Consider the following 144,179-nt stretch of genomic DNA (forward strand, 5'->3'; position numbering starts at 1 on the left):
TTGGACTCAGCCATATGCAAATCAATCTTGACCCTGTGCCTCATGGGAACAGTCCAGCCAAACTGCCAGAACAGGTCCTCCCGAGACCGCAAACAACCATCCTGGGACCGGTTTTGGGGTAACACCCATCATCAGCCAGGCACTTTAATCCAGTGACAAAGTGAGCAAAGGACTAATGTCTGGGCATACCCTGCCAACTTGGGGTGAAACAAGCAAATACAAAGAAATGATGAACAGAGTACTGACATTTTTCAGACTCTCACCCCCAGTCTCAGATCTGGCTTGAATTCATCGTTGTTCCTTAGCTCAATTTGCCACCCCCTTTTGAACCCAGCCAAATGCAAATCAGTCTTGAACCTGTGCCTCATGGGAACAGTTCCACCCGAGCTGACAAGCCAGGTTTTCCCTGGAGCGGAAACAAGCATCCTGGGACCACTTTCAGGGTATCACCCTTCGTCAGCCAGGCTAGCTTGAATCCAGTAAAAGACACACAATTAATGGACGGAATGCAGAATCAATCAAAACATTCTCCCCCAGTCAAGAGATATGGGTTAAATCCATCATTCTTTTGCTCACAATGCGACCCCAGTTTAGACCTGGCCAATATACAAATCAGTCTTGATCCAGTGCCTCATGGGAACAGATCAGCCTGAACTGCCAAGCCAGGTCCTCCCTGGACCGGAAACAAGCATCCTAGGACCTGTTTTTGGGGTTTCACCCCTCTTCAGCTAGGATAGCTTGAATCCAGTGTCACAGTGAGCCCTGGACCTACATATAGGCATACCCGGCGAACATTGGGCGAGAAAGCAAAAGACACACAATTGATGGACGGAATGCAGAATCAATCAAAACATTCTCCCCCAGGCAAAAGATCTGGGTTAAATCCATCATTCTTTTGCTCACCTTGCCACCCCAGTTTAGACCTGGCCATATGCAAATCAGTCTTGACACTGTGCCTCATAGGAACAGTCCAGCCAGAACTGCCAAGCCAGGTCCTCCCTGGACTGGAAACAAGCATCCTAGAACCGGTTTCATCCCTCTTCAGCCAGGATACCTTGAATCCAGTGGCAAAGTAAGCAAGGGACCTACGTCTGGTCATACCCTGCCAACTTAGGGCAAAAAAGCAAACAAAGCAAACACAAGGAGATGATGGACGGAGCACAGAAACTTTTCAGACATTCACCCCTAGTCACAGATTTGGGCTGAATCCATCATTGTTCTTTAACTCACTTCGCCACGCCAGTTAAGAGCTAGCCATATGCAAATCAGTCTTGACCCTATTCCTCATGTGAACAGTCCAGCCCAAATGGACAAATTCCCTGGACCAGAAACAAAGATCCTAGGACCGGTGTCAGGGTTACTCCCCTCATCAGCCAGGCTAGTTTGAATCCAGTGGCAAAGTGAGCAAGTGACCCTCATCTGGGCATACCCATCCAACTTAGGGCGAACAAAGAAAACACAAAGAGATGAAGAACGGATTGCCGAAAGTTTTCGGACCCTCACCCCCAGTCTCAGATCTGGGTTGAATCCATCATCATTCCGTTGCTCACTTTGCCACCCCAGTTTGGACCCAGCCATGTGCAAATCAGTCTTGGCCCAGTGCCTCATGGGAACAGTCCAGAGTAAACTGCCAGGTCATGTCCTGCCTCGACAGGAAACAAGCATACTGGGATTGATTTTGGGATAACACCCCTCATCAGCCAGGCTATTTTAATCCAGTGTCGAAATGAGCATGAGACCCACATCTGGCAATACCCTGTCAAGTTAGTGTGAACAAAGGAAACACCCTTATTTTTAGCAACCAGATAAATACAAATTTCTGGTGCTCTGATTTGTAAACGAAAAGAGCTGGACTTGAAATGTATCCAAATTACATAATTACAACTAGTAAAATGTCCCATCTTTGCTTAGATGCATTTTATTAGCTGCAGCCAAACACAAAAAGAGCAAGAGGGTAGTGAGATAAAAGTAAACCAACTGCTGTGTCCCTGATGGGCTGTAGCCTGTCCTTGCCCCTTGATTCTTGTGGCTTAAACATGAAAGACACCATCTATCCTTTGCTTCCACTTACTTCTATTCTGCAGGCACTGACCCTGGCACACCAGGCTGAGCCACATTATGAACCTCTGTAATCCAGCCACTTGCATGTTCTTGCTTTGGCAGATGTGTCATCTTCGTACTCCACCTGTCCGCCTGCCAACTAATACATTCCTAAAATCTTCCTATAGATATGTTGCATAGGTGAATGAGATAAGAGGAGGGACCTCAATCAATCAGGGTTTTGTAGAGTACACTTCTCACCTGTTGGGGTCTCAAGGAGGTGAGGGGTGGGTGTCAGCAGATCTGTTGGGGTCATTTGAAATGCCAGGTCTTGAGGTCTTTCCTGAATTGGTGCAGCATTGGGCTTGGTGGGAGGTGGAGGGGGAGATTGCTTCAGGTCTTGGCTGCAAGGTAGGAGAATGACCTTCCACCCGCTCTGGTCCTGTAGCGTGGGACGGTGGCTCGGGAGAGGTTGGCTGAGCAGAGGTTTTCCTTGGGGGCATGGAAGGGGAAGTAGTTGTTTAGGTAATGAGGTCTGATGTTGTGGAGGGGGTTGTAGGCAACCTTAAGCAGCTTGAAAGGTATTCTTCTTTCGATGGGGAGCCAGTGAAGGTTACAGAGGTGTTGGGTGATGTGATTGTGCCATGGGATATCGAGGATTAGTCTGACTGCGGCGTTCAGGATGGTCTGAAGTTTGTAAAGGAGTTTTTTGTTGATTCTAGCATAGAGGGTGTTGCTGTAGTCCAGTCTGATTGTGACAAGGGCATGAGTGACCTTTTAACTGGAGTCAGGGAGATCCACTTGAATGTCTTACGTAGTATGCTGAGGGTGTTAACGCAAACTTTTCATTTTAAACCAATCACACCTTAGGGATCTGACATAACAGTTCCCAGTGAACTGATAAGGTCTATGCCTTTACCAATGACTTGATACCATATACAACCAAGGCTTATAGAAGTGCCCAAATACTGGTGAACATCCGGCACACATTTAGAAAATTACAAATATATGCAAAATTATAGTCGGCAAAACAACATACAACTCATCTGAATAGAATCTAACAAGAATCATCACAGGAAAAATCTCCCATGCTTTGACATAGTGAGTGACGAACAACAAAAACCTTTCCTCCTTTGGTAATCTGTGAAATCGCATGCACCCATAGACCTTTCAGTGTTCTGTATCATAATGTGATAACAATCGACTGTTAGAGGCCTGTTTGATTCATGATATGCTTTTCACAGTAAATAAGCCAGACCTACTACCTTCGTAATAACTTTTCATAATAAACAGGCCAGATCTATGGCATAAGGCTGTATAATATGGACCTGATTCGGCATCCTGAATACATTTAGGAAATTCCTTCCTCTTCTTCCCAAGTCTGCAAAGAAAATTGTTGTTCACCCTTTGATTCTCTCCCGCCTGGATTATGCTAATGCTTTGTAAGCTGGCATCCCAGGCTATCTTTTCAATAAACTTCATATAGTGCAACACTCGGCTGCATGGCTCCTACTGGGTCTTTCCAACAGGAGCAGTGTGCGCTCCCATCTGCGTACTTTGCACTGGCTTCCTGTGGAGGCGTGAATACAATTTGAAAGCTTGACAATTGCTCACAGCGCTCTCAATGGCCTAGGGCCTATTTACCTACAGAGGTTTACTTTTTAGTCGCTGTGAGACAGCTGTGCTCCTCTTCACAACTTCTCGCTCAGATCTCCCGGTTCAACTGTCAAAGGCTTGGGGGAAGCTCTCTTTCTCAAAAAGAAAGTTGTTTTGTTGTGGAACGCCTTGCCTCTGACTCTACATAGTATTCAAGATTCTTTGACCTTTAAGAAAAAGCTAAAAACGTTGCTTTTTTAGCTCCCCCTGTTGACTCTAACCCCTTTCATTTAGGCTAGCGACGGGACACTCCTAGGAGTAGCTGTGCGTGCTACAAATTCATATAGAATAGAATAGAATAGACTTGGGCTGCATTTAGAGCAGTGGGAGAAGTTTCCTTGCACCTGAATGGGCCTGGAATGCCTTGCACAATGCAGTCTCCACCCCCTGACAGGAAGCTGTACAATTGGGGAAAGAACTGGTTTGGGCTGGGTACAGACACTCTCTGCTTTCAGAGAACACAGGATTGGTGGTATAAATATTGGGGCCCAGATCCCTGAATGTTAGAACTCTTTTGGACCAAGAAGACTGCCACAAAGAAGAGCTGGAGAATCTGTGACAAGATGCTACCTCTTTGCTGAGTGCTTTGCTGTGTTAGCCTGCAGTGGCTGCTTCTGTCTTGAGCAGTGAATAGACTGGACTTGAACTTTCTAAAAAAAATTTATTGAGTCTTTCTAAGGGCTTGCGGTAGAGCTTACCACTGTTCAAGAAGTCTCAGAAACAGCAAAGACGTCAAGTTCTTTTGCCATCAGAACTGGGGACTGCCATCAAGCCACTCCACGACGTACCCACGGACCTTTCAGCTGCCACGCCTGCAAGTTCTCCTGCATCCGGACCAGCCTCGCACCAGCACCCGCCAAGTCGAACACCAGCAGCACCCACCTCAAGTGCATCCTGCTCAACACCCGCTCCGTCCACAGACACGCCATCGAACTCTGGAACCTCCTAGACGCCACAGCCCCTGACGTTGCCTTCCTCACGGAGACCTGGATGAACGCCTCTTCAGCTCCCGACATCGCCATCGCTATCCCAGAGGGCTACAAGATCGTCCGGAGGGACCGAAACGCCAACCAGATGGGAGGAGGCATCGCCATCATCCACAGGAGCACCATCCGTCTCACGACCAGCACCGACAACACCCTGACCAGCGCCGAACACCTGCATTTCCAGATCCACACCAACCCGAACACCACCCTCAGAGGCACCCTGATCTACCGACCCCCTGGACCACGCACGCAATTCAGCGAGGACATTGCCGACTTCGTCAGCCCGCATGCCCTCCCCTCCGCTGACTACATCCTCCTGGGAGACCTCAACTTCCATCTGGAGAACAACAACGACCGCAACACCAGCACCCTGCTCGACAACCTCGCCAACCTGGGACTCAAGCAACTGGTGTCCACCCCCACCCACCTCGCCGGACACACACTTGACGCAGTCTTCTCTTCCAGCACAGACATCGACTTCAGCCACGCCACAGAGCTTCAATGGACGGACCACAGCTGCGTCCACTTCACCTTCAAGAGAACGACGACCCACCAACACCAGCAACAGGCCGCCCGCAGAAGCTGGAACAAGATCACAGCAGACCAGCTCGCCACCTCCCTGAGCCAGCACCCTCCTGCCAGCTCAGCGAACCCCAGCCAGGCCGCCGACAACCTCACGAAGTGGATCAGCAACTGCGCGGACGAACTCGCCCCACTGAGGACCCCGCCTAGCAGACCCGGCAGCAAGAAGGCCCCATGGTTCACCGACGAACTCAAGAGCTCCAAGAAGAACTGCCGAGCCCTCGAGAAAGTCTGGAGAAGGGAACCGACACCGGACAACAGGACCTCCTTCAAACTTGCCACCCGGAAACACCACCAGCTGATCCGCGCCGCCAAGAAAACAGCATTCAAGGACCGGTTGGACAACAACGCACACAACTACAAGGAACTCTTCAACATCGTGAAAGAGCTTTCCAACCCCAGCGCAGGAAACAACAACATCACCCCATCGCAAGACCTCTGCAACTCCCTCGCTTCATACTTCCACAACAAGATCGCGGACATACACAACGGTTTCAACAACCAACCAATGCACACCATGACCGAACAACCACCCCCCACCACCACCCTCCACGCCTGGACCCCGATCAGCACCGAAGACACCATCCGCACGATGAACTCCATCCACTCCGGATCACCGACCGACCCCTGCCCTCACCACGTCTTCAACAAGGCCGACGCTGTCATCGCACCCCACCTGCGAGACATCATCAACACATCCTTCGACACCACCATCTTCCCTGAGAGCTGGAAACACGCCGAACTCAGCGCTCTACTCAAGAAACCAACAGCGGACCCCACCGACCTCAAGAATTACCGCCCCATCTCGCTCCTCCCGTTTCCAGCCAAAGTCATCGAGAAGACCGTCAACAAGCAGATGGCCGCCTTCCTCGAGACAAACGGATCCCTCGACCCCTCACAGTCCGGCTTCCGAGCCAACCACAGCACCGAGACCGCCCTCATCGCCGCCACCGATGACATCCGAGCCCTGATGGACAATGGAGAAACAGCGGCCCTCATCCTCCTAGACCTCTCCGCGGCATTCGACACGGTCTGCCACCGCACCCTAGTACGGCGCCTCAGCAACATCGGAATCCAGGACAAGGCGCTGGAATGGATCATCTCCTTCCTCAACGGAAGAACACAGAGAGTCCGCCTACCACCGTACAAGTCAGAGGCCTCCGAAGTCATCTGCGGCATCCCCCAAGGATCATCTCTGAGCCCCACCCTCTTCAACGTCTACATGAGCCCCCTCGCGGCCATCGTACGCAAACACAACCTCAGCATAATCTCCTACACCGACGACACCCAGCTGATCCTCTCCCTGACCAACGACCCCGCTGCCGCCAGAGCCAACCTGCACGAAGGGATGAAAGAGGTAGCCGAGTGGATGACGACCAGCCGCCTGAAACTGAACTCGGACAAGACGGAGGTCCTCATCCTGGGCTCCTCACCCTCCTCCTGGGACGACTCCTGGTGGCCTCCCGCCCTGGGCACCGCACCCAAACCGACAGACCATGCACGCAACCTGGGCTTCATCCTGGACTCCTCCCTCTCCATGACCAGGCAAGTCAACAACGTCTCCTCGGCGTGCTTCAACATCCTACGCATGCTACGGAAGATCTTCTGGTGGATCCCCACCGAGACCAGGAAGACCGTCACCCAGGCCCTCGTCACCAGCCGACTGGACTACGGCAACGCCCTCTACGCCGGAACCACCCCCAAGCTCCAGAAGAGACTCCAGCGGATCCAGAACGCCTCAGCCAGACTCATCCTCGACATCCCACGAACCAGCCACATCTCCGGACATCTGAGAGACCTTCACTGGCTCCCCGTCAACAAAAGAATCACCTTCCGCCTCCTCACCCACGCACACAAAGCCCTACACGACCAAGGCCCGAGCTACCTCAACAGCCGAGTCAACTTCTACGCTCCCAAACGCCACCTCCGATCAGCCAACCACGCCCTCGCCGCCGTCCCCCGCATCCGAAGAGCGACTACAGGAGGAAGGTCCTTCTCCTACCTGGCCGCCAAGACCTGGAACTCCCGACCGACCGACCTGCGCCTGACCCAAGACTACCTCTCCTTCAGGAAGAAGCTGAAGACCTGGCTGTTCGAGCAGTAGCGGCACCCCCCCCCCCCCAGCGCCTTGAGACCCTACGGGTATGTAGCGCGCTTTACAAGTGTCACTGATTGATTGATTGATTGACTGTGTGCTTTGTGCTGTAACAGAAGAAAAGCAACCCGACGCTGTCAACGACCTTGCTGCTGGCTCCATGTACTCAAGGCACCGCAGAGGGCACTGACATACGCTGCACTGCAATCCTGATATCACTGATCACGCCACCTGATGCAGCCACCAAGCCACTGCTTGCACAGCTCCCTGTGGGCACCACACTCCCCACTGCCTTGCTTCATGCCATCTGCCTGGTATCCCCGATGATGCAGCTTCATGCCAACATCTGCTGCTTGCACCGTGGTTCGAGGGCACCACTTGTAAGTTAATTAACGCACCGTCCTCATCCAGCACCACAGCCTTGGCCTACCGACGCTGCCGCCACTGACTCAAGTACGTCAGCCGACGACAGCACTTCAGCAATGACGATGCCGCTGCTTACACAGTGACCTGCCAGCACTGCGACAAGCCCTGTGTCACTTTGCACTGCAGCCTTGGTCTCTCCGAAGCCGATGGACCACTGTCACTGAGCCACTGCCTGCACCACAACCTGAGGGCATCAGCAATGATGATGCCGCTGCTTGCACTGTGACCTGCCAGCGCTGCAAGGAGCACTGCATCACTTTGCACTGCAGCCCTGCAGCCCTGGTCTCTCCGACGCCGATGGACGACAGTCACTGAGCCACTGCCTGCACCACGACCTGAGGGCATCACATGCCGCACTCTGCACTCTGCACTTTGCACCGCAGCACCCAACGCCTGCCGACACTGGAGCTCCCAATGTCAACTGCAAGGAGTTTGATCTACAATGCTTGTGACTTCAAGGGCCCGACGACTCCTGCACCGGCCTCCAGAACCAACCCTTGCGGACGCTGTGCTTTCAGAGCTCAACGAGAGGTCGCCAACACCCTGCATTTCTAAAGGTATTGTTTTGCAGGTCATGAGAACTGTTTTGAATTCGTTGTTCACAACGCCGTGATAGCCCCAGATTGAGCTATTGACTTTAAGGAACTGATTTTCAAGGTTATTTTGATAACTGAAGATTTTAAAGTACCCTACTGTGGATTTTTATAGTTTTTGGTCTTGTCTTGAGTATATAAAAATATTGGATATTTTTCTAAACTGGTGTGGTGTCCGTTTGTAGTGCTTACACTGTGATACTGTTGGTTATGTGCAAATGCTTTGCACACTGCCTCTAAGATACGCCTGACTGCTCCTGCCAAGCTACCAAGAGGGGGAGCAGGGGTTATTTTAGAAGTTTAATTCCCTCATCCTGACTAGAAGGAAGGGTCCCTACTTGGACAAGGTGCAAACCATGGCCAACTAGAGACCCCGATTTCTAAAAATAGGTGTTCGCACGAGGGTACTGGCACTTTGGCTGTGTGGGGTGGGTAAGTATGTGTTTTCAGTCAAGAAATTGGGTGTGTGGGCCACTGGGCAGCTCTGCCTCCCAAGCTCCAATGGTGTTGTGAGGTAAGCTAATTAAACTTACATGTACAGTTACATGTTATGCAGTTCCATATGAATGTGTGTTTCTGTGTGAACATTTAGGTGTTCTTGTGCACGTGAGTGTGTGGGTGTGGACATCTCCACTACATGGCATGTACTTTGAATAAGATGTTCACATTTATTTAAACACAACAACAAAACATAAGCGCAAAACAACCAGCAAGCAGCATATTAATGCTTATTAGAGCAGAAAATATATAAAAGGCGACCTCAAAGAAACACAATCATGCTATTCAGAATGCCTTTTGAAGTGCTCACAAAACAACAAAACACAACCAGGAACGAACATTTAAATGCCTTTTCCAGGTTATTTATTTTACCTGACCTACACTTATTAGAATTCCTTTTAAAGCCCAAAAAATAAACACAAACGCAAAACGAATTCAAACATTGAAAAACACAACTCAACCACAAAGACAGAGGTTCGTATGAATGTTTTTTCATTCCAAAATACCGAGAAAAAAAAGTTTAGAAAACAGATGCTATAAACCAAACTTGTCGAGAAAGATTGTACTTAGTCGCTGCTGTTGTGGGGGAACAACAGTGAAAGAGGCATGACAAATGCATGCCTTTAACAACTCAGAATAAAGAATGTATGAGTGGAAATGCAGACAGCCAATGGCAAAAAGATGACCTGGCTGGAAGCCTACTGAGTGGTTTTAGATATGGCTCATGTAGGTCATCCAGGCATGAGCAGCTTGAAAAGAAGAATTTGCAGAAAGTTTGGTGGCCTGTGATTGACAAATCTATTGAGGCAAAAGTGAGAGCACGTATTGAGTGTGCAGTCAGTGACAAATATCAGAAAGAAGTCACATATGATGAAGCTCCCATGTCATGACCTAAAAGAGTGTGGGAAAGAATCTTCTTGAACATTCAGGTCCCATGTGTTTGAAAAGTGCCCAAGTTTTTGCCATTGTTTTGATTGATCGATTATCCTAATGGCCGGAGGTCAATTTAGTGCATCAAGTTGACACTTGCAGTGTATTACAGTTTCTTAAGGAGGTATTTAAGAAAGTTGGATTTTTCAAGAGTTTGGTCATGGACAATGGAGTGCAATTGAGGTATGTGGAAATAAAAGTTTTTATTAAATGAACATGGGATCAGTCCTATACACACTTCAGCAATGGCATTGGTGAAAGGTGGATATGAGTATTGAAAGAGGGTTTACAGTTGGCAATATCCAATGGGAAAAATTGTCATCACGCTCTGAAGGATTTGTTTTAGTGTTACAGGATTACACCAAGATCGCTGGGAGATCTGTCTCCCTTTGAGAAAATGAGAGGCAGAAAAGCAGTTTGCAATTTAAATCAAATGTAGATGATGGAAATGAAGGCTGAGGAGGATCAAGAGTCAGAAAAAAATTGGCCATAGTTGGAGGTTGGATGACAGGATGGCAGAGAAAGGTGGTCGCTCTGGTCATGCACATCTGTTCAGTGTTGGTGATTGGGTCTGTTTAAGGAAGGGAAGGAGGGTTAGATCTGGTGAATCCAAGTTTTTTACACCCATGAAGGTTATCAGAGTGGGACATCAAGTGGTGGAACTATCTGATGGAAATGTGTAGAACATGAGTAAGGTTGTCAGGGTACTAATGTGGTTGTGACCAATGTGTCTAGCTATGAATATGATGGGTGCTGGGATAGAAGATTAATAACCAAACCTGTGTGGAGCAAAGAGTATGTCATGTCATGCTAGTGTTCTCCTATGCTGTGCAACATGACATGGTGTGTTACATTAATTTATTTCATGCATTGGAATCCATGTATTTTGTGAGTCAATGCTTTATCGAATTACAATGTTTTCTTTTAGAGGGTGGAATGTGTAGTATCCTGGCCAATGAGGTTGTATGGAATCTGGTGGTCAGCCTGTGTTCCAAATTCCATACAACAACAGTTGGCCCAGGCTTTCATCATGGAGGATATCCTTCAAGCTCCACATCCACGTACACAAGGCACTCCACAAGACCGTCCCAGCCTAACTCAACAGACGGCTCTCCTTCTACATCCCCAACTGCCAGCTAGGCCCCGGCGACCTCTCACTAGCCACCATCCTGCGCATCAGAAGAACAACCACCGGCAGGAGATCCTTCTCCCACCTCGCCGCCAAGACAAGGAACAACCTCCCACTGAGCCTACGGCAGACCCAAGACCTGCTGACCCTCAGGGGGATGCTCAATACCTGGCTGTTCAATCAGTATTGCCCCCCCCCGCCCACAGCGCCTTGAGACCCTCCCGGGTATGTAGTACGCTTTCCAAATGACTGATTGATTGATAGAGAGTCACCTTTTAATGAAGCGGAATAAACCTACCTTAAAAACCACTCCTGAGTGTTGTGGTACATCTGGAACAGAACTTTACAGAGATCCCTGGCACTTTTTTTGTGTTACAAATTGACCACTGTATTCAGGTTGTTGTAAGAGACTCTGGTAAGGATAAAACAGGACTTAACTGTTATGACCCATCCAGTCATTTATTGGGTTTAACCTTATATGTGGGTCATCGGCCAATGGCTGACAGCTCAACTTCTTCCCCTGTTAGTCTGTCAGCCATTGGGTGGGGAGGGATACAAAGGATCCTCCAGTGCTTGCACTGAAGATTCCTTTTATTTACAAAAGGGCAGAGGTGACATGAAATTGCTTCTGCATCATCATCCGCCCTATCTCCTGCTCATCTGTGACATCAGCACGAATCATACATTCCCACTGGTGTCAGTGGAGAAGACAACTGATGAGTTCTTCCCCTGACGTTCGGTGTGGCTTTGGGGGTCCATGATGCTTAACCATGTTTCAGGGAGGCATCATTGGAAAGGGGAGAGTCGGCCCTTTTCCATGATGCCTTCCTGACACGTTTTACTGGCTGTGGATTGCATTCATGCTGCAATCCATAGCCAGGAAAACCCCTGGGGCAAGGGTGACCTTATTTGGGGTGTCGGCCCTTGTGGTAACAGGCCAACCCAGTCCGACCCCCCCCCCCCATCATTCACGGGGCACAATATTTGTTAAAACAACCATGTCCTCAGGGAATTTAAAACTTAAATAAACAAACTGTGAAATCATCAAGGGGTTGGCACTACTACCATACAGGTCAACCCCCAAACAGCCAGACAAGTCCCAAAGCCAATACATGCGTTTTGGTCCCCCACTCCCCAAACATTGGAGGACAGCTCTGTTGAAAACAGGTGATTAATTTATAATGAAAGGAAGAGACCCTTGGCCTATTCAAAGATAGAGGGAAGAGTATAAATGTTCAGCAGGGAGAGGGAATCTATTTGATAAATGTCCCTAAACTGCCTGTAGGTCACTCAGAGAACATTGAATTCCTTTTCAATAAAGTCATCCATTGGGTCAGCAAAGTACGCAATTTTAGGTCAATACTTGTAGCAGCTAGACGTTACAGTAGTATCCATGATAGGTTAGACCACATTGGTATAAGATTTACCAGCATTAAAACGAATGAAGGTCTCATTGCTATGGAGCTGAGAGCTCCTCTACTTGATGTCACCAAAATACGCATTAAAACCATTTCACCTGCAGATTTCCACCAAGAGGCTGTCTTATTATCTGGTTACCTGTATGTATATCTACGACAGTGGAAAATGGCAGAAGCTGGTTCTTCGGCTCCATCAGACCTAGATTGACTCTATGAATCTCTGCATCAGAATATTTAAAATGGCTCTGATTCAACATGTCACCTGATACAGCATGTATTCGTGACATGCCATATACCCATGCCAAACATGAATGTCAGTGACTTTACAGTGGTCTAGCTAAATTGGACATATGTTCAAGTATGGTTTCTCCAGGCTTAGGTCTGCCTCCAACTCCTGTTATAAACACGCAAGCACCAATTATTATTATTATTATTAATTATTAAATTCGTTTTGTAACGCGCGCAGCTACCCAAAAAGGGTTTCCCGGCGCCTAGCCCACAAATTGCTAGAAAAGGAGCAGTCAAGAACCATTTGCTTCTTAAGGAGATAAGTTTTAAGGTTTCTTCGAAAGCTGAGATTGGACAGGTCATTCTTCAAGGACACCGGAAGAGAATTCCAGATTTTGGGGCCAAGACAAGAAAAGGAATGTCGTCCCATTCTTGCAAGTTTAAATCTGGGAATCACGAAGACTCGTGGGCTGTAGAGTGCAGGGGATGAGAAGGAATGTAGGGATGGATGAGCTCTTGCAGATATGCTGGTGCCACACCTTGTTTCATTTTAAAGATGTAACACAGGGTTTTAAATGTAATTCTTTGATCAATTCGAATCCAGTGAAGGTCACGTAAATACTGCGAGATGGAAGCCTATCTAGGAACTTGACAAAGAAGGCGTACTGCAGAGTTCTGAACTACCTGTAGCTTTCTCAGTACCGTTTGACAGCTACTGAGATAGAGAACATTGCAGTAATCGAGGCAAGAGGCGATGAGTACCTGGACTAACGTGTGTTGGGTTGAGGCAGGAAGCTTCCAAATGATCTTACGAAGCCACCTTAGGATCGTGAAACAGATGGCAGCAACACTCGCCACCTGTTGTCTCATAGAGAGACTATCATCAATAATGACACCCAGATTACGGACATGGGTGACATGTAGGGGAAAGGTGCCCATTTCCTGAGGCCAATGGTGAGGGCCCCATAGGTCCTTGTGCTTGCCCAGGATAAGGAGCTCAGTCTTATCCCCATTTAACTTCAAAAGGTTAAGGCGCATCCACTCTGTCACTTGCAGTAGGCCGCAATGAAGGGCAAATGTTGTAGCGAATTTAGTGGTGGAAAGCGAAAAGACAATCTGCGTATCATCTGCATACGAATATTGGGAAATACCCGCCTCTTCCACAATCTGTGCCAGAGGTCTGACATAGATGTTGAAGAGCAGGGGGCTTAAAATGGATCCCTGTGTGACTCCATGTGCTGATACGCAGATCTTAGATGATGCCTTAGCAGAAAAGACTTGAAAAGTGCGACCATCAAGGAATGAAGAAAACCAGGATAGGCCAGTGCCGTCCAGCCGAAAAGACCTAAGGGCATTAAGCAAGATGTTATGCATCACAGTGTCGAATGCGGCACTCAAATCTAGTAGAATGAGTGCCGCAGTTTCCCCTTGATCTAAATCCTGGCGCAGTTTCTCAGTAACCCCAAGCAGAGCATTTTCAGTTGAAAAGTTGGCTCTGAACCCGGATTGTGAATAATGAAGAAAGCAAACTTTATATATGTGTTGAGTCAGTTGAGTATTGATATGTTTCTCCAAAATTTTGGAGAAAGCCAGAAACAGAGATATAGGTCTACAGTTAGATAATACAGCAGGACCTGCTCCAGCCTTTTTCAACAAAGGGATGACCATGGCTCGTTTCCAATCGGGGGTACCAAGTCCTCCCACATAGAGGCATTAAGAAGATCGATAAGGACGCCTTTAGATTTGGCAGAGAGCTGACAAAGGATGTTAATAGGCAAAGGATCAAGAGGAGACCAAGATTTAATACTGTTTAAACAATTTTGGAAAGACGCCTCTTCAAATGGGTGCCAGGAAGAAATCTTGGCTATCCGGTCACAAATACTGTGATATGTAGGGTCGAATGCAGAAGCCATACTACACAAGGAAGGGGAAGGAGCAGAGAGTGCAAATAAGTTCAACCTTCTGAATAAAGAAGTCAGCAATGTTGTTACATTGATTTTAATCAAGGACAGGAGAAGGAAGGATGGTATAAGAGCCAGCTAACTTCTTCACTACCAGAAATAGAGCCCGAGGACGATTAGATGCCTTAGTTATTGTGTTAGCAACATAAAAAATGTGTGCCCCTTTACACGCTGAATGATAACTTTTAAGAGCAGCTTTATAAGCATCTTTACAAGTTAAAGAGTACACATATGTCTTAGAATGTGAGTGGCCTGCAAGCCAAGTTACGTGATCCCAAATCTGGGTCATTTATAGGTGCCTAGCAAATCATTTTACTACAAGAAACTTGGGCTACAGAGCCAGTACATAGGCCTGGTTATCTAACTTTTTATGCTAACTCTACTCCAGCCAAATCAGGTGTGGCTTCTGGGGTTTTCATTATTTGGTTGTAAAACTCTTATGACTTTAAGGTCAAAGTGATAAAAACAGGCTGACAAGATATATTAGTTGTCCATATTATAAAAAAACAGTCTCTGTTTCTTCAAGCATATGGTGATGCTGAACATCTCTGTACGTTCTCTCCATGATAGCATGGAGTCAACAACTGTATAAATATTGGGCCACCTGGTCGAGAATTCTGTACATCACTCCTGGCCCATGAATATAGTGGGTGATTATAATGCCAAATTTCAATCACTTGACCCATTCTTAGCCTTAATGGATGCAGAAGATACTGAGCGAGCCATTCCTGAGCATATGACTAAACCAGTCATAAAGGGGCTATTAGTGGCACTTCAAATGTTCCATCTCTGTCTAGACTATGGGTTAAGAGCTGCAAATGGATGTACAGAGTCTGATTATTGCCCTCGCCCTACCTTTCAACGTTAGTTGTATACCAACTTTATAGCCTACATATTACTAGATCTAAGACTCTGGTCACTTATGGCAGATATGATAGTAGTCAATAGTATAGACAGCAGTGGAAATGTGCCTGCCGCTGATTTTATCCCAGATCTTTTTGGGAAGGCACCGGAAGATACTATTGTTCCCATAGTAATTTTTTTGAAATTGACAAATAATCGTAGGCTTGTAAAGTAGACCAATATCATTGAAAATGTATGCTGATATTTATAAAGCACTAGTCAATAAATTTGATTCTTTTGACCTAACTATGCCCCTCATGGGGAGTAGTCCCAGCTTTATCGCCAAAAATTAGAAATTATTTGGAACTTTACAACTCCTATTTACTAAGCAGATTAGGAAGCTGCAAGCCAGATCTACATCTCACCCTTGGTTCTCACTTGCTTGCAGATATGCAGAGGGAAACCTGATGAACGCTATCAAAGTAGCCTCCAAATTGGAAGTAATCTTGCCAAGCTGGAAGTTCAAATATTGTTTGGTTAAAGCTAAAAAATATTGGGAGGACTCTCAATGGTCACATGTGCTAGAAGCCCTGGGGAAAGAGAACTACAAAACCATTTGGTGGTTGGTTGCGGTGGGCAATGGTTATGATAAATCATGGAGTGAGACAGGGATGAGTTTTAGCGCCCACCCTAGTCTCACTTTTTATCAATGGGGTAGTAGGCTTCCTTGATAGGGATAGGTGCTAAGCCCCAAAAGTCGGGGAGAGAAGAATGCCAGCACTTCTCCTCGCTGATGATACGCTACTACTATCAAAGTCCCCACAAGGTCGCCAACAGCTACTAAACGATTTTTAACTCTTCTGTGATGAGCGTGGCCTGGAATTCAATGAGGCAAAAACAAAATATATTTTCTTTTCTAAAGGGATTTCGAAGCCCTCTAAGATATTTATGCATGTAAGGAACTGTACACTAGAACTAGTCTCTGTTTTTTACTATCTGTTGATCTGTTTAACTCTAAACCTATGCTGGGCACCCCATATTGAGAAAACACAGTTGTCCCTAATGCAGCAGACCGCCCACATAAGCAAGATTCATGAAAATATGGTGTCTAGGAAAGTGGCCCCAAGGATTAGAACTATATAACATAAAAGCCTTAGTAGCTGTTTTATATGGAGAAGAACAGTGGGGTAGCTGGAACACTGATTATCTTACTGTTATAGAGCAATGCTTTGTAAGATCGCTTTATAAGATCACTTTTTAATCTACCAGCCATTACCCCCATGACTCCAATATACCTGGATCTGGCCTGAAGAAAATTGGCCCACTGGTTTACAAGCATTTAATGTTCTGGCATCGCCTATGGACAATTGAGGAGTGTGCCCCCTACTGAATGGTGATTAGAGACCTTCTGACACAGCTCAAGATTATTACAATCCCCTGGTTTAGTACTCTGAGAGATATGTTGAGGAAATTAGGGATGGAGGTTTATTGGTCAAGTTCTGAGGAGTTGCTTTCAATTCCGAAGTGAAGGGTCAAAACCCTTGATTGGAAGTCCATCCTGGTGAAATATGTGACAAATCGAGTGGGCACTCTGACCCAGGAGATTATGAACTTTAAACCTTTTCCATTGCTTGAGGAAACAATCAAATTGTTGCTCCCCTCGCACGTAAACTATTCCGCCAATTCAGATAGAAGTCCCTTCATAACTAAACTATTTTGTAATAAGTGGTGCACTAATGATTCCTCTGATGATAAATGTCCAGCTTGTAAAGCAAGCCCCGAATACCTAGTCCATCTTTTATTCTACTGCCCCCTTTATGAGACCTTGAGGGGAAAGTGAATAATCCCCTTGTGTAGGCTTTTCGGGCCTAGCACAATACCTCGATGTTCTGAGAATTCTCTCTACAGACACCCATAGAGGAATAGTCTTTGGCTTAGATACATTTTTGTTAGCTCTATGGATCAAATGCCCAAAATGTATAATAATGTTTATTGCATTTTTAACTGTATATATGAAAGAGATGCTATTTCTGAATGGCTCTTATGTTCTATGGCTTTTTAACTTGCTTCTTTTTCAATGTACTTTTTAAGATCCTTATAATAATCAAGTTATGATGATTATGGCTGTGGTAGCTCTACCCCTGAAGTGTTTGTCTCAGCAGAATTCTGGGTTGAATGCTTTAAAACTATATCCAGCAAGGGTTTAAATCGTTGTCTATGCCCCACTTCAAGTAAAGGTTCTACAATGTTCATTTTCCTGGTTCCATGTTACTCAAACCCCAAGAAGGATCACCCATTATCATTTACCATGGATGAAATTAGAGATGCCCTCCTTCACATGAAGAGAAATCTCTGGGCCCAGACAGTATCCCCGTGGATTTAATCCACTCTGAGCCCAACATCTGACTCCCTTACTTGAACATGGTCACAAATGCCTTTGTTCATGGGAAGGAAATCCAAGAAACATTGCAAAGTGTAATAATAGTTCCTATCCACAAAAAAAGGACTGAACGACATCCCTGCAAATTATAGGCCCATTAGTCGTATAGTTTGCACCCAGAAGATCTTTTGTTGCCAAGTCATAATTAGGATTCAGGAGTGGATGGCTGATCAGAATGTCATATCACACTTTCAGTCCGGCTTAAGGGAGAAGATGAGAAGGTGGTCCAGATATTCAGCTTTATGATCCCGTGCTTGGTAAAGGTAAAGAGATTCGACTACCTTGGATTCAAACTGTCAGTGAAATCTCACTTGGAATCTACAGTTACATAAAAGAAACACTCTCTTGTCCCATAGTGCAGTGGTAACCCCCAGGAAACATAAAACAACATTTAATAGAGCAGTTTTCCCAGCCATTGAGGTGTACTGAGCAGAGGCAGCAGCCTCAACTTCAAATGCTCTGTGGATGTGGCATGGCTGCAGGATGGACACTTTGTCAACTCCATTCCTGAGACAGCTAATAAAGACTCAACTATGTCATCATTGTAGAGTATGTTCTCAGCAAGGAAAGAGGCAGGAAGTTGTGTTTACTGTGCCCAGTGACCATCTTGGTAAACCCTGTGTTTCCCTATTTGCTGTATATTGTACCATACAAAAGTGAAGTATTGGGAAACTGACTGAATGGGAGCAATGGTAAGGTAAACCCGTCAATGGCTGTGCATGGATACCTACCTTCCATGGTCCACTACCTCACTATGCAAGTAGCCATTGAATTATTTTCTCTTCTCTTCTTCTATTGCCTTTTCAATACCTTTATCCACCATCAGAACATGGAGGTGTTCTGCTCCCTGGACCTATTGGTGGACGTAACATAAGCCACTTTGTCATGGAGTACCCTGTGTGTCAAAAACTTAAATTCTTGACTAGTTTTGAAGAGCTTGTAGGGAACCCATGTATACAACATAATCACAACCTTGATTTTCCATGAGAACCAGAGTAAGTGTAAAGAGTCCTACACATGTCCAGTGGGAATCATTCAAAAACACTTCTACTTTTAAACTCAATTAGTATCTTCACACTTCTAAAGCAAATGTAAAAGTGTCAGTGAATGAGTCCCACAGAACCAATGTTTGTCTTATGACTGTAGGCAGTATTGCCCCAGATGTTTCCTTAATTTCAAAGGTAGATATTTCACTTAATGTGAGGACCGTATGCCTTGGAAGGCATTTTTTGACACCTCCAGCTTTCATCAATAAACTAGAATGAGTTAAATTTAGCACTTTGACTGTGCTGAGCCACATGAAGGACATCTTGTAGCTAGTGACAGAAGGCTTTAGTACAGGTTCACTTGACAAGTTTACAGGATTAGTTAGTATTTTCATGAGGACAGAGACATGATCGGGTAGGAAAAGATTAGATAAGTTATGCTTTCACAGGGATATAAACATATGTAGAAGGCAGATACTAAAAGTATTAGAGATCGAACTCATCATTTCATCTTCACCTACGCACTCAAACCCATTAGCACTGCACTGACCCTGAGACTAAATTAGTCCCTCACTCAACTAAGCAGCTTACTCCCAAAAATACAGAATGCAGCAGGCAGCCTCCACATCCTAACACGCATGCACCAGGTACCTCCCACAGCTTAACTTACTCACCATGCTCAGCACTTTTTAATCTCCTGACACACACATTCAAAGCCTTACACAGCACTGGCCCAGCATACCTCAAAACCTCCTCAGATTTTAGAAAAATTTCAGACACTTTTGTTCCACTGGACTCGTACTCACACACATTTCATGCGTACGCAACACTAGAACAAAGAGATATCTCTTCTCCTAATTTGTTCTAAACAGGCAAAATGATCTGCCTGGACACATATGCATAGTCTCTAAAATAATTGTATTCCACACAAAACTGAGCGCTTGGCTCTTCTACTAGGTTAATCCATGGATCAGCCCTTAATTACTGCTCCTGCGTTAGTGACAGGATACCCTCCCAGGAGATAGCGTGTTTTACAAAAATAATCATAACATTACAGAGAACTCCTCAGTGGAGAAGTGTGGCTCAGGGGTTAGAGGCGGCAGACCCGGAAGCTGAGATCGGTCCTGGACCAGGGTTCAATTCCCCGCCTCGGCGGGTCTTGGGCTCAAAAATTCCACGGACTCGATAATTCTCGTTCCGGTGCCTACTCGACTCACAGGTTCACACTCTGCGACTCTGGGCAATAGCTTGCTTAATCTCCACTACAGCCCCTCGCGGTGGGATGCCTGGCTTTCACCTTGTGGATACCCTGCTGGGGTTATCTCACAGGGGAATACCAGGACGGGTTCCCAAGGCAAGCGCCTTGATGCCTTCGGGTGATACGTGCGCTATATAAATCGCAATACATATACATTTACACAACACTACACATGTAGGGAAAACATTTGTCCAGCTTGCCATGTTCATCCCCCATCAGAACTTGGTAGATGATCAGTTTGATGTTTTACAAGTGCATTACACTCATAGCACTGCACACAATAATGCTACATTCTCACTGACTACCATGTGCGTCCAAAACTAACATTCTTTGTAGTTTATGATGTACTCTGTAGGGAACATTGGCAGCATTCCCCAGAATGTTTGCCTTAGTTTTAGAGATAGTTATACTCACTCAGTCTGAGGAACGTAGGCCTCATAAGGCATTCTCTGTCACACCCAACTTCCATCAACAAACCGGAAGGAGTTGAATTTACAAAAATGAGTGTGCTAAAGACGCATTTCAGACATGTCTTCCTGTGCCTAATGTGGCTTTCATGAGAGCCATTGGTAAAGGTTCACAATGCATGTGTTTGGTAATGTTATTGATGGAGGCGGGTATTTAACAGGTGGCAAAAATGTAGTCAAATTGTTTATTCATTTGTGAAGGTTGTGGGTGCACCAACCGTCAACATGTCTGCACATACTTGCTTATGGAGTTTTGATTGTGGTGTTTTTGTGTGCAATTGTGTTGATGACTGGGTGATAGGCTGTCTCGAATGGGGATTCTGTCCTGTTGTGTATGAATGAGATGGGTCCGGTAATGGAGGTGGTATGTTGATGTGAGTGCCCTGATATGTTGGATTTTGGATGGCGATACTTGTGTATGGTGGGTGAATGGCGTGTGAGTGGACCATAAAGCGGTTGGTGCATTGACATGGCTATATGGCTCACCTTCAGTAGTCTTGGTTATAATATTAACATACTGTAATACGTATTTGTGCTTTGAATGTAGAATTTCTGGAGGTTCTAAAACTATCCTGTGTAAATGGTGGATTAACTTTAAAAAAATGAGTACCATATTTATATCTATAGTGGTAAGGATACTCCATTGCAACAGCAACATAGTATCGTTACTGTGAAGATAATGGTCTGCCCACCCGATATGTATGCAGATGGACCATTGGTATAATTGTGGGGAAGACTGCTTCATCTCTGGCATGGTTGCGCCCTCCCATGTCCTGACTCACTAAAGGCCATCTGCGGCTGACCTCTATGCCTCCCTTTCTAATTTAAATGTGAAGACATATAGATCAGTTTTTGCTGCCCATTTCATCCTGGAAAACCATGGTGATATAGGGCAGCGAAAATGTTCTAATGCCCACGCTCCAACTTCCTGTGGGATATAACTCCCATTGTGACAGTGGCATTTTTTTCTTTTTCAAAAAGAAATTCTGGCTTCAGTGCTTTGCTTTTTAACATAAAAAGAAATCATGAACGGATCCCTCATTTTGATGGAGTAGTGTGTCAAATATGAACAGGCTTTGACAGGAACCGCCGGAACAGCCACTTTCAATCAAACCAAGGTCAAGTGGAGTCTTCAATAGGTGATTTCCATTGACCTAGGTTTGAATTGTTTCGTTTTGGACACCAGACCCAGCGACACAAGTGGGGCAGTGTTTTTTCAATACCTGTGGGGTAATGCTGGGTGGTAGGAGTTTTGTAGATTACTGCAGATTCTGGAAGCTTCCATCACTTTCAAGGATGAATGCTGCAGGAAACTCTGAGCTTGGAAGAAGTCCTCAAGGCTGCGTATGCTGAAGAGAATACTGATCATTAAGCGACTGACATAGGGGACGGAGACTTCCGAAGTGCATCGGTTATGAGCTTGAAGAGTAAGCCAAAGTACAAGGCCACAGGATACAAGGCAATGTCTCCTCAGAAAAAGAAAAGTATTACATATGTGGACCGCCATTTCCAGATGAACCCAAATTCCTGCGGACAAATATGGTTTGGCTGTGGTAAAGAGAACCATTTCATGACAACAGGCAAGGCAAAGAGAAAAGTAAGACAAAATGGCTGACTGAATGCTAACTCAGCAACATTCGACGCGCTCCCACAAGGCCAAGAGGTCCTATCGACTGAGACAAATTGACACCAAATGAAGTTGATCATCATCTAACTCATCAACAAAGAGTTCCCCAGCATCAGTTTCCAGTGAAAATGACAATAGTAACTGCTATGCCGATGCTTCCTTAAAAAAGGCATGCACAGGAGGGACTAGTCAAATTTGAGGAAAAGTTCAAAGTGAAGAAAAGTTGACATGAAAAAGAATCAAAAACATTCAAACATTGTCCACGGATCACTTTAAGGCTAATTATGTGTTCAATATGGGTTCATAATTGACAGCGGTGCATCGATAAATATAATGTCTGAGGAGAAGTACCAAGAGTTGTATCCGTTATAACAACTTACAAAGTAAAAAACTAAAGTGTACACATGGGCTGCCTCAATGCCTAAAAAGAGTCAAGGTTTGTTTGTAGCCACAATGAAACATAAGAAAATTGGGGTACAAGCACCTATTCGCATACTTCAAGGGCCTGTTTGCCAAGCTTCACTGCTGCCGCTCCTGTGGGACTGATGTCAGTGAATTACTGTTGGAATGTGGTTTATTAATAGGGGTACGTAGGTACCTACCAAACAAAAAAGTTCAGAGCAGGAGGGTCCTTGGGACATTTTAAAGACCACACAGGATTTCTCCCCAATAATTACTCACAAAACAGTACGAAATCCTTGGGTCTATTCAAATACATGATGAAAGTGTGCGGCGAGCCACTACTGGATAATTACTTAAATATCAACACAGACCCAATGGCTATACACCACAGCAACAACTGTGGGCACTTCCCTTTGCAGGACGAAATCCCTCACTAACCAGTGGTAACATGCTTCATCATATGGGATTCTCCTCACAAAGGAAGCCCCTAGTTCCTTTGAGGGCTACAACCCGCTCTCTGAGAGGGAGGAGCTCAGGGATGTTTTAACCCCTTCGACGCGAGCTCGTCATGAGTTATGCCTGTCGTACGCTCATGGCGAGCTGAGCTCGTCATGTAACGCAGGTTTTTTTTAAAACTCAGCGCACAGCGGGAAAACGGCCTGCGCGCATGAGGTTAAATGTTAGTAGGATATTCTAAATCCACATATGAAGAGAAAACTAAAACTAGCTAGAGAATGTAAAACTGTATTCTTTATTCCAATACACCCACTGCCAGGATTAAAAAACAGTGCACCACTGGTATGGATTTAAACCGCATTGGTACGGTGGGAAAGGATGGTCAACATGTTTCTGCCTTAAAACCCACTTGTGGGCAGGGCTTTCATCAGGACCTATAATGATGCTGCTGCGTTACATGTGCAAGTGATTAAACAAAAAGGATCCACGAACATCCACTGTTCTCAGTCCGTCTGTTCCATAGGGAAAAATTACTTATAATAAGGAAGAAAGCCAAAAAAAAGAATTCATATAAACATTCATAGGAATGCTACACAAGGTGATATCAATAGTGGTTCTGTGAAGATAAGAAACATAATAACAATAAAACTGCCTTACCCACAACTGCTGTGTAAGCAACCCCACCTCAGCTCAGGAAGGGGGCACCTAACATGCTAATCAGGATAGAGAAGAGAGGTTTCTGGGCCATAGCACCTTGGAACAAAGAATATTTAAACTGGGTGCACATTTACATCATATTGTATATTGTGCAGCACATTTCTCTCAAGGAGTAAGATTCCCCAACAAAGCTTCCCCAAGTTTGCTGCAGCATTGAGACTCAAGATCACGCGCATCACCAGGGAGACCCCCGAACCCACTGCATCAGTGGGTTTGGGGTCAGGTCTTCTGCAGAGGAGACACCCTTCTACTTCAGCCAAGAGTCACATTCCTGTGGTGCAGTAACACTCTCAATTGTGATGTAGCAGTAATTATCGACCATCCCACAGAAGTAGTCAGAGTCTTAGTTTTGCTGCTGCACAGAGAGCCACATGTCAGTGCAGCTCTTAGAAACCCCGATCCCTGGAAGGATTTCAGTCCCGCAGCAGCATACCTCACCCTTGATGGGTGACCCAGGGGTCCCTGTGGCCATGTCTGCTCTATCTGCTGCATCCTTCCTTTGAGGATGGTGTGTTTTCATTGGACGCTGGAAGGCCCTCTGAAAGAGCCTGTTACAATGGAAGGCTGGGATGCTGGGTCTTGTGCCCAACTAAGACTGCATGTGTTGTGGCCTCGAACCAGAGGTACCAGGCCAGGCTGCCCCTATCTATGTCCGCAGAGCAAAAGCACGAAGCATTACTGTTTGCACGGTTAGAAAGAATAAACACGGTCTGAAGAAACTGGTATGAAAGGTTATGACCTCTGGGTTATTACACATTCAGTAACATGGAGCCAAGTGTCACTCAAGGCTACAGAGCGAGCACTGAAATTCCACAATTATACTTTCACATCATAAAAGCAGTAATAGGGATTATTCCAAAAAAGAAAAGAAAAGAAAAAGTGCGAAAACAAATAGGCAATCCATGTTCACTTTTACTGATGGGTGTGCACTGCTGCGCACTTCAGTTTCGTTTCCTGTAAACTGAGCCATTGCATAATAATCAGGAAGGGAGTTTTTCCCAGCAGTATTTTGGCAGCAGCCGTGTGAAGGAGGTTGGAGTTCCGATCAATTGTGCAACCTGTTCCTGGAGGTGTGACAGGAAAAGGAGGATAAAAAGCCTCCAGCTGATGGGCTGAATTTGTGGAACCAGAGACTCGTCTTGTCTGCACCACAGAGACCTGCGCTGGTATTGAGTGAACCGTCGGTAAGTTGAAACAAGTTTGAGCTATTGACATTGTAAATGACAATGCCTTTATATTGGTTTTTAAAACAGATAAATAAAATACATTGTCATTTACAATGCCAATAGCTGAAACTTGCATTCATGCGAGACCTATTGCATTGCAAATGCTTGTTCTATAATGTGCTTATCCTGGATTCCCTATGTTTGAGTGTAGGATATTCACAAACATGATGCCTTTCAGTTTTCAGAAAACGTCAGTGACGCCTGTATCTAGAAGTGGTTTGAAGATGGTCCTCCTGTGGTTATTCCTTGGTAAAGCAGGGATAGGGGATTGTCTTCTTTGATCTGTAAATGTTAAAGCCTTGTTTACCGTCCTTGTGAAGTGCTTGTCTGTTGCACTCAATGGCCGAAAAGAGGAGTAATGCAACAGTCCTCGATTGCTCTGTAGAAAGCTCTGTTTTTTGTTGGATGCATCAATACCAGATTGCTTCAGGTGAGCTGAGGGCGAGTCTGTGTGTGGATTTGGGAGTTCTGACATGCATCTGATCGTTTGAGGGCATGTTAGTTTTTATTTTTAGTTGATGGGCTTTCTTTTGGGAAAAAAGTTTTGTAGTGAGGTATTGGCTTAAAGTCCTTCCACATGATTTGACTCTGAATCTCGAGAAGTGTGTTGATGATAACCCCCGATGGAACTCTGCTGGTACTGAGAGGATCTTGCAGCAAACAGCAAAGCAGGAAGGATGCGGGGAGCAGGGCAGACCTGGGTTTGCCAGAGCGGTTGGTGCACGTTGTGGGGAAGTCGGAAGGGCGAGATGGGCTTTCCCCATATTCTCAAGTACTTTTGCTCTGGAAGCATCCATTTTCCTCACCTGTACAAGATGCATTATAGAGCAAAAGTCTATCAAACCTGAAGATTTTCTGCACACAATCTGAAGCCTCAGCACTGCCTGACCTGCATCCAGAGATGGGATTTGCAACAATAAACGTTCACGTTTCTGGGATGTGACTGCAAATGTTTTGTGAATCATCCCCTAATGTGAATCTTTTGGAAAGAGTCAATACTTCCACTGCAGCTGCCTAATGCAACCAGCAAAATCTAGAGTAATATAATAAATATGGATAAACCCACCAATAAGCAACTCTAGGCATCTTCCAAAACAGGAACAAACTAGGATGGCATATAGGAGGTTCCTCGAAAAAAAGAATTCAAAGGCTTTCTTCCAAACACATAAATAACCACAGCGGAAGAGCGCAAAGTACAGACATAGCAATAGAAGCATCTCAGAAGACAGTCATTCACTAAAACACAGACGACACCATGACATCACATGAGTGCTAGGCAAGAGGCCCCACATACAATACAGGAGGCAGACCTCCAAGGTAACTGTCCCAGGGGGGGTTCCTCTTGTTGTTCCAGCCCTTCTATTCTGTTAGAGTTAGGAGTAAAGACAAACGTAGGGGCTTTGAGTAAGGACTTTAAAGAAGGTTTTATTGGGATGTAAGTCTTCTTCTGCATAACAGAAGTAGCAATCCGGTATGGGAAATCAGTCTTTCAAAGAGTTCAGCCAAATAAAGGTGGGGTTTGGGACACATCCGTCGTTTACACCAAAGGACCAATGGGGCTTCGGACTGGTTTCTTCTCCCCGTTGCAGAAAGGCGTTGCACGACAGGTCCACCGGCACCCAAAAGCAAAAAGACAGGCAAGAAGACTAAGGTTACTGGGACGTCCAATATGTACAGCTTTTAAGGAAGGGGGGTGAAGGAAGTCAAGTGCAAGTGAATCCTCTAACGTGGCGCAGTGCTCGTAGTGCTCGTGAGGGTAAGGGCACAAGGGATACAAGGTACTCTCCGAGGCAGTAACTATTCAGTATGGACGCTACCACGTCCAACCAACCCTGTTACCCGGCCCCGTACCTTGTCAAGCCACGTTCCTCCCTCGGGACCGTGGCAGGGCGAAGCGCCGGAACGTTGGCCTCCTGGCTTGTTGACCACAGCGGGGCACGTCTGTAGCTCGTCCTCCTTCCCGGTCTCACTCGCGTTGCTCCGTCCGGTCCGCAAACAGTCCTCCTCGAGGGAAACGCCGTCCGCCGAGGAAACAGTGCTTCCGCTTTTTGACGTTGCTCCGTAGAGAAGGGGCGTGGCTGACGTACTCGGCTCGTTCCAATTAAAGGAGCCGGGTCCCATTTCAGGAGGGGTCCAGTATTCGTCTTTCTTCTCGCTCCACTCGGTCTCGGGTAGCTGTGGGGACAATGTGCAAGGTGAGAGGGGAGCGGCGGACCACCACTCCAGATCATTACGGGGTTCACCCAGCACCCCGTCACATATCTCCCCCCCTGGCATCTCCCGATCGGGGAGAGGAAAGACCCTGGACAAAAAGTCTGCGTTCCCATTGTCTTTGCCCTTGCGATGCTGTACAGTGAATGAGTAGGGCTGGAGGGACAGAAACCACCGCAACACTCTAGAGTTCTGGCTACTGTTCTGGTGGATCCACCTCAAAGGGGCATGGTCAGTATGCAGAAAAAAATGGGCTCCCTCTAAATAGTACTTTAACTTGTCTACTGCCCACTTGATGGCCAATGCCTCCTTCTCGATAGTGGAATAGTTGCACTCCCGAGGAAACAATTTCCGGCTCACATATAGTATCGGGTGTTCAATCCCATCCTCACCCAACTGAGACAAGACTGCTCCTATTCCCACATTTGATGCGTCTGTCGCTAGAATGAAGGGTTTTGTATAGTCAGGAGACAGTAGGACTGGGGTAGTAGTCAATGAGGTTTTTAGGGAATGGAAGGCATTCAGAGCCTCCTGGGATGGCTGCGTGAACTTCCTGTTTGTGACTTCTTTCCGCAGGAGATCCGTTAGGGGAGCCGCGGTCTCTGCAAAGTTAGGAATGAACCTACGGTAGTAACCCACCAATCCTAGGAACGCCCTCAGGTCTCTTTTTGTTGCTGGGAAAGGCACCCTCTCTATTGCCCTGATTTTCTCAGTTTGAGGAGCGATGGCCCCGTCTCCCAGAACGTATCCTAGGTAGTTAACTTTGGTGAAGGCTGCCCTTGATTTTTTTGCATTAATATGCAATCCTGCTCCCCGTAATGCTGACAGTATAGTCTGCAAGTGTCTCAAGTGTTCGTGCCAACTAGTGCTGTATATGACAATGTCATCTAGGTACGCTGAGCTGAAACTGGTATATGGCCGCAGTACTTGGTTCATGAGACGTTGAAACGTCGCTGGTGCTCCATGTAGGCCAAAGGGGAGAACTGTAAATTCAAATGATCCTTCATCTGTCACAAAGGCGGTCTTCTTCCGATCTTCCTCACGAAGAGGCACCTGCCAATACCCCTTCGTGAGGTCAATAGTAGTGATATAACGGGTGTCTCCTATCTTCTCCACCAACTCATCCACCCTGGGTATCGGGTAAGTGTCGAAGTGGGACACCGAGTTTAGGGCCCTGAAATCCATGCAGAATCTCTTCGAGCCATCCGGTTTGGGGATCATAACGATCGGAGAAGACCAAGGACTCTGGGATGGTCTTATTACCCCCAAGTGGAGCATTTCAGAAACTTCCTTCCGAACGGCTTCTCGGCGAGCGGCTGGAATTCTATAGGGCCGTTGCTTCACTATCTTCCCTGGTAATGTTTCGATCTTATGTTCCACTAGAGTGGTTCTTCCAGGAGTATCCGAAAATACGTCTGAAAAGGGGGTCAACATTTCCTGTAGCTCTTCTTTCTGTCTTTGGGATAGCTCGTTATTCACAACCAACTGTGGTAATGAGGACGGTACCGGGTCTGCGGGTACGACCACATGGCTGTCTTGAGGCGGAGCCCCCAACCACTCCTTGAGTAGGTTGATATGGTATGTTTGTGTTTTCTTCGGAGATATCTGCAACCTGTAGGTGGTTTGTCCAATGGCTTCAATCACTTGATAGGGTCCTTTCCATTCATTTTTGGAACTGTTACTTATTGATGGAAGAAGTACCAGAGCCCATTTTCCTACCGCTATTTTGCGGAGCTTCTTCCCCTTGTCATAGTTCGCTTTGATTCGCTCTTGTTGCCGGTCGAGGGAGGAATGAGCCAACTCCCTCAATTTACCCAGTTTGTTTCTTAGTTGTGTGGTATACTCCAACATTCCTTTCTTCTCCAACTCTTCCTCTGTTTCCCATAGTTCTTTAGTCATTTCTAACAGCGACCGGGGAACCCGACCATACAGCAATTCAAACGACGAGCAGCCTAGACTGCTCTGTTTTTGGGACCTGATCACAAAAAGGGCTAAGGGTAGTAGCCTGTCCCAGGATGGACCTTCTGCAGACAGCATTTTTTTTAGGGTTACTTTAAGGGTCTGATTGTATCTTTCTACGAGGCCATCCGTCTGGGGGTTGTAAACCGATGTTTTCAGGTGTTTTACTTTTAAGAGCTGGCACACCTCCTTCATTAACTTCGACGTAAAGGGGGTCCCCTGGTCTGTGAGGACCTCTTTTGGAAAACCCACCCGGGAAAACAGTTCTACAAACTTCTCTGCAATGGCTGACGTCGTAGTGGTACGTAGTGGAAATGCTACCACAAACCTGGTGGCATAATCTACCACCACCAAAGCATAGAGATGCCCTCGGGGAGTTTTCGGCAGAGGACCGATAAGGTCCATGCCCACTCTTTCGAACGGCGTTCCTATGATGGGCATCCTCTGGAGGGGGGCGGCCGTTGGTCGTTGCGTGTTCCTCCTTTGACATATCTCACACTTTGCACAGTAATCCTGTACGTCCTTATAAATGCCGGGCCAAAATAAATGACGGAGGATGACATCAGTGGTTTTTTCCTTGCCTGTGTGACCGGCTGTTAGATGGGCATGGGCAAAGAACAACACCTGTTCTCTAAAGGACGTCGGTACTAGCAACTGTAGATCCCCCTCATTCTGAGCTTGTCGATACAGCAATTCTTTTTTTATCAAGAATCTGGGAAATGGCTGGTTCTAGTTTCCTTCATTAGCGTGAGCGGATTCCCAGGCATTATACAAGGTTCGGTCTTCAGCCTGTGCAAAGCGGAAGCTTTTGTCCGCAACCCAGGGGTCGGGAGAGAGACTAACGTTTTTTGGAGATTGATTCGTGTTTAAGGTTTCTTTAAAAAGGGAGAGGAATTCAGGGTTATCGGTACCAAGTATCATGTCCTCGGGTAGAGAGTCCACCACCCCCACCCGGACCTTACAGGGATCTCTTTGGGGCAAGTACAGAGTTAATTCAGCTACAGGGTAGGGTTTCACGTCGCCATGGACGCAGCGTATATACACTGTGGCTGGGGTAGAGATTTGTTCCGGTTTAACAAAGCGGTCCTGGACGACCGACTGTCGGCACCCGGAGTCTAAGAGAGCTTTCACTAGGAGACCGTTCACCTTCATACTCACATAAAAGGCGCTACCAAGCTCCGCTGAATACATCACGGTCCTTGGTAGATAGCCCACTTCCATGGGTTCTTCTGGAGGTTTTTTCCGTGGGTACATCCTGGCGATGTGGCCCCACTCTCCACATTCAAAACACTGGGGCCCTCTGTTCAAGGGGGAGATCATTCCAGCAGGATGGGACCGAACTGCTTCGGTCTTTACTGGGGGTTTCTTGTCAGGTTTTGACGGTACCATCAGTTTTTGAGACTTTTCTGTTTTGTCAGTATCCCAAACTACAGTCCGAGGTTGTGCTCTGGAGAAGTGTGACGCCATTTCAATTGCTCGGTTTACGTCCAGATCAGCATGTTGACGTAACCATCGTTGTGTGGCATAAGGCAGAGCCTCCATAAACTGCTCCAGGTATATCTTGTTTAGGATTTCTTCCTTCGTACACATCTCCGGTCTTAGCCACTTGTTGGCGGCCATTCTCAGTCTAAAGAAAAGGGTCTTTGGATTCTCTCCAGGTGCTCCTCTCTCTTTACGGAATTTTACTCGGTATGCCTCTTGGTCTAAACCCAAATGGTCAAGAATGACTTCTTTAATGGTTGTGTAGGCTGTATTCCCCAAGGGATTTGCGGCCTGATAAGCGGATTGGGCCTCCCCCGTGAGAAGAGGAGCAAGGAAAAACGGCCACTTCTCTTCAGGCCATCCCATAGCCCGGGCCACCCTCTCAAAATTGAGTAGAAAAGCATCGGGATCCTCTCCTGGTATGTATTTTTGTAGAGCCACTCCGCTATGATGAGGGGTGATCTGACGCACTTCCCCTGATATGATTTGGGTAGGAGGCGGTATTGTCTTAAGGCCTTCGAGTTGGGCGGATACTGTGGACTTAATTAATTCCCTGTCTGCTTGCGCACATTGGATCTGTTGCTGTACTGCCCACTCGAGCTTCTCTTGGCCTTTAATGATATGATCTATGAGGGCTTCCATCTCTTTTTGGCAGATGGATGATGTTTCTGATCCCACTTCTGACACCAGTTGTCCCAGGGGGGGTTCCTCTTGTTGTTCCAGCCCTTCTATTCTGTCAGAGTTAGGAGTAAAGACAAACGTAGGGGCTTTGAGTAAGGACTTTAAAGAAGGTTTTATTGGGATGTAAGTCTTCTTCTGCATAACAGAAGTAGCAATCCGGTATGGGAAATCAGTCTTTCAAAGAGTTCAGCCAAATAAAGGTGGGGTTTGGGACACATCCGTCGTTTACACCAAAGGACCAATGGGGCTTCGGACTGGTTTCTTCTCCCCGTTGCAGAAAGGCGTTGCACGACAGGTCCACCGGCGCCCAAAAGCAAAAAGACAGGCAAGAAGACTAAGGTTACTGGGACGTCCAATATGTACAGCTTTTAAGGAAGGGGGGTGAAGGAAGTCAAGTGCAAGTGAATCCTCTAACGTGGCGCAGTGCTCGTAGTGCTCGTGAGGGTAAGGGCACAAGGGATACAAGGTACTCTCCGAGGCGGTAACTATTCAGTATGGACGCTACCACGTCCAACCCACCCTGCTACCCGGCCCCGTACCTTGTCAAGCCACGTTCCTCCCTCGGGACCGTGGCAGGGCGAAGCGCCGGAACGTTGGCCTCCTGGCTTGTCGACCACAGCGGGGCACGTCTGTAGCTCGTCCTCCTTCCCGGTCTCACTCGCGTTGCTCCGTCCGGTCCGCAAACAGTCCTCCTCGAGGGAAACGCCGTCCGCCGAGGAAACAGTGCTTCCGCTTTTTGACGTTGCTCCGTAGAGAAGGGGCGTGGCTGACGTACTCGGCTCGTTCCAATTAAAGGAGCCGGGTCCCATTTCAGGAGGGGTCCAGTATTCGTCTTTCTTCTCGCTCCACTCGGTCTCGGGTAGCTGTGGGGACAATGTGCAAGGTGAGAGGGGAGCGGCGGACCACCACTCCAGATCATTACGGGGTTCACCCAGCACCCCGTCACAGTAACATAGCCACAAGTGGACATTACAAGTAGTGGGTTGATGGTCACAGTCGCACAAAATATATATGGGACCTACAGAGTAACTTCAACCAACTAAACCTGCAAGTTTTCACTCTCTCTCTCTCTCTCTCTCTCTCTCTCTCTCTCTCTCTCTCTCTCTCTCTCTTTCTCTCTCTCTCTCTTTTTCTCACTCTCTCTTTTTCTCTCACTCTCTCTCTCACTCTCTCTTTCTCCCTCTCTCTCTCTCTCATATTCCCTTCATTACTCTTAAGCTCTGCAAAACAGGATAAGAGCACCTATGTAATCACACATGCCAACAATAGGATTGACACACAGTTATGTTTAGAAGTACCACATTGATGACACCAAGCACCCCTATACAATGTAGCATACTACTCATCTGATAATGTCCTTCGGCACCCTGTAAGCAACATACAGCACTAAACAAATGTACTTACAATTACAAGTGGACAAAAGAAGGTAGGACTGGTGAAGAAATACCTCCCTAATAAAACAGATCCACGAAATTCACAGCAGGCACCATCCCAAAGACAAAGTATGGGGGGGGGGGGTAGATAGGCGAGAAATTAATAATCAAGAAGGCGGACTCAAAATAGTTTCTGATGACCTCAAATCACATGAAATGCAAGGGGCCTTGGTAGACCAACTCCACACCAAAGCAGTCCTCCCAGGAAACCGTGCAGAGGGGAAACCGCACGAGACAAAGAGGGGCTTTGGAAGACAGAAGAGCACAAAACGAAGGCAGGGCGAAAGTGAGAGCAGCTAGAGAGGGCGCGGTTTTAAGTAGACAGGCAGAGCTCAAAGTAGGTCCCCCCGGAACCTAATGTGACAAAAGCAGCGAGGTTCCAGACAGGGGCTACAAAACAAGCCAGACTGTCACAACCAACCAACTTAATAGCCTACATATTACTAGATTTAAGTCTCTGGTCACTTATAGCAGATATGATAGTAGTCAATATTATAGACAGCAGTGGAAATGTGCCTGTCGCTTGGGAAGGCACCGGTAGATACTATTGTTCCCATAGTAATTTCTTTGAAATTGACAAATAATCGTAGGGTTGTAAAGTGGACCAATATCATTGAAAATGTATTCTGACATTTATAAAGCACTAGTCAATAAATTTGATTCTGTTGGCCTAACTATGCACCCTATGGGGAGTGCGACCAGCCTTATCACCAAAAATTAGAAATTATTTGGAACTTTACAACTCCTATTTACTAAGCAGATTAGGAAGCTTCAAACCAGATCTACGTCTCACCCTTGGTTCTCACTTGCTTGCAGATATGCAGAGGGAAATGTGATGAACGCTATCAAAGTAGTCTCCAAATTGGAAGTAATCTTGGCAAGGTGGACGTTCAAACATTGTTTGTTAAAGCTAAAAAATATTGGGAGGACTCTCAATGGTCACATGTGCTAGAAGTCATGGGGAAAGAGAACTACAGAACCATTTGGAGGTTGGTTGTGGTGGGCAACGGTTATGATAAATCATGGAGAGAGACAGGTATGGGTTTTAGCGCCCACCCTAGAGTTGTTTTTTATCAATGGGGTAGTAGGCTTCCTCGATAGGGATAGGTGCGAAGCCCCAAAAGTCGGGGAGAGAAGAATGCAAGCACTGCTCCTCGCTGATGATACGCTACTAGTATCAAAGTCCCTACAAGGTCGCCAACAGCTACTAAACGATTTTTAACTCTTCTGTGATGAGCGTGGCCTGGAATTCAATGAGGCAAAAACAAAATATATTTTCTTTTCCAAAGGGATTTCGAAGCCCTCTAAGATATATATGCGTGTAAGGAACTGTGCACTAGAACTAGTCTCTGTTTTTTACTATTTGTGGATCTGTTTAACTCTAAACCTATGCTGGGCACCCCATATTGAGAAAACACAGTTGTCCCTAATGCAGCAAACCGCCCACATAAGCAAGATTCCTGAAAACACGGTGTCTAGGAAAGTGGCCCCAGGATTAGAAATATATAACATAAAAGCCTTAGTCGCTATTTTATATGGAGAAGAACTGTGGGGTAGCGGGAACACTGATTATCTTACTGTTATAGAGCATTGCTTTGTAAGATCACTTTTTAATCTACCAGCCATTACGCCCATGACTGCAATTTACCTGGATCTGGCCTTAAGAAAATTGGCCCACTGGTTTAAAAGCATTTAATGTTCTGGCATCGCCGATGGACAATTGAGGAGTGTGCCCCCTACAGAGTGGTGATTAGGGACCTTCTGACACAGCCCAAGATTATTACAATCCCCTGCATTAGTTCTCTGAGAGATACGTTGAGGAAATTAGGGATGGAGGTTTATTGGTCAAGTTCTGAGGAGTTGCTTTCAATTCTGAAGTGAAGGGTCAAAACCCTCTATTGGAAGTCCATCCTGGTGAAAGATGTGACAAATCCGGTGGGCACTCTGACCCAGGAGATTATGAACTTTAAACCTTTTCCATTGCTTGAGGAAACAATCAAATTGTTGCTCCCCTCGCACGTAAACTATTCCGCCAATTCAGATATAAGTCCCATCATAACTAAACTATTTTGTAATAAGTGGTGCACTAATAATTCCTCTGATGATGAATGTCCAGCTTGTAAAGCAAGCCCCAAATCCCTAGTCCATCTTTTATTCTACTGCCCCCTTTATAAGACCTTGAGGAGAAAGTGAATAATCCCCTTGTGTAGGCTTTTCGTGCCTAGCACACTACCTCAATGTTCTGAGAATTCTCTCTACAGGCACCCATAGAGGAATAGTCTTTGGCTTAGATACATTTTTTTAGCTCTATGGATCAAATGCTCAAAATGTATAATAATGTTTATTGCATTTTTAACTGCATATATGAAAGAGATGCTATTTCTGAATGGCTCTTATGTTTTATGGCTTTTTAACTTGCTTCTTTTTCAATGTACTTTTTAAGATCCTTAAAATAATCAGGTTATGATGATTATGGCTGTGGTAGCTCTACCCCTGAAGTGTTTGTCTCAGCAGAATTCTGGGTTGAATGCTTTAAAACTATATCCAGCAAGGGTTTAAATGGTTGTCTATGCCCCACTTCAAGTAAAGGTTCAACAATGTTCATTTTCTTGGGTCCATGTTACTCAAAGCCCAAGAAGGATCACCCATTATCATTTACCATGGATGAAATTAGAGATGCCCTCCTTCACATGAAGAGAAAGCTCTGGGCCCAGACAGTATCCCCGTGGATTTAATACACTCACAGCCCAACATCTGGCTCCCTTACTTGAACATGGTCACAAATGTCTTTGTTCATGGGATGGAAAAAGAAACATTGCAAAGTACAATAATAATTCTTATCCAAAAGAAAAAAGGACTGAAAGACATCCCTGCAAATTATAGGCCCATTAGTTGTATAGTTTGCACCTAGAAGATCTTTTGTTGCCAAGTCATAATTAGGATTCTGGAGTGGATGTCTGATCAGAATGTCCTATCACACTTTCAGTCCGGCTTAAGGGAGAAGATCAGAAGATGGTCCAGATATTCAGCTTTATGATCCCGTGCTTGGTAAAGGTAAAGAGATTCAACTACCTGAGATTCAAACTATCAATGAAATCTCACTTGGAACCTACAGTTACATAAAAGAAACACTCTCTTGTCCCATAGGTCAGTGGTAATCACCAGGAAACATAAAACAACATTTAATAGAGCATTTCTCCCAGCCATTGAGGTGTACTGAGCAGAGGCAGCAGCCTCAACTTCATATGCTCTGTGGATGTGGCATGGCTGCAGGATCGACACTTTGGCAACTCCATTCCTTTAACAGCTAATAAAGACTCAACTATGTCATCATTGTAGAGTATGTTCTCAGCAAGGAAAGAGGCAGGAGAGTTGTGTTTACTGTGCCCTGTGTACATCTTGATAAGCCCTGTGTTTCCCTACTTGCTTTATATTGTACCATGCAAAAGTGAAGTATTGGGAAACTGACTGAATTGGAGCCGTGGTAAGGTAAACATGTCAGTGGCTGTGTATGGATACCTACCTTCCATGGTTCACTACCTCACTATGCAAGTAGCCATTGAATTATTTTCTCTACACTTCTTCTATTGCCTTTTCAATACCTTTATCCACCATCAGAACATGGAGGTGTTCTGTTCCCTAAACCTATTGGTGGACGTAACATAAGCCTCTTTGTCATGGAGTACCTTGTGTGTCAAAAACATAAATTCTTGACTAGTTTTGAAGAGTTTGTAGGGAACCTATGTATACAACATAATCACAACCTTGATTTACCACAAGAACCAGAGTAAGTGTAAAGTGTCCTACACATGTCCAGTGGGAATCATTCAAAAACACTTCTACTTTTAAACTCAATTAGTATCTTCACACTTCTAAAGCAAATGTAAAAGTGTCAGTGAATGAGTCCCACAGAACCATTGTTTGTCTTATTACTGTAGGCAATATTGCCCCAGATGTTTCCTTAATTTCAAAGGTAGATATTTCACTTAATGTGAGGACTGTATGCCTTGGAAGGCATTTTTTGACACCTCCAGCTTTCATCAATAAACTAGAATGAGTTGAATTTAGCACTTTGACTGTGCTGAGCCACATGAAGGACACGTTTTCTTGAACTTCTGGAAGCTAGTGACAGAAGGATTTAGTTCAGGTTGACTTGACAAGTTTACAGGATTAGTTAGTATTTTCATGGGGACAGAGACATGATCGGGTAGGAAAAGATTAGACTAGTTATGCTTTCACAGGGATATAAACATATGTAGAAAACAGATACTAAAAGTATTAGAGATCAAATTCATCATTTCATCTTCACCTACGCACTCAAACCCATTGGCACTGCACTGACCCTGAGACTAAATTAGTCCCTCACTCAACTAAGCAGCTTACTCCAAAAAATACAGAATGCAGCAGGCAGCCTCAACATCCCAACACACATGCACCAGGTACCTCACACAGCTTAACTTACTCACCATCCACAGCTCTTTTTAATCTCCTGACACACACATTCAAAGCCTTACACAGCACTGGCCCAGCATACCTCAAAACCTCTTCAGATTTTAGAAACATTTCAGACACTTTTGCTCTGCTGGACTCGTACTCACACAAATTTCATGCATACGCAACACTAGAACAAAGAGATATCACTTCTCCTAATTTGTTCTAAAAAGGCAGAATGATCTGCCTGGACACATATGCATAGTCTCTAAAATAATTGTATTCCACACAAAACTGAGTGCTTGGCTCTTCTACTAGGTTAATCCATGGATCAGCCCTTAATTACTGCTCCTGCGTTAGTGACAGGATACCCTCCCAGGAGATAGCGTGTTTTACCGAAATATTCATAACATTACAGAGAACTCCTCACACAACACTACACGTGTAGGGAAAACATTTGTCCAGCTTGCCATGTTCATCCCCCATCAGAACTTGGTAGATGATCAGTTTGATGTTTTACAAGTGCATTACACACATAGCACTGCACACAATCATGCTACATTCTCACTGACTACCCTGTGCGTCCAAAACTACATTCTTTGTAGTTTATGATGTACTCTGTAGGGAACATTGGCAGCATTCCCCAGAATGTTTGCCTTAGTTTTAGAGATAGTTATACTCACTCAGTCTGAAGAACGTAGGACTCATAAGACATTCTCTGTCACACCCAACTTCCATCAACAAACCGGAAGGAGTTGAATTTACAAAAATGAGTGTGCTAAAGACGCATTTCAGACATGTCTTCCTGTGCCTAATGTGGCTTTCATGAGAGCCATTGGTAAAGGTTCACAATGCATGTGTTTGGTAATGTTATTGATGGAGGCAGGTATTTAACAGGTGGCAAAAATGTAGTCAAATTGTTTATTCATTTGTGAAGGTTGTGGATGCACCAAAGGTCAACATGTCTGCACATACTTGCTTATGGAGGTTTGATTGTGGTGTTTTTGTGTGCAAATGTGTTGATGACTGCGTGATAGGCTGTCTCGAATGGGGATTTCTGTCCTGTCGTGTATGAATGAGATGGGTCCAGTAATGGAGGTGGTATGTTGATGTGAGTGCCCTGATATGTTGGATTTTGCATGGCGATACTTGTGTATGGTGGGTGAATGGCGTGTGAGTGGACCATAAAGCAGTTGGTGCATTGACGTGGCTCTATGGCTCACCTTCAGTAGTCTTGGTTATAATATTAACATACTGTAATACATATTTGTGCTTTGAATGTAGAATTTCTGGAGGTGCTAAAACTATCCTGTGTAAATGGTGGATTAACTTTAAAAAAAATTGTACCATATTTATATCTATAGTGGTAAGGATACTCCATTGAAACAGCAACATAGTATTGTTACTGTGAAGATAATGGTCTGCCCACCCGATATGTATGCAGATGGACCATTGGTATAATTGTGGGGAAGACTGCTTCATATCTGGCATGGTTGCGCCCCTCCCATGTCCTGACTCACTAAAGGCCATCTGCGGCTGACCTCTATGCCTCCCTATCTAATTTAACTGTGAAGACATATAGATCAGTTTTCGCTGCACAATTCATCCTGGAAAACCATGGTGATATAGGGCAGTGAAAATGTTCTAATACCTATGTTCCAACTTGCTGTGGGATATAACTCCCATTGTGACAGTGGCATTTTTTTCTTTTTCAAAAAGAAATTCTGGCTTCAGGGCTTTGCTTTTTAACATAAAAAGAAATCATGAACGGATCCCTCATTTTGATGGAGTAGTGTGTAAAATATGAACAGGCTTTGACAGGAACGGCCGGAACAGCCACTTTCAATCAAACCAAGGTCAAGTGGAGTCTTCAATAGGTGATTTCCATTGACCTTGGTTTGAACTGTTTCGTTTTGGACACCAGACCCAGCGACATAAGTGGGGCAGTGTTTTTTCAATACCAGTGGGGTAATGCTGGGTGGTAGGAGTTTTGTAGATTACTGCAGATTCTGGAAGCTTCCATCACTTTCAAGGATGAATGCTGCAGGAAACTCTGAGCTTGGAAGAAGTCCTCGAAGCTGCGTATGCTGAAGAGAATACTGATCATTAAGCGACTGACATAGGGGACGGAGACTTCCAAAGTGCATCAGTTATGAGCTTGAAGAGTAAGCCAAAGTACAAGGCCACAGGATACAAGGCAATGTCTCCTCAGAAAAAGAAAAGTATTACATATGTGGACCGCCATTTCCAGATGAACCCAAATTCCTGCAGACAAATATGGTTTGGCTGTGGTATAGAGAACCATTTCATGACAACATGCGAGGCAAAGAGAAAAGTAAGACAAAATGGCTGACTGAACGCTACCTCAGCAACATTTGACGCGCTCCCACAAGGCCAAGAGATCCTGTCGACTGAGACAAATTGACAGCAAATGAAGTTGATCATCATCTAACTCATCAACAAAGAGTTCCCCAGCATCAGTTTCCAGTGAAAATGACAATAGTAACTGCTATGCCGATGCTTACTTAAAAAAGGCATGTACAGGAGGGACTCGTCAAATTTGAGGAAAAGTTCAAAGTGAAGAAAAGTTGACATGAAAAAGAATCAAAAACATTCAGACATTGTCCACAGATCACTTTAAGGCTAATTATGTGTTCAATATGGGTTCACAATTGACAGCGGTGCATCAATAAATATCATGTCTGAGGAGAAGTATCAAGAGTTGTATCCGTTATAACAACTTACAAAGTAAAAAACTAAAGTGTACCAAGGGCTGCCTCAATGCCTAAAAAGAGTCAAGATTTGTTTGTAGCCACGATGAAACAAGAAAATTGGGGTACAAGCACGTATTCACATACTGCAAGGGCCTGTTTGCTAAGCTTCACTGCTGCCGCTCCTGTGGGACTGATGTCAGTGAATTACTGTTGGAATGTGGTTTATTAATAGGGGTACGTAGGTACCTACCAAACAAAAATGTTCAGAGCAGGAGGGTCTGTGGGAAATTTTAAAGACCACATAGGATTTCTCCCCAATAATTTCTCACAAAACAGTACGAAATCCTTGGGTCTATTCAAATACATGATGAAAGTGTGCGGCAAGACACTACTGGATAATTACTGAAATATCAACACAGAACCAATGTCTATACACCACAGCAATAACTGTGGGCACTTTCCTTTTCAGGACGAAATCCCTCACTCACCAGTGGTAACATGCTTCATCATATGGGATTCTCCTCTCAAAGGAAGCCCCTAGTTCCTTTGAGGGCTACAACCACCTCTCTGAGAGGGAGGAGCTCAGGGATGTTTTAAAACTTAGTAGGATATTCTAAATCCACAAATGAAGAGAAAACAGTGTGAGTGAGGGCGCAGCTCAAAGAAAGAACACATGTGAGGAAGGTGAGTCTAAAACTAGCTAGAGAATGTAAAACTGTATTCTTTATTCCAATACACCCACTGCCAGGATTAAAAAACAGTGCACCACTGGTATGGATTTAAACCACATTGGTACGGTGGAAAAGGATGGTCACCATGTTTCTGCCTTAAAACCCACTAGTGGGCAGGGCTTTCACCAGAACCTATAATGATGTTGCTGCGTTACATGTGCAAGTGATTAAACAAAAAGGATCCACGAACATCCACTGTTCTCAGTCCGTCTGTTCCATAGGGAAGAATTACTTATAATAAGGAAGAAAGCCAAAAAAAAGAATTCATATAAACATTCATAGGAATGCTACACAAGGTGATATCAATAGTGGTTCTGTGAAGATAAGAAAAATAATAACAATAAAACTGCCTTACCCGCAACTGATGTGTAAGCAACCCCACCTCAGCTCAGGAAGGGGGCACCTAACATGCTAATCAGGATAGATATGAGAGGTTTCTGGGCCATAGCACCTTGGAACAAAGAATATTTAAACTGGGTGCACATTTACAACATATTGTATATTATGCAGCAAATTTCTCTCTAGGAGTAAGATTCCCCAACAAAGCTTCCCCAAGTTTGCTGCAGCATTGAGACTCAAGATAACCGCATCATCAGGGAGACCCCCGAACCCACTGCATGAGTGGGTTTGGGGGTCAGGTCTTCTGCAGAGGAGACACCATTCTACTTCAGCCGAGAGCCACATTCCTCTGTTGCAGTAACACTCTCAATTGTGATATAGCAGTAATTAGCCACATTCCCACTGAAGCAGTCAGAGCCCCAGTTTTGCTGCAGCTGAGAGCCACATCTCAGTGCAGCTCTTAGAAACCCTGATCCCTCAAGATGCAACAACACTGGAATGAGTTCAGTCCCACAGGAGCAACATACCTCACCCTTGATGGGTGACCCAAGGGTGCCTGTGGCCATGTCTGCTCTGTCTGCTGTACACTTCCATTTGAGGATGGTGTGTTTTCATAGGACGATGGAAGACCCTCTGAAAGAGCCTGTTCCAATAGAAGGCTGGGATGCCGGGTCTTGTGCCCAACTAAGACTGCATGTGTTGTGGCCTCGAACCAGCGGTACCAGGCAAGGTTGCCCGCCATCTATGTCCAAATAGCAAAAGCTAACATGTCAGTAACATGGAGCCAAGTGTCACTCAATGCTACAGAGCGAGCAGTGAAACTCCACAATTATACTTTCACATCAAAAAAGCAGTAATAGGGATTATTCCCCCCCAAAAAAGAAAAGAAAAAATGCGAAAACAAATAGACCCTCCATGTTCACTTTGACTGATGCTGGTGCACTCCTGTGCTTTGCTGTGCACTTCAGTTTCGTTTCCTGTAAACTGAGCAATTGCATAATAATCAGGAAGGGAGTTTTTCCCAACAGCACTTTGGCAGCAGCCCAGTAAAGGTTGGATTTCCGATCAATTGCGCAGCCTCTTCCCGGAGGCGTGACAGGAAAAGGAGGATAAAAAGCCCCCAGCTGTGGCGGGGCTTTGAGGCAGCAGAGACCCGTCTTGTCTGCACCACAGAGACCTGCGCTGGCGTTGAGTGAACCGTCGGTAAGTTGAAACAAGTTTGAGCTATTGACATTGTAAATGACAGTGCCTTTATTTTGGTTTTTAAAACTGATGAATAAAAGGCATTGTCATTTACAATGCCATTAGCTTAAACTCGCATACATGCGAGACCTATTTATTGCATTGCAAATGCTTGTTCTATAATGTGCTTATCCTGGGATCCCCATGTTTGAGTGTAGGATATTCACAAACCTGATGCCTTTCACTTCTGAGAAAACGTCAGTGACGTCTGTATCTAGAAGTGGTTTGAAGACGGTCCTTCTGTGGTTATTCCTTGGTAAAGCAGGGATGGGGGATTGTCTTCTTTGATCTGTAACTGTTAAGGGCTTGTTTACCGTCCTTGTGAAGTGCTTGTTTGTTGCACTCAATAGCCGAAAAGAGGAGTAATGCAACAGTCCTCGATTGCTCTGTGGAAAGCCCTGTTTTTGTGGATGCATCAATATCAGATTGCTTTAGGTGACCTGATGATGAGTCTGTGTGTGGATTTGGGAGTTCTGGCATGCATCTGGTCGTTTGAGGGCATGTTAGTTTTTATTTTTATTTTATGTTGTCTGTGGGCTCTTGAGAGCGCCATGGTGCACAGGGCTTTCTTTTTGGAATTTTTTTTGTTTTGAGCTATTGGCTTAAAGTCCTTCCATATGCTCTGAATATCGAGAAGTGTGTTGCTGATAACCCCCCGATGGAAGTCTGCTGGTACTGATAAGATCTTGCAGCAAACAGCAAAGCAGGAAGGATGCGGGGAGCAGGGCGGACTTGGGTTTGCCAGAGCGGTTGGTGCACGTTGTGGGGAAGTCGGAAGGGCGAGATGGGCTTTCTCCATATTCTCAGGTGCTTTTGCTCTGGAAGCATCCATTTTCCTCACCTGTACAAGATGCATTATAGAGCAAAAGTCTATCAAACCTGAAGATTTTCTGCACTTGTGCGTGGATTTCGCAATCTAAAGCCTCAGCAAAGCCCGGCGTGAATCCAGAGATGGAATTTGCAACAATAACCTTTCACGTTTCTGGGATGTGACTGCAAATGTTTTGTGAATCAACCCCTAACGTGAATCTTTTGGAAAGAGTCAATACTTCCACTGCAGCTGCTTAATGCAACCAGCAAAATCCACAGTAGAAGCATCTCAGAAGACAGTCGTTCACTAAAACACAGACGACACCATGACATCACATGAGTGCTAGGCGAGAAGCATCACATACAATACAGGAGTACAGGAGGCAGACCTCCAAGGTAACATAGCCATAAGTGGAAATTACAAGTAGTGGGTTGATGCTCACGGTCACTCAAAATATATATGAAACCTACAGAGTAACTTCAACCAACTAAATCTGCAAGTTCTCTCTCTCTCTCTCTCTCTCTCTCTCTCTCTCTCTCTCTCTCTCTCTCTCTCTCTCTCTCTCTCTCTCTCTCACTCATATTCCCTTCATCCCTCTTAAGCTCTGCAAAACAGGATAAGAGCACCTATGTGATCACACATGCCAACAATAGGATTTAATTAGAAGTGAAGCTAGAGGGTCTCTAGTCTCATCCCTTTTAAGGCACACAAATTATTGTCTTTCCTTTGGAAAAAGACTTCCACTCCGTTTTTTCAAGTGTATAAATGTCTTTTTTTATTCCTTTGAATTTAACACATGGTTTTCAGTTTCATTTCACTTAAACATGAGTTGTGACCATATATATCTCAGGCTATGTCGTTTTAACGTATCCAATGCATTTCCGGCATTACATTCATGCCCTTCATCAGGGAATCGACACTGCAAATATAACATAATCACAGTTACTATAGGATTTATCTTAAACCTACAGATAGGAACAATATGTTACTCCACTCGAGTTTCCATGAACCCAACTTGATAAGAAATTTACCGTTTTCTCAAATGGCCAGAGTAAAAAGAATCATCTCTGACGAACACAACCTTAACCCCAGACTCAATGAAATAACCAACAAATTCATTGATAGAGGGTACCCTCAGACACTGGTTGAAGAATCCAAAGGGAAGATCAACAAAATCAGGGATGAGACTAGAGACCCTCTAGCTTCACTTCTAATTGCATTTTAGAGACGCCGTTGGACCCTCGACGTCACCTTTAGGAGCACCTTAATACTTAACTAAAAATCTTTGTTAAACAATCCAACAAACGAGCTGTGCATCTATCCGCATCACATTGTATTAACAATAGGATTTACACACAGTTATGATTAGAAGAACAACATTGAAGAGGTGGGGCGCCGCGGCCAGGGCGACTGACGCTGGACGCTGGGGATCACGGTTCAATCCCCCTCACCAGCAGCAGGGGTCTGCTCAGCACAATGTGACTCTGGGCAGTAGCTTGCTTAATCTTCCCGACGGCCCCCAGCGCTGGGAAACCAACGGGTAGCTGTGCGCTTTACAAATGCAGGATTATTATTATCATTATTGATGACACCAAGCACTCCTATACCATGTAGCATACTACTCATCTGATAATGTCCTTCCTTGACCCTGTAAGCAACATACAACACTATACAAATGTACTTACAATTACAAGTGGACAAAAGAAGGTAGGACTGGTGAAGAAATACCTCCCTAATAAAACAGATCCACGAAGTTCACAGCAGGCACCATCCCAAAGACAAAGTATGAGGGGGGGGTAGATAGGCGAGAAATGAATAATCAAGAAGGCGGACTCAAAATTGTTTCTGATTACCTCAAATCACATGAAATGCAAGGGGCCTTGGTAGACAAACTCCACACCAAAGCAGTCCTCCCAGGAAACCGTGCAGAGTGGAAACCGCACGAGACAAAGAGGGGCTTTGGAAGACAGAAGAGCACAAAAAGTAGGCAGGGCGAAAGTGAGAGAAGCTAATAATGCACAGCCACTGGGAAGCCAAGATGTAGAGAGGGCGCGGGTTTAAATAGACAGGCAGAACTCAAACTAGGCCCCCCCAGAACCTAATGTGACAAAAGCAGCGAGGTTACAGACAGCAACCCTGTCACAAAATTGGCAGCTCAATGTTTTATCCTCTGTCATATGGTTGGCATCTCTTGAAAACATGGGCCGTGAGCCCTATCCCGCGACTGGCACCTCTTAAGTACAACCCAGGGTGACCCCTCATGCAGGCTTGGCACCTCCAGAACACAATCTGGGTTTGTTTAACCCATATACCTGGCCTGCCACCTCCTGGGTATAGCCCGGAGAATGGGATCAGATCCCTGGCATGTCTATGGCATAATCAGCGTTGGTCAGTTCCACTGGCCAGGGGCTCTTTTCAGGGAGCCCTCTACAAAAGAGACCCCGTGGAAGCAAGCAGAGGCGCCAACTCCTGACTGCATAGGGGTGCGGGGAATGAGATTTTAATATCTTTTTATGATCGATTTAATAACTTATCTCATTCGTCAATTTTGGATCGCTTGTTTTCTGTCATTGAGTAAAAGACAAACCCCGCATAGGTTAGATAAACCCCATAAACTGACGCAACTCTGAAGAACCACTTACAACTGATAAAGTTTAAAAGTTTTAATATAAAATTAAGAAAAGTTGCAAGTACAATCCTCTCAGGATAAGGTTCATCAAATATACAGGAACTAGAAGGAACATATATTCCCTAAAGAACCTCAGTCTACAAATGAATACAATTAAAGTCAGCTCGAGAATCAACAAATTAAAAGCATAGATATGATGTGGTTCCGTTGCGTCATCTAAAGAAAGAGAAAAATAATCAAGTTAATCTGTCCCTACTCTATACTAAGTGGCATCCCTACTTCGCAAGTTCCTAACCTAAAAAGGTGTCAGCAATTTGACTTCCAAAGAAGTACAAACTCTCTTAGCCTCTAAAGGTAATGTAAGTTTAAGAAGCAGTACCCTCTCTGCCTACCCATCCGCTCTCTAAGGGTCCTCGGCCTACTGCTCTCTTGCGCTCTGATCTCTCTCAGCGCATCTGCTCAAGTCATCTACTCTGAGCTCTTCGCCTTCGCCTTCGCTCTCACAATTCGCTTCACCCTTCGCTATCTTCTCCCCGGGGTGCTGTCCCTAAAATACACAATCACAGTGTGGGTGGAACGCCCCTTCGACGCCCACCGCGGACTTTCCCCATGATCTCATTCTTTGCTCTTTTCCATGTCTTCATCTCCTTCCGTCGTCCGTTAAGTTGACCCTTCTCCTTAGGCGCCATCTTCGTCTTCTTGCTGGTGACTTCATTGACATATCAGTTGTCCTTTCGGAGCAAAAGTCTATCACCTCAGCAGAACTTTACTCTTTACAACTATATGCATAACCTTTCTTGGTCCTGTGAATGGTCATTTCAAAACAAGACTCAAATTCCAAGCGCCCCTTATCACGTTTAGGCCATAAACTCCGTCCGGCATTGTCACCTTAAATCTAACAAGACCTTTGACTCTTGTCTCGCACATTCAACTCAAGGCTATTCACGACTCCTGTGAGCCCACTAAATTACATACAGCGGACTACACTCCTGCGAACTCTCGGTCAGTTAGGTTAAAATCACATATGACCTAAACCTTTTCTAACATTCCTACAAAAAGCTTTCTACACAGTATAACCTTTAACACACATTTATATATACTCGAGTTTAGCAAATCGTTTGCTTATGTGAATACATTCTACATAGAATATAAATTACCTAGAATATAAAGTTATATTCTCATTCGTTACATCGTTATGTATTTTCTCTGCACATCTCTCCATGTTACATTTCACGCCGTTTCTCCATTTAAAGTTACACATGTACATGAATTCCACTTTGCACGTTCTTCAATTCGTAAGCATTTCTACACATTCCTACATTAGCCCACTACGTATACGGGCCTTCTAAATCTAATGCACTTTATAGAATAGATACAGATACATTTCCTATTACATTGGTTACATCGGCTAATTTTACGCTATAAGTGTTAACTTCACGTTATAGATTCTACGTTTATGCGATGTGCTTGTGAATATGGTACATACATATTTTTTATTCAAATTGCGCTCTCTCAGTTCCCCCCTTTGATGACTTCGAGGAGTCATCACTAAATGCAATTTGAATAACACCTTACACAGAACTAGTTACAATATTCCCTCTTTTTATCGTTTCGAGAGCTCTTAAACTCCTGTACTGTTGATCTTGTAAAGCAGCTAATCTCCTTTCTTGCTCTCTCATGGATCTTTGTAACCGGTTCGACCTATACCATTTATACAATTTCACAAACCCTAATAATGTGATTATACAAATCAATACTATCAATATAGGTTTTAGTATATACCACACAATGCTTTTACCAAGGTTGGCAAACCAACTTCCAACCTTTCCTACTCCATGACCTACTTTTTCCCAAACATTTGTTTTTGATAAATCTTCGATTTCTTTATGTATCTGTGTAATGTTCTGTATGACTTTCTCAAGTGGTTTTGAATTGTCTGGAATGTAAGTACAACATTCTTGGACCTTCAAAGCCTTGCAAACTCCGCCCTCTTTTGCTAGCAGTACATCCAAAGCAAGTCGGTTCTGAAGAACCATTGCTCTAATCGACTGCATCTCTCCCTCTACTAGCATTAATGACCTTGCAGTACTTGCAGATAATCTATCTACGACTGTAGCTAGTCTCCTGATCTTAACATCGTTAAGTATCAAACCTAACATAGGAAACATCGCTCCAAATATGTCTCCAACTACTTCTGCATCTCCTACTTCCCTTTTCGCTCTTGTCGAAGCCTTTCCTTCTATGATCGCTAAATCCTTTGCATGATATATTTTGGGGAAGACAATTGCCAAGTAACACGAACCATACCAATTGTCGGGTAGTTTTACATAGGCATTTCTTCCACATACAAAATATACATTAGGAATCGCTTGCATCCCTTTCATAAAATCCTTCGTGTAGTACTCTAACCTAAAAGCATGTTCGCAATTTACTTCACCTACAAATACACTCTCATAATACGTCTTGCTTCGAGTTAAACATAACTTTCCTTTCTGCGTTCTATCCAAAGCTATTGGACCATTGCTACCTTTCTTCTTGTGTGCTTTTTCTTCTTCGGTCCAATCTGTTTTCCACTGTCCTGACATTTTCAGAATCTTCTGCCTTCTGTATCTATCGTCTACTTGTCCTATGAACTTTTTCTCTACTTCTGACACTTTGCAAGTCAGATTATTTCTGCGTGCGTATGATGTATCTAGTGTATCCCAAGGAAGAAAGAATTTAGCTAGTCTATCCTCCTTTTTATAATAGTCCCACTTATTCATTTGTTTATAATTCGGAACTTCAGGTAGTACCGAATCATAATTTGAAAAGTAGTACTCAAATCCTTCCCTACCATAAAATATACTAAGCAGTAAACTACATGTTATCCCATAAGTCAATGGGAGATGATGATATCGGATGCCTTCGTCTACGGAAGCCGGCAATTGCATACAAACGTAACATTCCTTGGCCTCCATGGCATCGATATACTCGTACAACAATTTGGCATATGCATTTGACCTAAAGTTTCCCTGTGACTCGTCTACGTGTAACCTACGAGCTTCATTCGCCAGTAACGCCTTTTCACGGATGACATTGCTCTCCTCCTCCTTCCCAACAAGAGCAGGTTTCAAAGTCGTTACAGGCTTTACATCTTCTACTTCTTTATCACTTTCATGTCCTACCATGTATGATGTGGTTACTACTGAAATTATGAGAAAAATTACTACTGCTATTAGTGTACCTACTATGCATCTAGCCTTTCGGTTTGGGTTGCCGTTCTCCATGTTATCAAAACAGCGCAACTCCTTCCTTTGCGAGGAAAGTTTTTCTTTTCAGTCTTTGAAAGTGCTATTTAACAACAAAAGTCTCTTTTCGCAACAATGTCTTTTTCTCTTTAGCAACAGACAACCCTAACCCTTCTCCGTCCTCTAAATGTAATCCCTAAATGTATTCTTCTTTCCACTCGGCTCTAGGTTATCTTCTTCTTTATAGCTTATATACAAAAGTTTTTATGCATCAACAATTATTCTCGTACCTGCAGCTTTAACAACAAGTTCCAATAGTTCAAAACGAACAACTTTTTCTTCTTCTTCTGAATTTTGATGACCAAAAGTCGGAAACTGTAATCGATTTAGCGCAAGATCTTTGGTCCGACTTAGGTATGGGGGTATGGGAAGTGTGAAAGTCAGTAACCCCTCAGTCTCGAGTCCAGGCGTCAACATCCATATCTCCACTGCCACAAATGGATCGAGATCGATTACCTTCACTTCTTTCACTCTCCCAGATTTCTGTCCCCAAGACATCTGCTAGATAGGACCACTCTGGGGTGGCGTACCTTCTGCAGGGCACACGTACCCTTCTCGATCTTCTTGGACTCTCAGTGCCTGAGTCTGTAGTTTCTTCTTCTTGGTCCGACTCTTCAGCGATCGGGACAAGGGTTCTTTCTTGATCTGCTTTTAAGCTTGGCCTTCTCCTTCTCTCCAGCCAACTAGCTTCGTCACTCCTTGTCCTCCTACTCCTTGTTCTGGGACTTATCTCTTGGTCACTCTCAGCTTGTTCGGTATCTGATTCGGACTCCCAATTACTTTCTTCTCCTGAGGCGACTTCGGTCCCACTGGTGTCCTGACCGTCGTCAACCTGTTCCGACACCGGCTCAACCTCTTCGATCCCCTCTACAGCTTGGCTTTCCCCCTCTGTGGCTTCTCCGCTTTCCGCTGGATTCTCATCCGAGAGAGGAGCTGTTTCTTCCAGAGGTGTTGGCACTCTTCTGGTGTGTGAAGCATGTATCCAGTTTGGCAGGCCTCCACACTTTACTGCAGTGTTCGTAACAAGTATGACTTGAAACGGTCCTCGCCAACGCACGTCTAGACAGTTCTTTCTAACGTGCTTCTTCACCAGGACCCAGTCCCCCGGACACAGGTCATGGCACATGTCTTGTGCTGATGGAACCTCTGCAGCCTGGACCAGGAGGGACACAGAATTAATGGCATCAGATAGTCCCTTGCAGTAGTCCAAGATCAAATCGTCTGTGATGTTCAACAACGCTGCAGTCGGAACCGATGGCAATCTCATAGCTCTCCCCATTAGCACCTCATGTGGAGAGAGACCTGTTTTCCTATCTGGTGTGCTACGTATGCTCATAAGAACCAATGGAAGTGCGTCTGGCCAACTCAGGGATGTTGATGAACAAACTTTGGCGAGTCTGGATTTTATCGTGCTGTTGATTTGCTCTACAATCCCTGAAGCTTCTGGTCGATAACTGCAATGGAGCTTCTGATCGATACCCAAAGCTGAGCACAACATCTTCACTATTTCGCTGTTAAAATGAGTTCCTCTGTCCGATTCCAAAGAGGATGGCACCCCAAACCTCGGTATCAACTCTCTAAGTAACAATTTCGCTACTGTGAGTGTATCGCACCTACGTGTCGGGTAAGCTTCAACCCATCTAGAAAATATACAGACAATCACTAAAACGTATCTGAGTCGATTGCACTTGGGCATTTCAATAAAGTCCAACTGCATTCTATTGAAAGGCCCCCCAGACCTCCCAATGTGACTCAATGTGACTGGCGTTCTCTTTCCTACGTTTAGCTGCTGACAGATCGCACATCGCTGACATACTGCTTCTGCCGCTACTCTAAACTTCGGGTTAAACCACGTTTGTCTGAATACTCTCACCATAGCATCTCTACCTATGTGTGTTGATCCATGCAATTTCCTTGCCATTGGATTAACAAGCTCGTTTGGTAAAACTGCTCTCCCATCTGCAGAGATCCAAAAATTCATTTCACTTCTAGTACATCCAGCTGTCTCCCAGCCCTTTTTCTCCTCCTCTGGTGCATTTTCCTGAACACTCTTTAGCTCATCCCACCTGTCTACAGTGTCTAACAACATTGTCAATTCAGTTCTTTCCTGTATTCCCCCCACTTCTACATTGGTGTGAGAATAACCTTGTTCTGCGCAATAACGCGCTACCTCGTCAGCATAACGGTTGCCTTGCGACACAAAGTCTACGTTCTTCGTGTGCGCGGCACATTTGACAACTGCTATGGCTGACGGACCTTGCAATGCCTCTAACAATAGTCTCATGAATTCTCCATTCCTAATTGGAGAACCCGAGGAGGTCATATAACCTCTTTGAGACCATAACTGCCCGTAATCGTGAACTACCCCGAAACCATACTGGCTATCGGTGTATATGGTGACTCGAATTTTGTTACCTGCTAAACAGGCACGGGTCAAGGCAATAATTTCAGCTACCTGAGCGGAATGTACTCCTTCCAGGCAGGCGGCTTCCACAACTCTGGTAATAGTACAAACTGCATAAGCTGCTCTCAGCTGACCAACATCGTCTCTTACGCATGAACCATCAACGAAGAATATTTCATCGGGGTCAGTCAATGGCTCATCCACGATATCTGGTCTCGGTTTGGTGCATAGTTCAGTCACATCAAGGCAGTCATGATCTGTACAAATTTCATCATCAATCTCATTTGGAAGTGGCATCAAAGTTGCAGGATTCAAGACGGAGCATCTCTTTAGGGTCACATTCTCGGCAGCCAGTATGACTTGCTCGTAGCTTGTGAGCCTGCTATTCGTCAGATGCTGAGTCTTAGTCCTGGTCATTAACAATTCTACAGAATGCGGTACGTACACCACTAACTGATGTCCCATTACCACACTTTCACAACGTTCAATGCTGACACCCGTTGCAGCAACGGATTTGAGACATCCGGGCAACGCTGCGGCTACTGGATCTAATGTAGCCGAAAAATAAGCAACTGGCCTACGCGCATTTCCGTGTATCTGGGCCAAAACTGCTAAAGCGCATCCCTCTCTTTCGCAGCAGTAAAGCAAGAATGGTTTTGTGTAATCAGGCATTCCTAAAGCCGGGGCACGACATAAGTCCTCCCTCAGCTGCAAAAACGCCATCAGACAATCTTTGTCCCATGGTACCGGATCACTTACTCCTTTGTGCGTCAGTTGTAGTAACGGTTTTGCCTTCAGTGAGAAGTTGGCTATCCACTGCCGACAATAACCGACCATGCCTAGAAACATCCTGACTTCTCTTTGTGTTTTAGGCGCGTTCATTTTCATGATCGCCTCTATTCTGTCTGGAGACACCTTCCGCTTTCCCTTTTCAATCCTATGGCCCAAGTATTGCACTTCAGTCTTACAATACTGCAATTTATTTGGAGACACCTTGTGTCCGTTCTCGGCCAAGTGATTTAGTAAGGTAATGGTGTCTACTTTGCAAGCTTCCTCAGTTTCTGACGCAACTAGGAGGTCGTCTATGTACTGGACTAGAACCGAGTTCTTGGGCAGTACCAGACTTTCAAGATTCTTCTTCAGCAGCTGGTTAAAAATCGATGGGCTTTCTGTATACCCCTGAGGGATACGACACCATGTTAAAACGCGATCTTCCAGCTTAAAAGCGAAAAGATACTGGCTCTCCTCATCTAAAGGAATCGAAAAGAAAGCCTGACATAAATCTATCACGGTGAACCATTCAGCTTGGAACGGTATCTGAAATAATATCACTGATGGATTCGGTACCACTGGACAACATGAGACAACGATATTATTAACCTTTCGTAGATCCTGCACAATTCTGTATTTTCCACTAGGCTTCTGTAAACCCATAATCGGGGAATTACATGGACTTCCCACGATCTCCTTCAGTATTCCCTGCTTAATCATGGATTCGATCACAGGCTTTATTCCTGCAATCGTCTCCGGTGTCAACTTATATTGTGGTATTCTCGGATACTCGGCATTGGGTCTTACCATGATCTTTACTGGTTCTACCCCTTTGATCAATCCTATCTCTTCTCCTGTAAAATCCCACACTTCAGCTGACACTTTCTCCCTCAAATCCAGTGGAAGCTCCTCCACCGTTAGGGTAGGATATAGTTCCACGCATTCCTGTGAGTTTACGACTTTAAAATCGGCATCCTCATCATTGGTCTGCACTTCTACTCCTTCAGGTGTGCAATGTATTGTGCAATTCAATTTACACAACAGATCTCTTCCTAACAGACACACAGGGCTAGAATCACAGATTACAAACTGATGTTCATCACTGTAATTCCCTATCTTCACTGATACTGGTTCTGTCAGAGGATTCGTCATCCTCCTGTTTGCGACTCCTACCACCTGAATCGTCTCTCCCGACATTGGCAGACCTGGGACTACCGCTGATCTCAACGTGGATCGAGTGGCCCCCGTATCCACCAAAAAGGTCGTAGGACATCCAGCTACTTCAGCCTCTACGTAGGGTCCTCTCTGATCTACTTCCAGGGCTGCACCTAGAGTACAGTCTTCTTCTCTATTCACTCGTTGCCCTGTAAGAGGATCAACGTAGTAGCATTCTTCTCCTCCTACGAACAATGGCATTTGTCTATAGGTTTTCCCTCCATTGGTAATGCGAGGCGGTTGAGGAAACGGGGCTCGAGGAGTCTGATTCCCCCCTTTGATAAACTTTCCCTTCGGGACTGCTGTTCCCTTTACCATGTTGGGTTGAACCTCATCCTCTTCCTGTTCTAATTCCCCCGTCTCGACATTATATGGACACTCGCGTCTCCAATGTCCCACCTCGTTACACTGATGGCACCTAGTTGTCTTTTTCAGTGTTGCGATATCTATTCTCGGTCTCGGTCTTTCTTCCTCATCTCTGTTTTGATTATTCTGTTTCTTTACTGGTGTTCCTGTTCCCTGTTGCCGCTGTCCACCCTTTCCAGCTGATTGCATTTGCACCAACATCAGCTTTTCTTTAAGTTTCTTTGCTTTTGAGTCTATTTCGTCGCTACAGTACCTTGCATATCTTAGAATCTCATCTAAAGGTTTGTTCTGCCAACAAATCAAATGCTGTTGTATCATTAGGCTTATGTCTGGTCTCAATCCTAGAACAAACTTCGACACAAACTGTCCTATGTCTTTAGGATCCATGACATCCAACCCGCTATACTGTTTAAATGCTTTCAGCAATCTCTCGTAGAATTCGTGAACTGTCTCTTTAGGTTCCTGAGTTGTTCGATCTATCTTAACCCAGTCTATGTCTTGCACTGGCACTTTCTCTTTTAACCATGCAATTACTCTTTCGTACTTTTCCATGACTCTATCGGATGGGCCGTTTGTCTGGGTATCTCTCGGAGGCTCACAAGTGGGCCATTCGATACTAAGTTTGCATGCCGTCCACAAATCTCCAGGTACTACGATATCAAACAGAGTGTTCAAATCGATCCATAGCACCTTTGAGATCTTCACGAACCTCTCTACTTGCTTGTACCACTCTACGGGGTTCTCTCTTAACTTGGGGAAAGAATTAGTGAATGCCGCTAAATCCCTCCTACTCCAAGGTACATGAACGTAGTTTCCGTTCGCGATTTCTCGCAAAGGGAAAGCTTCCATTCGCATTAGGTCTCCATCCTGGGACTTCACAAGTGCACTCCTTCTGACAGATCCCCTCTTGGACCATTTTTCCTCCCATCTATCCAGATCTCTCCATATCCTAATACACATGATCAGTTCCCTTATGTGTACTCTTAGCCCAATTGTCCTACGCTCATCTAGATCTCGATCTGTGCAATTCAGCCTATGGTTGGCCTGTAAGGCTTTAGTCCGTGACATGTCTATCATATACTTGTCTGCTAATTCAGATAATTTCTCATGAGCTGCCCTTGCCTTTCGAGTAACATCTTTAGATAAAAACAGTATTTCATCTGGTTCGTACAGTTCTAACCTTTCTATTGCCACTGTGCCATCAATTATCTCATCCAAGTCTGATTTTAAACTCATTACATCAATCCGTCTTGCTTTTATTTCAGCTCTCAGTACGTCAGTCCTAGGTTGTTCTCTTACATCCCTCTCACCTCCACTATGCGCCCTACGCCTAAGCACAGGTGAGCTATGAGGAGTTTTTCTTCCATCTCTTTGTTCCCACCTCTCTAGATCCCAAGCCTTTCCATCTTCCCTTGGGGTGTGGTGGAACATTGCTCCATTCCCCATCACTACATTCCGTCTTTCCGGCTCGGTGTCTCCAGATACGATATAGGATCCACCGTGCTGTTCTAAACCATTGTAACTCGCTTGCTGTCTGGTGTCGCTCAACAACCGATAAGATCCTTCATGGCCCTCCATGTTCCCGCGATCTCGTTCGTGATCACCGGATGCATGGCGAGACGTTTCGCGACTCCCTATATTCTCGTGACTTCGTTCGTGTTCACCGGATGCATGGCGAGACCCTTCGCGGCTCTCCATGTTTCCGTGATTTCGTTTGTGATCACCGGAGGCATGTCGAGACGTTTCACGACTCTCCATGTTACCGTGATTCCAATGTCGCGCATTTTCTTCTGGGGCATGGTGAGTGCATCTGAAACTATTTCGATACTCCTGCGTCCTTCGTTCTCCCTCACTAAAAGTGACGCGAGGCACCTCCCCACACCCTGTACTTCTGTTGTTACACATTTGCCTATTGCCGCTGGTAATATGGCAAGTATCTCCTCTGCTTCCTTGACTCCCTCTCTCCCACTCTGGGCTGCTTTCGCCAGCTCCACAATGAGAGAGGATCCTGTTATCCTGATCACTCCATTCTGCTCCTGTTTCTAATTTCTTATTCTCAGCTTCTTCGGCAGTATCCCATTCTCTCAAATATTCCCTTAATTCCTTATAGGATTTCGGTTTCGGTCCCCTTAAATCCATCTGCCCTCTTTGGCCCCCTTGTTCTACCCAGGGACCCGTTGCAGAATCTAGTGGGGTACTCCGACTCATTGGTCCTAGTATCTGCCTCTGAGGATTCATCGTCCTATTCCTATTCTCCATCTCTGCCCTTTCCCTGTCCCATTGTGCCTGTTCCTCCTGCTGGACTCCCTCCGGGTTATAGATTGACACTATAGGCCCTATGGTAACAGGTACTTGCAGAGCATCTGGCATTTGATACGACCTTGCATACTGCATTTCTGGCACCTTCTGGACCACGAATCTTCCTACTACTCTCTGTTCGGAACTAGATTGAGGTACTTCCTCACCTTTCTTGGCATCCCACTTTGATACTGGGAGCGATTTATATTCCCCCCATCTAGCTCCGTCCCCTTGTTGTAATACAGGACTTTCGGCTTCTCCGCTGTACGGAGGTGGTCTATCTGTTAATAGCCTCTCTATCAGATCCTCTTCTGTCTCGCTATCCTCATCTTCTTCTAGAGGTTTCTTTTCCCCCGTAACTTCTAGCATCGGGTACAGCTTGTCTGCTTCTATCTTTTGCACCCTCCACTTTTTGGCTTCATCGTCCCATTTAGCATCCTGCACTGCTTTTACCGATCGCCTCACTCTTTCCTGGCGTCTCTTTACGCTCTTTTCGTGTGCTGCTCTAAACCATGCACTAAGGGCTTCGAACTGTGTTGGCCTTGGTAGAGGTCTTGTTGCAAGCATTACTGCTTTCAGTTGGTTCAATACTTCTAGCTTAAACGTTCCGTATCTCGGAAACGTCAGTTCCTTATTCCCTTCCGTTAGCTTATTCCACTCGGAGATCCATAATATCGACTGTAAGCCTACATTTACTGCCATATGATAAGCTGGTGTGCCTTCTGGTGGAGCTTCTTCTCCGGCATACAAGTTTCCTCTATCTCTCTTAAAGATCGCCCTTAAACGTTTAAAACACCTCATTTTCGATAATCTACAAATTTCCTCTACTCTCTTCCTTATTTACGTCTCGATGACAAACCAACCAATCCCTACGCGACTCTCGCTAATCGGCCTATCCCAGCGCGACTCTACGCTGACCGACCAATCTCAGCGCGGCTCTACGTTGACGTCACTCGTTCTCTTTGCAGCAATTCCCTTCCGTTCTCAACTCGTCTGACGATCTTGCATGCGTTTTCATTCATACGCTGAAAAATGACTACTTCCGTCCAAGCGATCACTTTTCTCTGACTGTACGGCCACAGTCTAACTGTAATTGTCACCTCAACTGACGAAACGTCTTTCCTCTCACGGTCAGACGATCGCCTTGACTGATAGGTTACTTACACACAGTAAACGTCCGACCAGCGTCCGTTACTCATACACTCACTCTGTCACTCCCCCTATCATCGGTCCTTCGGGCGATCAATGGTACCTCATGACCCCCTTTCAATGGTGAACAATTACTCTGGGTGTTCGATACACCCGAACCACTTAAGCTCTCCTTAAACTTAAGATTTTATCCGGTTGCGCGCGCTCACAACCTTCCCTCAATCACACTACAGGCATTCAACTCCGCTTGACATTACAACACAGGTACAACATAAAATACCGCAATCTTACAACGCATGACCCTTATACTCACTCTCGACCGACTCTGCTGCTTTTCTCTCGACGCACCGTCAGCACCTTCTTCGGCAGGGATTCTTCTTCTGGTCGTCGATGACTAGGGACCTTGGGGTAATCTAGACCTGACCTAGGTTGTCTTCCTCAAGAAGAAAACCTTCTTTCTCTGCTACCAACTGCGGGGAATGAGATTTTAATATCTTTTTATGATCGATTTAATAACTTATCTCATTCGTCAATTTTGGATCGCTTGTTTTCTGTCATTGAGTAAAAGACAAACCCCGCATAGGTTAGATAAACCCCATAAACTGACGCAACTCTGAAGAACCACTTACAACTGATAAAGTTTAAAAGTTTTAATATAAAATTAAGAAAAGTTGCAAGTACAATCCTCTCAGGATAAGGTTCATCAAATATACAGGAACTAGAAGGAACATATATTCCCTAAAGAACCTCAGTCTACAAATGAATACAATTAAAGTCAGCTCGAGAATCAACAAATTAAAAGCATAGATATGATGTGGTTCCGTTGCGTCATCTAAAGAAAGAGAAAAATAATCAAGTTAATCTGTCCCTACTCTATACTAAGTGGCATCCCTGCTTCGCAAGTTCCTAACCTAAAAAGGTGTCAGCAATTTGACTTCCAAAGAAGTACAAACTCTCTTAGCCTCTAAAGGTAATGTAAGTTTAAGAAGCAGTACCCTCTCTGCCTACCCATCCGCTCTCTAAGGGTCCTCGGCCTACTGCTCTCTTGCGCTCTGATCTCTCTCAGCGCATCTGCTCAAGTCATCTACTCTGAGCTCTTCGCCTTCGCCTTCGCTCTCGCAATTCGCTTCACCCTTCGCTATCTTCTCCCCGGGGTGCTGTCCCTAAAATACACAATCACAGTGTGGGTGGAACGCCCCTTCGACGCCCACTGCGGACTTTTCCCATGATCTCATTCTTTGCTCTTTTCCATGTCTTCATCTCCTTCCGTCGTCCGTTAAGTTGACCCTTCTCCTTAGGCGCCATCTTCGTTTTCTTGCTGGTGACTTCATTGACATATCAGTTGTCCTTTCGGAGCAAAAGTCTATCACCTCAGCAGAACTTTACTCTTTACAACTATATGCATAACCTTTCTTGGTCCTGTGAATGGTCATTTCAAAACAAGACTCAAATTCCAAGCGCCCCTTATCACGTTTAGGCCATAAACTCCGTCCGGCATTGTCACCTTAAATCTAACAAGACCTTTGACTCTTGTCTCGCACATTCAACTCAAGGCTATTCACGACTCCTGTGAGCCCACTAAATTACATACAGCGGACTACACTCCTGCGAACTCTCGGTCAGTTAGGTTAAAATCACATATGACCTAAACCTTTTCTAACATTCCTACAAAAAGCTTTCTACACAGTATAACCTTTAACACACATTTATATATACTCGAGTTTAGCAAATCGTTTGCTTATGTGAATACATTCTACATAGAATATAAATTACCTGGAATATAAAGTTATATTCTCATTCGTTACATCGTTATGTATTTTCTCTGCACATCTCTCCATGTTACATTTCTCGCCGTTTCTCCATTTAAAGTTACACATGTACATGAATTCCACTTTGCACGTTCTTCAATTCGTAAGCATTTCTACACATTCCTACATTAGCCCACTACGTATACGGGCCTTCTAAATCTAATGCACTTTATAGAATAGATACAGATACATTTCCTATTACATTGGTTACATCGGCTAATTTTACGCTATAAGTGTTAACTTCACGTTATAGATTCTACGTTTATGCGATGTGCTTGTGAATATGGTACATACATATTTTTTATTCAAATTGCGCTCTCTCAGGGGCTTTCGCACCGGACACCAGGGGGCACGAGCCTGGGCTATCTGGGCCCAGGCCCGCGGCGCCAAATATTCCAAAGGGGGCATCCGGGAGATGCCCAACGTCATGGAATGGAAACAGCGGCTCCCCCATCCCACTTGGCCTCAAGAATCGGGTCCCATTAAAGGCATTGTAATCAGCCCTTAATGTACCCCAGTGTAATTGTGAGCACCCCACCAACACCTTGCCTTCCTTCCATCTCCCTCATACACCCTGCCATCACGCAAACCCCCCCACCACAACACACACATAACAAACACCACATTTTCTTTCTGCCCACTCTGTCCCGGTCAATGCGAAATATGGCCGGCCCTGCACAGGTCAAAGGTGTCTGTCAAATGCATACCCTAGAAGTTGTTCCTCAAGTTGCAGGGGGGCATTTTGTATCAGGATTCCCCCCTCTCAGCACCGACATAAGAGCTTTGGGCTGCAGGTCGAGGGTGCGGGGGCACAAACTTAAATCGTCACGGTTTCTCAAACTTGCATTTGCATCATTCATAATTAAGATAACAAGTTCACATGGCCTGACTAGTAGTGGGAGTTGTTCAGCCCTCAAAACTTGAATTCACTCGCTGTGTGCGCTCCAGCGTGAGTCCACCTGGAAACACCGGTGAACACTTGTGAACCTGCAGGCTCGTGGGCATTGTAAACTCTTTGTAAGTTGTTTCCCAGCCTAATTTAGAGTTAATCAGCCTTGACTGTAGTAAAACAATTAACGTTTATTGGATTGGGGTTAAGAAATGACACCTCACATTTGACGGGGGACAACAACAGGAGTTGTTATTCCATTGGCAAAGTATTCTATTGCGTAGAAAATAAAAAAAGTCCAGCACCCCCTCTAGTACATACAGGCTCATTTTATATTTAGACCCACATTTACTAAGGGAAGCAATGGCGCTCCCCTATGCTGGGCAACGGTATTATGCTTGTTCAGGATTTAGTTGCTTCCCTGGGAAATGGATCCAAAAACAAAACAATCCCGCGAGTGGTGCGCGCAGGCGCGCCACAATGAGACATGTGCTTTCAAATATCGCGCCCGTGTCTGGGCACGATAATTAAAAGCACATGACGGCCGGTGCTTGTAACAGACACCGATAGGCCGTGGGCGGAGCAATGCGCCCGCCTTTGGCATGTTGCGTGCTCTGTTAAAAAAACACATGCACACAAAGTCGAATAGCGGGTCCCAAAATAAAAAGCACACGCATGTGCGATTCCAGGGTCCGTTTTCAAACCCCAGACAAAAGGGCTCACCTGCGAGTGCACTGCTCCGCAGTGCACTGCGAGGGGATCCCCGGGTCCGTTTTCAAACCCTGGGCAAAAGGGCTCGCCTGCGAGTGCCCTGCTGTGCAGTGCATCACGATGGGCGAGCACAAAAAATTGAGTTTATTGTTGTATTTTACAAATGTTCTTTGTGTTCATTTTTCTGTCCTTTGCTAGTTCTGCTAAATAATCCAAGTATTGCCCAGTGGGATTATGGAATCTATATGAAGATGAAGAGAAGAGACTGCAGGGGAGGAGGACACATATGTTGACTGATTCCTTTGCCAACTCACTCATAGAATCACAAATAGGAAGTTAGGACATGTAGACTATCAAAGTGCTCCATTGAGCATCAATTTAAGTCATGTTGAAGTTTTGCATATAATGCAGTTAATGCGACAAGACAAGTAAACATTGTACCCACAAAATACTGAAAAAATGGAGGTGCACAGAGAAGTCCAGTGACGTAAACCATGTGACCTAGCATATGTTTGGTGCCCAGGGGGATGGTGTAGGTTGGCTCTAGCCTCCTGATTGGTATCACATGTGGGACATCTCTGACTCATCAGGACCCTGTCAGTGCTGAAGACATGTGCACCTTCAGAGTTGAATTCTCAGTAACTGGATAAGTTGGGTCTTATTTCCTATGTTGCTCATGTGTTCAAGCACACATTTCCACATGGAACAAATAGCGCCACCAATATCAAAAAAATATCAAAAAAATCAGATGGGCACTGGACGACGTAAAATTTAAACGCAGAAGAGCAGTTTATATGTTTTCTTCTTTACTCTGGGTAGCCTGTACTCTCTACTGTACCTCTGTTCTTGCAACCTGTACAATTCCCACTCTTATAAAAGCCTACTGATGGTTGCAGCCTGGTGCTAGTGTCTCGCGCATTGCGATGACCAAGGGCCAGATGTAAGACCCTTTCATTTAGCGCCTTGCAATTTGTGTGCCCTTTCATTTAGCGCCTTGCAATTTGCGACACATTGCGAGTCGCAAATTGCGAGTTGCTAAATGAAATGTACAACATTGTGTTCGCATTGTTTTACTATTCCCAAGGGGTCGCAAATTGCATGCCCATTGTGAGTACTAGCCCTCCCAGGGATGGTGGCCTGCTGGCTCAGCAGACTCAGCTTTTTTTTGTAAATGCAAAAATATTTTTAAAATGAAACGTTTTCGTTTCATTTTTTCAAGGGAAGGCAGTGGTCCTTGGGACCACTGTCTGCCCTTAAAAAATTATTTTGCATGCATTTGCAGACGGGGACCCCTTCCCATTTGCAAATGCATTAACACCTTCTTGAAGTAGGTGGTAACTGCAAGTGTTTATTGCTGTCACAAAGCATTACAAAAAAAAACATTACGACTCGCTAAATAGGCTATGTACATAGCCCAATGTTTTTGCGGATGGAAAAACAGGTTGTACTTCAGGCTGGTTAACAAGGGGACATTTTCCTCATTATAATGTTATCCACTTTCACAAGGTTTGGAAATAAAGTTATTGATGTTGCTTGATCCTTAATTGAAAGTGGTATGAATCTGGTGATAGTCATCTTGTTTGCTTTCCTTCTTACTTGGTTTTTCAAATCTCCTTTTTGAATGTTGTGTTTGAGGATTCTGATTGTACGAAATTCTTGCTGCAGTTGCATCTGGTCCTGAGTATCTGCCCATCAGGAATACTGGAAAATTCAGACAATTAAAAAAGACATGGATGGGCACAGCAAAGCAACAGAATTAGACAGGCACAACAACACAAAGCAGTAGAAGCTAGCTGGTACAACAGAGCAGCAGAGATGTGCCTAAATGGCAGGATTGTCAGTCTTTATCTGTTGCAAAATGTTACATTTTTATCTCATACCAGTTAGGGTCTCAATTTAACGCTGTGAGTAATGGATTCACCCTCATTCCTCATGCTATTGACGTTTACTGAATTCTAAAAAAGCACATTTTATTAAACAGATGCAGTGGCTGACAAATGGGTACATTGAGAGTGAGTAGCATTGTCCGCAAGGCCCCCATCACCTAATAAGAAATAGCACCGGGGAGGTGGCGGCCCCCAGACCTGCATTCGGGTCCAATGAGCCCACCCACATTCATAATGAAAATATCCCCGGGAAGGTGGCAATCCATGTGGCTTTGATAAGCCCTATAATTAGCATATGCACCTGGGACCTGTCTCACCCGGAGGTTAATTTAAAGCATGCGCAGTAGCCTGCGCTTAATTTTTACAAAAATTCCTGGTGAAGTGTTGGCAGTCAATCAAATTTTAGTGGGATTCAAAAGTCCAGTGCCAGGAATCACGTCCCCAGACATCAATATTTTTTAAAGATTGATATCTGAAAAACTACTAAATGGATTTACATCAAATCACAAAAAGCACGCTTTTTGGACCAGCATTTAGCTTTCTGCCAAATTTGTCGTAATTCAGTTCAGCAGTTGGGGCTGTAGTCGTGTTAAAAAAAATAAAAAATCCCTATACACTCAACATGGGGAAAATGCATTTTGGAACCCCTGTTTTTTCTCAGCCGTTGCTCCACGGGTCACCCAGAAACATTCACTTCAGCAGCTGAACCAAAAAGGGGAAGTTTTGCAACAATTTTGTGGAGATTCGTGAGGTGACACTAAAGTGTTTGGCAAAACAAAAGCACTTTTCCAATGGAAACTTTGGTCCTAACTATTACTAGTTCAAATTCACTTCAGCAATGGCAAGGAAAAAGGGAGGGGTCCCAAAAGCAAATTTCTCCATGCATTTCCCTTAGATTTCTTTAACCAGCGCTACCGCAAGATCTTCTGCATGGAATTACACCAAAATTGGCAGGAAGCTAGATCTTGGTGGGCAGATTGTGCTTTTTTTATGTTTTGGTTTAAATTCTTTCAGTAATTTTTAAGAAACGATGGTTCAAAACAATTTGTATATCTGGCACTTTTCCGTTGGGCCATCTCTCCCCCATGCGAGTCAGATTCCAGTGAGTACTCTGACAGGATGCCATCAAAATGAGAAAAATGTTGCTGGCTGCCATTACAGGACTCCAGGACATACTATGCATACAATATCATAAGGGGGCAGGATAGGGATACTTTGCCCCCCTAGGCCCTTTGGTGGGAAGAACAGTGTTTTTTGCCATGATCCCATGAGACTCCGGCAGAGTATCGTGGCAAAAGCACAAAAAATGGCAGCTGCACTTATTTTTAGGTAATGGGGCATGAGAGAGGCTCCTGTCCCAGCCCATTATGGGCCCTGCAGGGTAATGTATATTAATGAAGGGATAAGGGTCTGCATCCCCCTCCCTGAGCCAATGTTGGGCCAATAGACCCAGTGGCTGAGTAATACAATAAAGTGCAGAGCCACATGCTCCAGCCTCTCTTAGGCCTACTTAGACCCCAGGGACTCCATCTCATGGTATCAAGCAATAAATATAAGGAGAAGTAGAAGGGGAAGAGAAAGGGGCCACAGGCCCACCTCCCGAGCATTAAAAAGGCCCCAGAGACCCCATTCCCTTGGCCGTTACTTTCATTAAAAGAAAAGGGTCTTCCTCCAATTTTTCACCATTAATAACTATGCAACCATTTCACAAATCTCTATGAAACTTCCCAGACCTATTTCTTTTTCTACATAGGCAGACAGTGGGAGGTTTTTTAGTGATTGGTCAAAGAGGAGCAAAGATAAAAGGGCGGCCCCAAAACACATTTGGGCACCACTGCATTTTTCCATTGACTTGTACTCGCGTTCAAAGCAATGGCGGATTTCCATGACATTTGCCAGGATTGCAGATCATGGAGTGCAGATAATCCTTTTTGGTGTTACAGACAAGTATTTTTTTCCATTATAAGGCATTTAAAGTTAGTGATAACTGTAGCCAGGGTACTTCTGTGAAATGTCTCAGTTGTTTGTACAAGTACTGTAGTACATAGCAATGGCAAGGCATTAGGTGATTGGCTAATGACAGGCTTTACAAAAGTTAGAGGCAACCATAAAATTGTTGGGTCCACTTCAAAGGACGTCTGCATGACACCCTTAGGTATAAGTGAGTTTTAGCTTTGATATTTTTTCCTCACATAATACCTCTTGTTTAAAGTGGTAATAGGTAGGGAATATCATTTACAAGTTTCTATATAAATATTTTTTAAATGTACAGCATACCACAATACTTCCTTGGGAGTACTGCAGTACAATTACAAAAAAATATAATGAATATTTTAAAATACACTTTACTAAAATATATTTTACAAATATAGTGTACTACAGTGTACTCCCGATTTTTAACATATTCAAGTCTACAGAGTACCGCCATAATATCTATGAATTACGGCACTACTTAAAAAAATAAAAATAACGGTTCTCCCTAAATTGCTGGGAGAATCTTTAGAAAAAGTATAAACACATTTCTCTACCTATTACTAATTTAATAATGTGTTAATAGAAAGGAAACAACAATAAAACCTACTACTTACCTTCATTTAAGACCCTATGCCAGAATGGTGTGAAACATAGATTGCAGATCAAAGCCAAAGTACAGTTAAAATGACAAGGCTGCCTTTTATGTTTGGTAAACACAGCCATAAGCCAACTGCATATGGCCTTCTCATCTGCATGTAGGGTAAGGTTAAATTACCACAAAATACTGTGGCACATTATATATTTAAGTATTTTACAACTCATAAGTTTAACACTACTTACACTATTCACACATACTACCAATAATTACCATTTACATATCGCACAACTCCACTCTACGTCACTCCACTCTATGCTAATCCACTTTAGGCTACTCCACCCTTCCCCACTCTGCGTTTGACTCTATCCTTCTCCACTAAACCCTATTACACTCTACACCACTCAACTCTATACAAATCGAGTTTACACCACTCTACCTTATGCCCCTCCACTTAATGCTACTCCTCCTAAGCCTATTCTGCTGTGCGCAACTCCAATGTACACCACTTCACTTTTCGCTACTCCACTATACATCACTCCATTATACGACAATCCACTCTTCACTATTACACTGTACTCAACTCCTTTGTATGCCACTCCACTCTGTGCCACTGAACTCCACTCCACTCCACCCTATGCTACTACACTCCACACTATTCCATTGAACAACACTCCACTCTACGCCACTCTAAGGTATACATTTCCACCATATGCTCCTTCACTCTACCTGACTAAACTGAACAACAGTACACTCAACATTATTCTACTGTAGTGTATGCTAGTCAACTGTAAGCCGCTTCATTCTATTCTACTCCACTCTATGCTACTTCACTCTATGTTATTCCACTGTACACCTATCCTCTCGACAACACTCTACTCTATGCCTCGCGACAGTACACTTTTAGGCAGTATGCCACTACAGTCTCCATCACTAGACTATACCACACTTCACTGTACAAGACTCTGTTCTAAGGAGTTTCACTCTACAACCCTCCATTTTTATGCCACTACACTTTACACCCCTCCAGTCAACGTAACTCCATTCTATGCTTTTCCACTGTGCACCACTACAATGTACCTCACTCCACTGTGTGCCACTTAAATGTATGCTACTCCACTGTACCTCACTCCACTCTATGCTTCTCCAAAGTACGCCTCTTGACTCTACGCCACTCCACTCTACCACTTTCCCGTGCACACTTCCCCAAATGTACACCACTCCACTCTATGCTACTCCACTGTATGCCTCTCCACTCTACGCCACTCCACTCTACCCCTTTCTAATTTACACTATTCCACTGTATGCTATTCTACTCTATGTCATTCCACTACACCCTACTCCATTGTACATGTTCCACTGTACTCCAGTCCAGTCCACTGAACGTCACTCGAGTCTATGACTGTCCATTAAAAAACACTCTACTCCCGACCACTGCACTTTATGCCTCTCCACTGTATGCGCCTTTACTCTCAATAATGTGTAACATTACTGTATGCCACCTCACTATATGCCAATCCATGCTACACTATTCTATTTTATGGAACATCACTGGACAACACTCCACCATATGCTATTCCATTCTACATTACTCTACTCTGCACTATTCTACTGTACGTAGCTCCAGTCTACGCAACTCAACTCAACACTATTCCACTCTATGCTACTCTACTGTATCCCACTTCACTGTATGCATCTCCACTATACGCTATTCCACTCTAGGCCACTCCACTCTATACCACTCCACTCTACACCAATCCACGACGTGCTATTGCACTGAAAGGCACTTCACTCTATTCAACACCACTCCACTTTAGCCCACTCTACTTTTTGCCACTGCACTCTATGCTATTTCACTGTATTCAACTCCACTCTATGCCACTCTACTGTATGTTTTTCCACTCTACCAAACTCTATTGTACTACACTCCACTCAACTGCACTGTATGCCACTACGCTCTATAGCACATGTTACCACCCCACTGTAGCACACTGTACCACACTCTAGTCAACTCTACCTGACTACAATATACATCACTGTATACCACTCTATGCTACTACACTATTCTTTACTCTACAAAAGTGTCACCCACTCTGCAACATGGCATACTGCTCCACTGTGCAACATGTCACTCCACTCTATGACACTTTACTGTATGCTACATTGTTCTACACACCACAGCACTGAATTATACGAGATGCCACTCCACTACATGACACTTTAGTCCACTCTACTCTATTCCACTCCACTCTACTACACTGTACGTCAGTTTAGCTAACTGTACACCACTTGCAACACTACAATGTATGCTGCTCCACTCTACAACTCTCTATAGTACTGTATAAAAACTACACTTTGCAAGACTCTATTGCACTCTGTGCCACTGTACAACACTGTACTACACTGTTTGCCCCATAAACTGCACTCTACAACACTCTACTCCACTCTAAGCCATTCTATGACACTTTACTCAACGCTATGCAAGTGGACTCCACTCGACAACATTACAATCAACGATACCCTTAACTGTACTATACGACGCACCACTCGACTGTAAAACATGACACTACACTGTACAATACTCCAGTTCACTGTATACCACACCACACCAAGCCACTCCACTATACAATACATTACTCCACAATATGCACCTCCTCTCCACTCTACAGTAGTCCACTCAACATAACTTTATGGCACTCACTACACTGTACAACAATCAAATAAATGGCACACAACACTATGATTTGAAATACATTTTTCCTTAAAAATGCAAACAATTCATATGTGAAATTATAGTTAGGAAAACATAATGTATTCTTTATATACAAACCCAACTTGCCCTCTTAACTGCAGGGCCTGCCTAACCCCCCATCCCCCACCCTCCCACACCAGTGCTGTGCCCATTTTTGGCTATTTGGGGTAGTTCATAATTCATGGTTAGGTCTGCACAACATTTTCCCCACATAAGGTGTCCATGCCAAATTTGTGTCCTTTTTCCCAACATCCTGTGGATTCTAAAGGAACTCAGGGTTTGTGGCTTTCCCTGGAGGAGACTGGGATTATAGGCAAAATATAGCTATATTTTGAGTTGTTGGAGGTAAATAGCAAACACGTGCTCTGGATACAAGTGTCTGTTTTACCCCTAAAAATAGCATCAATGAACAGGTTTCTGTGCTCAATTTACCATCTTCCCAGCTTACAAGAAAATGCACCACTCAAAGAAAAAACTATTTTTTTACCACGATTTGCCATTTTTCAAAGAGATAGCCAATTCTTCCCAATTTGTGGTGAAAACTAGCGTGAAATCCCTAGGTGATCTAAAAAAACTTTAGATTTCTGAAAAGTATAACGAATTTCAATGCAGCATGGGTCATAGGTATAGATCCCTCGAGATGTTACCAATGAAAATAACTATTTATGTGAAGAGGTATTAAAAGTGAAAAGATAAAAATGGCCAATTGTGACAATGTTTTCATCTGTAAATTTTTGTTAAAATAAGTGATTTACAAAAGCAATATTCCATTACGTCCACTAGACCCTTCTGGTTGCTGGGATATATAGGGTTTGTAGGTTCTCTAAGAACCCAAGGTACCAGAGCCAACAACTGTACTGCACCATACAACAGTATTTCATTGTGTACTGAGTGTAGACAATTCATATTGTGAAACATGTAGAATGAAAAATCGGTATCAAGGAAACCTATCAATTTCGGAAATGGGCACAAGATATGGAGTTTAGGGGCAGTGGTTATTTGTACATCTCTGAATTTGTGGAAAACCGTACCAGCATATGATTTAGAGAACATTTTTCAGGATGTCTTCTTTCTTACACATTGGCTTATATTTGAAAGGCACAAATGCTGTCAAATCCAATTGGTAATAACATTAAAAATGTTCTACTATTCTGTGCTTCCACACATATTCGAATAAAAATGGTATCTCACTTGTGTGGGGAGGCATTGTGCCCGTGAGTGGAAACGTTGCAAAACTCACCATGGATGCGTCCCATTTTTTCACTGAAAGCTGACCTTTTTGTTGAAAAGGGTGCATGTGGGAATGTTGAGGTCTAGCTTGGCCGGCACCTAGGGAAATTTAGCAAACTTTTGAAAACTAGACACCTGGGAGAATCGAGAGTGGGGTGATTTGCATGGATCTTAACAGGATTTAAATTAAATTTAAATGTACCCAAACTGTCTTGCAAACCTCAAACTTTCACTAAAATAAAAAAAACTCTCACATTTCTGTGATGGAAAGTTTTGGAATCTGTATGACCACACATTTCTTTCCACCCAGCAGTAAGACAATTTGTTTCCTAGTTGATGAGGGATATACATAAAAAGAGGTTTTCTCCTCTTCCCAACTCAGAAGGCGGTGGCAACTCATGTACATACTGTTTCCATTATCTAATCTCAGAGACTGCATACCAGTGTGCGTATTAGAGATGTGCCAGTAATATACACTATGAGGTATAAATGTTCATTATTGGTAGTATTTGTGAAAATTTTTAAAGCTATAATTGTAAAAGAAATCTGTTATATAGTGTGCCGTGGTTTCCTGCTGTACGTTTGTGGTATACTGTACATGCAGATGAGAAGTCAGTATATAGTGGGCTAATGGCTGTGTTTACCAAAGGTAAAAGGCAGTCATGCAGTTTTTAGCAGAGTTTGGCTGCTTTCTGCTTTTCACTGCATTCTGGGCAATGGCCTTTGATATAGGTAAGTATTAGGTTTTATTATCGGTCATTACCTATTAACACTTTATTAATGGTAGAGAACAAAGGACCGCGTCTCTTCTTCGAGGATGACACCCCCCAAGGGATGTCATACCACTGCATGTCAAAGATTCAGCATGCAGGACCTCGTGTCACCATGGAAGGAATTCTCCTCGAATTTGAAGGGGGACATAAGGTTCTTATATACTAGAGAGGTCACTCCGGGTTTCTTGTAGAATTGATATGTTTTGAAAACAATCATAAATATTTGTTCCAAAATGTGCGATCATACACAACGGGCTGTTGGGCAAAGATAAAAAAAAGTGGTGACCTTTATACAGAATAATTATTCTGTTGCTGAGGACATGTTTATGTACGTCAGGTACAGGGATTATGATAGCATACTAGGAGCCTGAGTGAAGAGGCAAGAGCAAGCTACTAGGTAAAAGGTCACCTGTTCAGAACTGTTACTGTTGTGTGTATGGGACAATGTATGTAAATAGGGGTATACATGACAGGACTAGCCTAAAGGACATGACAATCGAGTCACTCTTTGACACACACATAAAGTTTGACAAGATCTCCTCACACACCTGTCAGGCAGGTGTATGAAGGCATCCCATCAAACTTGATGTGTGTGTCAAAGTGTGACTAAACAGACAAAGAGAAAATAATAAGAAACCATCGAACCTAGTCAAAACTCAGGTGGCCTTGTTTCTGAAATAGGCTTTGGAGTCTGGCTCATCCTTGAGGCCCTAAGCCTCTAGTTCCACTCTTTGAAGAGTGTCCATTGGTTTTGTTGTGTAGTCATTAGCCAGACACATAATGACTTGTCATCAGAATGCACCGTGGTACTTCTGCAAAATACTGTCAAATTTTATGAAAGTATTGTGAAAGCACTTATAACTAAGTTAAAATGTCTTCTAACTCAAACATACTTACCCTGTTTACCTGTAATACCCAAAAGGATCATCTGCACTCCATATTGTGTAATCCAACCAAATTTCGTTCAAATACGTCCAGTCATTTTCATGCTACATGTGAGTAAAAATTCTGTAGGAAATACATTTGTGCTCATAAGCTTTTTGGGTCCCTCATTTTTTTTTGCACCCCCTTGATTGATTTATGCGAAACATTTCATACTCAGCCAATGTTGAAAGAGGAATAGGTCTGCAAGGTTTTGTGGTTATTCATCAAATGGGCACAAAGTTATTAGCGACCGAAATTCAGAGGAATTGCTATACCTAGAAATCCTAAGTATAACTAAGGAGTGGCCATCGACACTACTCTGTTATATTGTTATATTGGAAAAGATATATACTGGGTGACAAGGCATAATTACAAGACAGTGGGAGAGATCTAAAGGCTGTGGCAAGGAAGAGGAAGACTGGAAACAACAATAGTGAATAATCTGCATTATCTATCCATTCGGAGACAATGTCCAATATTTGCATTTTTAAGGGTCCAATAAGCATATTAACACCTTAGCTGCTTTGGAACGTCCAGTTCCAGTGCTGAACGTTCTATTGCGCAGGTGCAGTTGGAACGTCCAACGGCCGACGGCAGCACTCCCGAGGTAGTGGTGCCGTCGGCCGCTGGTATAGGCGCAGCGCTTAAGAGGTTATTCTGGAGGTTCGTTTGTGTCCTGGGACTGACAGCAACCTGTTTCCCTGTGAACGGGAAACAACTTTGCCTGCAAAATTACTTGATAGGCTGCAGGACCCCACAAAGTGCTCCCTTAGCAAATAACTTACCATCAACCCCACACTCTGCCTAGAGACCAATGATGGGAAAGTAAATCTTATTAAGACTCCTGTCCTTTTATCTAAGCTACGAGTTGCACCCTCCCAACACCCTCCCAACAAATAAAAAGAAGTGGAGAAAAAAGAGACTTTGATGTGTACCCCGCTCTTTAGGTTATACTGGCACTTGCAAAGGATTACCTACAGAACACAAAGTCTATGCTCTTTATTACTGCAACCAAGTGAACAGGGTAAAATTACATAGTCAAAGTACTTGGAAGATCCTAAAAAATGGCTCCACAGGGAGGAAATGATTTACCTTTTTTTTAGGATTATAAAGCATAGTCATGTTGCATCCAAGAATATGTCGCTCTGATTCGAATATAACATTTAGGTACAGCTCATAAAGTTTCTGGATGTAAGTGAAGAGTGCACACAGTTCATTATGCATCCAAGTTATGATTTAAAAAACATGTTGTGAGGACACAGACTTCTCGCCCACTCCACATATGTATTTTAAGTGCAATCTTCCTTTATTAAATAACACTGATGATGATGATGATAATGATGATGATGATGATGATGATCAGCCACTGAAGCAACATATGTGATAAAATCTAAAGTCTTCTTTTGAAGAATCCTAAGTGCAGCAGGCAAGATGATTCTTTCTTTGCCACAAACAATCTTGGAGGGAAAATATATTCATTACTTAGTCACGACTTATGCTGAGAACTGTCCTTTAAAAAATCATGGACTTATTTACTTGTTTTTGACATAGGGCAGCATGGCAAGTCTTCTTGCTGAGCTGCCCTGCATCAAAATGGAAAGGCAGGAATGCTCTGAATTTATAGCAGTATAGCGCATTCCTGTCCTTTCCCCAATGCCAGCACACAATTGGCTGTCTAGCATCAATGAAGGCACCCTTTTGTCATTATCCAAAGGTGCCTGCGGTGTAGGCAGTATATTTTTGTGCAGGAAGGGACATCTTCCTGCATAAAAACAATCAATAGGGGCGTTTTCCTCTTTCTTTGTGTGCTGCAGAATGAAGCACACATAGAAAGAGGAACAAATGAAAAGCAATACAAATATTTCTCCTTGTTACACCTGCTTTGGGAAGGCATACAGTTTTGATCCATTACCAACTTTACAGATCCTTGTAAATCTGGGCATGCGTTATAACCCATGGGTGTTGCAGAGGAACACCCACCACAATGTTCAGGGAACTCCTCCCTGATGCAGTGTAAAGCAATGCAGCAACTTGCGCTGCGTTGCCTTACACCATATCTACGAGGCCATGAAAAGTCACACACAGTGGCTTTTCTTGGGTTTGTAGATATGCTTCTGCACTCTGCGCTGTCAGAGCGTCATAAAAAGTGATGTACTGGCAGTGCAAGGGGCTTGTGAATAAGCTGCGAAGTTCCAAATGTTAAGTTCATATATTTTCTCATGCCTTCTGAAAGACACTCACCAGTTTGCAAGTTAAGCATGTGGCCAACATCTTGAGGTCTGCGCTTGATGGCATAGAGCATAAAGATGTAAGTGACAATTTAAACTGAGACAACGAAAATAAATATGATCAAATACAGTAGGTGAACGTTTCTCCACCATTTTTTAGGAACGATCAGTTGCTTTGATGTGCCTCAATTAAATATTCACACATTATTTTAGACTGGCTAATGCAAATATTTTTGACCATGCTAGCAGACTGACTGATTTTGAAATTATGAAATGCCTATTTTTAATGAATGGGGTGTATAACATTGCTAATGTTGCTTCTCCCCTCTTTTTAGTGTTAGATCCAGGTTATCTGTCACTGACATGTCTCTGATACCACTACACGTACCGGTCCTGCTACTGGTGGTGGCTTCTGTCACTTGTGCCTACCAACACTGCAAACCACCTGCCGGAGAGAATGCTTACCAACAGTTCCTTAGACAACATTATGACAATCCAAAGACTTCTGGTAGTGACTATTGCAATAAAATGATGCACCTGAGGTGTATGACTAACCAGGATTCTCCAAAGACGAAATGCAAAGAAACCAACTCCTTTTCCCATGCCACCAAGACACAAATGCAAGCCATCTGCGACAAAGCTGGTACACCTTATAAAGGTAGCAAGGAACTGAGAGTAAGTCTTCAGCCTTTCAGTGTCACAACCTGCAAGAACAAAGGCAATCCATCTGTGCATCCCTGTGACTACAAGGGCAGCGCCACCACCAGAAAAATTGTCATTTCCTGCAGGGGCGGGCTCCCCGTACACTTTGATGAAGGAATAGTTGTGCCAAACTGAGCATAACCATCCTTCGCTTTTGTCTGTAATAGATATGGTGGTTGGTGCAGCAATTCATACTTCCAAAATAGTTTTTTTTAAAATTTTAACACATTTTAACAAAAATTGAATACAAAGATACAATAGTGAACTGTAACAACAGAAACAGTACAAAGGAGATATTGTGTATTGCCTTTGGATATTGTCTAGAAAGCACAGGCTATTTGATGTAACTGTATACTTCCATTTTGACTAATAAAAGGCATGACAACTTAATCCAGACATAAAGAACTGGATACAACTTTCTGGGAATTTAGACAGTTATCTGTTTGAGAATTGACGTCTGTTCCTCTAGTTCAAATTCTTTGGATATTTAGGTGAACACACTCCATATGGCCATACCATACCACTGTTTTAACGTCCATTTACAATTAAGTAAGTTCAAATAAGTGTTAGCAATAAATGTCTTACTTTCCTCAGAATTGCCCCAGAATGCTCTGTAAAGTAGAATATCTGTCATCACATCAAATCAAACATAAAAAGAGGTACATTCTAAAACAAAATCTAACAGCAGAATATTGAACACATGTTTACTCTTTTCGTCAAGTAAAATGCAAGACCTGTACCGACAAACAATATATTTAATGAGATGTGCTTTACATGGCCAAGGAAAACGTCATATCAAAAGCAAGATTGGGAAAACCTAATATTAGATGGGCCTATTGTTTTTGAATTTGTGTAATAACATTGCATGATTACATGCTGAACATTTCTCTTTTTCTGAACCCAGTACATTCAAAATATTTCCAACACTCAATACAGATTTTGCTGTACACAGTTTAGACACTCACCCAGCCTCTCGCCGACAATCTGAATTAAGAAGTCTATGTATTTGCATATACGAAACCTTTCTATTATGTGTCACAACCTGTGACACATAGGACAAAGGCAATCCATCTGTGCATCCCTGTGACTACAAGGGCAGCGCCATCACCAGAAAAATTGTCCTTGCCTGCAGGGGCGGGCTCCCCGCACACTATGATGAAGGAATAGTTGTGACAAACTGAGCATAACCATCCTTCGCTTTGGTCTGTAACAGATATGGTGGTTGGTGCAGCATTTCATACTTCCAAAATAGTTTTTGTTTAACATTTTAACATATTTTAACAAAAATTAAATACAAAGCTACAATAGTGAACTGTAACAACAGAAACAGTACAAAGATGATATTGTGTATTGCCTTTGGATATTGTCTAGAAAGCACAGGCTATTTGATGTAACTGTATACTTCCATTTTGACTAATAAAAGGCATGACAACTTAATCCAGACATAAAGAACTGGATACAACTTTCTGGGAATTTAGACAGTTATCTGTTTGAGAATTGACGTCTGTTCCTCTAGTTCAAATTCTTTGGATGTTTAGGTGAACACACTCCATATGGCCATACCATACAACAGTTTTAACGTCCATTCACAATTAAGTAAGTTCAAATAAGTGTTAGCAATAAATGCCTTACTTTCCTCAGAATTGCCCCAGAATGCTCTGTAAAGTAGAATATCTGTCATCACATCAAATCAAAAATAAAAAGAGATACATTCTAAAACAAAATCTAACAGCAGCATTTTGAACACATGTTTACTCTTTTCGTCAAGTAAAATGCAAGACCTGTACCGACAAACAATATATTTAATGAGATGTGCTTTACATGGCCAAGAAAAACCTCATATCAAAAGCAAGATTGGGAAAACCTAATATTAGATTGGCCTATTGTTTTTGAATTTGTGTAATAACATTGCATGATTACATGCTGAACATTTCTCTTTTTCTGAACCCAGTACATTCAAAATATTTCCAACACTCAATACAGGTTTTGCTGTACACAGTTTAGACACTCACGCAGCCTCCCGCCGACAATATGAATTAAGAAGTCTATGTATTTGCATATAAGAAACCTTTCTATTATGTGTCACAACCTGCAAGAACAAAGGCAATCCATCTGTGCATCCCTGTGACTACAAGGGCAGCGCCACCACCAGAAAAATTGTCCTTGCCTGCAGGGGCGGGCTCCCCGTACACTTTGATGAAGGAATAGTTGTGCCAAACTGAGCATAACCATCCTTCGCTTTTGTCTGTAACAGATATGGTGGTTGGTGCAGCATTTCATACTTCCAAAATAGTTTTTGTTTAACATTTTAACATATTTTAACAAAAATTAAATACAAAGCTACAATAGTGAACTGTAACAACAGAAACAGTACAAAGATGATATTGTGTATTGCCTTTGGATATTGTCTAATAAGCACAGGCTATTTGATGTAACTGTATACTTCCATTTTGACTAATAAAAGGCATGACAACTTAATCCAGACATAAAGAACTGGATACAACTTTCTGGGAATTTAGACAGTTATCTGTTTGAGAATTGACGTCTGTTCCTCTAGTTCAAATTCTTTGGATGTTTAGGTGAACACACTCCATATGGCCATACCATACAACAGTTTTAACGTCCATTCACAATTAAGTAAGTTCAAATAAGTGTTAGCAATAAATGCCTTACTTTCCTCAGAATTGCCCCAGAATGCTCTGTAAAGTAGAATATCTGTCATCACATCAAATCAAAAATAAAAAGAGATACATTCTAAAACAAAATCTAACAGCAGCATTTTGAACACATGTTTACTCTTTTCGTCAAGTAAAATGCAAGACCTGTACCGACAAACAATATATTTAATGAGATGTGCTTTACATGGCCAAGAAAAACCTCATATCAAAAGCAAGATTGGGAAAACCTAATATTAGATTGGCCTATTGTTTTTGAATTTGTGTAATAACATTGCATGATTACATGCTGAACATTTCTCTTTTTCTGAACCCAGTACATTCAAAATATTTCCAACACTCAATACAGGTTTTGCTGTACACAGTTTAGACACTCACGCAGCCTCCCGCCGACAATATGAATTAAGAAGTCTATGTATTTGCATATAAGAAACCTTTCTATTATGTGTCACAACCTGCAAGAACAAAGGCAATCCATCTGTGCATCCCTGTGACTACAAGGGCAGCGCCACCACCAGAAAAATTGTCCTTGCCTGCAGGGGCGGGCTCCCCGTACACTTTGATGAAGGAATAGTTGTGCCAAACTGAGCATAACCATCCTTCGCTTTTGTCTGTAACAGATATGGTGGTTGGTGCAGCATTTCATACTTCCAAAATAGTTTTTGTTTAACATTTTAACACATTTTAACAAAAATGTAATACAAAGCTACAATAGTAAACTGTAACAACAGAAACAGTACAAAGATGATATTGTGTATTGCCTTTGGATATTGTCTAGAAAGCACAGGCTATTTGATGTAACTGTATACTTCCATTTTGACTAATAAAAGGCATGACAACTTAAACCAGACATAAAGAACTGGTTACATCTTTCGGGGAATTTAGACAGTAATCTGTTTGAGAATTGACGTCTGTTCCTCTAGTTCAAATTCTTTGGATGTTTAGGTGAACACACTCCATATGGCCATACCATACAACAGTTTTAACGTTCATTCACAATTAAGTAAGTTCAAATAAGTGTTAGCAATAAATGTGTTACTTTCCTCAGAATTGTCCCTAAATGCTCTGTAAAGTAGAATATCTGTCATCACATCAAATCAAACATAAAAAGAGATACATTCTAAAACAAAATCTAACCGCAGCACATTGAACACATGTTTACTCTTTTCGTCAAGTAAAATGCAAGACCTGTACTGACAAACAATATATGTATTGAGATGTGCTTTACATGGCCAAGAAAAACCCAATATCAAAAGCAAGATTGGGAAAACCTAATATTAGATGGGCCTATTGTTTTTGAATTTGTGTAATAACATTGCATGATTACATGCAGAACATTTCCCTTTTTCTGAACCCAGTACATTCAAAATGTTTCCAACACTCAATACAGGTTTTGCTCTACACAGTTTAGACACTCACCCAGCCTCTCGCCGACAATCTGAATTAAGAAGTCTATGTATTTGCATATACAAAACCTTTCTATTATATTTGTGAAGTAGGATATCTCTTTCCCAGATCCTCCCACATCATAAAATGTACTAATATATGCACACAAATAATTGTGATAAGCTATTTTAACCAATATTTTTGGATATGTTTAAATAACTTGTGGGATCTTTGAGGACCTTAAGCCTTTATGGTGTATTTTGTCTGTAAATTATCTTTATCAGTTAAAATGTAACAGTTTCTCTTTCAAGGAATGTTTAACATACAGATACATTGTTTTTCATGAATGAAGGTATTCAAACCATCTGGAGACATAATATGTATTGTTATTGATTTTGTTAGATTGACTTTTCATCACAGTTAAATTGGCATAGTGTTACATTCGTTGGTTATCAGACGCATCTCAAGTCAAGTCACATCAAGTTATACTTTGTTATGCAACAGTGAGCCATAAATGTCTCACCGCCAAAATAAAACAGACTGCTGATTCCTAACTCCTGCGTCCTTTATTGACCTCTCGTGGGTCACATAATAAACTGATGCATTGTGGTATCAGTAGTCCAATCGTGGGTTACACTTCATCGTAAAAATGTCCCAACAATTCAAAGCTATAATTTGAAGTGTCAACTCATATAATAATTCATCCAAACGAAGAACAGCTCCGTGCATGGCAATTCCAATCACATGCCATACTGGAAAGAATTTGAACAATAAAGTCAAAACCAACCTTTTCAGGTATTTGTGTACAGTGGTGCGATTTTATTACTTTAATTTTACTAATTTCTTTTAGTAATGTTAGCCCTCAGGCTCGCTGTGCCTTCTCAGCAGCTTGTTCCAGCTAATGTTTTATAAATTGCAGTGGTGCCTCAAGGTACGGTAGCACATGGCCTGAGGTATCTTATCCCACCTCTACTACCATTAGCTGTTGTTTCATTAGTGTCTTGATTGGCCTTCCAGTAATAAATGGTGAAGTATGGCATCTTGTGTCTTAAACATCTGACTTTATGAGAATATATAATAATCTCGAGAGGACAACTATTTTCGACAATACCAGTTTCCCCATTGCTGAAAGAGGAGTCTCTTCCAGAAAAGGACCAATTGCCTCATCTCCATTTATCGGCCTGGTGCTCTTTCCTTCTAACAAATCTTGTGTGCTGCGATTGACTTGTCCTCCTTGGTACCTGAAGGTAGCGTGCTCCCACGAATATGGAATTGTTGGCAATTCAGGACTATTCGGTTTGGGTAAGGGCATGACTTGTCTTTGTTCACTAGATGGCTGGGCAGGTCACTAAACTGGTCCACCTCTTCTATGACCTGCTCCAGGTTCCTTGAGATGAACCAATGTGTAAGTCAATTGTGAAGAGATAGAAGGGCAAATATATCAAAGGTTTTGCATCACCCATTTGCCACACAAGGTTATGCATGGGGTTTGCAAAATCTAGATGAGATTTACCAAGCCTCGCAAGGCCACCTTAGTAATTCAGGCAAAAGGCAAAGAAGCGCAAGTCGCTGCCTTGCATTACTCTATCCCAGGGAGGCGTTCAATGGGTGGAGTGTGGGTGTTCCCACACATCCACCCATCGATTGTGGCACATTCCCAGGTATGCCATGTGTTCTAGACCTAGGAATGTATCAAAATGCTGTGCCTTTGAGGGGAGACTTAATGAGGAGAAAGAGCCTTGTTTCTCTTCAATTTTTCTTCTCTCTATAGTTGCTGCAGAAACAAGAAAATTTCTCAAAGGATTGTTTTTGTGCAGAAACTGGTCCCATCCTACACAAAAGCAATCCTTTCTGAAATGTAGGCCCCCTTGCACTATGGTACAAGGGATCCTGTGTTGGCACTAGGCAGACACATGTTGTCTTGCTGTGTTGCATTGCATGAGCAAATGATAAATGTGTTCCACAGTGTCATTCTTATGCCATTAGTAAAACTCTTTTCTCTGAATGGTGCTCCCAGTGTTTCCTTTGCAATCCACAGCAAAGTTGACTGAGGAAATTCTTGCCTGGTACTCCTTTAAACTGTTCAAGAGTCTGATATCACCTGAGAAATCTTGCTACACTATTTTCAATCATGTTAACTGTTGTTTCAAAGTGCTTCATCTCTGAGGGTGTCAGTTTCCTTAGCCCTGTCAAATTGATATAGTTCAAAGATTCATGTGTGTATCTTGTATCATTTGAAGAATACAGCTGTAGACATTGACTTAATAATTTAGACCAGCTATGGCTTGCTTCACCTTTTATGTTTCTTATTAGTATAAGGGGAGGATATGTTATTTCCTTCTCTATCATCTATGACAGGAGGCATCCTGCTCTGCAAACACGTTGTGTTTTTTGCTTTTTATTCTCTTGTGTCAAGAAATATCGCTTTGCTTTTTCAGAATGATATTTAGAATACCTTTTTCACGCCCTCACCCCCATGGTATTTTGAGGCAGTTACCCAGGATCTCTACTGTGAAGTCTTGCTAATGCATTTCCTGTGGGTCCTAAGCTGTCAGTAAAATAATTAATGATGGCTCCTTGTAGGTCAACTCTCAATGCCTCACCCCATAGACATATTGCCTGCATCCTACAGGTTGAGGTGCATGTGATGCAATTTAACTATGCTCGCATCTAACACAGCAGAGACCGGAGGTGATGGTTCTTTTGGAACAGATTTCGGCGCGAAAATGAGGGTCCTATCATAGTACCCCAGGTGCCGTATTTGAATATCTCCAACAGTATTGGCATATTGCTTTTTAACAAATCTCATAAGTAGGATCCCTGTGGGTACAGGCTTACCTTTCATCTTCAGAGGTATCAGAGAGGAATGCAACATTGATACTATTGAACTTTGAAAGCTGATTTGACAGAATTACTGGGATTACGTCTTTCGAGTCGTTTAATTTTTTCATATAAATTTGGACAAGTTTGAGCCTTGAGAAAGTCACAGTAGTGACGAAACACATGTTGACTGTTGCTCGTGTAGTCTGTAACAAGGTCTAGAACGCCATTCACATGATGGAGGAATTTTTATGATTGACATATTCCGGCCCTTATATAGTTTGAACTAATTATAATACATTGTTATTTCATGAAAAAAAATGACATAGATTAATGTACTTTTCATGTTTCCAGTGTTACGAGGAATCTCTCTTCATTCTCTACTTTGGGCTAGACTGACAGATTACTGTTTCAAATGAAATTTGTAATATTGTGGGTGTCAGGGCGTTCTTTGTAAAAGTTTCACAAGTTACTGTTGCTTCTTGTATCCTTGGTAGTGGGGTGTTTTTACCCTAAGTGGCACCAAACATACTTCTCTATATAAATGTTATTTTCTAACACCTACCTTATGAGCCCACAAATGTAGCTGTTTTAAGGTGCGACCCTTGTATCCACCACTACCTTCTTATTTTCTGCGCTCACATCTGTGTGTGTGTGTGCGTCTTTGTGTATGTAACACTGGAGTTAGTCTAAGCAAGAGTGCAGGTTGTGGACTGGTAAAAACAATGAATACTCCTTTTCTGTGGGTTCACAGCTCTTCATCTCACTTTCGGATCCTCATTGTTCAGCCAATTGTGAAGTTTACAAGACTACAGTCTATTGCTGCTGTTAGGTAAGGCTGTCTGGCAATTGATCATTGTTGACATTTGGGATGCTTTAAACACCTTGGGTGCTCATGAGGGCTCCCGGCTGTCATGAGTCACAGGAGGCGTGTGCTCATGACGGCCAGGAGCCGTCCGAACATTGCCGCTCCGCCCACGCGGTATTGATTCCCCGCCTATGCTAGGTAATTAATCAGTGGGCGGAGTTTGGACAGCTCCCGGCCATCATGGGTGCACGCCCACCGTGATTTATGTCGGCCAGGAGCCGTCCTCAGTACGGTAGCACCACGACCAGCCCCAATCCCCCCTCGCACCGCGGCAGAATGTGCCCCGCAGCGAAGGGGTTAATTTCTCCTCTCAGGTCAATGGGGTTTGATATTTGATCATGAAAGCAATCCAGAAGGTCCTCTTGTGATCTAATTGGGGCCTAAACCCACAACAGACCCAATGAGCCTCCACTTAAGTGACCCTATGTGCTCATTCTATCCACTCATTTTCTTTTAATCAAGGATAGTGTCCCTGGTTTTCTCCAAATTAGAACTCCCCTAGCTTGCATTGTTATGAATATTAGTTGAGCACACAATTCACCTTGTATCCAGGCTCTTGATAAGGATGGAACTCAGCTGACTGAGCCTGAGGTCTAGTTCAGTACGACGTGTGCAGTAGCTGATCTCTTAACTTTAGGACCCCTAAATGCCTTCTGTGAATACCGAAAGTCTTATTATTAGGATTTTTATCAGTTTAGTAGTAGTAAAGTTAGGACTCCTAACTTTAGGACCCCTAAATGCCTTCTGTGAATACCGAAAGTCTTAAAATTAGGATTTTTCTCATTTTAGTAGTAGTAAAGTTAGGATTCCTAACTTTACTACTACTAAACAGAGAAACATTCTAATTTTAAGACTTTCGGTATTCACAGAAGGCATTTAGGAGTCCTAAAGTTAGGATTCCTAACTTTACTACTACTAAAATGAGAAAAATCCAAATGTTAAAACTTTCGGTATTCACAGAAGGCATTAAAGAGTCCTAAAGTTAGGAGTCCTATCTTTACTACTACTAAACTGAGAAAAGTCCTAATTTTAAGACTGTCGGTATTCACAGAAGGCCTTTAGGAGTCCTAAAGTTAGAAGTCCTAACTCTACTACTACTAAACTGAGAAAAATGATAATTTTAAGACTTTCGGTATTCACAGAAGGCATTTAGGAATCCTAAAGTTAGGACTCCTAACTTCTGTGAATACCGAAATGAATAAGTGCCTTCTGTGAATACCAAAATGAGTAAGTGCTTTCTGTGAAAACCAAAATGGTAGTAAGTTTAGGATTTTCTCTTAAATTAGTTCTGTGAATAGGGCCCTGTGTGCTTTAGCTCTGCTAGCCAGTGTTAAAGTGCTAGTGCTCACTCCTCAGCAACCTTGAGCAGTAATCCAGGTCCTGATAATGGTATTGGTACCTTAAACATAGAAACCATGTTTGGGAAGCTAGTCGAGATTCTTAGGCCACTACACGAGAAGGTAGATAATCTAGCTAGGGAAGTACATAAGTTAAGTGGGCAGATTGACAAATGCAGTTTGAGAGACCAATTACTTCACCCAATGGTATCTACCACCACAACTAGGACCAGTGACCCGATTAATTCAGGCATTATTGGAAGTAGGACCTCATTAGCACCTAACATAACCAGGGAACATGGAACTGGGAAGGCTTCTGATGATTATTCACACCGTAGAAGGAATTCTAAGGAAAGTACTCCGCTAGCTCAGGTACCGCTATCCACTGAGTCTAATGATCAATTGAATCCAAGAGAAGACCCTATAACAAGCGTTAGAAAGTCACCAACAGAAGAAATCCCTAATGTAGGACCAGTGGATTTCTTGACACGTAGTACAAACAAGCCCCCCAGCATTTATTAATTTGCCGCCTGAATGTGGGGCTTATGTAGCAGTCCTTACAAATGTACCAAAACTTCGGGGAGACCAGACAGAAACCTATGAGACACTTACAAACAAAACACTACATTGGTTATCTAAAAATTGTGGTTTCCCTGTGGAAGGAGCAGGACAGATATTATTTACCCAAAGTGTAGGGTGGATTGGTCCCCTTACCAAAAGGTTTGATGCTGATTGCATACTAATTAATTTTAGGTCCCCTAATTGGGCGCAGAACACCTTATTAAGTGCCCCCCATCCATATTGTTGGTATTTTAATACAACCCTTTTGCCTGTGGGCTATTTTTATAGACACTTGATGGAGAGACACAACGCCAACACCCCTAATTTACATTATCGTAATTTCAATCAGAAGTCACAGCCACTAATACTACCGCCCACTTTACAATACCCCTACATAATAGATTTCAGGCACTTAGTCCCCTGGAGGATAATGACTGTCTCCTAGAGTGCGAGGGGACTACCCCGAAATATAACTCCCAAGGGTCCTGGTCTAGCACACCCGATAAGGAAATAATAAAAGATCAGTTTTCGCCTGTCCAACGACAACCAGAAGGCAGGCAGGGTGGAATGGGAACGTTCATTGCAGAGAATGGTAAATTAAATCATATACCCCCTGGGGAGGAACAGAATCTTGGGTCTGTACCAGCCGAAGAGCTGATAACCCCATTTGCCAACAGTGGCAATTTGCTTACACAAATTCCATCATTTAAGGTTACCTCCCATGAAGGATATACCCTTGTAAATTGGCACATCGCAGGACTGGGTAAGAAGTTAGATACACCATTTTGGAAGGATTTCATTTCCTCAGGTTATGATATAATCTGCCTGCAGGAAACATGGTGCAAAGAACCGATCTATGTGGAGGGTTATACCTTGCACTGGTTAAGCGTGGCTACATCGATGGTGGGAAGAGCGAAGGGTGGCCTCCTGTTACTTGTCTCAAATAAATTAACTGGGTGCAAAATTAAAAACTTCTCCCTAATAAATACGCAGTCAGGTAATGCGGATTGAGTTCATTAGGGGCAAAGACCTTGTCATAATCAACTATTACAATAACATTTTTAATAGTAGTAGGGGGATTTTATTATAGACCCTAGAAAAGGAGATGGATAGGGTACTGGCACTCTTCAGCAAATTGGCCATTATCGTATGGGTCGGAGATTTTAACATTCAAGTGTGCCCGTTGGCACAGACCAAGAAATATGGGTTTATGAAGGGTCATTGTATTGTTGATGACAAGAATGCTGATCTTTTACACTTTCCCCACTATGATGGCGAAATCTGATCTGGAATTACTTGATTGCTCCAAGAGAAGGGGTAATATTAGGTGCCCAACTTTTACTGGTCGGAACGCTGATAGCAATATTGATCACATCCTTATTTCATGCAATAGTTTTTAAGCAAATCTATGGATCTCCGAACAGGTGGTAAGCGACCACAATAGCATCTAGCATCTCAATTTCATTATTATGCTGGGGAAACAAATTACATAATACTGATGAATGTATCTCCAACATTATCCCGAAAAGACCTATTGGCATGAGGATCAAATGGGATGGAGTAGACCCTGCAAAGACTAAAGGGAGGTGGTAACCAAATGTCGGAAAGAAATTGATCGCTGTCTCAGCGATGAGGTCCACCCACATATACTACTTAATATTTTTTTTAAGATAAACAATTTAATCAAAGGTATATTAATTAGGGGCACCAAAAGCAAAAAAAAAAGGGTAATGTAGGATGGTTTGACAAAAAGTGCTCCCAGGCCTTACACAGTCTGAAATTTCCTTTAGGCACCAAACCCCGTAACCAAACACTTATCCATGACCTACGCCTTACTTATAGGCTAGTTAATGAGGAGCGGAGAATTGAGCTTTACGAGGAAGCATGGGAAAAACTAAGTTTGGCAGCAGACACAAATAACAGCAAGTTGTTTTGGGAGTTGTAAATAGTCCGTTTTTACAAAATGTTTGTACGCCCGAACTTACTTCATTTGTAAACTGTAATGCCTGGATCGAACACTTTTCTAACATTTTTAATCTGGATAGGGAGGCTTCAATTTTACCATTGAATTATGATTTTATGTAGCCTACTTTACCGCTGCTAATTAGTATAGAGGAAGTACATGAGGGGTTACAAAATAGCAAGGGGGGTAAAGCACCAGGCCCTGATGGGTCCCGATTGATTTATATAGAGATGAACCGGACCTCTGGGCCTCGATTTTAGCAAGGATTTTTAATGCTGCAGCATCAGGAGACTTCCCTCCTTCCTGGGGTCAGTCGTTGATTATTACTCTTTTTAAAAAGGGCTCTCGGTCCGAAGCTTGTAATTACCGTCCAATAACCCTGCCAGATTCATCCATAAAGGTTATGAGCAGGATTTTATTAAAAAGGTTGGAAACCTGGGCCTCAGACAACATGTTTTTCTCTCCAGTACAATATGGATTCAGGAAGGGCCTAGGAACCCTTTGAACAATGTGTTAACCTTGACCTGCTCATTAGTAAATACACATCAGCGAAGGGGGGCAATTTGTTTCTATGCTTCGCAGACTTGAGCAGTGCTTTCAATCTTGTGGACCATTCACTTTTGTGGTCCACGCTGCTCGAGTCTGGGGCCCCCAGAGAGATTGTGTTTTTACTGTCCAGAGTATAAGAGAGACTATCGTGCAGTGTACGATATGGGCCTACATGTGAACGTACCCCCTTTTTTGATGTAAGGAGGGGTATCCGGCAGGGTTGTGTGCTGGCCCCCCTTTTATTTTCATTATTTAATAATCAAATTAATCAAATTAATATTTTAGGCCAGATACCGGCTGACGCCCCAATGATAGATAAGAAGCCTGTACCAAGAAAATTAACTTAACAAGGTCCTTTGATTTGGATAATACCAAGGTGCAAATGGTTAAGTCATTCTGCTACTTTTGCTGGGAATGGGAAGTGGTTAGCTGAACATGGGAAAATACGCTGTAAGGTAAATAGGAACACCAACAGCATATTTTGATTTGCTACAAAACTTGGGGATCATAGCTTAAAGATATGTTAGCTATATACAAAGCCAGGTGTGTTTCCTCCACCCTGTATGGGGCTGGGGTATGGGGTCATTGCTGTGACAAATCACTCCAGCAAGATGAAAATAACTTTCTTAAACGGCTGTTGAGTGTCCCCTTGTCGGCTTCCACTGAACTAATACATAGGGAAGTTGGCATTAATTATATTCCAGATCTAGCTGCCCTTCGTCACTTACTTTTATGACATTCTATTTGGTCTAAAAGCAAAACTGTATTCACTCAGTCCATAATTAACGACTGTATAAAGTTGGACCATCGTTCCTGTATTCCCTGGCTAAGTTACATCCCACATTGGTTTGGTCTTTTATTCAACTGCGACATTTATACGGAGCCAGAATATCCTGCGCAGATATCTAAAAGGGAGTTGAAAGGTACTTTTCTGGCCCATAAAACGGAGACCCGCAGTATATTGATTGGAGACCAACCTACTTTAGTGTCTTATCAGCATTTGGACCTAAGAACTGGTTTTCAGGCCTATTTGACAGGAGTGACAAGACGTTCCCACCGTTTTGTTTTGACACGTTTTAGGTTAGGGATCGTCCATCATCTCGTGGCCTTTCCTACTATGAAAAAAAGTTCTAAATCTGAATGTCCATGTGATAATACATCCAAACAAAGTTGCTGCCATTTTTTACTTTTTTGTAAATTTTATCGATTTTTAATAACGTTTTATTTGAAGCCTATCCTGTTAAAATACAATATTCGTTCCACTACAGAGGCCATGAAATTAATGTGTTCATTGGAAAGTGCAGATATTTGTTTTCATGTAGCAATTTATATCTTAAAATGTATAGCTGCTAGAAAATCTGTAGTATTATGAGTTTATGCTCCACATACGGGGATTGTATTTACCATGTCTGGAATGCACTCAACACTTTTTTTCTTACAAACCACATGTATTCAAAAAGTTGGAACATGATGTTTTAATGTTTAAATTGCATATTACCCTTCAGACCATTACAACCATAGGAAATTTATATTGCACTTTATTTGTTTACTGAAGGTAGCATACAGCGAAATTTGTACATTGCAGAGTCTGGAGTATATAGGTCACTTTATTGCATAATTTACACATTACTGCTTAAATTGCACATGTTTACGGAAGGTAGCATACAGTGAAATGTGTACATTGCAGAGTCTAGAATGTACAGGGGACTTTATTGATAATTTGCACATTATTGCTTAGATTGAACATTAACCTCCAGACCATTTGTTACTCTGGGAAATTTTCTTGGCACTTTAAATGTTTACTGAAGGTAGTTTACAGCGAAATTTGCACATCGCGAGTTTAGAGTCTACAGGGCACTATATTGCGTGATTTGCACAGGATGTTTCCTGTCTAAGAGTATTTGCTACTTCTGAAATGTGTCTGATGCCAGAATAATCAACAGATATCGTATAGGGACATTATGTAGTTTAGGTCGTGAGAGACATATGTTTTAGAATATGTATGATATTATGTGTCAAATAATATGTTTAAGTTTATTCTCTGAAGTCAATGATCAATGATAGGTGCTGTTTTCAATATTGAAGGATAATGTCACTAATATTTATGTATCTGTGATGATTTTAATATGTGTATTTGTGATTGCTTATATGGTTGTGCTTTGCAAACCGAATAAAGCGTTTTGAACTGAACTGAGTTATTCACCATCAGTGTGGTGTTTGGCTGAGATTAATCCTTCAGTACTTGTGAAGTACAGAGATGCTGCAGTCTGATATCCGTGTGCTTTGATAACCCAGAGGTCAGCTGTGCTATAGCATCTTTTTTCCCAGCCTATATTTGCAGTGATGAACGTTTTGAATTGTTTCTAATGGTGCACCATTGTCTCCTTCTTCTTGGTTGTGTGTACCTTGGTGACATATGTTCGTGAATGTTGTTAGCCACTGCCTAATTGCCCCTGAGTCTTTTGGACTGTGAAGGAGTACATTTTACCTCCTCTGATGATCTTTAATTTGGCACTGAAGCTTAGGACTCTGTGGGCCTGATTTACAGAACTAACTTAAGACAAAATCCTAAACGTACTACCATTTTGGTATTCACAGAAGGCACTTACTCATTTCGGTATTCGCAGAAGTTAGGAGTCCTACCTTTAGGACTCATAAATGCCTTTTGTGAATACCGGAAGTCTTATTATTAGGATTTTTCTCAGTTTAGTAGTAGTAAAGTTAGGACTTCTAACTTTAGGACTCCTAAATCGCGCCAGGATACTATTTTTTTAGTAATAGAGCGCGCTATAAAAGCCTTTAATAATAATAATAATAATAATAATAAATGCCTTTTGTAAATACCGAAAGTCTTAAAATTAGGATTTTTCTCACTTTAGGAGTTCTAAAGTTAGGACTCCTAACTTTACTACTACTAAACTGAGAAAAATATTGATGCCTGCATGGTTTTTTTGACTGCATATGTGTAGGATGCACATACATGAATGATACATGTAGAAAAATACCACCTACCCATTGCCAGAGGTTCGGCCCAATTGTGGGCAGTCCTGACAATGGGTATATGGTATGAAAAGAACTCACCTGTAGATCGTCACAAACATGGTCGTATTCTTTGAGGTGAAGATCCTGCTGTCAAGGGGGACCTGGAGAAAGGGATCCACAACGCAATCTGCCTGGGAGAACAAGAAAGTGGTTAGTACGCACCCTAAATCCTTCGTCACTGCCACCTTGAAGCAGGTACATGGACCGCCGTGGTCAGCTCGTGGAAAAGGCATCTCGCAATACACATGGCAGTGCAGCTCCAATGTACTGCTCTATGATGCCTGCCTATCCCCTACTCCGAACCCAGTGGATGGCACTCTGCTGGCGGTCTCAGCGGTTCAGACACAGTCTGCCCACTCATAATATGGCATTCTAACCACTGAGCTCTCCACACTCGGACCACCATTGCCACTATGGTGGTCCACAGGGCCAAACTTGTAATAAGGCCCTAAGTCTGAACTGAGAAATCTTGAGCAAAGCTTTGACCCAAGACTCCCAGATGATGATGCTCTCTCCTCAGACCGCCTTGCCTTGCTAAACTTAACCTTCTCAGAACATTTTCTTAAAAATGTTGCTAAATCCGAATGTAAGCACTGACCGACCCAATCTACTGCTTGTATTCAAACTGTGCTCCATTGCGGTTGCCCTATATTTTCCTCTTCCCAGTCTCGCGTGACTAGATGTTTACAGTTGGCTCTTTTCTTTTAGGCACTAGATTTTATATAAACACTTACTGTATTCTTATAAATTGCTGTGGGATTTTTCTCGTGTTGTGTTTTCACTTTATTATTGTTTGTGATCTGCATAAATATTTAAAACATTGACTCTAAGTTAAGCCTGACTGCTTTTTGTGCCAAGCTACCAAGGGTTAAGCACCGGTTAATTTAGTGACTTTTTGTAGTTGACCCTTCAAGAGATAGTGGCTGTTGCTAGACCAGGGCTCACAACCCAGTCAAGCAACAATCCAATTTCTCACAACCTGGATTTTGTGCTGTTTCCTGGTTTGCTGAAGAAAATTGTCTCAGTCCCCATAATTTAATAATCAAGTCACCAGCAGGCTGGGGTTAGAGCATGGTGGAGGAGCTTCCCCAGAACCGTGTGCGCCCTCTTCACTGGGAAGATTCTAGATAAGCCACAAGGTTTTGCCTCTTTGCAATACAAACCCTCCAAATATGGTTTGATATTTTCTTCTTCGATCTTTTCTGGTAAAGAGAAAATGTATTTTTTCAGATTTTTCTAAATCCACCCTCTGGAACTTATGCTTAACATTTAAGGTATCAGACTGGCTTCCTCGTTCTGTAGGAATGTTGCCAATGGTCTCATTGAGGCAATTTTGATTCTGTATCTAGCACTCTGCTAGACAATTTTTATTAGTATGGCTTGAGAAGGCTGATATACATTGCAACGGATTCAATTTGTTTTCTAAAGCCTTCTCTAATGGCTGTTAGAATGCAGTGAAGTTTAGTCACCGTCAGTACCTTCTGGGATATCCTGATTTGCTACTGTAGATCCTGTGCCCTTCTCTATGTTATTAATTGGTGAAGGGCATTGTGTTTTCTTTGTTTTACAGCTTTTAGAGAGGCTCAGTGTCACCTGATCAGTAGCCTGTCTTCATATGTCAATTCAAAACCATCTCCTTCTTGCCTTCTGTTTTATATACTAATTGCATCTTGAACAAGCAACGAAGTACCCGAGGTGATCTTATGTTCATGAATTTGGTTGAAGGCCAATAACATGTATCTGGGGACATGGGAAGAGAAAGATTGCAGTGAAACACTCCTGAGCAAGAAGTACTGTTACCAGTGTGACTATGTCCTGTAGTGTAAAGTTGCATTGGCTTGAGTGCTGAGTATATTTTTTAGTGGAAGAAATATGAGTTACACAGTGTGGCCTTCCTTTCACTCATGCTCAGGCCGTGCCCAGATGCTTTGCAGTGAAACCCCACCTTCTGCTGTAGTCTTCCTTATTGCTAAAAAGAGTTGAGTGTTTTCCTTGTTTCTTGAAGTGGCATCCTGCCCTACTGATCTTGATGCACTGTCCAGGCCCTTGCTTCTGCCTGCGGCTAGAATTCCGGAAGCTGGAGGGTCACAGCCAGGACTTTCATGACTCTGTGTATTCACAGCCAGGACCGTCATGTTCACACTTCAGGCCCTGGAGATGTCCTCGGGTAGCCGTGGAGGCCAGTCTGCCCTCCTCTCCCCTACATGTGGTTGCTGCTGGGTTTTCCATGCATAATCCCAAGATACACCCCCTTCGGTGTTGCAGGAGAGGAAAGCTCCCAGTCCCTACTTTCTATTACATTCCCACAGGCAGCACTCCTCAGTCTTTCCACATGGCAACACCATTTTGTCTTGTCCCAAGGATAAGTGAGTGCTGACACAGCTCTTAGTCTTCTGCCAGTGGGTCCACAAGGGAAAGCTTCAATCCATATTCAACTCCTGGATGTCTAGGTTTTAAGGTGATATCAATTAGAGGTATTGAATGAATGAGCAAATGAATGAACAAACTGATTTTTAAAGTGCAGTTATACCCTTGGGTGTCTTGGCTCTAAAATCCACAGCTCCATCCAGGGGTTTCTCTAGGCTCATGGCGGCACTGGCAGGGAGCGTAGGTAGTGGGCCCCGGAAGAGGGGGTCCGGGCGGGGCAGAGCGCGGAGGCCAGTGAAGAGGGGGAGGGGTCAGGGTGTTTGGAAGTGGAACAGAGCCGGAGGCCACCAAATCCCTGCCAGGGGCCTCCACTCAAATATGTATCCATCCTCAGAGAATTATTATTATAAAGATATATATTGGCATGGAGGCCCCTGGGGTTTGGTGGCCCTGTGCAGGTGCACAGCTTGCACATGCCTAAGGCCGCCCCTGCTCCATCCGAAGGTTAAACAGAACAGGAGTATTAAGGAGAAGGGATAGAGCTCGAAGATGTAAACAACTAGGTTTTGAGGGCCTTCTAGAACTGTTTATGGCTGCTTAAAGGTGTAATACACAAAGGCAAGGCATTCTAAGACTTTGCAGCCATCAGAGAGAAACTCCTACCACCCCATCTGTGATACATCACTTCAGGGACAATCATTTTTTTACTATCTGAGGCACAGAGTATTTGCTTGGGTAAGTACAAAATGTAGGGTTTCAGAAGGATTTCAGCTGAATCCCCTGAGCGGCCATTAAATGCTAGTGCTTGGCCATCTTGTTGGCTATGCCAACCTACACATGCACATTCTTTCCAATTTTAAATACAATATAGTGCAATTCACCATTTTTTCTTAGGCAACAAATGATGCCCCAAGAGGCAATTATTTCTTTTGCATTGGGAGCATCCCCATCTTTTGAGCTGCACGGTATTCTCAAATCCTTCTCAGTGTGTCACAAACTGACTGCCTCACCAGTATTTTTGTGATGATCATCGGTTTTGTGCTTTCTTCTGAACAGAACCAAGGGCTAGTGTGGGGGCCAGCATTCACAGCAAACATCCACCTTAGTAGATGCATCGCAATGTGCCTGCACTGTGGCACCTGTTACTTAAAGGCATATTGTTACAGCACCCTACAAGTGGCAAATAGTGAATTGGATAGAAGGGAGAGCACTAAAGAGTATCGGATGGAACGTTCTGCTCCTCCCAGGGTAGCAGTCTGCACACTCAGGGCCAAATTTATTCAACTTTAACATAACTAAACAAGGTGGTGCACTTCTGCTCTCTCATTGCGCTGGCACACTTCAGGCAACCTTGCATTAATGCAGGCACCCTTGCACCATGGTGCAAAAGTGCTTTCATTATGAACAGTATTGATTTTGTGCAGAAAGTGATACCTTCTTGCAAAAACTAATTGTTTGTCATGTTCCTTTTTCTATATGTGCTTCAAAATGCAGCATACATGTAAAGAGGAAGTAACAGGCAGAAATAACAACATTTCTCCTCAATACACCTCTGTTGGGTAGGAGAATTATTTTGTAGTTTTTGGAAATGGCCCTTTTTGCAGGGTTACCCCACACTGTTTGCCTTCCTCCTCTTCTTTTTCTGACCTTGTGCTAAAGCGCATGTGTTCTTTCCTCTAAACAAGATAGAATTGGTTTACACCTGTTTGGCATATTTAATTTACTTGTAAGGTCCCTTGTATAGTGGTATCCCTTATACCCAGGACACGTAAATTAAATGTTACTAGTGGGCCTGCAGCACTGATTGTGCCACCCACACAATTACCCTTTCCAACCTGTCTCAGGCCTGCCACTGCAGGGCCTGTGTGTGCAGTTTACTGCCACATCGACTTGGCATTTAAAACGACTTGCCAAGCCCTAAAATCCCCTTTTCTTACACTTAGGACACCCCTAAGGTAGGCCCTAGGTAGCCCTAGGTGTACTTTTATGTTTTACATGTCCAGCACTGCACCGCTCGCCTGCTCCTCACCCAAGATGGTGGCCGCAATACGTCACGAGCCCAGGCAGCGCCTAATATGCTGCGGTGGGCCTGGGGGGAAAAGACCGGCTACGAGGTCGAGATAAGGCAGGTCAGTGCTGGGAGACAAGTGAATCACAGCAATAAACGTTTTTTAAAATTGCACAGTTAAAAATTCGAACAAGTGAGCAAAGTGCAAGTAATTTTTAAAATGAAATAATCAGGCTATGCGCACACACCAGTCCCGGCATCCGCCTCAGGACTCACACACAGACACACTTCAGAGAGCTGCTTTGAAGTCACCCACTACGTCTGAGGCACTTTTTGGGTATAAGTGCCAGGTCTCTGACCTCCTAAAATCAGACACTTCTAGAACTTGAACTGGACCTCTGTCAGAAGAACTGCTGTGCCACTTGAAAGACTCAAATTGATTGCTTTTCTTCCTGTTGCCCTACTGCCTGCTGCTCTCTGACTTTGCTGATGGAGAGCCATCCATCGAAAGTGATCTCCAAGGGCTTCCTGGCTTGCCTCCTGTTTCTGAAGTCGTAGGGACACAAAAGACTTCTTGCAATTCTGCTGGTGCTGCTGGACCCTGCCATCTGCATGTCCTTCCCTTGCCTGTGGTACCTCTCCCGTTCTGGACCACAGAAGTGGGTGTTATAGCTGTGTTGCTACAAATTTAGCACATCTCCTGTCTGCGTGTAGCAAAACTGCTTCCTCGACCAAGTTGCGGGAGTGAAACTGGTGCATCACCTTCGAACCAGCTCTTTGCCTTCAGAGATCGACGCATTGGACAGTGTGTTGCTGTCACTGCAGCTTGGTGAGATTGACGCATCCCATTGACTGTGAGGCAAAATCTGGCACATCACTCAATGCCTCTCGACTTCAGCACCCTTCTTTGGAACTGACGCTTCACCTACACTCTGTGGAGAAGATCGACAAATCAATGAATCTCATTACTTGTGAACAGGAAAGGTACTTTGCTCACTGGGGGCCTGCATCGGTCCTGCAGCTGACCAGCACTCCATCGCAGTCAACCCGAACTTTGACTAAGCCACAGTCGAGCGCTACATAAAGTAACCTTTTTGCGGTACTTAGTTCTAAGCACTTTAGTCCATTTATTCTTTTAAAATTCAATATCTTGACTTCTACTTATTGGATTTTGTCGTTTTGGTCTTGTTTTATTTATATAATATAATAATCTATTTTTGTAAACCTGGTTGGAATTTTTTTGTGTTGCACTCATTACGTTACTGTGTGTTGCACAAATACTTTACACATTGCCTCTTTAGATAAGCCTGATTGCTCTGTGCCAAGCTACCAGAGGGTGAACACAGGTTTTCTTTTAGCGTGTACCAACTTTACCACAACTAGGGTAGTGGTTCCTGCCTGGCCTGGGTGCATATCTCAGCCAACCAGGAAATCTATTTCTAACAGTGGTGCATTACTCTGCAGCTGAATAGTGACACAAAGACACACACACATCTCAATTTGAGTGGCTTTGTAAATGTTGCTTCTGCATTTGCATTGCGTTGCGTCAACTAATGTGATGCAATGACAATGCAATTGCCTAATAAATCTGGGCCTTGGAGTGTTAACAGTCAGATACTTATAACTTATAATTTTTTAATATTTACTGCCTGACCTTGGCAGCCAAGATGGTTTTGTAATCTAAAAATCGTTTGTGCATTAGACCCTGTATATATTAACTAGGGCAAAAAAAGAAATGTCAGTCAAGAATGGCAGCTTTTTTGTGTGAATTTCTGAAAAGCTTTCATTAGGTCTTTGTTCCGCAGACTATAAATGATTGGGTTTAACAATGGCATTAGGGCAACATATACAACAGAAAGTAATTTACTTTTATCTCTAGCAACCCCAGACTCTGGACGCATATACATACAAATAGCAGTAGTATAGAAAAGTATTACAATCGTAAGGTGCGAAGAGCATGTACCAAATGCCTTGCGTCTGCCATCAGTAGACTTAATATGAAGTATTGTCAAAATAATACAAACATAGGAGGTCAAGGTGAGGAGAAATGGCCCAAAACCAAAAAATACACACTCAACAAATGTCAATGTATCAATAATGTGGGTTGATGTGCAGGAAAGTTTAAGTAAAGCAGTCAGATCACAGAAGAAATGGTCAATGATGTTGGATCCACAAAATGATGACTGGAATGCAAATAGTGCATGTGGGAGGGTGTCTAAAAACCCAACTGTCCAGCAAGCTGCTGCCAGAAGAAGGCAAGTTCTTTTGCTCATGATGACCATGTACCTTAATGGATAGCAAATGGCTGCAAAGCGATCATAAGACATGGCTGTCAAAAGATAAAACTCTGTGCTCACCAAAGCTAAAAAAGAATACATTTGGAAAATGCAGGCCATAAAGGATATTATAGTGCTTTGAGAGTGAAGGATTGCCAGCATTTTAGGCACTGTTACAGACATGTAACAAATGTCGATAAAAGATAAGTTGAGGAGAAAGAAAAACATAGGTTTTTGTATTCGATGATCAAAGCAAACTAACATGATGATAAGGATGTTTCCAAGCAATGCCAAGAGGTATATGATTAAGAACAAAGCAAAAAGTAGAGCCTGGGATTCCGGTTTGTATTGAAAAGCCAATATTATGAAATATCTCACAGTTGTTTGATTCGATCTTTCGAAACCTTGTTCCCTTTTCATGACCTGGAATGAGAGGAAAAGAGATTATGCAAAGAAAACAACTTAGAGACCTGACTGTCCTCCAAGAAATCCAAAAGCATATTTTTTTTTTACTACCTCCTGTCGAATTCCAGTATCAAGATTAGCTTGGGGGTCATTTAGAGTTTTGGCAGAATGGAAGGACACCTGCAAACTGGGGTTTCTCCCATTCCATCAAACCCATGGTTCCTAGCATCATCTCGAGGCAGTGAAAGGACCTTGGTTCTACAGCTGAGGTACCATCCAGCGCTCCAAGTAGCACTTCCACCAATGTGGAACTGTCTCTCTGGGCACTGGTGCTTCAATTCTGTCAATGACAGCGAAGGTAAACAAATTCTCAGAAACAAACATTGATTGGTATGTTTTTACTATTCAAAACATAAATCCTTGAATATTTTGTCTTTTGTTCTTATTTCAAATAAACAAGTTGAAGCATTCCATCATACGTCATTATTGTTGTTACACATATATTCCATACCTATGCATGTCGGGCGCTGGGCCTTCATCAGGGGAATATCTATAATAAATGTAAACAGACATTGTAACTAATGGGGAATTGCCACTCTATCCAACACCATCACCACTTAGTGCAGCATGTGGAGTTGTATAAGTGGTGCTGAATGTTTGGAGTAGCTTAACTCAGTTTCGCTGGAAATATGAAACTGAGTATGGAAAGATCCGTTTGTTCAATTGTGGAAGTGAAAAAGGAACAATAAAATACAGTGCAAACAACACGATGTGACTCAGCAACTGCCGGAATGTAACCGGACTTTAAACAATCCAAGTCTACAACGTGTTATTAAGTGTGAACGTGTCTTCCGGCATGCCTTAAAGTAAAACCTGCGTTCAACCCAATGTGATGCAGCCACGAATGTGGTGTTGTACGCTTTACTTCAAAAAAACAATATCGGTAACATGCTGTTAAGAAAGTAGAAGTTGGTACTTTTGAGCACTTACCTATGTTGCAAATTGATGCGTGCAAGCTCTACACAGTGAGCCGGCGGCTCAGTGTCGATCCTCAAGGTCCGATCAGTGTGTGACGCAGGGGGCGTGGTTATAAACAGAAATGGCATGACGCGAGGGTTAAAACAATAAAGTTTATTGAAAGTGCATGGGTGACGAACAAAAAAGGAAACCTGCAAAGACCAATTGGAGTGCTACTGAAATATGTAAAGAGTGTAGAAGGAACTCTGGCGGATGGTGTGACCAGCAATATGGTACCAACTAAAACAACTAGCTTACACCTTCTCTTCTCTTTCATACTAACTTTTTGCTCTTCGCATTTTTTCTCTACCACTTTCGTGTTTGTTCTAATAAGCATAATCTTTGCTCATACTTTCTTAATGAATCACATTTCGGGTTACTACCTGGAACGTTAAGCGTTTAAATAACCCAAATAAAAGGCAACAGCTGTTATCTCATTTAGCCAAGCTCAAAACTGATGTTGCCCTACTCCAAGAATCCCATCTTTCCGAGACTGAAGCCTCGAAACTCAAACAATTTTGGGTGGGACATGTTTTCAGCTCCCCTGCTAAGGGTAAGAAGAATGACGTTGTGATTTTATGCCATATTTCTAATGTTTCTCACGAATGCGATTCCTATTGTTATTTTTAATATTTTCACCCCTACTGGTGTTGATAAATCATTTTGGCCTAATATCTCTGAAAAGCTGTATTCCATTAATGATGATTGTATTATTTTCGGTTGTAACTATAACCAAGTCCTTGATCCTATATTAGATAGACACTCCAAAGTTACATTCTGTACCACTAAGATGCACTCTCAATTCACTGCCTCCATCCATCACAAAGCCTTAGTTGACATTTGGAGATTATCCCACCCGGATCTTGGAGAATACAGTTATTATTCTCCTTCCCATCACTCTCAATCTCGTATTGATTACCTTTTCCTAAGTAAATCTTTAGCTCAACATGCCACTCACTCTGACATTGGCTCCATTTTAATTGCAGATCACCCTCCCGTCCATTTTGATATTGACCTCATTCCCTTTTCTCCCCACACAGGACGATGGAGATTTAATAATTCTTTACTCCTTGATCCCATTTTATGTACCAAATTCAATGCTTTTGCCACTGAGTTTTTTATGATCAATCAAACCCCGACTCCCCTTTTGTCATGGTGCTGGATTCTTTTAAAGCTGCTGCTAGAGGTTTTATCATCAATTTTGTCTCACAGAAGAAAAAACTTATGGATGCTAAATCTGCTCAACTTCTCAATCACATCAAACACCTTGAATATACATATTATCACTCCAATACTGAATCCTCTCTTAAAGATTTTATCGATGCCAAAATTACTTTCAATAAATTAACCACGGACGCTGCCTCAAATTTTTCATTAAAATGTAACTCCCGCTATTATGGAGGTCAGAATAAAATGGGGAAACTACTAGCCAACTACCTGAAAGTACAAAACGAACAAACGAAAATGTAATCTATTCAAGGCCCTACTGGTGTTTCTTTATTTAAAGACAAGGATATTCTAAATGAGTTTGTCGCTTTCTACAAAAATCTCTATACTCCTGACACTATTCCAGATTCAGATGATCTTCTTTCCTATTTTCAATCTATACCCTCACCTCCTTCCACTCATGTTGATTTTGGGTCCTTGGAATCTGACATCTCGCTTGCAGATATCTCTCATGCTGTTTCGGTTTTACGATGTGGAAAAGCACCTGGTCCTGATGGTTTTGCCATTGAATTTTACAACCACTTTGCTTCACTTCTCTTACCAAATCTTTTACTTTTATTTCAATCCTTTCTTGATTCAGGTTCTTCACGTGGCACTTTTCAAGAAGCCTTGATTTGTTTAATCCCTAAAGAAGACAAAGATCATTATTATTGCAAGAATTATCGTCCTATCTCTTTGGTAAATACTGACTATAAGATTTTTGCCAAGATTTTGGCTCTTAGGATGGATCCACTTTTACCTGATTTAATCGGCCCTGAACAATCAGGTTTTGTTAAAGGAAGACTTTCTTCTGATAATTCACGCATCTTTTTTAATATTAAAAAAAAAGCTTCGTCATTAAACATCCTCTAACCGCTATCTCTTTGGATGCGTAGAAAGCATTCGATAGGATCAGCTGGGAATTTGTGTTCAATGCTCTAAAATGGGCAGGTTTCCCTTCTAAATTTCTTTCTTTCATCTCCTTACTTTATTCGGGTCCTCAGGCATCAATATTTGTTAATGGTATGTGTAGGAAGGTAGATCCTGACTATGGTTGCCCCCAACTTTTTGCCCTGTGTTTTAGCTGGTTTACGAAATAGTTGGCCTGGGACCCTGCCAATCAGGACCCCAGGCCTACTGCTCTCTCTGTAAAATGGATTCCATGTACCTTAGGTACATATCTAATTGGTACTGGGCCACCTTATCAGACCCTGTAACTCAGGGCATAGGTGTACCCAGGGCCACCAGGGGCTGGAGCATGTATTATGCCACCCCTGGCTGGCCATCTAAATCTGACACAACTGGCTGCACAACAGCTGGGGCAAGGTGGTGTAATCACCCCTTGCTATAGATATAGTATACCTATATCTAACCCTAAAATGGACACATAGATTCTTATAGGTCACTCCTATGGCAGGCCTTAAAAATCCTGAAGGCAGAGTGCTTGGAATCATGTGAGATGGTGCTCTGGCATGAGCTGAGCCCATTTGCAGCTTGCGGAACCAAGTCCTAATAGCTGTTCCATGATAACGCGTACCATATACTCTTAAGTGCATTATAATCCTCGCGGTTATATGCCAACTCTGGTATCGCTTTATCAAAACATGTCGAGTAAGGTGTCATACGAATTGGAATACTAACCCCTCGCCAATTCTGGCGACGGGGTTAGCATTCCACCCTTCTAGAGGGACACGACATGTATGTAACCCTGAACCCCGGTTAAAGTTAACTCGAGCCTCAGCATCACAAAATGGATGCTGCCACCACAGACACAAGTCTGACCCCCTACAGCTGGGAGTCCTTCCAGCGAGGGGAGCTTAGACAAAGGGTTTCCTGTCAGGGGCGGTGCTAGCACCATCCCAGACAGGGTTTTGTGTATCCTGGGTAGGCAGGGCTTTTCAGGAAGGTGACTGCAAGTGGCACCCCGGTGCTCACTATGCATAGGCCGGCTAGAACCAGTACCAGGGGCACACCAGCCCCTGGCCTGGGGAAAGTCCGGCATGGGAGAGTGATGTAACCACCCCCCTTCCTGGTCCCACCCATAGGGCAGGACCTAGTCGCGTTCCCACCCCTTTCTTTAGGATAAATGCAGGAGCGGGGACCCTTCCAGATTAGATCATCTTTGAATCAAGAAACTACTTTCTACGAAAGGAACTCTCGACTTCTTCTTAAGATTTCTCCCTTGTGACTAAGGAGTAGTCACCCTGCATCCGCAGGCACCATCTAAGAACACTGCGGTTTGCTGCACGTCCTTCCGCCGGAATCCGACTGACCAGCACAACGAGACCTTGCTTCCCTGGCACCTCTGACCTCTACTCACCTCTACAGCTAAGCTGAGAACCGTGGGTGCGACGAGACCTCGAGGGACCGGCCATCATCAGAACTGCACGACTTCTATCCAGCACGACCACCGAGGGATCCCTGGGTGAGTGCTTTGGGGTCTGAGAAGCCCCGACCCTGAGCAGCTCCAGCACCGAAGTCCAGCCCCCCAGCATCTCCATGATCTGCATGGGGCCCTTCTGCTCTTTGCTGCTCACCGCGTTGTCTGGCTACTAGCCCGTTGGCTTGTGGCCTTCCCGACGACGAACGACGACATCAACACCGCTAGTCTGGTTGCTCCAGACTGGCCCTTGCTCCCCTCCAACAGAGGAGCACCCCGGACCATCCTGGTCCACTCCAGACGCCATCTTAGGTCCACCGCGTGGGCTTGCATTTGCCAAGACTGTTGCCCCAATCCTGGGTCCAGCGACGTCGACAGCATCAACCATCGTGGGACAGCTCGCACCTCCATCCTGGTCGCCGACAACGCCTCCTGGTCCGTGAGACTGCAGAGCCCAGCATCGCCCACTCACCTGGTCGAGGTGACTTCGTCCGGTGACATCCTGGTGCCCACACAATCACTGGCTAGTGATTAAGAACTTGGTCCCTTCTGCTTTCAGGTGTCATCCATCTTCGATCCAGGCTTGGATCACTTCGAACTTCAACACTGGTCGCCTGCCAGCAGCTTCTTTCTTCAGGCTCCATAGACTGCAACGAGGATTCCCGACGTCTTTCCAGACCTATGCATCCGCAGCCCCTGGGCTAGGTAACTTCGGCATTTCGGTGCCCCAGCATAGCCTCACTATCCAAGGGTCCAGATCCTTACTAGCCTCCATAGACTTTGTCCCGCATCCCGCGTGAGAGTGCACACTCTGCACCTGAGTCCCCTAGGCCTCCTGCTAGTAATCTGAAGGTTCAGTAGTCCAGTCCTAGCGATTCCAAACCCTATGAGATTAGTACTTACCTGCTAGTAATTTCGCATTCCACTTTTAGTGTATATGGGTTTTCGTGCCCCTCGGGCATTTGTGTAAATTGTGCGAACTTAAGTATTTTTGTAAGAGTTTTGTTTTGTGCTTAGTACCCTGTCCTCATAAAGAGTCCAGGGCTGTTGTGATCTAAATAAATACACTGTTTATTTTCATAACACTTGTGTGGTGTCCTTTCACTTGGTGTTCAAGGGGTATATGTGATGGTATAACAGCTGGCTTAACACGCCCTCTAGAGTTTAGCCCAAAGACTGCTCGTATCCATGCTACTAGGATAGCTGGTCTATAAGGTTGACCTACAACCAATCATCAATAAGGGTTGTTTAGACTGATACAAAGTGCTCACTAGAATAGTGAACATTGTATATCAGGCCAACTTCTCACATTGGTGAGCAGCGGTTGGGATTTGAGCTTGCTGTTGTTTTACCACATGTATCCTAAGAATATCATTGTGAAAGATCACATAAGTATTTAAGGTACATATAACTTAGCTTAGAATACTCTGAGTTCTACTGAACCAGCTGTTGTAGTTCAACAAGGCCTAGCACACCTTGACTACAACTCTTAGCAAGGGATCAGTAGGCAAACATATAGTGTAGGTAGGTGCATCACTTACACCACACTAGAAGCATGTCGGACAAAGGAGGGAACTCAGAAGCCCCCCTTGTGTCAGAGGACCTTCCACAGGTCACTTCACGATATGCTGCTCTTAGCTTCCAGGAGATGAGACAAATCTGTACATCCAGGAAGCTAAAACAGGGTTCTAACCCTACCATTCCCTTTCTGATTGGTCTCTTAGAGACTTATGATGCCAGGAGGACTGGTAACCCAGACCCTTCTAATCCAGATGGGAATATGCCCCCCTTAGAGGGACCCTTTGGTGACCCAGGCAGTAGATGATGCTGAGGAGGAGGAAGAAGAGTTATCAGGGGATGAGGCAGACAAAGGTCAGGTAGAAATCAGTAGACTCACTAGGACCAACTTAAGTAGGCATGAAAGTGGATTTGGGGGACCCCCAGGCCCACTCTCAGGCAGGCTTAACATTGGGGATAGACGAGTTAGGTCTCGCTCCAGAGGCTCTAACAGATCTATTCATATCAATGGCTTCCAGACCTCTTCTCACAGAGGGATGACATCCCCTCAGAGAAGAGAGCATGAAGCTAAAATGAAGGAAGTCAATCTGAGGATTGAAAGGGAAGAACTTGCCCTGGCCAAAGAAAGACTTGCCTTTGCTAGAGAGCAGAAATTGTGTGGGCTAGAGCCCACTGGTGGCAGCATACTCCCAAGAGAAAAAGATAGGAGTTTAGACACTAGACACCTGAGTAAGATAGTGCCCCCTTTAAACAAGGGGATGATATCCACAAATGGATAACTGCTTTGGAGAGTGCTTGCACTGTACAGTGTATCCCCCAGAGTCAGTGGGCAGCTATCTTGTGGCTCTCCTTTGAAGGCAAAGGTAGAGATAAGCTCCTCACTACTAGAGTTGAGGATGCTAACAATTACCAAGTCCTGAAGAATACACTGGTTGATGGGTTTGGTTTAACCACTGAACAGTACAGGTTGATGTTCAGAGACACCCAGAAAACTCAGTCTCAGGATTGGGCTGACTTTGTTGATTGTGCCACTAAGGCTTTTGAAGGCTGGCTACTGGGTAGTAAGGTTACTGATTTTAAAGGATTGTACAATCTAATTATGAGAGAGCAAATCTTAAGTAATTGTCAGAACCAGTTATTACACCAGCACCTGGTAGACTCTGATCTGACCTCTCCACAAGAATTGGGTAAGAGGGCAGACAAATGGGTCAGAACCAGGGTTAGGCCTAAGAACCAGGGTGGTGACCAAAAGAAGGAATCAACCAAGCCTCAAGAGAAGGGTGGGGATAAATCCACAGAGAAGGCTTCCCAAGGGCCCTAAAACTCCAATAAGGGTGGTGGGTCCCAGAACACTCCTTCAGAACAGAAGAAACCTTATTGCCATACCTGCAAACAGGTGGGCCATTACAAAAGTGATCTCAGTTGCCCTAAAAATAGCAATAAGGAAAACATACCCCCAGGTAATACTCCCAGACCTCCTGTTACCACTAGTGGTAATCCCCCAGGTGGTGGGAGTGCCACCAAGAGTGTGGTGGGCATTACTTTGGGAAACCAAGTGGATTATGGCCTAACCAGATCTCCTGACACAACTCTTGTCTGTGAGACTGGCATGGGGTTTGCCAATTCACTACTGGTACCCACATTTTGGGGAAGTACAGACAAGAGCCCCTTATCAATGGTCAGAAAGTTGAGACATACAGAGACACAGGGGCCAGCATCACCATGGTGATTGACCATCTGGTCCCCTCTGCTCAACTGACCCCTGGTTTTAGTTATCAGGTGACAGATATTCATGGAGTGCAAAGAAGGCATCCCATGGCAGTAGTCGAGCTCAGCTGGGGTAATGTCACAGGGCCCATGAGTGTGGCAGTGACAGACAACCTACCTGTAGATTGCTTACTGGGGAATGACCTGGAACTCTCAGCATGGGCTGAGGTGGAGCAAGAAACTCACTCCAGGATGATAGGCCTACCCAGAAAGGTTAGTGGGGCAGTAATAGCTACAGCCCCAGCCCAAGCACCATTCCTCCCTGAAAAGCTTGGAAGGGCAGTGGTAGCCACTGCCCAGGCTCAGACAGACTTTCCAGAACAGGTTAGGAGGGCTGTGACAGTCACAGCCCAAACACAAACTGAGTGCCTTCCTGAAAAGGTTGGCAAGGTTGAAATGGTCTCAGCCTCTACTCAGACAGATAGTGGGGTTGTGAAGCCTGAGACAATGGATCACTCCACCCAGACAGAGAGCATTGAGGAGGAAGAAGAGTCTTCCCCCTCCCAGACACTAGGTAAGAGCCAGCCTCCTCGGGGAACTGACTCTACCCCTGGTGAAGGAACTGCCCCAGAGGTAGTCAGGCCTCGCCTGACAGAGCCCCTGATGGCAGTGGACCCTTTCCAGGTGGGACCCAGTCTGGAGCAGGTAACCTGCCCCTCTCTACCCTGCCTCAGTCAGCCCAGGGCTGTGGAGGTCAGGGAGGCCAGTGGTGGACCCCAGAGGGCCCCTGTCCAGAAATCCCCAATCAACAGATTAGGATCACTGAAGCTAGCAGGCCTAGCCAAGTGAAAATAAAACAGACTCCTGAGGGATCCCCCTTAAAATTATCTAGGGACCTCCCCCATCTGGACACTGTTGGGCACAGCCAAACCTGGGGCCTAAGAACCCCAAACCTGACCTGTCCCTCCAGTAAACCAAACAGAGGGGCTCAGCCTCCAGCTTTAGGTAGCCAGAGGCTGACCCTGAGAGCACAGTGTATCTCAGCTAGAGAAAGAAAGGCACACATGATGGATGGTGATTGGAGGAAGTTGAGCCCAAAGGTAGAGGAGCCTCACTTCAGTACTCCATCCCAGCATCAGCCTTTTATTTTCCCAAGACACACCAGAGACAGAGATTCCCTATGTTGGAGACCCTCAGATACCCTTAGGGTGAGAGGTTGCTTAGTGGACCATGACACAGGGGGAAACCAAGCCAGAGCTGGTCCTTCCTTATATGGCCACTTAGGCAATAGAGGCTTACCTGGACAAGGATAGCCTTATCTCCTTTCGTTTGGGGGGGGGGGGTTGTGTAGGAAGGTAGATCCTGACTATGGTTGCCCCCAACTTTTTGCCCTGTGTTTTAGCTGGTTTACGACATAGTTGGCCTGGGACCCTGCCAATCAGGACCCCAGGCCTACTGCTCTCTCTGTAAAATAGATTCCATGTACCTTAGGTACATATCTAATTGGTACTGGGCCACCTTATCAGACCCTGTAACTCAGGGCATAGGTGTACCCAGGGCCACCAGGGGCTGCAGCATGTATTATGCCACCCCTGGCTGGCCATCTAAATCTGACACAACTGACTGCACGACAGCTGGGGCAAGGTGGTGTAAATATAGTATAGTATATGATTTACTATTTCTGTTTATGATCAGGCACAGGTCAAATGTAATTGTTCCATCATAAGCGCAGAGATATCCTTTCGGGGATCTAGTCAGGCGCTATAGAAGCACATAAAATAAATAAATAAATATAGATATAGTATACCTATATCTAACCCTAAAATGGACACATAGATTCCTATAAGTCACTCCTATGGCAGGCCTTAACAATCCTGAAGGCAGAGTGCTTGGAATCATGTGAGATGGTGCTCTGGCATGAGCTGAGCCCGTTTGCAGCTTGCAGAACCAAGTCCTAATAGCTGTTCCATGATAACGCGTACCATATACTCTTAAGTGCATTATAATCCTTGCGGTTATATGCCAACTCTGGTATCGCTTTATCAAAACATGTCGAGTAAGGTGTCATACGAATTGGAATACTAACCCCTCGCCAATTCTGGCGACGGGGTTAGCATTCCACCCTTCTAGAGGGACACAACATGTATGTAACCCTGAACCCCGGTTAAAGTTAACTCGAGCCTCAGCATCACAAAATGGATGCTGCCACCACAGACACAAGTCTGACCCCCTACAGCTGGGAGTCCTTCCAGCGAGGGGAGCTGAGACAAAGGGTTTCCTGTCAGGGGCGGTGCTAGCACCATCCCAGACAGGGTTTTGTGTATCCTGGGTAGGCAGGGCTTTTCAGGAAGGTGACTGCAAGTGGCACCCCAGTGCTCACTATGCATAGGCCGGCTAGAACCAGTTCCAGGGGCACACCAGCCCCTGGCCTGGGGAAAGTCCGGCATGGGAGAGGGGTGTAACCACCCCCCTTCCTGGTCCCACCCATAGGGCAGGACCTAGTCACGTACCCACCCCTTTCTTTAGGATAAAGGCAGGAGCGGGGACCCTTCCAGATTAGATCATCTTTGAATCAAGAAACTACTTTCTACGAAAGGAACTCTCGACTTCTTCTCAAGATTTCTCCCTTGTGACTAAGGAGTAGTCACCCTGCATCCGCAGGCACCATCTAAGAACACTGCGGTTTGCTGCACGTCCTTCCTCCGGAATCCGACTGACCAGCACGACGAGACCCAGCTTCCCTGGCACCTCTGACCTCTACTCACCTCTACAGCTAAGCTGAGAACTGTGGGTGCGACGAGACCTCGAGGGACCGGCCATCATTAGAACTGCACGACTTCTATCCAGCACGACCACCGAGGGATCCTTGGGTGAGTGCTTTGGGGTCCGAGAAGCCCCGACCCTGAGCAGCTCCAGCACCGAAGTCCAGCCCCCCAGCATCTCCACGATCTGCGTGGGGCCCTTCTGCTCTTTGCTGCTCACCGCGTTGTCTGGCTACTAGCCCGTTGGCTTGTGGCCTTCCCGACGATGGACGACGACATCAATACCGCTGGTCTGGTTGCTCCAGACTGGCCCTTGCTCTCCTCCAACAGAGGAGCACCCCGGACCCTCCTGGTCCACTCCAGACGCCATCTTAGGTCCACCGCGTGGGCTTGCATTTGCCAAGACTGTTGCCCCAATCCTGGGTCCAGCGATGTCGACAGCATCAACCATCGTGGGACAGCTCGCACCTCCATCCTGGTTGCCGACAACGCCTCCTGGTCCGTGAGACTGCAGAGCCCAGCATCGCCCACTCACCTGGTCGAGGTGACTTCGTCCGGTGCCATCCTGGTGCCCACACAATCACTGGCTAGTGATTAAGAACTGTCATCCATCTTCGATCCAGGCTTGGATCACTTCGAACTTCAACACTGATCGCCTGCCAGCAACTTCTTTCTTCAGGCTCCATAGACTGCAACGAGGATTCCCGACGTCTTTCCAGACCTATGCATCCGCAGCCCCTGGGCTAGGTAACTTCGGCATTTTGGTGCCCTAGCATAGCCTCACTATCCAAGGGTCCAGATCCTTTTTCGTTTTCAGCCTAACTAGTCGGGTTCGCCCGATAACACTAACTTTGCTTTTACTAGCCTCCATAGACTTTGTCCCGCATCCCGCGTGAGAGTGCACACTCTGCACCCGAGTCCCCTAGGCCTCCTGCTAGTAATCTGAAGGTTCAGTAGTCGAGTCCTAGCGATTCCAAACCCTAAGAGATTAGTACTTACCTGCTAGTAATTTCGCATTCCACTTTTAGTGTATATGGTTTTTCGTGCCCCTCGGGCATTTGTGTAAATTGTGCGAACTTAAGTATTTTCGTAAGAGTTTTGTTTTGTGCTTAGTACCCTGTCCTCATAAAGAGTTCAGGGCTGTTGTGATCTAAATAAATACACTGTTTATTTTCATAACACTTGTGTGGTGTCCTTTCACTTGGTGTTCAAGGGGTATATGTGATGGTATAACAGCTGGCTTAACAAGCCCTCTAGAGTTTAGCCCGAAGACTGCTCGTATCCATGCTACTAGGATAGCTGGTCTATAAGGTTGACTTACAACCAATCATCAATAAGGGTTGTTTGGACTGATACAAAGTGCTCACTAGAATAGTGAACATTGTATATCAGGCCAACTTCTCACAGTATGGTTTCAGATTATTTTTCATTGCACAGAGGTGTCAGACAAGGTTGTCCACTGTCCCCTTTATTATTTGTTTTAGCTTTAGAACCCTTTCTTACCAAGATTCGACAAGACAACAATATCTCTGGCTTCCTTTTGGGTTCCCAACAGGTTAAGCTTTCAGTTTACGCTGATGTTATTCTTTTATACTATTCTGATCCTCAATCCTCTCTTCCTTTCTTTCTTCAACAGGTTTCTTCCTTCTCTGAAGTTTCTGGGTATCGTCTTAACGTTGACAGTTGTGAAATTCTACCTTTAAATCCTTTATGCCAAAAACATCTCTTTGAGCATTCTGGCTTCTCTTGGCAACCATCTAAGATCAAATACTTGAGGATTTGGTTCGCTCCTCTCTTGTCTGACACTCCTAAAATAAACTTTGACCATACGTAACCAAAACATTGAATGCTGCCATTACCCGATGGAACCCTCTTTTTCTATCTTGGTGGGGCCGTCTCGACTCCATTAAAATTATGTTATCACCACTTGTATTATATACTATCTTCATGATTCCTATTCATATTCCTGATTACTATTTTAAGAAGATCGATTCTACCCTACTTAATTTTCTGTGGAAAGGCATACGTTCTCGTATAGCTCTTGTTGCCTTGAAGAAGGATAAATCTAATGGTGGACTTCAATTCCCTGATTTTAAAACTTATCATCGCGCTTTCTCCTTGAAACAAGCTGCCCGTTGGATTTCTACTGATCTTACTTTTTATCCTCGTCTCTGGCTAAAAATAGAATCTTCATTTCTTACTCCCTTTGAGTTCCGAGAAATCGTTTCCTTTACACCCAATATGTCTTCTCTTCACAACCCTGTTATTTCTCACTCTCGTAATCTCTTTCTCCCTTTTATGTCCTCCTCTTACCCCTCTATCAATTCCACTCATCTACAGCCTATTTGGCATAATAAACATCTCCGGATCGGTAATCGTTCCATATACTGGAAGTCTTGGTATTCCAAAGGTCTGTAATGGATTTCATACCTTTTCTCTAATAATCAACCTCTTTCCTTTTCTGATCTCCAATCCCAATTTTCGTTTTCTTCATCTTCTTGCTCACAGTATAATTTGCTTTGTCCCATTCTTGTTCAATACCTTCAATCCCTACCCATTACTAATAATATACCCACTATATCTCAATCTGTATCCTCTACATTGGATCACTCTCCCTCTGCTTCTTTTCTCTATAAATCCTTTCAACTTTCCTTAGACAGACCCAAAACTAAGATTGAGACAGCCTGGGAAAAAGATTTTTTGCAAGAATGGACCGTTCCTCTTTGGGACAAGATTTGGTCAAAGATTCATAAGACCTCTAGAGCTGCCAACACCACACAAACCCTTTTTTTCATTTACAAGCGGATTTTATTTACTCAGTGACTCTATCGACTTTTTCATAAGACACTCCTTCTACTTGTTGGTCTTGCTCGTGCTCTACTGATGATTTAAAACATATGATATTTGAATGTCCTCCTATTTTCCAATTTCGGACACTTGTTTGGTCCCAAATTCAGAAAATATTTAAAGTCCAAATTCCTTTCTCCATTATTCACATCTTTCTGGGTTCGCTCTCTCCTCTCTGGCCTCAATCTTCACAGCAATATAAACTCTTAGATCTTTTGATAGCTATTGCCTTTCATCTCATCACCTCCAATTGGTAACAAGCTAACAATGTCACTTTTCGCTCTTGGTGGAACGCGGTTTGTTTCCATCATCGGCCAGACATTAACGCTTTTCATGAAATTAGTTAAAAGGGCCCATCGTGAACAGAAGTTTCTCATCTTCACATTGCGCCTCCACTTCCATAATAGGATTTTTACCAAAACAAATCCAATATTTTTCGACATATAGTAATAGCTAAATCTCAAACATTTTGTGTGACAAGTAAAACAAGCATAACTTGAAATGCAGGAATTGTGTGAGATTACGTTAATGTAATCAAACTTTTTCCCATGCCTGATGATCACTATGTATTGTGGGACACAATATATCTGTAACAAAATTTAAAAAATGAATTGTTAACAGTTGTAGTTGTATTTTTCGATCTGTAGCGTTTACCTGGAATGTTGCCTTTAATACAGCCTTTGAGAGTGCACAGAACAGAACATCTTTGATAGGGATTTGTCCAGCATAAGGCCCGAAGGATTATACCTTTCAATTTATGGGATGAATTTAATTTTGAAGCCCTGGAGTTCGGTCTTATTACATAACAAGCACTTTACGTACTTCATATGAAAAATGTTCTCTCTTGATATATATTCATGAAAATTTATATATTCGTACAATGTATATTTGTAATTTTTCTGGGACCGATGAGAGTGGACTAAATATCTTCTAGGACTTTTAAAAAACTAAAGGTTGTGCAAACTATTGGCATACATTGTAAGATTGGGCTGCCTGGAGGAAAATGTGTATGATTCCTGGAGTGTTAGAAAACTTCCATGCTATTTTTTTAATTGCTTATATAATTTAACATTCTTTTAAGCTGTATCTATTTATTGAACTTCAACTCCCAAAATACACAATTTAATTATGAACATATACTTTTCATTAAACATTTCACCTTAGGTGATCATCCAAAGAGAATAAAGTATTTCATTACACACGACTGAAAGAACCTGAGTAATACTGTAACTTGCTAAAATGGTAATAGAAAACTAATATGCAACAAAATTTTGGTCACCCCCATTACATGTATTAACAATTCCTCATAATAATTTCTCAAGAGAACAAAGATAGAGACAGCAAGAAAATGTCCCTGTGCAAGTGTGGGAAACTTATGTGTTAGGAATTGTAGATCCCAAAAGTTTCTGTTGCATATAAATAACGAAATGACATGCTTTTATGCAATGTTGGAGGTTTGCAGGGCATTCTGGGAAAGAACAATTAGTGGCATCTATGCAAGTCACATAACCATGGCCTACCCTGGGCATCAAGTTTTCACAAATGTCTGGATTGTCCAAATAACCACTATTCCTACATTCAGTTTCTAAGTCACATATAAAAAATGATTTGCTTTTATCTGTGTCCATTTTTCATTTAATAAATTTTACCTTATGAATTGATGCATGGTTTATACACAGTGGTATATCATTATAAGCTGCAGCGCATATGCTGGCTCTCTCTACTGCCTATTTTTGTACAACCACTAAACACAATAAAATGCTGCAAGCAGGGAGGCCTTATGGAACAAGTGGTATATATATTTTTGATCTATAGTCAATCATCAGGCCCAAAACGTACACTTGAAATTGATGTCATCAATTGATTTTTCCTACCTATTTTCCTAACTTTTTTATTTCAATGACTAATGTCTTTGTGAAAGGTATGAGTGATCAACATGAATCCCCACTTCCTAAATTTTGAACGTTGTCTACTTTTCATAAACGTATAGATTTCTGCATTTACCCATGGATATGTTAGATTTAAAATTCCCTTTCCTATAATGCCTCTGCCGTACTGTTTTAGGTTAACAGTGTGTGGCTCAAATACATGCATTTGTATTTACGTTATGCAACCCGCTGAGTTATCCTCGCAGCATGTAACCTTTTCTTAGCCAGTGTGACTCCATTTTGTATTTCGCAATCCATATTAGAGTGTGACTGAATGTGTATATATTGCTTGCTTCAGCAGAACGCTACTGGGGTGCATTTTCTCCTAAGGTTGGGCCTCACTGTACTAATGGATGTATTGTTTATACTCCTGCATACATTTATCATGAGACGGAGCCTGCTCCCACTGGCTCAGCTGCAGGCAAGCAGAATGACCAAGCCAGAGAGAGACTCTTGGATCATCCTTGTGTGCCCGTCTTTGTCTCTTGCTGCCTTCGGTGGAAAGTTACTGGGTAGGTGCGTCTTTTGCTCCCACTGAAATGTATAATTGCTATTCTTATGCCTGGGAGAGGCAGTCCCTCTCCGGTAATCTTAGGGTGCAGGTCATGACGGACTCCTCTGCAGAGAATATGGTAATAAATGCTTGTTTGTATTCTCAACTGTCTGACCGACTCTTCTTTTGGGAAGGTATAGCAGGTGGTTGCATGTGTACAACCCTCGGTCCCTAGAGGACTCGTCCTTCAGATATCTTAACTGTTTCCACCACAAACTTAAATTGGGTTGGAACTACAAAAAGGAAAAATGGACTTCCTCTTAGAAAAATGCAAAGCTATTTTTAAAAAAAATGTTGTTTTATGTTACTGCTTTGCTTGTTCCTGAAAGCTGAGAAGATTGTGATTTTAGCACATCAAAACATTTGTTGATACCATTTCAAGTGAAGAATGCTTTCTTGCACAAACACCTTTTTCTCATATTTCCTAAATAGAAACAAAATGTTTCTATAGTTTTGCAATTTTCTCTGTCCCTTGCCGAGGAATCCACAACATTTGGGTACTCTGAAAGTGTGGGGGAAAAGGATGAACATTTGACCTGGATATCTTCTATGGAAAAAAGAAATAAAGAAGGATTAAGTGTGAAGTGCGCCAGATATCAAGAAAAGGGCTTAGTGATGGGGGTGGAAAAGCCTCTAGCTAAGGCGTTAAAGTTAAACCACCCTGCCTTGCCCAGTGGTTGGAGAATAATGTGTCCTATTCCTCACAGCCTTGTATATGGGCTTCAGAATTTCAAAATAACCTTTTCATATAGATTTAGCCAAGGTCCAGGGAGAAGGCAAAAAAAAAACACCCTGGACTTTTGCATTGACAGAGTGGTGGACACTGTGACCCACCACCCAATCACCCCTTTGTCCAATGGCCTGTGAGGGTGCTTTCACACCTCACTTCATGGTCAATGACATGAGCCTGCATCAAACAACATACTCTTTGCCCCATCCTTCTCCATCCTCCCACCACATGCACATTTCAGGTTAGGAGACAGCTCCCCGCATATCCCTATTCCAAATGTGAGTTGAACCGCCTGCACATGTCCCCAATCTGCATGTCCCACTCATTCACATGAGAGAGAAGAAAATCCAGGCTGGCCACATGATTAACATTGCAAACGCCTACCACCTTCACAATGTGACATTAAAAAAGGAACCGAAAATTTAAATGATATGTGAAGGAAAGAGCTCCTTTGTTGGCAGATCCTCATTTGTATAATTATTTTACCCTCACTGCCCAGCTTAGCGCTGGGACACTCTTCTGAGTAGCCAAGCACTCAATAAATCCCTATACATCAACATCACATAACCCTAAGCCTGTATCGTTTTATTTTGAGACTTATGTTTCCCCACCGCTTCATGTAATGGAATGAGTTAATTTACCCTATCACTTAGATGAACACATGTTTTAGTTAAGGCTGAACATCACCTTAGTCACTTCATGGTATGAGTGAGTCAGAATAGTAGTGAGTGAGTGAGTGAATGACTGCCAATGAGCGAGAGGAAGAGTGTATGAGACTAGACGAGTGAGTGCAAGTGACTGAGAATGAATGAGTGACAGTGAGTGTGGATAAGTATGAGTGAATGTAAGTGAATGTAAGAATGTGTTGTTTTTATTGTGCGGTTGACCCTGTCATCCTCAAAGTAAGTAAAGGACTTTCTAGAAAGATGCAGGTTCACAGATTATATGATGTTGCTTCCTGTGATGTCAGTAAAGTCAAAGGGTTTGTGATCTCATTTCTCCTACCCCAGATATTTTAGTGAATTGACCACAGTGGTTGACCAGATTCCACTTGTAGTGGAGGGTTAAGGTTGTGTGTTAGTTCTGGTCCTGGACCAACATTGGCTGAGTACAGTTCGATAATGGTGTGTGCACTTACTCATTGATCTGCACCTGACTAACTCTCTTATTTCTAACAACATGCACTGAACATGATGTTCTACTTTATAACAATCACTCACATGCTCTGTACAAACATGTTGCATTTGAAGATAGGACCGTGATCAGTTCTGCAAGCAGGATAACCTACCATGACCTAACGATATCCAACCAATTTGCCAAATGTTAAATGTTATTGACTTCATATGGGAGTGAGAAGGAGTATAGGGGACTGGTTGGCATGCGGCAGGGAGGGGCCCTTGTATTGGTTCCTCAACCAGCACGCAATGCGGCTATCATAGTATGTTTCTATAATGAAATATTCTTCCAAGGTTGGGAAAGCGTCTTAGAGGAAGAATTGAGGAAAGACTGCTGAGGACCTGAATTGACCACTACAGTAACTCCAATATATTAGTAACATTGGATAGAGATAGATACCACCTCCCATCCAACACAACAGCATTTGAAGGTTCTGATGGAATAAGACTCGTTACTATGTGAGTCATTACATTGCGTGCCTTCACAACGCTGTTGTTACAACAACCGCGTTGTTTCCACACAATGCCATTACTATGCAAGTCATTACATCGACTTGCAATAGATGGCATGCTAACATTAGAAATGTATAATTTACTATTACAACTCCATCCTACACAACAGTAGTGAAGATGTTGGAATAGTAAAAACTATACTATTACCTTACATTAGCGTGCCATCTACAACGTGGTCATTGTAACAACCGGTTGTAATGGCATTGCTGTAGTTGCTCCTGTGGTGGAGCGGGACGCGCGCGGGCGACGCTGGGAGAAGCCCGGGACAAGGGCGGGAACGTCTGAGGCCGTCAGAGGCCGAAGGAGGCTGGGGCTGGGCCGATTCTCTTAAGTCCATTCTTGCACTGACTATTGGATCTATTAGGACATCTAAAAATGTTTAACTATTAATGGACTTTGCGGTAAGCCTGCTGTTTTGTGTCACGTTCATCCCTCTGTGCATATATTTGTATCTTGTTACAGAATATAACGCCTTTATACCGTGTTCATTGCCTAAAATGGGGAGGAAGAGAATACAGCCACTTCCCGCAGATACTTGTAATACCATAGATAATTATTTAGTCAAAGCAGTTAGCGCTTTGACTGAGGAAATTGACCGCACGGAAAGGCGCCTCTCACTGGGGCCAAGTATAATACCGAGTGAGCAAGTTGAGCCAAGCCCCCATTTGAGCCCTGCAGTCACTTCAGGTTCTGACCGAGAAGAAGGTGCGGCCAATTTAGACGCTGACAGCTCTCGTATTTCAGCGACCCCTAATTCATCACCAGCTGTTACTCTCCCCAAGACTGTTGTGCCAGTTGTAAGAAAATCTAAGCGGCCTAAAAGGGGGGATCAGAAAAGCACGAGAATGAATAAGGATATCAGTAATCCATCCCAAGGCAATATGGTTACAACAAGGTCAAAGTTAATTAGATCAGTACCCTTAAGTACTATAGACCTTGAGGCTATTTACGACAAGTTAATTGAGTTAATGAAACCTACAAATATCAAAGGAGGGGGAGAAGGAATATGTGAACCTTTAGATTTCCTTAGGTTCGATATGATATAATCAAAAGAAAAGGATCACTTGTCCGTAATGAAACCTATTCATGATAAAGTCGATAACATGACTAGGGAGGTACACAAACTTAGAAATCAGATAGAGAAATCCAGCATTGCAGCTCATTCTGATGCCCCCAAGTTATTCCAAAACATAGACAGTACATTAGTAAATGCGTGCCAAAGTAGTACGAGTGTAGCCAGTCTGGCAACCATTCACCAACCTGCCCCTGAGGTAAGACCAACTATAGATCTGGCTTGCAGGGGCCCTGGAGGGACCAGCGGCCTAGGGACAACTACCATAGCCCCCACTTCGGAAAAATGACCTGCTAATGGTCCTATTGTCACCCTAGGGAGGCAAGTGTTGCAAGAATGTAGTAATTTAGAATCTAATAATTCATGTAGATTAGAGTTAACGCGCAAAATTTTGAATGTAGTCCCAGCAGTGATAAATTTACCACCTGAATGTGGCGCTTATGTAGCAGTCCTCGCGAACATACCGAAACTAAAGCCCAACCAAATTGAAAATCATGATACGCTCAAAAAAAAAAACCTTGCATTGGCTTTCCAAACATTGTAGCTTTCCCATGTACGGGGCAAATCAGATAATCATGACTCAAAGAGTAGGCTGGTTGGGCCCCCTTGAAAAGAAAATTGAGGTTGCATAATTATTAACTTTACAACACCAGACTGGGCTAGGGATTCCATTATGAATGCACCTCCCCCGTCCACATGGGAGTACAATACAACTCTACTCCCATTAGATTTTTTCTATAGGCATCAGATAGTCAATCAAAACAAAGTGCGTACTAATGATCGTCCCAGTGTCAATCATTACCCCAATACCCATAATTTGTTTCCCTTGTCTAAATTTCAGGACTGTTTTTCCATCCCAACTTTTAATAGATACCAGACTTTCGAATCAATGGAGGATATTGATTGACTTGCGGGACACTACGATCAGATGCATGATGTCGATACTATAAACCCTGAAAGGGGAGTTGTAGATCAGGCTTGTATAGTCAATCCCGGGAAACAATCGCCTAGTAATAAAACTTATTCCAAGGCGGCCAGACCATATAGCGTGGCAAGGAAATCCCAGGTGGTGGCTTCAAATAATGATACACAGAAGGTTGCAGCTACGGTACAACATAATATCCCACCGCTAGCCGCTACTAACTTATCCAATAGTTTAATAACACACCAAACTCAACCTATCTCATATGCAACTATCGAGGAAGGCCTCAATATTATCACCTTGAATATAGCGGGTATTGGTGGGAAGCTGTTTACTCCATTCTGGAAGGATTTTATCAAACAAGGACACAATATTATTTGTCTCCAAGAGACTTGGTATAAAGAGCCAATTTATGTGGAGGGTTATACATCTTACTGGGTAGAGGCAGTGAATTCAGCTGCAGGCAGGGCAAAAGGTGGCCTCCTAATTCTGATATTGACGAGGTTAACTGAGTTTAAACTTAGGAGTCATTCTGAGATTGCCCCTTATGCACAGTTACTACGTTTAGAGCATCATAAAGGTAGAGATTTGGTCATGATTAACTTCTATAATAATATCTTTGATGCAAGCAGGGGATCCATAGTACAGGACAAAGCTCTATATAATCATTTCCCACATAACAATTACGGAACCGCACTGAATAACTTAGTAGCCAAATTAGATTTAGAGCTATTGGATTGCACTATGAAAAAGGGTAACAATAGATGCCCAACCTTTAAAGGAAGGGACGCCCACTCTAATATTGACCATGTCCTTGTTTCCTGCGGTACGGCCTACTCTAATCCATGTAAGTGATCACAACAGTATTTTCCTATCATTATTGTGCTGGGGGTATAAATCCCATAATTCTAGAAGCCCAATTAGGGACATTGCCTCAGTAAGACCTAACGGCATGAGAATCAAGCGGGTTAATGTTAATCCTGACGGACTTTTGGAGGATGTTAAAGTTAAATGCAGTGCAGAAATAAGTTACTGCTTAAGCAATGAGGTAACCCCTGCTACACTGCTCTCTAAGTTTTATAAGATAAACCTATTCATAGGGCTTACTGACAGGCAGGAGACGGAAACCGAGGACTACACAGACCGGTTGGTTTGATAAAAATTGCACCCAATCTCTATCTAAATTGAAATCGTCTTTAGCTGCCAAACCAAGAGACCCAGCACAAATTAGGGATGAGCGCTACAATCATAAGATCTCCTTGGAGGTGCAGAAAAAAGAACTACAAAATGAGCCCTGGTCCAACCTTGATCTAGCAGCGGCTACAAAAAATAACAAATTATTTTGGGAGATTATCAACTGTCCCTTTATAAAGAATGATAACAGCCCTGAACTAACTTCCCATGTAAACTGCAACGCCTGGATAGACCATTTCACAAAGATTTTTAATCTGGATGGGTTGATTTTAGAATCTTTTTTTAACAAATCGATATGGCCTACTATACCGTTACTTATTAGCATGGATGAAGTATATGAGGGGCTAGCAAAGAGCAGCGGAGGTAAAGCCCCGGGCCCCAATGGTGTGCCAGTGGACTTATATAAGCACAAGATGAATTTATGGGCACCAATTTTAACACGGTTTTTTAATTCTGCTATTGAAGGCAACCTTTCATTGACTTGGGGCCAATCTATAATTGTTCCCCCTTTTAAAAAAGTCTCTAGGTCAGAGGCACGTAATTACCGTCCTATCTCCCTTCTTGATTCGTCGATTAAAGTCTTGAGTAGAATCCTCCTAAACAGACTAGAAATATGGGCAGAGGAAAATACCATCCTATCGCCTGTACAGTACGGGTTCAGAAGGGGGATAGGTACAATGAAGCAATGTATAAACCTCAATCTTATTATCAATAAATATACCACGGTTAAAGAAGGAAACTTATTTTTATGTTTTGCCGACTTAAGTAGTGCCTTCGATTTAGTTGAACATTCTCTTTTATGGCCTATTTTATTGGAAATGGGACCACCAAAAGAGATCATACATTTCCTGGAAAGACTTTATGAAAGATTGTCTAGCAAAGTGCGCTTAGGGCCTGCCGGTGAATGTACTCCCTTTTTTAAGGTCAACAGAGGCATCAGGCAAGGCTGCGTTTTAGCACCCCTTTTGATTTCTTTATTTATTAATCAAATTGACATAATCCTTAGAAAGACCCCAGCGGATGCCCCCTTTTTAGATGGTAACCCCATCCCAATATTGCTGTACGCAGATGATGCGGTCCTTCTATCACGTACCCAAATTGGCCTCCAACGCCTTATTGACAAATTTCAGTTGTTTGCAGATAGAAGGAAACTGCTAATCAATAAAGAAAAAACTTTTGTAATGTCATGCGGGAAGAAGACCAAGCAAAATAGGACCTTCTACTTAGATGATGTTAAAATTGAAACCGTTAAAATGTTCCGCTATCTTGGCATAATATTTTCCGGAGGTGGAAGATGGAAGATGGAAAAGGAGAATGTGCGCCTCAATATGGTTAGGAACACCAATAGCATTTTTAGATTTGCTGGCAAATTGGAAACCGCAGAATTAAGGATATGGTGTCAATTTATAATGCAAGGTGCCTATCATCTGCATTATATGGGGTGGGAGTATGGGGTCACCATACCCATAGCGGCAAGCTAATTCAATACGAGGAAAACTTATTCCTGAAACGCTTGCTGTGTGTCCCAGCTTCAGCCTCTACTGACATAATCCACAGGGAAGTGGGCCTAAATTCAATTAAGGACCTAGCAGCTTTGCGTCCATTGACACTATGGCGGTCTATCTGGTCTAAAACCGAAACAAAATTTACACAGAGTGTAATCAATGACTGTTTAAAGCTAGACCATTGCTCACACATCCCACGGCTCAGACATATTCAACATTGGTATAAGTTACTCTTTGATCTAGACCCTTTTCTGGAGACAGATCAGGTTATATCTATATAAAAAAAAGAGCTTAAGGAATCCTTTCTAGAATACGCAAGGAATGCCAGGGCTGCTGAACGTGATAAACAATGTACCCTGACTTTTTATCATGAGCAAAATGTAAGCAAAGGTTTTCAGCCCTATTTAACAGAAGTCACAAGAAACTCCCATTGTTTCGTTTTAACACGTTGAAGACTAGGCACTGTCCATTACCTTGTGGCATTCCCTCACATTAGACGGAATAGTACCTCCCCATGCTCTTGTGACGGTTTTTCCAAACAAAGCTGTTGCCATTTTATGTTGTTTTGCAAATTTTACATTTTTTTAAGGAAATTCTACCTAAAACCCATCTTTTTAAAATATAAGGTACGATCTATCAAGGCTGCGATGCAGATAATGTTTACTTTGGGAAGTTCTGATATATGTTTTTATGTAGCTACATACATTTTAAGATGTATGACTGCCAGGAAATCAATTAATATTTGAACATTAAGTATTCAGGAATTAATATATGTAATTTTTAGGAGGAGAGCCGAGCCGAGAATTTTGGCCCTCCCAAGGGCAGAAGCGCCACTGTCAGGAACACTGTATCTATGTGATTTCTGGTTACTAGCACGCGTCACTTTACTTTTGCGAGTTTGCACATGCATTGTAAAGGAAATTGCACGTTATTAGTCATGTTTGCATTTATAAAGTACTGAAACTTTTGGACATATTTATTGCACTGTCTTTTTGAATTACTGTACATCAGACTTTTATTGAAAATTGGACTACACATTTTGTATGGATGTTGCAAGGTTTTAAGCACAAAAATTGTACTATATTTACAGTGTGCGTTCTTATGTCTTATGCTTTATGTCTGCTGTATGGTTATGTATATATACCGAATGAAGCATTTTGAAACTGACTGCAATGTGAAGGTTGTTTCCCTTCTGATGTGAACTTACCGTCAGACTTGGAGTGCTCCACTGTATGTCAAGTGATGGCTCAAATCTTCAACAATATGAACTCTTGTCATGCGGAATGCTCTTAATGCTGATCTTACTGCTCGCCCAGGACTGTGTTAGTCATGCTGCTGCCTTTGTGACCCAGACGGCAGCGATAACACTGGCCCAGCTCCATCCTGCAGCCAACAAAAAAGTGGCATAATTAAAAAGTCGCTCATTAATTCACATAATTCACAAAATATTTTTTTGCTGCTGGCATGCTTAGATAGACATATAATGGAGTGAGTATGTATGAGATTAAGTACACCCCTGTCATACATTATAAGGATATTGAAAGGGACTGAGGAGTTCTATAACCATATAGAAGAATGAGGCTGTAGGCCAAGTTACTTTATAAAGGTTATGGAAATCTCAGGTGACTTGCAATAGTCGTATCATGTACGGCAGGGGGTACTTTACCTCTTATAATACTTGGTCACACCATCGCCTTTCCAACAAACCACTTAAAATTTGCTACATATCTCTTTTGTATGAAAGAGCAAGAATGTTTGCACACATGAAGAATACAAACAAAACCAATAGTGCAAATTTAACACATCAAAAACTTGATAGATATTTGTTGCAAACAGAAATTATAAACAGTTCAATACAAGTCAGTTTAAAAAAAAGCTGCAGTAGCTCGGAATGTGTGGAAACATGCAAAAATATTCTAACTTTTCTTTATCTGAGGAGTGCAGCTGCTTCAGTTTTGCTCCTTAATCTGCTCTCGGCTGCTGACTCTGGAAGCGGCATTGTGAGGTCAGAACTCGAGTGTAATAACTTATAATACACGACTTATGACTTATTTTCTTTATAATCAGAGGCTGTGCCCGTCACTCGTCGCCGATTATAGAGAAATTATAGAGTGCATACACAATCCCATCTATTATATTACTAAAGCATCTAACATATATTTTGTAAAGTAAAAACATCAGCAGTTATGGTAGTATGGTAGTCTCTATATAAAAAAAAGAGCTTAAGGAATCCTTTATAGAATACACAAGGAATGCCAGGGCTGCTGAACGTGATAAACAATGTACCCTGACTTTTTATCATGAGCAAAATGTAAGCGAAGGTGTTCAGCCCTATTTAACAGAAGTCACAAGAAACTCCCATCGTTTCGTTTTAACACGTTGAAGACTAGGCACTGTCCATTACCTTGTGGCATTCCCGCACATTAGACGGAATAGTACCTCCCTATGCTCTTGTGACGGTTTTTCCAAACAAAGCTGTTGCCATTTTATGTTGTTTTGTAAATTTTACATTTTTTTAAGGAAATTCTACCTAAAACCCACCTTTTTAAAATATAAGGTAAGATCTATCAAGGCAGCGATGCAGATAATGTTTACTTTGGGAAGTTCTGATATATGTTTTTATGTAGCTACATAGATTTTAGGATGTATGACTGCCAGTAAATCAATTATTATTTGAACATTAAGTATTCAGGAATTAATATATGTAATTTTTAGGAGGAGAGCCGAGCCTTTATTTTGGCCCTCCCAAGGGCAGAAGCGCCACTGTCAGGAACACTGTATCGATGTGATTTCTGGTTACTAGCACACGCCACTTTACTTTTGCGAGTTTGCACATGCATTGTAAAGGAAATTGCACGTTATTAGTCATGTTTGCATTTATAAAGTACTGAAGCTTTTGGACATATTTATTGCACTGTCTTTTTGAATTACTGTACATCAGACTTTTATTGAAAATTGTCCTCAGTGTGGACTACGCATTTTGTATGGATGTTGCAAGGTTTTAAGCACACAAATTGTACTATATTTACAGTGTGCGTTCTTATGTCTTATGCTTTATGTCTGCTGTATGGTTATGTATATATACCGAATGAAGCATTTTGAAACTGACTGCAATGTGAAGGTTGTTTCCCTTCTGATGAGAACTTACCGTCAGAGTTGGAGTGCTCCACTGTATGTCAAGTGATGGCTCAAATCTTCACCAATATGAACTCTTGTCATGCGGAATGCTCTTAATGCTGATCTTACTGCTCGCCCAGGACTGTGTAAGTCATGCTGCTGCCTTTGTGACCCAGACGGCAGCGATAACACTGGCCCAGCTCCATCCTGCAGCAAACAAACAAGTGGCATAATTAAAAAGTCGCTCATTAATTCACATAATTCACAAAATATTTTTTTGCTGCTGGCATGCCTAGATAGACATATAATGGAGTGAGTATGTATGAGATTAAGTACACCCCTGTCATACATTATAAGGATATTGAAAGAGACTGAGGAGTTCTATAACCATATAGAAGAATGAGGTTAAAGGCCAAGTTACTTTATAAAGGTTATGGAAATCTCAGGTGACTTGCAATAGTCGTATTATGTACGGCAGGGGGTACTTTACCTCTTATAATACTTGGTCACACCATCGCCTTTCTAACAAACCACTTAAAATTTGCTACATATCTCTTTGGTATGAAAGAGCAAGAATGTTTGCACACATGAAGAATACAAATAAAACCAATAGTGCAAATTTAACACATCAAAAACTTGATAGATATTTGTTGCAAACAGAAATTAAAAACAGTTCAATACAAGTCAGTTTAAAAAAAGCTGCAGTAGCTCGGAATGTGTGGAAACATGCAAAAATATTCTAACTTTTCTCTATCTGAGGAGTGCAGCTGCTTCAGTTTTGCTCCTTAATCTGCTCTCGGCTGCTGACTCTGGAAGCGGCATTGTGAGGTCAGAACTCGAGTGTAATAACTTATAATACACGAGTTATGACTTCTTTACTTTATAATCAGAGGCTGTGTGCGTCACTCGTCGCCGATTATAAAGAAATTATAGAGTGCATACACAATAGCATGTATTATATTACTAAAGCATCTAACATATATTTTGTAAAGTAAAAACATCAGTAGTTATGGTAGAAAAGCCTGTTTTGCGTTACTTTCCCTTGAGCAAAGTTTCACACTAGCGACTTGATGAAATAGATGGCGGCAAAGCCCACACTGACTGACACCTTTCATGGAAATTGTGCATCTGTGCGGAACTGTCTCCACAAGCCTCAGTTTGCGCAGGCGCAGCAGCGTTTCTGTGACAGGTTTGTAGTGTAGTTCCTAGTTTCCCACTAGGCCCTGCGCATTGGAATAACATAAACAGTAGTATCGACATGGAACTGCTTATATTCCAGGCCTCCACTGACTATGCTAAACTTAATTGGGTTGTGTTACCAACTAGCTCAGAGGTCACTGGAAACTTTCTTCTCTGCATAGGAAGTGATCAGCTTCCTTGGCACAGACAAGAAGGGATTCAGTTTTCCAACAACCGTGCAGCATGACAACTTTGCTACTCAGATCAAGAGTCGATCTCTAGGGTCGTGTGAAACAATAGACATAGATTTCACTCAGTCAGTCTAGTGCAGTTTACTTTCACAGTATGTAGAGAATAGAGAGGCGGGCGTGTATCAATAAAGGGTTAACATTTATTGAACAGTCTTTCTTCTCGTACAAGAGAAATGTATTGCCACAATTGCAATAATTGTTATTATAAAAAGTACGTACAGTAAGATAAGTATTGCGAAATAGAACTGTAAAAGCATTGATATGGTTTCTTAGCCATACAATGGTTTAAAAGTAATAAAACATATATACAGTCATATATACATTAGGCTAACATACTCAACTGGTGCTTCTAACTAAGTCTACCCCAGTGTGCCTGACCTAAGCCTAACACGTGAAAGGGGAGTAAGTAAGTAGCTTTAAGTTAAGTTGGTTTTGCCAAGGTTTGTTTCAAGAATTCTCGTCTAAGGGTTTAGTCAACACCATACCTCTGAATAGAATGATGGAGGATTGGTATCTCCTTCAGGGGTCTCTCTCGATATCCCAGTCACCCGCGAGGGTAAACCGGAAGCGCCGGGACTGGATTTCTCTGCACGAGAAAGGCAGCGGCTTCTCTTCAGCGCGTCGAGGAAGGAGGGGTGACAGCGTCCGTGGGCAGCTGGAATCGGCTGGATGTCTTCGCAGAGGACGGCTGTTCAGCTCCTTAAGCGTACTGCACCATAGTTCGCGCTGTAGCGGCGATAATGGTAATCAGCAGCTTCACCACCACAGGATAGCAGGCTGCAGCGACAGAGTGCTAGTTTTTACCAACACAGGGTCATGCAGGCAGCCAGCATCAGCAACAGTAGCTTGCAGCTCACAGCTCACAGCTCACAGCTCACAGCTCACAGCTCTCAGCTCACAGCTCTCATTGCTTAAGGCAACGTTGGTAATATTTATACCTGACAGGTGCCGGGTTTGACGCAAGTTTGCTGGACATAAGACGTCAATTAAAGATGTCACTAGGAAGTGACAGTTATCAGTTGCTCATTAGAGTTCCATTACTAATCAAAACATAGCAAGCGGGGATTTCCAGGTTTGCTAAGTTTTTATCTTGTTGAAGAACTCGGAGTGTTATCTAGGAATATCAGATAGTGACTGCTGCACTGTCATTGCACTAATTGGTCGCAAAGGAAGTAGCAGAGAGTCATGCTGGAATGTGGCTCTGTTCGTGTGAGGCCAGAGATGACTTTCCAGAAAATCGTACTTGAACGGTTATGCCAATATAGGGAATAAAGGGATTTATAGCCGAATAGGGGCATAAGGTCACAGTATCGATCAGGAACCTAGATAAGCACGCAACACCCACTCCACGTTTTCATGTCCATCAAAATTACTAAAACTAAAGCAATTAGATGCATGTGTAACATTGCCCACCCCAAAATACATAAATGCATTCGAAATAGGCGTACTTGTAATACATGGAATTTAGGTACTGTACGTTTTTTAAAGCATAGTAATCATTCAAAAGGTATTGCATATGAAATCAATGAACGATTATGCAAAAAGAATTACACATGAAGTATCTCTGACAGAAGAAATGCGAGATAAATCATCACATAAAAATGCATTGTAATAACATGTGTGCTAGAGGCTGGTGTTATGTTGTTATGTCTCTAGATGTGTTTAGAAATAGAAGTGTGAAGCTTCTGTTCTCTAAGAATAGTTTTTACGTTAAGCAAAGAATTGTTCGTGCCAAAAAGGGTCAATATTAAAAAAATTGTCCAATTCAAAGAAAATAGATTTCCAAAGCTCTTGGCAGTTTTTGTTGATCAAAACTGAAGGCCGAATTCAGAGTTCATGGGAACGCTGTGTGTCGGGAAGCTTCTCAAAAGTTATTGTTTCTCTGTGGGTGAGAACATCGTATCAGACAGGCTCTCAAAGAATTGGTCTACAAATTCAGGTGATAGTTCAACCAAATTAGATAGCGCTGTAACTTGGCAGGTGTGAGAATGATTGCTGTCATCGAAGGCAGGACCAGCAATGCTCACAGAACGTTGTACCTGGATGATGTTGCTTTTGTCACTCGCTCCACTGTTACCACTTGGCTGTAGTACAGGAGTCTCCACGAATGCCGTCATCAGGATTGGTAGCCGCTGGGGACAACACAATGCGTGAGCCGTTATTGGACTGAGCAAAGTATCGACGTCCATTGGTACTGCTGATGGAAGTGAAAGACAGATGTCCAACACGCATTCATCGCCGCAAAGCATACACCGTAGCAGAGGTAAAATGCAATTTTGCCATATCGGTCTGAATGAAAGGAACCAGGTCATGTTTAGATCTCTCAGCCTGGCAAATCCGAGGACGTTAGTTATCCTGTCCCTGTAGCGCATTGCTAGGATTGTCTCTTCCATTCCCATGGGAGCTATGTCTGAGCCGAGGCTTGCCATAACGTAGCAGGAGGGTCAATAATAGAATCCCTGCGACGAGTCCCAAAAATAGTGGTATGCCGCCAAAAATGGAGTGTACAAAATTAGGAAAGATTCCCAAAATTGCCTGGAAGGGTGTTAGCAGTCCCGTAAAGACTGTCTTAAATATGCCTGGGATGCTTGTTGCACTAGACATGTTAAGGAGTTGGCTGAACATTTCTACGAAATGCACGGGGCAATTTGTTGATAAAAGGTCATGAATTTCAGTAGCTGTCCTTGCAACTAGAAGATCATACGTCTCTTTAGATGACGTTATAGGCACTGTTGTCTGTAAAAGTACAGATTTCATTTTGCTTAATGTATCAATTCGTATAGAATAGAGATTCAGACGAGGCCAGAGGGGAGTCACTATGTCTGGAGGCCCGCTCGGGAACAATGCTTGCATACAACATTTGACCATGGACGTTACTTGTACTAGATAACTTTTCCCTGGCGCGAGGCCACAACACCTGTGATCCGTTCTAAGAATGTAACTCCCGTTTGCGAGTTGCATAAAGAAGGGCTCTATCTGAGTTGCAGGTGTGACTAGCTGGTGGCATGAAAGGTTGTTTGAATTTCCATCACATGCTCTGTGTAAATTAATACCCTGACACAAAAGTATACCGCTTAGTGAATGTTTACAGTTGTTACCACTAAGAAATACATTTTTGTCGCTGTCACTATAGCAAGAATGAGTGTATGGTAATTTCCATTCGGATTTTACATATCCCTTACCCAATTGTTCATACTGGCCAGCAGGTATGTACTCAAGGCATTTATGAAATCGGAAAGTTGTTATCGGAATTGTGATAATTCCGTGTATTATCCATTCAATGACAGGACTCTCTGACATTGTCAATGGTAATCTCTCGAGTTTTTCGATACTCAGGATTGTATAGTCTGCTCCTTTCTGTGCCAAACTGATCCGTTTATCAGTAAGGTTAAAACTGGAAAATAATGACGTCGTGTTGATTAAACGCCAAGGCACATAGCCTGAACGAAGATTTTGCAGCGTCCAGCCTAATTCTATAATAGAGCGTAATTGAGACTGGCCATGTTGTAACATTAGCAAATCTCTGTCTATCACATCAAAGGCAGAGGATACAATATTGTCCAAAGAATATATTCTGGAAGACAGAGTCATTAACCCATTGTCTACTACAGAAAGTGATTTCTCCAAATGAATACGATCAATTTCTCGTATTTTTTCAGCAGTTTCAATTTGCTTTACTTTCCAAGCCTCGTTGTAAGCAGCATAGATACTGGTCGCTATGAAACGCTTTTGACGCTGTTTGCGTGGTCCAAGAATGAAATCGCGCAAATCAGCACCATCTTTTAGCAAAGACAAGTGTTGCTTAATTTCAGCTAGTGTGGATGTAGTTAGCCATTCTAGGCAGAGTTTCCCTACACTGTATGTTGTTATAATCCCTGGATGTTGTCTCTGGGAGTATCTAGAGTCTAATCTGGTCATTTTTAAACCCTGTGTTTTATTCAGGAACCTATCTTGACAGCTATTTGTGTCTGTAGGCCAGATTAACCACTTTTTTCCAATCAGGATGTGTTCTGTTGAAATGTAAAATTTTTGACACGTCTAACTCAATATCAGCGGTTGCATTTTCAGGTATTGGCTTTGGTATAGACGGTGTTTTCATTTCTTTGATCTTAGCTAGGCCAAGACAAGATGTTTGGTGTACAGTGTCATTTAAAAATAACATTTGTTCTGGTATCATGCCGGTTCTAAATAGTGCTTCTATTGCCTTGCACCTGCCAATCTTTTGTACCCCAAATTGTTTTCGTTTCAATATTATTTTTCCAATAATCAAAACCAAATGTCATCATTTTGTCATAAAATGCTTCTGAATATATCAATTTAGAATTTGTCAGCATTGTTTTCATGCCTGTTTTATCTAACAGTTTATAATAAAACGTTTCTGCATCACTGGTGTTAAACCCTGAGAAGTATTTGAATTTCTCAAAAAATGCTTTAGAACTGCTTTTAGGTGGTGTAGATTTATGCAAGTAGTGATCCCCATAGTGGGTGTAACAGAATAACTGCTCATAACTAGATGAACCTTGTAAATAGTCATGATCTGTGAATCTAGCTGACATTACTAAATCAGACATCATGTCATTAATACTGTTAAAGTCCCAATCATCAGAGAATGTACTTGGTGTCACAAAGTCACTTAAGGAAACCTTTAGTTGATGAGGATACTTCAGGATTTCGACCGGACCATAGATCTCATAGTCTGTTTTCTCCCATACTATCCCACCAGGTATTGGAATTGCTGTGACATTTACTGTTGACAGTTCTCTTTTCTTCACGTGGGATGATCTGTGTGGTTTCAGGACTAGGTTGATGTTCTGACTTGCTGTGTCCATTCAATTGTAATAAACTTTCCTAAAATTAAAACTAAAATTAGGCAGAGTAGGAGTATGAATACCCCTGAGATAATCCAATGCTCAATCAACGGTGAATCCAGATATAGTTCTTTGATTTGTTGAAGGAGTCCTGTTGTATTTACTTTAGAATACTTTTTTGTTTCTGGCATCACTTCGGGGTCATTTAAATCTTCAGAGAAGTTGTCGAAGTTGATGAAATAACCAGAGGCAGTTCTGTCAATTGATGGGATTGTTCTTTCAAAATGTCTCTCGGTAGCACTTTCTGATGCCACATCATTGTAGACTGGTGTTGTTTCTTGACGAACTGTTTCAATCTGTGTTTCAAGAGGCACGAGTTCCATGGCATTATTGCATAGTCCTTCATTGTGCACTGCAGGCTGATCGAATGTGATTAGTCTTTCAGTTTGAACCTCTTGGATTGTTGCAAGTTTGGGTATTCTGTTGTTTCTTGGGAGTCCACTGGGCCTACTGTTGATTATAGGCCACATGCTTGTGGTTTTACCAGATCGATGGACACGATTCTGTTCTCCTTTTTACCAGCAAGGGGCGGTAGCACAACTGATCTTGTTCCGGTGACTGCTAAGACAGGTACTGCTTTTCTGTAAGAAGGCCCAAATTCCTTCTTCACCGCGATCTTTTCTCTGACTAGATCCCCAATCTTTGGAATCCAGACAGGCCTTGCTGGGACTGTTGCGGGTGGTGCCTCGTCAGTGGTACTTGGCTGTTGCTTTAACTTTATGTTGCTTAATGATTTTCTTGTTTCATTCAGTTCCTGTAAAACAGCCAAACGGTCTTTTACATCAAACTGCGTTGTTTCTTCTTGTACCACTGATATCTGACTATCGAGGTCCTGAACGTTCATTCTAATTCCGAACAATAGTTCGTATGGGCTGAAACCTTTTAGAGAATTTCTTGGCATGTTGTTAAGACTAGTCTGGACACTTATTAAATGTTTGACCCACCCAGCGCCTGAACCTAATACCTTCGCTGTTATAGATTGCTTTATGTCCCGGTTTTTTCTTTCTACCACACTATTCCCTTCGGGGTGCGACGGACAAGAATACCGCAACCCAATTCCCATGCTAGCCATGGCCTCCTTATAGGCTCGAGAGCTGAAAGCAGGACCCTGGTCAGAATGGAACGTGGTAATTGCGTATGTGCCGATAAAGACTCGCAAATCTTTTATAACCGTTCTAGCGTCAGCCGAGCGCTGGGGACCTCATTTTTTAAGTGCTTTTCATCTTAACTATTAATAGGACGCAGGATGGGGTGTAGGCAGCGTTACGCTCTTTCTGACTGGTAGCCGGTAGCATGGTTCCTTACTGCGATCCCTATTACAGTTTTCACAGTTGTTTGCATATATTTGGTGTTCTACACTCATTCCCGGCCACCAGAATACTGATTGTAATTCAGTCAGTGATTCCTTGATCTCTCTGTGCCTTAGACCCAAACCCATGTGTGCGTCTGCTATTAAAAATATTCTCCTGTTCATGTTTGGAATTACTCTATCCCCCACTCCAGGGATTCGAGCAAAAGGAACGGAGTTTGCATCGATTATGTATGCATAATTGAGTGGATAGTTTACGGGTAGTGCTGCACAGTCGCCTTTTACGGTCGTTTTTACTGCCAGCATGGTTTTCCCGTCTATGTATTTATCTGTACGCTTTTTTGTGGCTACGGAAGCCGGTTTAGTTGCTTCCCCTGTGGCTGTATTAGCCAATGAATTCCCTGCAACGTGAACGCCATCACGTTGAAGACTCTGTGCGTGAATCACGTGAGTCTTTTGTAGTTCTTTGTGTAAAAGAGCTACCTCGTTCCAGAGCAATTTATGCTTTATTGTGGCACCTGTGTCCTCTTTGTAGTCGTTTTCGATCCAACTCTGCAGTTTATTGTTGTAAGAGTTGACGCAAAAATGAGAATCGCACACGATAAGTGTCGGGAATTCACGTTCTGCATTTTCGAGCGCCATCTTTAAAGATCTGATTTCAGTTCTCTGAACCGAACAGTTTCTTACAGATTCAGTTTTTGTTACTTTCGGTCTGAATTTACCGCACAGCCAACGACCTTTAATGATCGCACATGCTGCATCGTAGGATTTTCTCTCTACGTTGAAATGCTGTACAACGCTATCTGTATAGATTATACAGGCATATTGTGGGAGAGGCAGAATTTCGATTGGCAGAGGATATTCTTCTTCATATTCTAAATCATTCAGTTCTTCAAATTGCGGGGCGAAATAGTATTTCACATCTTCCGCTCCTAGAGAATCTATGCACTGTATCTATTTCGGGTCCAGTGACACTGTAGGCAGGTTTACTGGGCTGAATAGCGCCTCGAAGGCGGATTCCGCTGTAAGGATATTAATCTGTTTGCCGTGTGCTAGTTCTCGTTCATTTGCTAATGCGATTTGCACTGCGTTCACAGTTCTTTCTGTGTGACTGAATGTTTTTTCTGCTTGTGTGTACAAGTGAGATTTAATTGAAATTGGTACCTTTTCTCCCTCATTAGAGGTCAGGTACGTGAATCCGCATCTTCCTGGGATGACTCGGATTACAAGATCGATCGTGTTGTCACGCGCATCTAATTTAGTTTTTGCTAACATGTCTGTTTGCAGTGATCTCAAAACTTCTGTGTGTTTTTGAGTCCAATTGATTTGTTTTAAATCAGGTTTAATTAGTTCGTAGAGATGTTTAACCCTCTCTGCGTAATTTAGAATGTATGTTCTTCCGAAATTCAGAAAACCTAGAATGGATTGTAAATTCTTCAGCGTTTTTGGAGCTTGGAGTACAGCGCACTTCTCTAAGAACTTGTCCGCTAGGCTTTTCCCTTCACTTGATAATTCGTACCCTAAAAATAGTACTGTCAGATGGGCAATTCGGGACTTTTTAAAGTTGAATTTGTAACCCTCTGCTGCGAACCCAAGTATAATGGTGTTCACTCTTTTCAAGTGAGTATCCAAGTCGTCGTCTGTGAGATAAATATCATCTACGTAAGACAATGCTTCATCATCATAGATTTGTAGTAACTCTGTTACCCTAGCTGAGAATAGTCCTGGGCTGTTCTTGAACCCCTGTGGGAGTCGACAGAATTTTTTCTGTGACCCAAATGCGGAGAAAGCGGTCAAATATCTGCTTTCTGGTGCAATGTTTTGACAAAAGAAGCCATTAGAAATGTCTAATGTCATTTTATATTTTTTCCTAACTATTTTATTCATTAGGGCTGCACTATGCGAGTTATGTACTGCAAAAGTTTTGCAACATGTATTAAGATGTCTGTAGTCCAAAACTAGACGATATGAATTGTCTGGCTTGGAGACAGGAAACAAAGGATTGTTCATTTGAGAGGTGCACGTTTCAATCACCCCCTGGTACTCAAGTTGATCTAAGATCTCCCTGACTTGTTTTTTAGCTTCTTGCTTTATGGGATACTGCCGTTGGGCAGTTGGTTCACTTTTTAGTTGGATTTTGTGAGGCGGTGAATCCTCATCCCATCCTACATGATTTTTATACAATGCAGGTGCCTGGGCTACTGCCCATTTCCTTGCATATGTGTATTTTTTGTGAATCGATATGTGATTCGAGAAGGCAGGCATAATCACTTCTTCACCGCGAGGGCACTCCCTGACAAACTCTGGGGGCCAATCTTTTTCAGCTAACAGAATATCGTAGCCTTTTGAGAGCTTATCCCAAAATAGACCCTTAATTTTCCTAGTCTTATCACCCTCCATACGCAATGTTATTTCGTATATTTTATGGGGCTCGCTAAGTCTGGCGTCGGCAGTTTCAACCTGAATGTATTCATTCGTGTCCACTGTCTCCAGATGACTCATCAAGATCTTGCGCGCTATACTGATTTCTGCTGCACTGTCCAACATTGTCAATGCCCACTCCCCGTTTTTCAACGGTGTCCTCAGTATTCTCGGCATGGTTGATTACCCTAATACTGGCTACCTTCTTTTTCTGAAATTGAGATTTCTTATTTTGAGCAGGTTCCTTGTCTTTGGACTTGGTGTGCTCTCCTGGGTCTGACCGTCCTCTTCTTTCCGAATTCTGTGGAAGAGATCGAGAGGGACGTGTATCAATACTTTGATATCTATCAGGTTTTTTCAGATTATCCCTATTTCTAAGGTTATATCTTTTCTCAGAGGGCTCCCTCTGGGGAGACTGGCGTTCTCGAGTCGGAGTTCTTTCCCTCCGTCGAGGAAACCTTCCTCTGGACTGGAAAACTTTTTCCTTGGGAGTGGATTGTTTATTTCCATCCCAGCTCTTTTTAGGAGTATTTGAATTATTTTTAATAAATAATTTTTCAGGATTTTCGAGCAGTTGGGCTTAACTGGTTTTCCACCCAAGCTGTCTCTACCTAATTCTTCATAGCATTTTTCTATGATTTTTGCAAGCTCAACAGGATCTTTTATATCTGTTTCCTTCAACTTCTGGCGGATCGCCACAGATGCTGCTTCTCCTCTAATGTTGGCTAATAATATAGCCGTGACCTGCTTGAAGTCTTTCAGTAATTTCATACCTAGATTTAAAGCGGGCTCTGGACCGAATTCATTTTGAATCTGTTTTAGCACTTCTGGTATTACCGCCATAGACGGAACACTGTGTGTTTTTGTGTAAATGGAAGCAAAGACTGGAAAGTTTATCCATGAATAGAATACCTCTGTCTGCCGATACTCGTGAGCCTCTATCACGAAAATTACTGTACCACCTTGAGGTGTCAGTCCATTTTCTATAAGTTTTAAAGTTATAGATCTTCTTAACTGGACCGGGATGATAATAGCATCCGGGCCTGTGTACTCGGGACCTTGCTGAGTCGCATCTACTGCGGCCCCAGTGGTTCCGTTTTCTCCTGGCATTGTAAAAATGCGAGGTTTGCAGAGTAGGTCTCCAAGGAGACAAAGATTAGGTGCACAATATTTTGGAACACTGTATCCTTCAACGTTGAATAAACCAGAGCTTTACATAGGAATCTCTTCCTACTAAGGTCGGGCGGATTTTAACCTTTCACCCACTCCAGACGTCTATTGGAGTATTTACGGGAGAAAGGGGTGTGAAATATGCACGACTGAGTTACTCTATAAGTCTTGCGTTAGTTTATCGCCTTACCAAACGTTAGGGGCGCCATGTAGTGTAGTTCCTAGTTTCCCACTAGGCCCTGCGCATTGGAATAACATAAACAGTAGTATCAACGTGGAACTGCTTATATTCCAGGCCTCCACTGACTATGCTAAACTTAATTGGGTTGTGTTACCAACTAGCTCAGAGGTCACTGGAAACTTTCTTCTCTGCATAGGAAGTGATCAGCTTCCTTGGCACAGACAAGAAGGGATTCAGTTTTCCAACAACCGTGCAACATGACAACTTTGCTCCTCAGATCAAGAGTCGATCTCTAGGGTCGTGTGAAACAATAGACATAGATTTCACTCAGTCAGTCTAGTGCAGTTTACTTTCACAGTATGTAGAGAATAGAGAGACGGGCGTGTATCAATAAAGGGTTAACATTTATTGAACAGTCTGTCTTCTCGTACAAGAGAAATGTATTGCCACAATTGCAATAATTGTTATTATAAAAAGTACGTACAGTAAGATAAGTATTGCGAAATAGAACTGTAAAAGCATTGATATGGTTTCTTAGCCATACAATGGTTTAAAAGTAATAAAACATATATACAGTCATATATACATTAGGCTAACATACTCAACTGGTGCTTCTAACTAAGTCTACCCCAGTGTGCCTGACCTAAGCCTAACACGTGAAAGGGGAGTAAGTAAGTAGCTTTAAGTTAAGTTGGTTTTGCCAAGGTTTGTTTCAAGAATTCTCGTCAAAGGGTTTAGTCAACACCATACCTCTGAATAGAATGATGGAGGATTGGTATCTCCTTCAGGGGTCTCTCTCGATATCCCAGTCACCCGCGAGGGTAAACCGGAAGCGCCGGGACTGGATTTCTCTGCACGAGAAAGGCAGCGGCTTCTCTTCAGCGCGTCGAGGAAGGAGGGGTGACAGCGTCCGCGGGCAGCTGGAATCGGCTGGATGTCTTCGCAGAGGACGGCTGTTCAGCTCCTTAAGCGTACTGCACCATAGTTCGCGCTGTAGCGGCGATAATGGTAATCAGCAGCTTCACCACCACAGGATAGCAGGCTGCAGCGACAGAGTGCTAGTTTTTACCAACACAGGGTCATGCAGGCAGCCAGCATCAGCAACAGTAGCTTGCAGCTCACAGCTCACAGCTCACAGCTCACAGCTCACAGCTCACAGCTCTCAGCTCACAGCTCTCATTGCTTAAGGCAACGTTGGTAATATTTATACCTGACAGGTGCCGGGTTTGACGCAAGTTTGCTGGACATAAGACGTCAATTAAAGATGTCACTAGGAAGTGACAGTTATCAGTTGCTCATTAGAGTTCCATTACTAATCAAAACATAGAAAGCGGGGATTTCCAGGTTTGCTAAGTTTTTATCTTGTTGAAGAACTCGGAGTGTTATCTAGGAATATCAGATAGTGACTGCTGCACTGTCATTGCACTAATTGGTCGCAAAGGAAGTAGCAGAGAGTCATGCTGGAATGTGGCTCTGTTCGTGTGAGGCCAGAGATGACTTTCCAGAAAATCGTACTTGAACGGTTATGCCAATATAGGGAATAAAGGGATTTATAGCCGAATAGGGGCATAAGGTCACAGTATCGATCAGGAACCTAGATAAGCACGCAACAGGTTCACTGCGGTTTACCCCACGTCATCTGAAGTGGGGGGGGCATAAGCGCATATTACATTTTTAATCAATTAGCGATCATTTTTGGAAGTTGTTCCTCACTGTAAATGTGGCAGAAAAAAGTCTTATTTTTTTCAAACCATATCGTGATTTAGAAACCCTTTTAATCAAGCATTGGTGCACAGTGAAAAATTGTGCAGTCAGCGAGGTTGTGACTCCTGACTCAGATGATGCGGTCCTTCTATCACGTACCCAAATTGGCCTCCAACGCCTTATTGACAAATTTCAGTTGTTTGCAGATAGAAGGAAACTGCTAATCAATAAAGAAAAAACTTTTGTAATGTCATGCGGGAAGAAGACCAAGCAAAATAGGAGCTTCTACTTAGATGATGTTAAAATTGAAACCGTTAAAATGTTCCGCTATCTTGGCATAATATTTTCCGGAGATGGAAGGTGGGTTAAGGAACAGAAGAATGTGCGCCTCAATATGGTTAGGAACACCAATAGCATTTTTAGATTTGCTGGCAAATTGGAAACCGCAGAATTAAGGATATGGTGTCAATTTATAATGCAAGGTGCCTATCATCTGCATTATATGGGGCGGGAGTATGGGGTCACCATACCCATAGCGGCAAGCTAATTCAATACGAGGAAAACTTATTCCTGAAACGCTTGCTGTGTGTCCCAGCTTCAGCCTCTACTGACATAATCCACAGGGAAGTGGGCCTAAATTCAATTAAGGACCTAGCAGCTTTGCGTCCATTGACACTATGGCGGTCTATCTGGTCTAAAACCGAAACAAAATTTACAAGGAGTGTAATCAATGACTGTTTAAAGCTAGACCATTGCTCACACATCCCACGGCTCAGACATATTCAACATTGGTATAAGTTACTCTTTGATCTAGACCCTTTTCTGGAGACGGATCAGGTTGTATCTATATAAAAAAAAGAGCTTAAGGAATCCTTTCTAGAATACACAAGGAATGCCAGGGCTGCTGAACGTGATAAACAATGTACCCTGACTTTTTATCATGAGCAAAATGTAAGCGAAGGTTTTCAGCCCTATTTAACAGAAGTCACAAGAAACTCCTACTGTTTCGTTTTAACACGTTGAAGACTAGGCACTGTCCAACACCTTGTGGCATTCCCTCACATTAGACGGAATAGTACCTCCCCATGCTCTTGTGACGGTTTTTCCAAACAAAGCTGATGCCATTTTATGTTGTTTTGCAAATTTTACATTTTTTTAAGGAAATTCTACCTAAAACCCATCTTTTTAATATATAAGGTACGATCTATCAAGGCTGCGATGCAGATAATGTTTACTTTGGGAAGTTCTGATATTTGTTTTTATGTAGCTACATACATTTTAAGATGTATGACTGCCAGGAAATCAATTAATATTTGAACATTAAGTATTCAGGAATTAATATATGTAATTTTTAGGAGGAGAGCCGAGCCTCTATTTTGGCCCTCCTAAGGGCAGAAGCGCCACTGTCAGGAACACTGTATCTATGTGATTTCTGGTTACTAGCACACGCCACTTTACTTTTGCGAGTTTGCACACGCATTGTAAAGGAAATTGCACGTTATTAGTCGTGTTTGCATTTATAAAGTACTGAAGCTTTTGGACATATTTATTGCACTGTCTTTTTGAATTACTGTACATCAGACTTTTATTGAAAATTGTCCTCAGTGTGGACTACGCATTTTGTATGGATGTTGCAAGGTTTTAAGCACAAAAATTGTGCTATATTTACAGTGTGCGTTCTTATGTCTTATGCTTTATGTCTGCTGTATGGTTATGTATATATACCGAATGAAGCATTTTGAAACTGACTGCAATGTGAAGGTTGTTTCCCTTCTGATGTGAACTCACCGTCAGACTTGGAGTGCTCCACTGTAAGTCAAGTGATGGCTCAAATCTTCACCAATATGAACTCTTGTCATGCGGAATGCTCTTAATGCTGATCTTACTGCTCGCCCAGGACCGTGTTAGTCATGCTGCTGCCTTTGTGACCCAGACGGCAGCGATAACACTGGCCCAGCTCCATCCTGCAGCAAACAAAAAAGTGGCATCATTAAAAAGTCGCTCATTAATTCACATAATTCACAAAATATTTTTTTGCTGCTGGCATGCTTAGATAGACATATAATGGAGTGAGTATGTATGAGATTAAGTACACCCCTGTCATACATTATAAGGATATTGAAAGGGACTGAGGAGTTCTATAACCATATAGAAGAATGAGGCTGTAGGCCAAGTTACTTTATAAAGGTTATGGAAATCTCAGGTGACTTGCAATAGTCGTATCATGTACGGCAGGGGGTACTTTACCTCTTATAATACTCGGTCACACCATCGCCTTTCCAACAAACCACTTAAAATTTGCTATATATCTCTTTTGTATGAAAGAGCAATAATGTTTGCACACATGAAGAATACAAATAAAACCAATAGTGCTAATTTAACACATCAAAAACTTGATAGATATTTGTTGCAAACAGAAATTAAAAACAGTTCAATACAAGTCAGTTTAAAAAAAGCTGCAGTCGCTCGGAATGTGTGGAAACATGCAAAAATATTCTAACTTTTCTCTACCTGAGGAGTGCAGCTCCTTCAGTTTTGCTCCTTAATCTGCTCTCGGCTGCTGACTCTGGAAGCGGCATTGTGAGGTCAGAACTCGAGTGTAATAACTTATAATACACGAGTTATGACTTCTTTACTTAATAATCAGAGGCTGTATGCGTCACTCGTCGCCGATTATAAAGAAATTATAGAGTGCATACACAATCCCATCTATTATATTACTAAAGCATCTAACATATATTTTGTAAAGTAAAAACATCAGTAGTTATGGTAGTATGGTAGGATCTATATAAAAAAAAAAGAGCTTAAGGAATCCTTTAGAGAATACACAAGGAATGCCAGGGCTGCTGAACGTGATAAACAATGTACCCTGACTTTTTATCATGAGCAAAATGTAAGCGAAGGTTTTCAGCCCTATTTAACAGAAGTCTCAAGAAACTCCCATTGTTTCGTTTTAACACGTTTAAGACTAGGCACTGTCCATTACCTTGTGGCATTCCCTCACATTAGACGGAATAGTACCTCCCCATGCTCTTGTGACGGTTTTTCCAAACAAAGCTGTTGCCATTTTATGTTGTTTTGCAAATTTTACATTTTTTTAAGGAAATTCTACCTAAAACCCATCTTTTTAAAATATAAGGTACGATCTATCAAGGCTGCGATGCAGATAATGTTTACTTTGGGAAGTTCTGATATATGTTTTTATGTAGCTACATACATTTTAAGATGTATGACTGCCAGGAAATCAATTAATATTTGAACATTAAGTATTCAGGAATTAATATATGTAATTTTTAGGAGGAGAGCCGAGCCTCTATTTTGGCCCTCCTAAGGGTAGAAGCGCCACTGTCAGGAACACTGTATCTATGTGATTTCTGGTTACTAGCACGCGTCACTTTACTTTTGCGAGTTTGCACATGCATTGTAAAGGAAATTGCACGTTATTAGTCATGTTTGCATTCATAAAGTATTTATAAAGTACTGAAATTTTTGGACATATTTATTGCACTGTCTTTTTGAATTACTGTACATCAGACTTTTATTGAAAATTGGACTACGCATTTTGTATGGATGTTGCAAGGTTTTAAGCACAAAAATTGTACTATATTTACAGTGTGCGTTCTTATGTCTTATGCTTTATGTCTGCTGTATGGTTATGTATATATACCGAATGAAGCATTTTGAAACTGACTGCAATGTGAAGGTTGTTTCCCTTCTGATGTGAACTCACCGTCAGACTTGGAGTGCTCCACTGTATGTCAAGTGATGGCTCAAATCTTCACCAATATGAACTCTTGTCCTGCGGAATGCTCTTAATGCTGATCTTACTGCTCGCCCAGGACCGTGTTAGTCATGCTGCTGCCTTTGTGACCCAGACGGCAGCGATAACACTGGCCCAGCTCCATCCTGCAGCCAACAAAAAAGTGGCATAATTAAAAAGTCGCTCATTAATTCACATAATTCACAAAATATTTTTTTGCTGCTGGCATGCTTAGATAGACATATAATGGAGTGAGTATGTATGAGATTATGTACACCCCTGTCATACATTATAAGGATATTGAAAGGGACTGAGGAGTTCTATAACCATATAGAAGAATGAGGCTGTAGGCCAAGTTACTTTATAAAGGTTATGGAAATCTCAGGTGACTTGCAATAGTCGTATCATGTACGGCAGGGGGTACTTTACCTCTTATTATACTTGGTCACACCATCGCCTTTCCAACAAACCACTTAAAATTTGCTACATATCTCTTTTGTATGAAAGAGCAAGAATGTTTGCACACATGAAGAATACAAATAAAACCAATAGTGCAAATTTAACACATCAAAAACTTGATAGATATTTGTTGCAAACAGAAATTAAAAACAGTTCAATACAAGTCAGTTTAAAAAAAGCTGCAGTAGCTCGGAATGTGTGGAAACATGCAAAAATATTCTAACTTTTCTCTATCTGAGGAGTGCAGCTGCTGCAGTTTTGCTCCTTAATCTGCTCTCGGCTGCTGACTCTGGAAGCGGCATTGTGAGGTCAGAACTCGAGTGTAATAACTTATAATACACGAGTTATGACTTCTTTACTTTATAATCAGAGGCTGTGTGCGTCACTCGTCGCCGATTATAAAGAAATTATAGAGTGCATACACAATAGCATGTATTATATTACTAAAGCATCTAACATATATTTTGTAAAGTAAAAACATCAGTAGTTATGGTAGAAAAGCCTGTTTTGCGTTACTTTCCCTTGAGCAAAGTTTCACACTAGCGACTTGATGAAATAGATGGCGGCAAAGCCCACACTGACTGACACCTTTCATGGAAATTGTGCATCTGTGCGGAACTGTCTCCACAAGCCTCAGTTTGCGCAGGCGCAGCAGCGTTTCTGTGACAGTTTCAGTGCGGTTTACCCCATGCCATCTGAAGTGTGTGGGGGGGGGGGGGGGGGGGGACAAGCGCATATTACATTTTTAATCAATTAGCGATCATTTTCGGAAGTTGTTTCTCACTGTAAATATGGCAGAAAAAAGTCTTGTACTTTTCAAACCATATCGTGATGTAGAAACGCCTTTAATCAAGCATTGGTGCAGAGAGGACAATTGTGCAGTCAGCGAGGCTCTGACTCCTTACTCATACAGGTGCACAAGCAGGCACATGGAACCTGTAGCCCAGCCCCAGTCTGGAGACCTGCAACGCGCTTCCCTCCTCGGAAAGACCACTGACCCACTTGCAGAACCCCACACTCCTTCTGTGTGGCCTCCGCCAGCAACAGAAACAACTCAGCAGGTGTCGCGAGTAACACACTTAAAGAGCTGTCCTGTTTTCTGATCCCCCGCAGAAGCTGTCGTGTGGCTTACCGTAGTGTGGGGGCACTGCTCCCACTGTGGAGTGAAGGTTGTGGGGGTCAGTGTGACGGTGCACTGAGGCCCGCCTGTGCTGTGTATTTAAGCCCCAGCGCAGGTTGTGAGACACCCACTGACTGCCACTGTCCATCAAACTAACAACCCACACGGGACTTTCCCAGCAAAGGGCGGCTCTAGGTTTCATTAATGAACTTTCCCGAAGAGAAAGGCGTCCGCAGGGGCAGGCTTGAACTTGGCTGTAACTTTTTGAACTTGAATGATGGAAATAGAGTCTTGATTCATTCACTCTGCAGCAAAGCAGCCTATGGAGCCTGCATGCCACATCTCAGTTGAATCTGTGTGGGACTTGGGTGTCATTGTACTGAATTGTTTGGTGCTGAGTGTAACCTGCTCTGGGTCTCCAATGCGGCCATGAGACACGGCCACTTGTTAAAGATGTTTAAATAAAGGCCCGGCATATAGGATGAATCCAGTGCAGGCGTGTTCCTGCTCAGGCCTCTCCCTCTGTCTGCTGCTTTCCCCCTTCCTTCCTCCCACCAGCTCCTACGGTATCTTTGCCCCCAAAACATGCACCCCTGCTTTTTAATTGATGCTTTCTTCTAAAATATTGAATTATAATAGTGTTCACTATACATTAAGGACTGAGCATACATTACAGATGTGCGCCCAGGCTCACGAAGGATGATGCAACATCCACACAAACTATAAGCAACCCATCCTTCAGACCCTCTCCTATTGGAAAATAGTCCCCACTGACAACTGAAACCATCTGGAAATCCCCATTCATGCTATTTTGAATAAAAAAACTAGTCTGTTGTATAACACTTTCCCAAAAATGTTTCCTATATTGTCCACCAATTAACAAAAAACAATTTGAGGTTGCATCCGGTCACCCTATTTACAAATCAGAACCATTGTGATTGTGTACCAGGAGTTAGGAATCCTGAAATAATTCAAAGTATCATAAAAATGTAAATAAATGTAACAAACTTTGGGGCATATCGGCAAGGACCGGCGATAATCATCGCTCAGCGCCCTTATCGCGGCTAATGCTGATTTTTATCGCTGAGATAGAGTACTATCAGCAACGCTCATCTCAACAGCGATAAAAATCAAGGCCCAGGCTGCCAAATGTGCAATTATCGCTGGAAATCCAGTGATAATCGCACAACGTTTGGCAAATGCTTGCTGATAGGGCAGGGCGGACTTAGCCATGATATCCACCTTCCATTGGATCTCATGGCTAAGTCAGATGAAAAGCAGGCGTAAGGAAAGTAGCGCTAACCGAGGTTAGCGCTACTTTTCCTATAGCTCTGCAGGTTAGCTCGAGGCTACATAATAGGAGAAATGTCGGTTAGCGACATTTCTCCTGTTATTCTGGGGAGGATCGCCCGCTTTGCATCTCATTAGAGATGCAAAGCTGGGCGTTAAGGGAAGGGGCGCTGAGTCAAAGATTCACGCGATAGCATGACCTTGCTAATAACGCGATACAATTATCGCTGCATTCCGGGTGAAATCGGCTGCTAAAGCGGCGATAATTGTCTTGATGATATGCCCCTTCATACTCAAACACAAAAAAGTCTGGAGGGACTCTCTCAGTACCTGGTGCTTTTTCTTTCTTCTAGAAATGAAACCCCTCCAGGGTCTCAGAGGGCCAAAAGACCTCCTCTTCTGATTAATCAATCATGTTCGCTTCTCTTCTAATATCAGAGAGTCCTTTGCTGATATCGTAGGATCAAACATAATTTTTAAAAGTGGACAAACCATCTCTCCTCCACAGCGTTAGATATACATTTCTAAAGTAAATGACTGGGATGTGTCGTAGTGGAGGTCTTTGAAGCTTTGGGGGCCCCACAAGTTGAAGTTTTATCTTAACACTTAGGGCTTCATTTAGGAGAGGCAGCTGCCAAAAGATGACCCAGGACCCATCAGCAACCCTGGTGGTTTCCCTGACCCATGAAGAGGGGGCGATTCCAGGGATGCGGATGGTGACACCTCAGCTAGCTCTTCTCTCAGTAGAAACCCTTGACTTGATGGCCCACCATCCACAGAGTAGTGTCGGCCGCCACTGCCTGGTTAATATTGGTCAAACATCACTGGAATTTCCATGATTTTGTCCTCCACATGAGACAAGGCGTTGTCTGTAACAGGAATAATCCAATTATTCTGACATGCAGGGAGGTAACACGCTCAAGATCAGAATCATTGGGTTTTTGTTTCTCAGAAACAAATCACTGCTTTTGAGGAAGTTTCTGAAAAACAGAAACAGATGTGCAGCAGACTAAAAAGAACATGGCTGCTCGCACTCAGCAATAGCAATGACAAATGTGCATCAGCTGTACTGTTTGATGCACTCTCAGTCCAGAGAGCTCCTCCAGGCAGACTGAGACGACTAATGCGAGCTGCTCTCCTTCATATCCACGCGTGAACGTGGCACCGGAGCAACTGTACCGTGGCCCACCCTGCACATTGAAGGTTGAACCATTGCATCTAACCACCACACTTTCTTTAAATGCTACATTCTCCAGCAGCACATGTCTTGTTACCCTTTTAGCTCTCCTCAAACAATTAGACTATTGCCCATGGTAGTTGTTCAGAGTGGTGTGCGGATCCTGTGTACTTGTGGAGTGTCCACAAACACTGCCACACTCACATGATTGCAATGACTGTCCACACATGTGTCAGAGCATTCAGAGATAGACCAACCTTGGGGTCTTACAATAAGACAGTTTTCATGATCAAACCAAACACCATGTGTAGAAAATTAGAAATATTGATGTACATAAGCAACGTTCATTTCCCTTTTTCCACTCCTCTCCCTGCACGCACCATGAATACCGTAAAGCATTGACTGCATCCCTCTGCCAGCAAAGGCCTGTACCCATGTGTACATGACAGCCATTTTAGGCACCCTGGCCTTTTGCCTGCCTAAGATTAGAATCACCGGCTTCCCTTCTGCGTGTATTTGAAACCCCCCCCCCCTCTCTCTCACATGCATAGACCATGAAACCCAGCACTCTGCGCGACCCTGCTATGAAAGGCAACCCTCCTGCTTGACCCAGACACCCCGTTAGCAAACCCTCCCTCCGCGATGGACTGTCCACACATGTCCGAGGCCATCGCCTGAGCCGGGAGACACTGTTTACTGCCCTTTATTGTATGGAGTCACTCCTCTTCAAAGGACCCACTATTGATCCTGGCCTCCCCACCCCCTGGGCTACGATCAGGCGCACACGTCCTAATAATCAGCGGAACATTCAGCTGCGTCATTGCCCCCTCTCTTATCAGCAGGTCAAGGGTCCCTATTGTGAACACATGTGGGGTAGGATTGACACGAGGATTATGGGGTTGTCTTTTCTTTGTTTCACAATGCTGTGACTGTAATGCCAAGTGTTTTGTAAAGTATAAAAGACAGAGTCTCAGCTCACTTGTTAGAGCACCTCGAGACGATACCTTGTTGTCTGATCTGATGTGTTCTGCTCCGTCGGAATAAACTTCTGTTTCCTGCCTTCTGGTCTCCGGCGCCTGCCTCATTGTTTGGTAAACTTGAATGGTACAAGGGCGGTTAGCGCCGGGCAAATCTTGAGAAAGGTCCTAGCCCTACCTTTTTTCACAATTGGCGCCCAAAGCGTGGGGCCCATCAGCGACACGTGGATCCAGTGAGAGAGGTCCCGATGACAGAGTGAACGACTGCAACGATCGGGAAGAGCTCGTGTCCGATAGACCCTCGTCTGACAGCCGATCATC

The 144,179-nt window shown here is 43.2% G+C and overlaps 2 protein-coding genes across 3 annotated transcripts; one reads left to right on the plus strand and one right to left on the minus strand.

The window, feature by feature from the left end:
- The first annotated feature begins 24,785 nt into the window (after positions 1-24,785).
- On the plus strand, positions 24,786-75,275 carry LOC147700700 (ribonuclease-like). 2 transcript variants are annotated; one of them, XM_086929729.1, is made up of 2 exons: positions 24,786-24,922; positions 73,223-75,275. In XM_086929729.1, the coding sequence occupies exon 2, from the start codon at positions 73,251-73,253 to the stop codon at positions 73,722-73,724; it is 474 nt and encodes a 157-aa protein (XP_086785855.1). In that variant the 5' UTR covers positions 24,786-24,922; positions 73,223-73,250; the 3' UTR covers positions 73,725-75,275. The 2 variants fall into 2 exon arrangements, with proteins under 2 accessions (XP_086785855.1, XP_086785857.1); XM_086929731.1 differs by lacking the exon at positions 24,786-24,922 and adding an exon at positions 42,090-42,148.
- Positions 75,276-94,907: 19,632 nt separating this feature from the next.
- On the minus strand, positions 94,908-95,921 carry LOC147700701 (olfactory receptor 5V1-like). The gene has a single exon (XM_086929183.1). It carries the CDS (start codon positions 95,859-95,861, stop codon positions 94,908-94,910), a length of 954 nt encoding a protein of 317 aa, XP_086785309.1. The 5' UTR covers positions 95,862-95,921.
- Between the last annotated feature and the right edge of the window lie 48,258 nt (positions 95,922-144,179).

This window comes from Lissotriton vulgaris, chromosome 7 (genome assembly GCF_964263255.1).
Source record: "Lissotriton vulgaris chromosome 7, aLisVul1.2, whole genome shotgun sequence".
NCBI classification, from domain to species: domain Eukaryota; kingdom Metazoa; phylum Chordata; class Amphibia; order Caudata; family Salamandridae; genus Lissotriton; species Lissotriton vulgaris.

Excerpts from the sequence above, each read along its gene's own strand:
- LOC147700700 (XM_086929729.1), top strand. The coding sequence starts at position 73,251 with ATGTCTCTGATACCACTACACGTACCGGTCCTGCTACTGGTGGTGGCT.
- LOC147700701 (XM_086929183.1), bottom strand. The coding sequence starts at position 95,861 with ATGAAAAGGGAACAAGGTTTCGAAAGATCGAATCAAACAACTGTGAGA.